The 103,465-nt window shown below is 49.4% G+C and overlaps 1 protein-coding gene across 1 annotated transcript; it reads left to right on the top strand.

Annotated features, from left to right (window-relative positions):
* Positions 1-21,684: 21,684 nt before the first annotated feature.
* Positions 21,685-100,109, top strand: PADI2 (peptidyl arginine deiminase 2). Its single transcript, XM_030537593.1, has 16 exons — positions 21,685-21,874; positions 41,923-42,106; positions 45,676-45,748; positions 60,878-60,939; positions 61,968-62,085; positions 63,521-63,646; positions 69,127-69,305; positions 72,206-72,309; positions 73,570-73,681; positions 75,624-75,731; positions 89,736-89,887; positions 90,665-90,809; positions 93,036-93,129; positions 96,139-96,224; positions 98,049-98,177; positions 99,474-100,109. Exons 1-16 carry the CDS (start codon positions 21,783-21,785, stop codon positions 99,705-99,707), a joined length of 1,998 nt encoding a protein of 665 aa, XP_030393453.1. The 5' UTR covers positions 21,685-21,782; the 3' UTR covers positions 99,708-100,109.
* The last annotated feature ends 3,356 nt before the right edge of the window (positions 100,110-103,465 follow it).

Genomic DNA, 103,465 nt, shown 5'->3' with positions numbered 1-103,465 from the left:
GAATTTTTCCACTCAGTTTTTTTCATTGGTAAATGCAATTTGTGAAACCGGAAGCTTTACATGGGAAAGGGCCAGTTTCAATGAATTTCCTGTTTTGCAAAAAAAAATTGGAAAAAAGTTTTGAAATTGTTGAAATGTCCCATTTTGACATATTTTCTAAACAAAAACGTTCCTTTTTTTTGTTTTGTTTTGTTAAAAACAACTTTTTATTTTGGGATTAAGTTAATTTATAGTGTTTGAAATAAAAAGTCGAAATTGAAACAAAACGTTTTGATTGCACCGATCCAAAAAAGTTTGGATTTTCGGTTTGCAAAATTTTTTCAAGATTTCCATTTTTCACTCCAATTTGGTTGGCAAAACTATCTCAAAATCTTTAAAATTTTTGTAGGACATAACATTGTTTCTGCCCAGCTATACTACGGGCTGACCTTGATCAAGTTGTTTTCCCATCTGCACAGTTGATTTGGTTGTACTCCAGCACTAGTGCAAATGTGAGCTGCTTTTCTGTCTGGACCTGACTTCCAGAACGCCTGGGAACATCCCAAATAGCTCTCCTGGATCAAGAGAGGGGCCCCACACCAGGACCATTTGTTAGTGGCTGAAATTCGGTGGCCTGGGTGATGCAGGAGGTCAGGTTAGACTATCAGAATGGTCCTTTGGGATACATAAATCTATGAATCACTTTATACCTCAAAATGTTGCAGTCCCCCCTTGGTAAAAATAGGACCCCGCTTCAGACCGTCTCTGCACTGGCGTGGAGTCTTGTACCTGCCAAACCTAACTTAGGAGGTTTTGCAGAAACAAAGTCATTATGATTATTGGTGAGGACTCATCTGGAGTGCTGTGTCCAGTTTTGAGCCCCACACTACAAGAAGGATGTGGAAAAATTTGAAAGAGTTCAGCAGAGGGCAACAAAAATGATTAGGGGGCTGGGGCACAGGACTTATGAGGAGAGGCTGAGGGAACTGGGATTGTTTAGTCTGCAGAAGAGACGAATGGAGGGGGATTTGATAGCTGCTTTCAACTGCTTGAAAGGGGGTTCTAAAGAAAAAGGATCTAGACTGTTCTCAGTAGTACCAGATGACAGAACAAGAAGCAATGGTCTTAAGTTGCAGTGGGGGAGGTCTAGGCTGGATATTAGGAAAAACTTTCACGAGGAGAGTGGTGAAGCACTGGAATGGGTTCCCTAGGGAGGTGGTGGAATCTCTTTCCTTAGAGGTTTTTAAGGTCAGGCTTGACAAAGTCTTGGCTGGGATGATTTAGTTGGTGTTGGTCCTGCTTTGAGCAGGGGATTGGACTAGATGACTTCCTGTGGTCTCTTCCACCCCTGCTATTCTATGATTCTATGATGCCTCTTCCAAAGTAAAGGGCCACTCCCGTAACAGACCAAATTGGAATGGGCTGGCACCCAGACCAAGGCAGTGATGAGAATCATTGTGCATTTGTGCTTTGCCTACCAGCCGATGCCAACATTTTGAAAAGCTGCGTCTCATCCCAGGAGAGGTCTATCCTGAGACTCTTTGGACCTTATTTTTTCGGAGGTGCTGAGCACCTACCGCTCACACTGAGTCCGCTGTGGTTTGAACTGGCCGGTCTTTTTCATTCCCCCTGAAATATGTGACTGAAAACCAATAAAACCCTTAGCTTTTCATTCAAAAACTGAAAAATGTTTGTTTTCCAGCTGCAGGAAGCCAAAAACAAAACAACACTCATCCTCTTCTATTTGGGGGTTTCTGATTTTTCAACAATAACCTGAACATTTTTGATGGGAATGGAATTTTTTGAGGAAAACGTCCATTTGGTTGAAAAGCTCCTTTTCGCTGAATTTTCTTTGAACCAGCTCCAGCGCTCGGCTCCTCAGCAAGCCAGGCCCCCATCTGTCTCTAGCTGACTGTCCCAAAATGCAGGCACTGAAAATCAGAGGCTGCTTTTGAACTTGTCATCATTTTGCCTTTGAAAAATGTAGCCAAAGGATGTGTCCTGAGAGGCTTCACGAGGGATGGAAGAAGCAAGGAGACCTTGGTGGAGAATATAACCTCAGTGGAGGCCGGGCACTGGACCCTGCGATGAATGACTCCAGCCTTACCCCAGGGTAGCCCCCATTAGAGGTGATGGAGTTCTACTAACACAAAGCTGGTGTAGCTTGTTGGAAAATCAGGGCATGGCAGTGGAATGGGTTGGTCCAGCTAGCAGCAAAATCCTTGCTACCATGTGTGACTGGTACTAAGCATTCAGAAAGGATCCTGGCTCAGACCCCATGAGGTGCCGGGGGTGGGGGAGGAAAATTGATCCTCCCTGGTTGCATCTACACTGAAACATTTCTGAATATTCTCCCACCATTGGCCTAATACAGGGGTCGGCAACCTTTCAGAAGTGGTGTGCTGAGACTTCCTTTATTCACTCTGATTTAAGGTTTTGCGTGCCGGTCATACATTTTAATGTCTTTAGAAGGTCTCTTTCTATAAGTCTATAATATATAACTAAATTATTATATGTAAAGTAAATAAGGTTTTTAAAATTTTTAAGAAGCTTCATTTAAAATTAAATTAAAATGCAGAGCCCCCCGGACCGGTGGCCAGGACCCGGGCAGTGTGAATGCCACGGAAAATCAGCTCGCATGCCGCTTTCAGCATATGTGCCATAAGTTGCCTACTGCTGGTCTAATAGAAGTGCAGATTCCCAGGTGGTAGCAACAGCAGGGATGCACGTGTATAGCAAGTGCTGGTGTTTCCAATACCTGGGTTGTGTAACCCTGCTTAGAACAGATCTAGGTGGCATGGTGATAAAAGCGCAGCTGGTCAGTCTACACTAGAGCTCCTGCCAGTTTCGTGTGTGTTATGGTAGCTCCTGGAGCAGGGGTGAGCAAACTATTTGGGCCAAGGGCCACATCTGGGTGAGGAAATTGTATGCAGGGCCAGGGCAGGGGGTTGGGGTGCAGGAGGGAGTGTGGGGTGTGGGAGGGGGTACAGTGTTCAGGAAGAGGCTCAGGGCAAGGGATGGGGATAGAGGAGGAGTGTGGGGTGTATGAGGAGGCTTGGAAGGGGGTTGGGGGGCAGGAAGGGTGCGGTGTGCAGGAGGGGACTCGGGGTTGGGATGCAGGAGGGGTGCAGGGTGCAGGCAGGGGGTTTAAGGCAGGGTGTTGTGAGGGCGGGGTGCAGGCGGGATTCAGGCTCCGGCCTGGCGCCACTTACCTAAAGCAGCTCTGAAGTGGCAGCAGCATGCACAGGGGACAGGGCATGATCCCTGCATGTCTGCCTTGTCCTTGGCCCCATGCCGCTCCAGGAAGCGCTGTGGCCCCTAGGGGGCAGGCGGAGGACTCCGCATATGCTGCCCTTGCCTCCAGGTACCTCTCCCAAAGTTCCCATTGGTCACCGTTCCCCGTTCCTAGCCAATGGGAAATGCAGGGGGCTGTGCCTGGAGGCAAGGGCAATGCATGGACCCCTTTGCCCCCCAGCGTGGGGGTCGTGGGAACGTAGTGCCAGCCGCTTCTGAGAGTGGCGTGGGGCCTGCGGCACCATGGGGGGCAATCCCATGGGCTGGATCCAAAGCCCCAAGGGGCCGGATCTGGCCCGCGGGCTGTAGTTTTCCCACCCCTGGCCTAGAGGCTCTGAGATCAGAGCCCTATTTCATTAGACGCGGCACATGGAGACGGAGACGGAGACAGTCCCTGCCTCCAAGAGCTTACAGTCTAAATGGAGATGACAGACAAATCGGGTGTCGGGCCCCTCTCTCTATACAGGAGGGGTTTAGCTGGGTGATTCACGGGGACCAGAGTGGCACTGAGAGAGTAATTTGCCCAATGTCATGCAGAGGGTCTTTATTCCTGTGACTACCACACGATCAACCACCTTCTCTGGGATGGGGGGATTTCAGGAGAAGTCTCAGGGCAGCCAGAGCCCAAGCAGAACTGGTTTGTGAGCAAATTTCACAATTTTTTTTTTCCAAATTCCTTCCCCCGCACCCCCCATTTTAGTTATGAAAGATCAAAACCTTGTGCCCAGCTCCAGTCCCAGGAACCAGCCCCTCCTAATGGATGGCACCAACTTGAACACAAGGGGTGCCCGAGAGGTGCCATCTGGGACACATCCTGGCAGTTTCGGCCTTGATCATAAGATCAGCGATGAAACCAATTTGAACACTAAGAGTTCTCCCCAGATTAGTCCACTGCAAGAGCTGTGCTGGGGGAGCTTTGCCTTTCCGCCAGCACCAGAGGCGGATAGAACAATACCAGAGCTGAGCGAGGTTTTGGTGAGCTTTTCAAACCGTGCATCTCCCAGGATGAAATGCAAGCCTGAGCCGATGTGAGCATAGCACCCAGTCAAATGGGTGTTCAGAGCCCTCGGCGCCAGGAGCTAGCTTAGCAAGGAGATAGACAGGACCCTGAGGCCGCAGCCTTCGACGGCAGTGGAGACGATGTCTTGGCCACCTCTTTGAAGGGTCTCCCCTTCATGAGCAGCATCGCTTTGGTCTTGCCAGCACTCAACTGCAGCCAGGATCTCTTCCTTCAAGAACTGACTTCCTGTGGCCGTTCCAGCAGAGACCATGGTTGCATCAGCTGGGAAACAAGCGTACGGCTGAATGCGGTCAGCATCCTATCGGCAGCTGAGCCTGGGGGGTCTAGGATAGACAGTTTGGGGGGAGGGGAGGTTATGGTTCATTTAGGGTGACCAGATGTCCTGATTTTATAGGGACAGTCCAGATATTTAGGGCTTTTTCTTACATAGCTGCCTATTACCCCCCAACCTCTGTCCCGATTTTTCACACTTGCTATCTGGTCACCCTAGATTCATTTTACCATATAATATATGGTGATGCACTCTCAGCGGAGGGTGGGGTCTGGACAGCGGACTAGCAATAGGAATCCCACAGCTGAATCTGTCAATCACCCTCTTCCTTCCCCTTCTTCCCCCTACAGCAAAGGCCTTGGGGACACCTTCCTGCCGGGCTGGGCAGCAAATAGAGAATTCAGTTCTCCCATCTGAATTGTTCCACACCCCAGCTAGCGCTGAACAGCTGTGATGTGGTGCCCAGGCGACACCTAGTGGCCACTGGGAGCTGGTGGCATTGCTTGCAGCGTGTTTCCCAGCGTGCACAGTTCAGGGTATTTCCCAACCTGGGAAAGGTTATTGTCAGGCAGGAGCGGCGCCAGGGTTTTTGGCGCCCTAGGCAGGGGTCCTTCTGCACTCCCGGTTGTTGGTGGTAATTCTGCAGCGGGGGGGTGGGCGAGTCCTTCCGCACTCCTGGTCTTTGGGGAACTTCGGCGGTGAGTCCCGGAGCGAGTGAAGGACCCGCCGCAGAATTGCCGACGAAGACCCAGAGCACGGAAGGACCCTCCCACCGCCGAATTGCCGCCAAGGGTGGCAAAATGCCGCCCTCCCAAATCCTGATGCCCTAAGCGACTGCCTAGGTCGCCTAAATGGAAGCGCCGGCCCTGTTGTCAGGTGTCCCCTATCCAATCTGTTGACCCCCAAGTGTCTGTCCCCCCCAATCTGTTGACCCCAGGAATATGTCTCCATCTCAGCCAGGATCATACACAATGGGGGGCGCTGAGCTCCGGATGCAGGAACTCTGTGTATTGAGGGGCTAGGAGATCGTTTTATCTCCCCCCATGTTCTGGGTTATCGTTTTCACTTTTATAATCCCAGCTTCCTCCTGGCACATACACACACGGAGCAGCCCTCACCCAGCATGGGATTCGTATACGCCCTCACCAGGTTGTCCTCAGACGTAGTCCGAGGCAGAGGGGTTGGCTGGAATTAACACAACCAAATAACCTCTTTCAAGACAAAGGATTAACACTGTTGACAGTTGTGAAAACTCCGAGCTGCCTATTCAATTTTAAGATTGTTCAGAGGGCGTTTAAACCCATTCAGACTGTTCTAACAATACTAGATCCAATGAGAGAGCCCCGAGACTCTCCTTCAAGCCCGGAAGAAGAGACAATAGGAAGTATGTTGGGCCAGATTTATCCCTTGGGTAACACGGCCAATTAAAACACATCAGCCCCACAATTCAGGCCTCCCTGGATTTTCCAGCAGTGAGATTCCTCCAGTCAGTCAGAGAATCGCTCCTGGCTATAAAAGTTCATTAGAGGATGCAATCTCCTGGGTCATTGTACTGGAACTGAATGTGGTGGTGAAGAGGTTAGCCCACCAAGCACCAGCCCACCCCCTGAGAAGGGGGCAGGCAAACACAAGGGAACTAGATGGGGACACCAAGCGGAGAACCCCGGAGAGCACCTGCTGCTCCATGAAAGAGTCCACAGAGTCAATGGATACTGCCCAAAGCCAGTGAGGAAACAGAAGTGGACCTGACAGTAGCACAGAACGTCTCTGGAGAACGTTTGCCTCCTGGACTGGTAGATGGCATCCTGGCCAGTATCAGGAAGAGGTTGGCGAAGAGGCCTATGGGCTCTGTGGAGCTCCAGATGGGGGGCGTGTTCAGGAAAAGCAGAGTGAGAACCTCAGCATCGGGTTCTGGAGGAGCTGGAAGAGGGACTGCGACCTGGCACACCGAGGGTAGGGCACTAGGATCTCCTCGCTGCAGGACAGCCAGGTGCCTGGAGCCTGTGCTCCAGAACCATGCCCATGCTGATGGCTCCCGGACAGTAGCAGTCAGATCTCGCCATCAATGAACTTCAGCCGTGTCCACCAGTGCAAGAGAGGGCAGCTTAGTCTGCACTGCCCTTCAGTTCTTAACCAGGCTGCTGGGGCTGCCATGTAATGGGGTGCTGACCTGATATCTGTTCAGCTAGCAGCAGGACCCATTGGCCACTCTCCAGCCATTCAGCCTGGTAATTAACATTTGGTCCTTCCCGAACTAGGCTGGATTTAATCAACCCCTCCTAACTGACAGGCTCCACAGCTCAGCGCTGGTCACATGAATCACCAGCTGTTCAACAGGGAGGTTTCTTTAGCCACTTCTGCTTTTGCTGCATCTGAAGAGGAAATAACTCATCAGGCCTCATTCCCACAGATGGGCACCTGCCAGCTACGCAGCTTGAAAGACTTACCCTGCTGGAGGGACATTCTGTTAGAGTTGTCCCCTGGATTAGGGGTTCCTGAGGCTGCTCCCCAGCCACTTACAAAGACCACAGCTTGAAAGTTAAGAAGGGAAGAGTCTAGCCAGTAGTGAGCTGGGACACCTCCTAGAAAAACCCAGCAGCTACAAGGGCAGAGGGTTGTGATTCAGTAGATGGCCCTCTTCTTCTTCTTCTTCACGTGATGGTCCTTACTGTATTCCACTGAGAGTTATGCACATGCGCTATGCGCCACAAGTCTGAGCTTTTGAAATGTGGTAATAAAAGATCCCATGGCCCTCTTCACAAGGGTGGGGCTGTTAGCCCTGGAGAGACTGGCCTGAGTAGACCATGTCAAGCTATGTCTGCAATCTAGAAGAATCTCTTCTAGTGCTCAAGTGGAGCTGTGTTTTCAGACTGGAAGATCACAAGTTGACTTCCTGCTCCATTGACCTCTAGGCTATTAAATGGCCAGAGTTCCCTGCATACATATGCAGCCATGGATTGTAAAGTGGATCCAGTATGTCATGCACGTTTCTAGCCAGGGCTATCAGTCTCTCACTATGAAATCTTGAATTCTGCCTGTTGGTAGAGAACAAATGTCTCAGGGTTGAATTTGTAAGACATGCGTTTCCCCTGTAAATATATGTATACTTTGACTATGCTGTTCAGCTTCATAGAATTTCCAGCAGGGTGGCATCCCTGGTAAACAAGGGAGACAAAGCTGGGATGCAAGCTGTGTGGAAACCTATTTGTTTGTGTCTAGGGTTTGTCGTTTTATTTACCAAATGCCTCTTGTTTAAGATTCACTAATTTCATATTCTATAATGTTCCTGTAGTAAGATGAGGCCCTGAAACATAAGTCCTTGTATCAGAGGCCTGATATGAAGCCTAAGGCCTGAACTAAAGGCGAGGTCAAGACTTTGCTAACAAAAAGAAAAGTTAAGCTGTGAGGCAGAGGCAGTCCCTGCTCACAGAAGCTGGCAAGATGAAGGCTGATGTTGCAAATATACACGTACCTAAAAGGTACTAACCATTAGTAATATAAACATGTGCCAGGATGGTACCAGAACATTCCAGTACCAGCACATTCCACATAGATAACAAGGAACAGGCTGAGCCATCCTAAAGGCAGGGGCAGGAGGGTAATAGGATAGAGTTGTTTTGTTCGAACCAACATGTACAAGGTGAGAGGCGGCACCCTAACACATAGAGGGGTTGCACCTCTATATGCTGGGAGTGATGCGTAACTTGTTTGTACCTGTGTATAAAAGTGTGCCCCCAAATAATGGTCTTTGTCTGGCCTAGGGAGCAGTGGTAAGTCACGCCACTGACTAGGCCGGTCCATTATCAGGGAGCACATATGTACTTGCAGAACTGTAGACATCTGATCTGGGGAGCTAGAGACTGTGTTTCGTTTGGCCAGGTGCCTTCATACCTTATCAGAGTCTGTGGTCATTGGGGGTTCTCCAGGGCTCTGCTGTGTCAGCGCTCTGCAGAGCCGGGGCAGCGCACACGGGGAACATACGTGCAGCCGACTGGTATCAACACTGAACAGAGCAGAGCACCACACCAGTGACGTCTGACGACAGTTCCTGAATACCTAACAGTGAGAGGATTTAGTGTGAGAAACTGCGGGGTTTCCTCCTCCACAGTCTCGTGTCAACGGATTTTACAACCATTTTAGAATATAAAAGAATGACACCTTGTTTCTCCCTTAGAATTGAAATCAGAACATAAGAATGGTCACGCTGGGTCAGATCAATGGTGTGTCTAGCCCAGTATCCTGTAGTCTGACAATGGCCAGTGCCAGATGCCCCAGAGGGAATGAACTGAACAGGGCAATTATCAAGTGCTTCATTCCCTGTCCTCCAGTCCCACCTTTTTGCAGTCAGAGGTTTAGGGTCACTCAGAATGTGGGATTGGCTAAAAGCCATTGATGGACCTATCCTCCATGAACTTATCTAATTTTTTTTTTAACCCAGTTATACTTTTGCCCTTCACAACATTCCCTGGCAATTAGTTTCACATAGGGTGACCCGATCACAAGAGTAAAATATCGGGACACATTGGGGTGCCATCAGCCCTGCTCACAGTCCACCCCTGCTCCTCCCAGGCTCTGCCCCCACTCTGCCCCAGGTCCCGCCCCCTCCCCACTCAGCCCCCCCCCGAATATCGGACAAACAGGGTCCTGAGCATACATCGATTGGGACATGGGACAAAGGGTTAAATACTGAGACAGTCCAGATTTTATCAGGACATTTGGTCACCCTGGTTCCACCCATTGACCATTGTGTGAAGAAGTGCTTCCTTATGTTTGTTTTGAACCAGCTGCCTGTTAATTTCATTGGGGGTCCCCAGTTCTTGCTTTATGTGAAGAAGTAAATAACACTTCCTGTATTCATTTTCTCTACACCGTTCATGATTTTATAGACTTATATCCTATTCCCCTTTAATCATCTCTTTTCTAAGATGAACATAGAATCATAGAAGATTAGGGTTGGAAGAGACCTCAGGAGGTCATCTAGTCCAACCCCCCTGCTTAAAGCAGGACCAACCCCATCTAAATCACTAGGGCCGGCTTTAGGAAGTGCAGGGCCCAATTCGAACATTTTCGGCAGGGCCCTGGCAGGGATGACTTAAAAAAAAAAAAGGGAAAAAAAAGCCTTTCATTTCTGTCATGTATTATTTACTTTCCATAACTATATGAATAATAAAATTATATATTATATACATTGCATCATATATGCTGTTGATTGGCTATTAATGACTGCTGTTTCACATGTGTGGGTCCCCGCCACTCCCTGGGGGTGTGCATATGTGTTGGTCCCAGCTGCTCCCTGCCCCCCTCATTGAAGCAGGTGTGCAGGGTTACTGCCCTGGAAACTGCAGGGCAGTAGTGGACATGGGGCTGGCTGGAGGCAGGGCAGGGGCTGACTGGAGGTAGGGTCTGGCTGCAGGCAGGGCAAGGGGTGTGGTGCTGGTTGGAGACAGGGGGTGTGGGACAGGCTAGCTTCAGGCAGGGCTTCCGGGGGGTGCAGCAGGGGTTTGCAGGGCTGGAGACAGAGGAGTGTGGGACTGGCTGGCTTCAGGCAGTGGGGTGCAGCAGGGGTTGACTGGAGACAGGGCAGGGCATGCGGGCTGGGCAGGGTGTGCAGGGCTGGTGCGGGCAGCAGTGTGTGTGGGGCTGGCTGGCTTTGGGCAGGGTTGCAGGGGTGTGTGGCAGGGGTTGGCTGGAGACGGCAGGGGGTTTGGCAGGGGCTGGCTGTGGGCACAGGGTGCAGAGCTGGCTGCAGGCAGGGGGTGCTGGACTGGTGTAGGCAGGTCAGGGGGTGCAGCAGAGGCAGCTGGAACCCCAGCCCTTTAAGTAGCCCCCAAACTCCCTTCTATCCCACCCCGGACCTTTTAAATAGCCGCGGGAGCGCTGGGGAATGCATGGGGGAGGCGGGGCTCCAGCGGCTATTTAAAGGACCGGGGTGGCAGAGGCAGCTGGAGCCCCGGGCCCTTTAAATAGCCCCCAGAGCCCCTCACTGCTCCAGGGCTCTGGGGGCTATTTAAAGGGCTCAGAGCTCCAGCCGGGGTCACGGGGCTTGCCACGCTCTGGCTGGAGCTCCAGATGAGAGAGCGGGGCTTGCCGCGCTCCAGCCAGAGCCGCTGGGCTTGCCGCACTTCGGCCGGAGCGCGGCAAGCCCAGCAGCCTCGCTTCCTGGCCGGAGCGCGGCAAGCCTCGTGGCCTCGCTCTCCCGGCCGGAACGCGGCAAAGCCCCGCCGCCCCGCTCTCCCAGCTGGAGCCCTGGCCGGAGCACAGCAAGCCCCGCCACCCCGGCTGGAGCTCTAGCTAAGAGAGCGGGGCTGCGCCACGCTCCCACCGGTGCTTCTCTCAAAGGAGCAGGACCATGAAAGATCCAGGAACAGACCGCAGCCAGGGACCAGGGTAAGTAAAAAAAAAAAAAGAAATTAAAAAGGTGCCTAAGGCACGGGGCCCTCTTAGGCGCGGGACCCAATTCCCTGGAATCGGCCGAGTCGGCCTAAAGCCGGCCCTGTAAATCACTCCAGCCAGGGCTTTGTCAAGCCAGGCCTTAAAAACCTCTAAGGTCCCAATCTTTTTAATATCTTGTACAGAAGTTGTTCCATACCCCTAATCATATTATTGCCCTTCTCTGTACCTTTTCCAATTCCAATATATATTTGAGACAGAGAGACCAGAACTGCACATGAGTGTACATAGATTTATATAGTAGATTTATGATGTTTTCTGTCTTATCTAACCCTTCCCTATTGGTTCCTAACATTCTGTTCGCTTTTTCGATGGCCACTGCATATTGAGCAGATATTTTCAGAGAACTATCCATGATAACTCCAAGATTTCTTTCTTGAGTGGTAACAACTAATTTAGATGCCATCACTTTGTATTGTGATGGGGCAAGGCCAGATGACTACGGTAAAGTAGTAAGGAACAGGTATGTTAGCCCCAGGCTAAACAAATCCCTGGTACCATGGTAACCAAATGGCAGTTGCTTCAGGTTAATCAAGACACCTGGGGCCAATTAAGATCCTTCTAGAAGGCAGTGGAGATAGCTACATTGATTGGGACACCTGAAGCCAATCAAAGGCTGGTGGGAACTAGTTAAAAGCCTCCAGTTAGTCAGTGAGATGTGTGTGTGTGTGTGGAGCTGGGAGCAAGAGGCACAAGGAGTGGGATGGGGAGCACTGAGGAGCACAAGCATTATCAGACACCAGGAGGAAGATCCTGTGGTGAGGATAAAGAAGGTGTTTGGAGGAGGCCATGGGGAAGTAGCCCAGGGAGTTGTACCTGTCATGCAGCTGTTACTGGAGGTACTCTAGACAGCTGCAATCCACAGGGCCCTGGGCTGGAACCTGGAGTAGAGGGCAGGCCTGGGTTCTCCCCAAAGCTCCCAACTCCTGATCAGACACAGGAGGAGTTGACCCAGACTGTGGGATCCAGCAGAGGGGAAGATCTCTGAGGTGAGCAACTCTGCCAATAAATGCAGGACCCACCAAGGTAGAAGAGGAACTTTGTCACAGTATGTATAGTTGGGATTATGTTTTCCAGTGTGCATTTTTTTTAATTATTTGCATTTATCAATGTTACCAGTCATTGAGTTTTAGGAGATCCCTTTGTAACTCATTGCAGTCAACTTTGGACTTAACTATTACCACTACAAAAGTGATTTTTTTTTCCCCCTCCTACTGATAATAGCCCCCTTTAATTGAATTTTCTCATTAGAATTAGTAAGGCAGCCCCCATCTCTTCATGTACTCTGTGTGTGTATATATCTTCCTACTGTATTTTCCATTCCCTGCATCTGGTGAAGTGGGTTTTAGCTCAAGAAAGCTTATGCCCAAATAAATGTGTTAGTCTCTAAGGTGCCACAAGTACTCCTTGTAGTTTTTACTGATACAGACTAACACTGCTACTACTCTGAAACCTTTGCACCATCAGCAAATGTTGTCACCTGACTGTTCACCCCCTTTTCCAGATCATTTATTAATATGTTGAACAGCACAGATCCCTGGGGGACACCCCATCCATTGTGAAAACTGACCATTTATTCCTACTCTGTTTCCTGTCTTTTTTTAACCAGTTACTGATCCATGAGAGGACTTGCCCTCTTATCCCATGACAGCTCACTGTGCAAAAGCACCTTTGGTGAGGGACCTTTGTCAAAAGCTTTCAAAAAGTACAAGTACACTATAGGCACCGGATTACCCTTGGCCACATGCTTGTTGACACCCTCCAAGAATTCTAACAGATTAGTGAGGCATGATTTCACTTTACACCAGCCAGGTTATAATTAAAGAGCTAAAAGTGGGCAGTGAGCGAGCCCCACTAAAATGAATCCCTTTTATAACTGTTAGGTTTGCTTTAAAAAATTGTTCTTACAAAATTATGGTGATCACATGTAAAAATAGCTTTAGCCATTCTCTCTAGGTGTTTATCTGGTCCTCCTCACTGCAGTACTTATCACATTCATTCCTGAATTTATCCTCACAACAGCTCTGAGGCAGGGAAATATCATTAGTATTTCCAAAAGGGGAACTGAGACACAAAGGCTGAGTTTACACTATGAGCTAGGGGTATGATTCCCCTGCTTGTGGACACATACGTGTGCCAGTTCAGACAGGTTGGTACTTGGTATGGCTAAGCCATGCCTCAGCTGCCACTACCCATGCTACCAAGGCAACACTGCTATTTATCCTTCTGTTTGCTCAATGAGCACTAGTGCTAGGATGTGCAAATGAGCAGGGGACTCACACCCCTCGCTTATTGTGCAGACATAGCCAAAGCGGTGTCAGGCCAGATCCCTGAATGAACTCCTAGCATTCAGGCACCCCTTGTCTTGCGCTTCAGACACAACAAAAATCACGTCAAGAAACCACAGAGGCAGTGTGGGGTCCCAAACAACTGTTTGCTCACTTCACACAGCAGCTCGATACACATGGCTGCCCTGGCTGCCTTTGGGTGGGTTCTAAGATATAGCATACAAAGAGCACCACGAGAGGGTCTCAGACCATTTACAGGGATATCACCGTAGTGCTATCTGCCAGAGCACCAACAGGAAGTGGAGGGGGGAGGGATAGCTCAGTGATTTGCACATTGGCCTGCTAAACCCAGGATTGTGAGCTCAATTCTTGAGGGGGCCACTTAGGGATCTGGGGCAAAATTAGTACTTGGTCCTGCTAGTGAAGGCAGGGGACTGGACTCAACAACCTTTCAGGGTCCTTTCCAGTTCTATAAGATAGGTATATCTCCATATATTTTATTTTAAAGTGACTGCATTTGTAGACACACTCAGCCCTCAGCTGTTCTTAATAAAGTGATGAAATCAAGGCTGCTGAGTTCTTTTGAAAACTGGCCATGTGACTTGCCCAAGGCTACACTCATCCCTCCCAAGTCCCAGTCCAGTACCTTAACAGCAAGACCATCTTTCCTCTCCACACCCACCAGGTCCTCTTCCTGGGGACCTCTGTATTAGTTAGCAAGAGCAGATTATCCAATTTCTAATGAAGATCCCATCAAAATCCCCAAAACTCCAGGGCCTCTGAAATCACCCAAAATCCCAAAGCTCCAGGGCCTCCCCAAACCCCAAAAGCTCTGGAGCCTCCAACCCTGCCCTCAAATCCCAAAAGGTCCAGGACCTCCCTAATGCTCCAGGACCTTTCAAGGTCACTTGAAGACTTCCATGGAAACCAGCAATGGACTTGGAACCCATAGCTACAGCATTGAGGAGGATATTCCTGTTATATGAATAGCCTCTCTTTAGCAATGCTGCGTATTTAATCTCCTCGGAACAGACAAACTTCCTTGTTACAACTGATGAAGCAGGGGCTAGTCAGCAAGTCTCTGCTGACATCACCTCTTGGCTGAGAAGATTAAACCGAAAACAAAAAAAATAAATGTTGGCTAGCCATCAGTGTATTCCATACTTTTATGGCTAAGCTGCTTCCTGATTGGCTGAATCACACTAATCTTGTGCCTGAAGCCAATCAGAAAGTAATTATTCCTAAACAGTGTGCATTGCATATCACTCCCCAGAAGTGACATCCGCCAAGCACAATGACATCTCCCTCCATTGTTGGCCTCATTGTAACAGAATGTTGCAAAAGAGCAGTGATCTAGCTATGTTTGGGCATTCCTTTTCCATAAATGCTCTGGCTCTGGCTCTGCATTTCATTGCTGTCAACCAAGGACCATCCCTGTTGCAGGGATCTGACATTATCTCTTAATAATGGCATTTTCATCCACTATTTTGGCACAGCTCAGAAAGCCCCAAGCTGCCAAAGTCTTCTTTCAACACCTAATTTTACTCTAGCTGACTGAAATGAGCTGAAGTCAGGTGGCTGCTACTCACTTGTCTGTCCTCTCCTGAACTCATACAAAAAGGAAGTTTTTGGAAGATTTTTTTAGAAAGTTGTTCTGCTCAATTTTTTTTTAATCAAAGATTTTGATTATCTCTAGCCACGTTGGCTTTAATGGGATTTGTGGGTGATGCTGATGGAAAACCAGACAAAGAAAAATTAAACTTAGAGTGGAAACCTCATCCCTCATGCGTTTCTTTTTGTTGTTGGTGGTTTCTCAGATTACTAGGGGGTAATTATATATTCCTATTTGGTATGACGGGATGTTAGAGAAATAATTCCATTGAAGCATTCTGGCTGCATCATAACCAAGGAGTTCAAAGTGTGTGTGTGTGTGTGTGTCCATTTAAAAAAAAAAACAATCAAGGTCTGCCCTGTGTGATAGATGGCACAATTTGTCTCAGTGTGCTTGAGTAAAATTTCCCCACTATTGAGGTGATGTGTTCTGGTTAGCGGTCTTCACCCCCAGAAGTTGCTGCATTTTAGTGGTGTTGTATGTACATCATTTGTGACATGGTCTGAGAGCTTTCAGGACAAAAACTATGAAAATGGAAATGAAATAGACAATATTCTGAACCACTTAAATACAATAAGTTCTTTTTTTTTTTTTTTTAAACTTTGAAATTGAAGGATAAACTTCCCCAGTGTTGAGAAACAAACCGGACTCTTTAACCAGATGAGGACTCATCCTTGACAAAAAGAAAATTTTTGAAACAGGTGAAATGTCCATTGAGGTGAGTGGGAAATATGTAAAGCAACTCTGTCAGGTCAAATTTGGCCTTGTATTTTGTTAAAATATAAATCAACAGTCAGCAGAAACATTTCTATTTATTTTAAAATGCCAGTGGAAACAGCTTTTAAAGGAATATCATTTCCCTGTAGTGCTTACAACTGCAACATTAGATCAGTGGTTCTCAACCAGGGGTACGTATACCCCCGGGGGTACACAGAGGTCTTCCAGGGAGTACATCAACTCATCTAGATATTTGCCTAGTTTTACAACAGACTACATAAAAAGCATTAGGACAGTCAGTAGAAACTAAAATTTCATATAGACAATATATTATACACTGCAATGTAAGTACGATAATTATATTCCAATTGACTTATTTTATAATTGTATGGTAAAAATGAGAAAGTAAGCATAAAAACATAAGAACGGCCATACTGGGTCGGACCAAGGGTCCATCTAGCCCAGTATCCTGTCTTTGGACAGTGGCCAATGCCAGGTGCCCCAGAGGGAATGAACAGAACAGGGAATCATCAAGTGATCCGTCCGCTTTCGTCCATTCCCAGCTTCTGGTAAACAGAGGCTAGGGACACCATCCCTGCCCATCCTGGCTAATAGCCATTGATGGACCTGTCCTCCATGAACTCATCTAGTTCTTTTTTGAACCCTGTTATAGTCCTGGCCTTCACACCATCCTCTGGCAAGGCGTTCCACAGGTTGACTGTGCGTTGTGTGAAAAAATACTTCCTTTTGCTTGTTTTAAACCTGCTGCCTACTAATTTCATTTTGTGACCCCTAGTTCTTATATTATGAGAAGGAGTAAATAACACTTCCTGTGATAGACCCAGGCCAGCTGGGAACAGCAGAGTAGTAGAAGGGAGATATACCGGCCACTGGATAAGCAGTTTTCTGTTCCCTGAGTGACCAGACCAGGGGCTGCTCCAGGCTAATGAGAACACCTGACTCCAATCAACCTGCTAAGAGTCAGGTGCTTAACCTAAGAGTTAGGTGAGGCTGTTAAGCACCTGACTCTAATTAAGGCCCCTCTGATGCTATAAAAGGGCTCACTCCAGTCAGCCCAAAGGGAGCCAGAGGAGAGGAAGTGCGTGTGAGGAACTGGGAGCAAGAGGCACAAGAAGCTGAGCGTGAGTAGGCATCCTGCAGGAGGACTGAAAGTACAAGCGTTATCAGACATCAGGAGGAAGGTCTGGTGGTGAGGACAAGGAAGGTGTTGGGAGGAGGCCATGGGGAAGTAGCCCAGGGAGTTGTAGCTGTCACGCAGCTGTTACGGGAGGCACTCTAGTCAGCTGCAGTCCACAGGGCTCTGAGCTGGAACCCGGAGTAGAGGGCGGGCCCAGGTTCCCCCCAAACCTCCTAACTCCTGATCAAACACAGGAGAAATTGACCTGGACTGTGGCTTCTACCAGAGGGGAAGGTCTCTGGGCTGTTTCCTGACCCCCAGGATGAATCTGTGAGGTGAGCAAATCCGCCAATAAGCGCAGGACCCACCAAGGTAGAGGAGGAACTTTGTCATATTCCTAATTTAGTTTCTCCACACCAGTCATGATTTTATAGACCTCAATCATATCCCCCTTTAACCATCTCTTTTCCAAGCTAAAAAGTCCCCATTTTATTAATCTGTCCTCATAAGGAAGCCGTTCCATACTCCTAATAATTTTTGTTGCCCTTTTCTGAACCTTTTCAAATTCCAATATATCTCTTTTGAGATGAAGCAACCACATCTGTACACAGTATTCAAGATGTGGGCATACCATGGATTTATACAGAGGCAATATGATATTTTCTGTCTTATCTCTCCCTTTCTTAATAACTCCCAACATTCTGTAGCTTTTTTGATGCTGCTGCACATTAAGTGGATGTTTTCAGAGAACTATCCACAATGACTCCAAGATCCCTTTCTTGAGTGGTAACAGCTAATTTAGACCTCATCATTTTGTATGTATTGTTGGGAATTGTTTTCCAGTGAGCTTTACTTTGTGTTTATCCACATTGAATTCCATCTGCCATTTTGTTGCTCAGTCACCCAGTTCTGAGAGATCCTTTTGTAGCTCTTCGCAGTCTGCCTGGGGCTTAACTATCTTGAGTAGTTTCGTATCATCTGCAGATTTTGCCACCTCACTGATTACCCCGTTTTTCCAGATCATTTATGAATATGTTGAACAGGGCTGGTCCCAGTACAGACCCCTGGGGGACATCACTATTTACTTCTTTCCAGTCTGAAAACTAACCAGTTATTCCTACCCTTTGTTTCCCCTCTTTTAACCAGTTACCAATCCATGAGAGCACCCTCCCTCCTATCCTGTGGCAGCTTACTTTGCTTAAGATCCTTTGGTGAGGGACCTTGTCAAAGGCTTTCTGAAAATCAGGATAGTGATAAATACATTATATCCACTGGATCCCCCTTGTCTACATGCTTGTTGACCTCCTCAAAGTATTCTAGTAGATTGGTGAGGCAGGATTTCCTTTTACAAAAACCCAGTTGACTTTTCCCCAACAAATATGTTAATCTATGTGTCTGACAATTTCATTCTTTTGGTTTCAACCAATTTGCCCGATACTCAAGTTAGGCATACCGGTCTGATATCGCCAGGATCATCTCTGCAGCCCTTTTTAAAAATTGGAGTCACATTAGCTACCCTCCAGCCATTTTGTACACAAGCTGATTTAAATGATCGGTTACAAACTACAGTTAGTAGTTCTGCGCTTTCACTTTTGAGTTCCTTCAGGAATCTTGGGTGAATCCCATCTGGCCCTGGTGATTTGTTACTGTTTAGTTTATCCGTTTGTTCCAAAACCTGCCCTAATGACACCTCAGTCTGGGACAGTTCCTTAGATTTGTCACCTAAAAAGAAGGCTCAGGTTTGGGAATCTCGCTCACATCCTCAGCTGTGAAGACTGATGCAAAGAATTCATTTAGTTTCTCTGCAATGGCCTTATCCTTGAATGCTCCTTTAGAACCTCGATGGTCCAGTGGCCCCACTGGTTGTTTAGCAGGCTTTCTGCTTTTGATGCACTTAAAAAAAATGCTATTACTTTTTGAGTCTTTGGCTAGTTGTTCTTCAAATTTTTTTTGGCCTTCTTAATTATATTTTTACACTTCATTTGCCAGAGTTTATGCTCATTTCTATTTTCCTCATTGGGATTTAACTTCTACTTTTTAAAGGATGCTTTTTTGTGTCTCACTGCTTCTTCTACTTTGTTGTTTAGCCATGGTGGCACGTTTTTTACTATGTTTTTTTAATTTAGGGTGTACATTTCAGTTGAGCCTCTATTATGGCAATTTCTCAGTAATAATGTGCTGTGACACTTTTTTGTATTTTTATGACTGATTTTGTAAGCAAAAAGCGACAGAGTCCTGTGGCACCTTATAGACTAACAGAAGTATTGGAGCATGAGCTTTCGTGGGTGAATACCCACTTTGTTAGATGCATGTAGTGGAAATTTCCAGAGGCAGGTATAAATATGCAAGCAAGAATCAGGCTAGCGCTAAGGTTAGTTCAATCAGGGAGGATGGGACTCTCTTCTAGCAGTTGAGGTGTGAACACCAAGGAAGGAGAAACTTCCTTTGTAGTTGGCTAGCCATTTGCTGTCTTTGTTTAATCCTGAGCTGATGTTTGTTTGTCAAATCTGCAAATGAACTGAAGTTCAGCAGTTTCTCTTTGGAGCAGGGGTAGGCAACCTATGGCACACGTGCCAAAGGCGGCACCCAACCTGCTTTTCAGTGGCACTCGCACTGCCCAAGGCCTGGACACTGGTCTGGGGGGCTCTGTATTTTAATTTAATTTTAAATGAAGCTTCTTAAATATATTGAAACCTTATTTACTTTACATACAACAATAGTTTAGTTCTATATTATAGACTTATAGAAAGAGACCTTCTAAAAAGGTTAAAATGTATTACTGGCACGCGAAACCTTAAATTAGAGTGAGTAAATGGAGACTCAGCACAGCACTTCCGAAAGGTTTCTGACCCTTGCTTTGGAGTCTGGTCCTGAAGTTTTTTTGCGGCAGGATGACTACCTTTAAATCTGCTATTGTGTGTCCAGGGAGGTTGAAGTGTTCTCCTACAGGTTTTTGTATATACTTCTGTCAGTCTATAAGGTGCCACAGGATTTTTGTCGCTTTTCACAGATCCAGACTAACACAGCTCCCCCTTTGATAGTTTTTAAGTGAGGTGAAACTGGCGAGGGGGAGGAAGACAAATCAGATTCTGGAAAGGGGTACAGTAGTCTGGAAAGATAGAGAGCTACTGGATTAGATCACTGGGGCTAGGGCATGAGTATCTGGGGAAAAAAAATTGACTAAAATGTGACTAGTTTCATTGTCAACCTCTCTGTGGTTATTTTCATGCCTCTCGTTAAATAGGGAACATCTTCCCCAAACTAGTCCAGTAAGTCCTGTCTTATCAGATCCTTCCTCTAGACCCACTGTTGCTGTGATGCCTACTAGAAATCATCAGCTGAGTGGCTAAGTAGAGAACCAGTGGGGATTGCTGATCTTTATATATATTAAAATACAAAGGAAAATAACTCCTGAAGGCTTCAGAACCACTGAACTGTGAACAAAGCCAGACTGTGTAAACATGTGGCCTTTTTTCTAATACTCTTGTTTCCCCTCTCCTTTCCATATTGTCTGATATCCATTTTCTGCGGCTGTTTGTCTTAAGTTAGGCCCTGATCCTGCAAACACTTATTCATGTTCTTAATTTTGCACAGAAGAAATGACATTAAAAATCATATGTTTAGAGTTGGGTACAAACAGGGCATGTTTGCAGATCAGGGACCCAAACTCTTCAGGACAGGGATGATTCTTTGCTATGTGTTTACACAGCATCTAGGGCCAAAAGGGGTCTCAGTTCCGCCCTGGATCTTTGGATGCTTCTAAAATTCTTTCAGGTTTAATCATTTAAAGCTGGTTCTCCTCTAACCCAGGGAAGACATTTTTCTTTTTAAAGTCTGTTTCAAAAAGATATATTGAACTTGAGCATAAATAAACTCATCAAATGACACTAGTAACAAAAGAGAAAATCCATATACATTTATAAACATAGTGCCTTTGAAATGATTCAGTAATGGATGAATTACCAACTGCCCCACACACCAGAGAGATTCAACTTGCTGCTTTTTTCCCTAGCTATGACACTGTCCCTTTAACTTTAGTGTTAAAAATGTGACCCTTTTGAGAGAGAGAGACTTCCTCAAATCATCAAACAGTCTCTGCTTAGTAAGACCAGCACCAGTCTGGAGGAGGAAGGAAAGATGGTGGCTAATTTTGAAGCACCCCCCCCCCCCCCGCCCCGTGTGACTCCAGCATCTGCCACCAGCTAAGGACTTTCAGATGCAGACCACACCCAACACTGGCACACTCTTGCATGTTGCTTGCACTGCGGCCAAGGGACTGTGCCAGGTTCAGGTTTCCTAGTGATACTTGTGCAATAATGTCACTATTGCAGAAGATCTTGGACTGGATTAAGAGCGTGAGTGGGCCCCGATTTCTGTCTGGGCCAGTGTGCTGGGCTGGGAGAGTAGTTAATTAAGGGGGTGGGATAGCTCAGTGGTTTGAGCATTGGCCTGCTAAATCCAGCGTTGTGAGTTCACTTCTTGAGGGGGCTTTTTAGGGAACTGGGGTAAAAATCTGTCTGGGGATTGGTCCTGCTCTGAGCAGGGGGTTGGACTAGATACCTCCTAAGGTCCCTTCCAACCCTGATATTCTAGAGGGACTCGGTTTACAGCTCGACTGTGGTGTGAGTTTGGGACAGCAGGGGGAGCCCCTTGCCTGGGGCTTGGAGCTGCCTGGGTTCTGCACCCCGCCCCATGTTCGTGTCCCCCCTAGTGTGGCTGCAGCCCTGGGCGATGGGGGTTACGCTAGGGGGAAATTGTCCAAACTTTCCCTCTCTAAAAATAGAGGCGAATTTCCGCCCGGAGCCGGCCCCACCCTGGGGGCAGTTTGCGGCCGCTGATTGGCTCCCTGGGGACCCGCTAGGGGCGGAGGGGGCGTGTCTGGGGCGCCGGGGGGGATAAACCGAGGCTCGCAGCCCCGGGAGCCGCTCGGGCTCGGACACACCTGGCGGCAGGTGGGGCAGGGCGCGCGGGAGGGAGGAAGGAGCGAGCGGCGGGGGCTGCTCAGCGCGGAGATGCTGCGGGATCGGACTCTCCGGCTGCACTATGGGAGCCGCATGGAGGCGGTGTGTGTGCTGGGCACCCAGATCTCCGCCGACGTGTACGGGTGAGTGTCGGTCCCCGGGCAGCTTCCTGGCACCCTTCCCGTGTGACCCCAGCCCCCCCGGGCACCCTTCACCCCCTGGCCACCGTGCACCCCCCGGGTGACCCCTTCACCCCCCCTTCACCCCCTCCGGACACCCTTCACCCCCCAGCACCATTCACCCCCCCCGGGTGACCCCAGCCCCCCCGGGCACCCTTCACCCCCCTGCACCCCCCCGTGTGACCCCAGCCCCGGGCACCCTTCACCCCCCCCGGGTGACCCCAGCTCCCCCGGACACCCTTCACCCCCCCTGCACCCCCCCGGGTGACCCCAGCCTCCCCGGACACCCTTCACCCCCCAGCACCATTCACCCCCCGTGTGACCCCAGCCCCGGGCACCCTTCACACCCCGGGCACCCAGGAGCGGCGCCAGGGTTTTTGACGCCCTAGGCGCAGGGCCGGCTCACTGGTCCGGCGGCTCCAGTGGACCTGCCGCGGGCACGCCTGCAGAAGCTCCACCGGAGCCGGGACCAGCGGACCCTCCGCAGGCACGCCTGCGGGAGGGTCACCGGAGCAGTCTGCCGCCCTTCCAAATCTTGGATCCCTAGGGGACCGGTTGCCTAAATGGAAGCGCTGGCCCTGCCTGCACCCCCAGACACCCTTCCTCTGTTGCACTCCCCCGTGTGACCCCAGCACCCTTCCCCTGCTGCACTCCCTGGGCAGCCTTCCCCCCTGCTGCTGCAACCCCCCGGGTGACCCCAGCACTCCTGGGCAGCCTTCACCCTCTGGGCATCCTTCCCCTGCCGCACCCCCCGGGCGCCCTTCCCCCCCACTGTGCCCCTGGGCACCCTTCCCCTGCTGCACCCCCCATGTGACCCCAGCACCTGGGCACCCTCCCACCCCCTTGTGCCTTCGGGCACCCCCACTGCATCCCCAGGCACCCTTCCCCTGCCACACCCCCCATGTGACCCCAGCACCTGGGAACCCTTCCCCCCCACACACTGCACCCTCTGGCTGCAATCCCAGGCACCGTTAGAATCATAGAATATCAGGGTTGGAAGGGACCTCAGGAGGTATCTAGTCCAACCCCCTGCTCAAAGCAGGAACAATCCCCTGCTGCACCCACCTGTGACTCCAGCACCCTTCCCCTGGCGCACACACCCTCCACTGCACCCCCAGGGGCACCCTTCCCCTGTTGCAGACACTCACTGTGCCCCTGGGCACCCAGGCACCCTTCTTCTTCAGTACCTACCTCCCCCGCCACATCCCTTACATTGAAGCACCCTTCCCTTATTGCACCCACCAACACATTGCCCCTGCAGCCTTCCCTTGGCACCTCTCCCTGCTCCACCCACTCACTGCTCCGTCTGCACCCAGGCATCTTTCACCTCCTGAACTCAGCCAGTGCTCACTGCTCCCCCATTCCCTGCAGCCAGGAATTATTTTTCCTTTTGTAGTTGTAATGCCTCATCCTCCTTCCTGTAGCTCTCCTGCCCTGTTACAGGTTCCCACCCTGCCCCTTTGCACCCATCTCCCCTCCCCTAGCAAGCTCCTATTTAATGTGTAGTCACTTAAATGCTACTTAACTGGTGCCTGGGGAATCGCAATCCAGCATGTGACACATGAGGTGGGGGGGCATGTGGGTGTCAGTCAGTCCCGGCCCCAGGAGCAGCTGGTGCTGGGGTTGGATTCAGTCCTGAGCCCTGGATTCCTTCACTTCTGATTTTATTGCTGCATGTGCTGGGGCAGGAGGTGGTGGAGTGGTTTGCCAGCTCTGCCTTTCCACGTCCCTGGGACTTCCAGTGTTGTAAAATTCAACTTTAAAAAAAAAAAAATCAAGTCTTTTCACTTATATCTTAGTGGCCATTGGAGGTGCTTGGAGGGGTGAGAGCTATGTCAACACGGCAGTGGCGTTCTTTCTGGTGATCCTTTGAAGCCTTGCTACTTACAGTATACAACACAGTGAACTTTGGTGGAGATGCCAGGTGGCTTTCCACACACATACCCCTCTCTGTAGAGCACTCTGTTCCCATGGGTGTCGCTGGCTGGTTGTGCCCATCCTCCACTGCTAAACGGAGCTGTTTGCAGGAAACGCAATCTCTGCTTCTCTTTCCAGGACACTGACACCAGCCGCTCCTTAGGCTGAATGTGTCTTGAGAAAACACAAGATTTTGACCCTGGCAACATTCAAGAAATTTGCACCTGTGCAAACAGACTGATGCAATTATCCCAGGGCAAAGTCTTTAACACAAACACACTGCACTGTGCAAGGGCATACAGCAGCAGGGCAGCATAATCCAGTCACCAAAGCAAACAGCACTGGCATAAATCCCCTCCTTGTGCCAGTGCAGCACGTCTCTTCAGGAGGGTTGTATCACAGTAGTGACTTGCACTAATGGGAATTTCCTTAATCCAGAGAGAGCCTGTGTGTCCTGTTGGTGGATCTCAAAGCCTTTCAGATATTCATTACCACCCACCTCATGGCAGCTCCTTGCTCTAATCTAGTGCTCTTCATCAGTGGATCTCAACACACTTTATAAAGGAGTTCGGTATCATTATCCCCATTTCACAGATGAGGCAATTGAGGCACAGGGAGGGGAGGTGACTTGTCCAAGGCCACACAGAGAGCCAACCACAGACCTGGGAATACAACCCAGGTCTCCTGATGCCCAGTGTTCTGTCCACCAGGTGACGCTGCTTCCCTGAGGCCAGTATTAATCCTCATTTGCCAATGAGTATGCTGCAGGGAGACTTCCCAGACTGCCCAGCACTTTCATTTCCCTGGTTGCGGCCAATACACCACACTGTGCAGCAGCAGGCTAAAAAGACTTGTAGATGCTTTAAAGGTGTGTGCTCGGACAGCCTCAAATTTGTAATTATGGCTGCAAAATTCAGATCCAGCAGGCACTGACACCCCAGTGATTGGGGGTGGTTCGATATGGGATTTTGGTTTAGCTCCTCAGCGTTGAGGCACAGCCACAAAATTCAGATCTGAGGTGTCCAGGTCCAGGTTCTGTTGATTGCCTCTGAAGCTTCTGGTACTGGCCACTGTTGGAAGACAGGACACTGGGCTGGCTGGACCATTGCTCAGACCCAGTGTGGCCATTCTCATGTGTCCTATCTGACGCATGCTCTGTCTGAGTGTGCTCTGCCTTTACAGGCGGATAGGCTCAGTGATCTGAATGGTCTTCCATCCATAACGTCTGTGATCCTTATGGAATTCTAACGACTTTGTTTACAAGTTACATATTATTTCTAGGAAGATGTCATGCAGCTGGTAGAGCTATGCTGCAAAACTCCTGGTCAGCAGGTGGTAATCTGGGAAGGGAATAAACATCTAGCTGTCCCTTTCTGGTCCATGAGATATATTGTCTATATTTTTAACAGCCAGCCATCAGCTATGAGCTCTCTTAATCCAATATAAACCGCTGTTGTCATTGTAAACTCTTGTTTATAGCTGATGGTGCTCCGTTCCTCCTTCAAACGGCACTTTTCCTGGCCCTCTGCCATGGTGCTGGCAAATAGTCCCTTGGGTTTTAAAAACCGGGCCGCTGTGAACCCAGGGAAGCAGAGCTTTAAAGACTTTAGAGAGACATATTTCCATGAAGCAAAGCATCTGCCCTGGGCACCATCTGTGAATGGGGGACAGTGGAAATGCGATATTCTCTGTTAGAAATGGGCCTATGGCACCCTGAAATGATCAGGGAAAACCATGGTCTGACAGTAACACTCTGCATCATGTTGTAAGCATCTAGAGGATAATAGGGTGATAACTAACAGCCAGCATGGATTTGCCAAGAATAAATTACTCCAGACTTTCCTTTTCTGATAGGGAAACTGGCCTACTGGAATGGGAGGAAGCATAGACATGATTTATCTCCATTTTAATGAGGCTTTTGGCTCAGTCCCATGTGCAGCATTTGTTGTAGCCGTGTTGGTTCCAGGATAACTCTCTCCAGCCCAGCAGGAGTCGGTCCTATAAAAGATGTTACCTCCCCCACCTTGTCTCTCACAGTCCCACGTGATGTTCTCAGAAGCAAAGCAGGGAAATGCTGTCCAGATGAAACTACTATAAAGTGGGTGGACAGCTGGTTGAAAAACTGAGGAGTTGTCTCAATGGTTTGCTGTCAAACTGGGAGAACATATCTAATGGGGTCCCGCAGAGGTCTGTCCTGGATCTAGTACTGGTCAATATTTTCATTAATGACTTGGATAACAGAGGGGAGAGTATGCTTATAAAAATGTATGGATGACACCGAACTGGCAGGGGTTGCAAGCACTTTGGAGAACAGGATCCAAATTCAAAGGGACCTTGATAAATGGCAGAATTGGTCTGAGATCAACAAGGTGAAATTCAGTAAAGACCAGTGCAAAGTACTGTACTGGAAGAGAAAAAATGAAATGCACAGCTACAAAATGAGGAATTACTGCCTAGGCAGTAATACTACTGAAAAGGACCTGGGGGTTCGAGTGGATCATAAATGGAATATGAGCTAGCAATGTGATGCAGTTGCAAAAAGGGGTGTATTAACAGAAGTGTTGTGTGTAAGACACGGGAGGTAATTGTTCCACTGGTGAGACCTCAGCCAGAGAACTATGTCCAGTTCTGGGCATTACTCTTGAGGAAAGCTGTGGACAAATTTGAGAGAGTCTGGAGGGGAGCAACAAGAACGATGAAAGGTTTAGAAAACCTGATCTATGAGGAAAGGTGAAAAAACTGGACACATCAGTTGTCTTCTCTTAAGACTACACAACAGTCTTCAAATATGTGCAGGGCGGCTTGAAAGAGGACGGTGATGTCCACTAACTCCATGTCCACTAACTCAAGAGATTTAGGTTAGATATTGGGAAAAACATTCTAACTTTAAGGCTATGTAAGCACTGGAACAGATTACCTAGAGAGGTTGTGGAATTGCCATTTTTTGGAGGTTTTCAAGAACAGGTTGGACAAACCCCTATCACACAGGGCTAGATTAAGGCATAAGCTAACTAAGCTACAGTTTAGGGCCTTGCAATATGAGGGGCCTCTAAAAAAGAAAAATCTGACTCCATTTCAAATGTTATCAAAATCAGTTGATAAACAAAGGAGATATGGCGGGGAGGGGGAATTCTCTCTAAATATAGACATTTTCCTTAAATATGAGAGAAATATACACATCTGCCTACACAGATACCCTTACCCGTCACTAATTGTTCATTATTGACAGGGGGGAAGTCAGGGCTGAGGAAAAAACTATAACTGCAATTGTAAAGTTAGTATTGCTACGAGGAATTCTCCTAAGGCTGCATTCTGTTGGCCAGCTGCTATTGGTAACATTCTGACCGTGCCTTCATAACTTATTTCAATATATAAATCTCACCGCTGATAAAACCGGGAAAAATGTGAGATCGGACACAGCAGTGTTGTGACGCAATCTTGGCAAGCTCATACTCGTATGGGACTCGTCCTAGGAGTGACATCACATATGAAGTCCCCCTTGGCTGGTAATAGCCGGAAGGCTGCCATCTTTTTAAGGTCCAGACGCTCAGTCGTATAGTGCCTTCGCTCCTGTCTTTCACCGTTTTCTTAGGCGTTTGTGTGTTTTCTTCTTCTGATCTGTACATATGGACAGTTGTGTGTTTTGCTGCGCACTAAGATTCTCCCTACCCAGCTGATCCCCATCACCATAGTACCCGAGTGCCTCCTAATGGCTGATGGATTTTTTCCCCCTTTGCAACACCCCGTGAGGTATAGAGAACCATCAGGTGTGACTTGCCTAGCATCACACAGAGAGAGTCTAAGGCTGAGCTGGGATATGGTCCCTGGTCTCCTAAGTCCCTCTCCACTAGACCATGCTACCCCATCGAGTGAAGCTGGCAGGAGCTCTGTGTATGTACCAGGCTTTTTAAAAGATGCCAAAGAATATGCTTGGGATCCTCAATACTTAGAGGATGTTAAGGGGTTAGTCTGAATTCAGTCATCACTATACTGCTGAGAATTTAAAAAAAGGAATAACAGTACTTTATTGTCTAGCTCACAGGAGCCAACTCTGGGTGCTCCGGGGCTGGGTAGAAAATAGTGGGTCCTCAGTATCTACCAGCAGCCCTGTCAACTACCTCCTCCCCCAGCCCTCCCAACCACTGGTGACCCCTCCAATCAGCACTTCCCCCTCCCTCTCAGCACCTCCCGCCTGCTTCGGATCAAGTTTTTAGCAGCAAGCAGGAGGCTCTGGGGTGGGAGGAGTGAGGGCAGGGCATGCTCAGGGAGGGGGGCAGAATGGGGGCAGGAAGAGGTGGGGCAGGGGTGGAGCCTTGGGAGAAGGGGTGGAGTGGGGGTTGAGCACCCATAGGGAAAGCGGAATGTTAGCAGAAGTTTTCTCATCTGCTCCAGAAGGCTGGGCCCTGTTTTCTAAACACTTTTCACACTATGGCTCCCATGAAAGCCATTGAGCGGAACTTGGCTGTCGTTTACAACCGCCCCAGCCCACTCCAAGTTCATGGCCACTCCTTGGAAATCGATGGCGTCACCCCAGTGTTTAGCAGAATCCAGCCTGGTGGTTTTCACTCCCCCTGCAGTCTGTGCAGCAGGAACCTAACCGCTCGCGGGGCTCTACTTGCACCACTGCTCTTGGAAACGCTGCAAAGAGGCTTGTTTCCCCCCCCCCCCCATGAAGAGGCACAATGGAATCACTGTTGCTCTATTTCTGCTCCATTGGACATCCTGAGCCAGTGGGGAGAAAATAATCTGTCAGTCAGAGGAGGGCATTTCTATAGAACTTCTGTCTGGTGGGGTTATTACAAACACATGGTCAAATGTGCATTATGAATTTTAGGATTTCACCGGGCTAGGGGAGGGGTTGGCAGCCCAAAGAAACAATTAATACAAGCTGCTGTCTAAAAATGATGCTCTTCTCATTCCCTTTTCTCTCTTCTCTTTTACCTCTCTCTCTGCCCCTCCACGGTATCAGCAGTCGGGTGAAACTGACGGGTGCTGTAGTATTTGTCCATTTCATGGCCTAGGCAGATAATTGATGTTGTGGCTTAAAAAGAGAAAAAATAAAAGCTTTGTTGACACTACAGCTCCCTCTAGTGATAGCCTGGGCTGGGAATTTTCCCCTAAAATCCCTGACTGTAAATGATTTATTTACATCGCCATAGACCATTGTGCTAGGAGCTGTACAACAGAAAAATGGTCTTTGTCTGAAAGAGCAGACAATGTACGTGGCGGACAAGAGACAGCAGGTGGATAGGAGGCCAGGCAGACGGGATTTCTCCACAAAGTTCAATGAAACTAGTCCGGTGAGCAGGATTTGGCCCAGGATGGAGATTAAGGAACAGACAAGTTCTTAAAACCTGCAGAGGGGCCAGTGTGTGGGCAGAACAGTCTCTGCTCTGAACGTTTGTGAAAGGCATCATGCTCCTCTGTGCTTGCTGAAGGCCCTGTAGGCAATTCACCTGGAACTTCCATACACAACCTTCCTGCAGGCCATGACCCGTGTGTCCTGAGTCTCCACCCGTCCCTTGGAGAGCCAGCGAAAGGGCTTTCCTGGTGAGCATTGCGGAGGGATTCTGGCCTCCAGCGACTCTATTAAGATAATGAAAACTAACTTGTTGAAGAGTTGGCACTGCTGCTGAGGTGATATTTATAAGCTAGAATTTAGCAGCTGGAGCTGCCTTTCCAAGTTTTCACACTGCTCAAAAAAGCCCTGCCCCAGGACTTCTGTAATTGCCAAATCACGGTAAGCTGCCTTTCAGTGCACAGGCCTGCATTTGCATGTGAATTTCAAGGGCATAAAGGATCACTCACCTGTGCGAGCTGTTTGATACAGCTCAAGCACCAGGTGATGTTTTGTCAATTGTCACGGCCCAGTAGTTTATAATATTAGGTTATTTGGGGATGGGAGTTAAAATAGGTTTGTAAAAAATCAAGCAAAGTAGCGAAAAGGCCATTGCAGAGGGAAGACTGGGTGGGGAAGACGAATGAGGGTGCGTGAAGAGTTAGTGCTGTGGGGTTTTTCGGTACATAGGAGTTTGGGCAAATGACACTGGTTTTTATGGAGACTTGGATTCCTTGCTACAAGGACCAGGTTCTCGGGAGTGAAGATTTGGATGTTGGAAGCAATGAGGGGATTGGGAGGAAGGTACACCTCTTCCTCAATATAACACTGTCCTTGGGAGACAAAAAATCTTATCGCGTTATAGGTGAAACTGTGTTATATCGAACTTGCTGTGATCCACCAGAGCGCGCAGCCCCACCCCTCTGGAGCTCTGCTTTGCCGCGTTATATCCGAATTCGTGTTCTATTGGGCTATGTTATATTGGGGTAGAGGTGTACTGACATTGGGAGGAACCCTTAAAATTTCTTTGGAGTGTTTTCCAGCAAGTTTCATGTCCTTGCTTGCCTTGATTCTAGTCTTTGGTGGCAGGACACTAGGATCAACTCCAAGCACAGAAATGAAAAGCTTTGATTTGCACCGGTGGCACTAAACTATGCTAGAAACTGGTGTTAATAGTGACTTGGCCTGCTTGGCACAAGAGCTAGCACTAGTATTCCTATACTGATGGCTGTACTTCCTATACTTGGAAGGTGGTAAGGTGATAAGGAATAGCCAGCATGGATTGGTTTGACATGATTTGTTCTTTACAAATCTGATAGCTTTCTTTGATAGGATAATGAGCCTTGTGGATAAGGGAGAAGCGGTGGATGTGGTATACCTAGACTTTAGTAAGGCATTTGATACAGTCTCGCTTGATATCCTTATCGATAAACTAGGCAAATACAATTTAGATGGGGCTACTATAAGGTGGGTGCATAACTGGCTGGGTAACTGTACGCAGAGAGTAGTTATTAATGGCTCCCAATCCTGCTGGAAAGGTATAACAAGTGGGGTTCCACATGGGTCTATTTTGGGACCGGCTCTGTTCAATATCTTCATCAACGACTTAGATGTTGGCATGGAAAGTGCGCTTTTTAAGTTTGCGGACTATACCAAACTGGGAGGGATTGCAACTGCTTTGGAGGACAGGGTCAAAATTCAAAATGATCTGGACAAATTGGAGAAATGGTCTGAGGTAAACCAGATGAATTTCAATAAAGACAAATGCAAAGTGCTCCACTTAAGAAGGAACAATCAGTTTCACGCATACAGAATGGGAAGAGACTATCTAGGAAGGAGTATGGCAGAAAGAGATCTAGGGGTCATAGTGGACCACAAGCTAAATATGAGTCAACAGTGTGATACTGTTGCAAAAAAAGCAAACGTGATTCTGGGATGCATTAACAGGTGTGTTGTAAACAAGACACGAGAAGTCCTTCTTCCGCTCTACTCTGCGCTGGTTAGGCCTCAACTGGAGTATTGTATCCAGTTCTGGGCACTGCATTTCAAGAAAGATGTGGAGAAATTGGAGAGAGGGTCCAGAGAAGAGCAACAAGAATGATTAAAGGTCTTGAGAACATGACCTGTGAAGGAAGGCTGAAAGAATTTTGGGTTTATTTAGTTTGGAAAAGAGAAGACTGAGAGGGGACATGATAGCAGTTTTCAGGTATCTAAAAGGGTGTCATCAGGAGGAGGGAGAAAACTTGTTCACCTTAGCCTCCAATGATAGAACAAGAAGCAATGGGCTTAAGCTGCAGCAAGGGAGATTTAGGTTGGACATTAGGAAAAAGTTCCTAAACTGTCAGGGTAGTCAAACACTGGAATAAATTGCCTAGGGAGGTTGTGGAATCTCCATCTCTGGAGATATTTAAGAGTAGGTTAGATAAATGTCTATCAGGGATGGTCTAGACAGTATTTGGTCCTGCCATGAGGGCAGGGGACTGGACTCAATGACCTCTCGAGGTCCCTTCCAGTCCTAGAGTCTATGAATCTATGGAATGGGGGTAAAATCCCATTGTCAGCGGCTAAAGAGCTCTTCCCTCTGCAGTTCCACCTTGGTGAGCATCTGCCCTTCCTGTTGTGCTGAGCTCAGCTTGCCTCCGACTCAGCCAGAGGTTCTAGAAATCTGCACCTGGCCTGGTTGGTCTCTCTTGCCGAGACTGACTGAATTTCCCCAGTAAATTGTAAATGGAAAAGAGAGGTCCTCAAATGGATGATCCCAAGCGGAGACCTTTCCAACAGCAGATCTTGCTGAGAAGATCAGAAGGACGTGCTGAGGATTGACGGACAACTCCATGAACCAATCCCCTGCCCTTCTCCTGGATGAACCAGAAAATGCTCCTCATAGGGCATCATGACTCCAAAGAAATGGTGTCAAGATGCCTAGCCCCAGCTCTTGCCTATCACCCAGGCCTCCTAGAGATGGGCAGGGCATCAGCTTGGGCTTTATGGTGCTGCCTCTTCCTGGCAATGGCTGCTCCGTTGTGAGGCCTCACAACGGGGTGGAGGAGGGGAGGGTCCGAGTCACTGGGGAGACAAGGTAGCATCGCCCTTCACTCTGCTGCAACGCACGGGGCCGAATGTGTCTGAAAGCAGAGAGGCTCCAATTACTAAGCCTGAGCCGCAGGATTAGTTGCTTTGGTAACTGAGTTTCTGGTTACTTGTTGCACCACCGTGGGCTGGTTATAGGATTATTGCGCAGTGACCCGCAGCAGGCGAGGGGTCACAGCGTGACCCGGGACAGCTGAGGTCAAGCTTCATGCTCTCCTGCAGCAATGGGTGACCTGGCCAGAGGCGGCTCCAGGCCCTAGCATGCCAAGCGTGTGCTTGGGGCGGCAAACTGTTGGGGGCGCTCTGCCGGTCGCCGGGAGGGCGGCAGGCAGGCAGCCTTCAGCGGCATGCCTGCGGAGGGTCTGCTGCTCCCTCGGGACCAGTGGAGCCGTGGGACCAGCGGACCCTCCACAGGCAAGCCTGCAGGAGGTCTGCCAGAGCCACGTGACCGGCAGAGCGCCCCCTGCGGCATGCCGCCGTGCTTGGGGTGGCGAAATGTCTAGAGCCGCCTCTGGGCCTGGCTCATCAACTGCCTCTGCATTAATGTTCCGAGCTCATTTTTGGAAAGAGCCCATAACTGCCAAAGCAGTCAGCTCTTTGGTATTATGAAATCTGGTCCATTCATTTGCTAAGGAAGAGGCGGGCAAGCTATGGCCCGTGAGCCACATCTGGCCTGTGGGACCATCCTGCCCAGCCCTTGAGCTCCTGGCCTGGGAGGCTAGCCCTCGCCCCCTCCCCTGCTGTCCCCCCTTTCCCCGCTGCCTCAGCTCACCATGCCACCAGTGCTCTGGTGTTTGGGGGGGGGTAATAAGGGGCAGAGGATCCTGGGGGCAGTGGGGACAGGGGGCAGTCGAATGGGGCACTGGTTCTTGGGGGTGGTGGAAAGGGGTCAGGACAGGGAGCAGGGGGGTTGGATAGGGGTTGTTGTCCCGGGGTGGTGGTGAAGGGACAAGGAACAGGAAGGGTTGGATGGGTCAGGGGTTCTGAGGGGGGCGGATGGGGGGAGAGCAGACTGTTTGGGGAGGCACGGCCTTCCCTACCTGGCCCTCCAGACAGTTTCGGAACCCTGATGTGGCCCTCAGGCCAAAAAGTTTGCCCACCCCTGTGCTAAGGGGATGGGGATCCACAGTGCAGTCAGCAAACAAGACTTATTCTAGTAGAGATGAAACCAAAAGCCCTGATTCTCTCTCAGCCTTGTGTCTTTGTAACAAGCTTGACCCAAACCCAGAGCCTGCACTCCTAACACCTGGGAGGGGTTTGCAGTCTGAACCAAGATTTTGATCCAAATTTGGCAGCTGGCCCTTATTTCTCCAGGGGGCCGATCTAGCCCCCCATGTGCTTAGGAGCGGGTGTTGAGAGTTTGCATGTTCTTTTGTGAATTTTGTAGCTCCGACACATCTCATTCTAACAGATTCCAGGTCCCACTGAGCAGGGCAGGTAGCAACTTGTAGAAACACCTCAGCCACACTGCCACTTACTTATGCCAGCGTAATTTATGTCACTGAGGGGGTACAATAGTCTCAGTTTTGCTGATAACTGATAGTGTAGATGTGGCCTCAGTTTCCCAGACCTGAAGAAGAGCTCTGTGTAAGCTCAAAGCTTATTTCTTTTGGGCCAATAACCGCTATTCCCTCACCTGCCTTGTCTTTCTAATGCAGGGACAGTCTTTTTGAAGTGTTGGCCCTTGGGGAAATAGTGTGTAGACTGGTTTGAGCTGGTTCAAGATGGCCAGCGGACAAAGGAACTAGAACTGTCTAAAGCAATAGCCCAGGGTAACTTAAAAAACCCGCGGCTGGCCCATGCCTGCTGACTCAGGCTCACGGGGCTCAGGCTGTGGGGCTGTTTTACTGCAGCGTAGACTTCTGGGCAGGGGCTGAAGCCTGGGCTCTAGGACCCTGCAATGTGGGAGGGTCACGGAGCTCAGCTGCAGCTGGAGCCCAGACATCTACACTGCAACTAAACAGCCCCTAGCCCGAGTAAGCTGGCCCCAGCCAGCCACTGGTTTTTAACCACAGTGGAGTCTAGACACACCCGGTGACTCTCCCTGCTGGCCGGGTTTGGGAGCCTGGGCTCCAGCCTGAGCAGGAGCGTCTACACTGCTCTTTTCAGCTCCACGGTCAATTGTCCCAGGCCCTGAGACTTGGTACAGCGGGTTTTTCATTGTGGTGTAGACGAACCTTCACACGCTCACTCCAATAACTGGCATGACGCTGTGGCCCCAGGCGAAGATGTGAAATACTTTAAAACCTGCCAGAGTTTCCACCTGGAAGCTGGTGTGACATGTGCTGCTCCCCCACCATTGTGTGACTTTAATGAGCTGTTTGTGTGGTGATGTTCTGCTCCATGGGGGCAGGGCCGACGAGGGGGCAGGGGGGAAGCCAGTATAAATTACCGGGCCTGTCAGTCTGGAAGGGGGCCTGGGGCCTGGCTTCATCAGCCCTGTTTAGCCGGTCTGCCCTTGCTGGGGGGCCTGAAAAAAATTTTTCACTGGGGCCCCAACCCGCTCTTGGCAGCCCTGTTTGGGGGAGGGGTCCCACAGCTCCTCCAGGCACTAAAATGGGGTGGCGGGGGAGAGGAGAGGGAGGATTGCCCCAGAATTGTAAACCGCTCCAGAGAAATTCCACTCCAGGCGGTGCTTTGCATAGACCAGTTAAAACTGGGTTTTCCAGTGACTAAGAGACAAAGGGGTTTTGCTGTAAAAAGTTGAGGACCCAGGGGTGCTGACCCTGCAAGGAGAGTGGGTCAGAGCCCAAGTCCCACTGTGCCTTGGGTGCAAGCCCTGTCATTTTGCAGTGTGGACACAGCTCAAACTGCAGACCCGAGACCGAGGGTCTGTGTAGTGCAGTGTGGACGCATTAGCATGGCTGGGAGACCCAGATCCAGCAATTGTAAGCCCAAGCCTACAGTACAGTGCAGATGCTCAGTTGCGGGCTTGGAAACGAGTCTGGAAGCCCAGGTCGCACACACCCCAGTTTACAATGTTCTCACCTACCCACAAGTACGTAGGCTAGCTAGTCACCTGGGCTTAAGTCAGACTCTCAGGAAAAATAAACATGAAGCTATTTGTAAGGAAGGGTCGGCTATTTTTCCATTTATTGTGGCACCCCTGTCCAGCAAACCCTCTGATGTTCTGATACGTCTCCTGCCAAGAGAAGATGGCTCCCCTCTAGCCCAATGCGAATATGCTCCGTTGGATCCTGTGTTTATTAGGCTGAAAGGAAATTGAATCTGTCTCCGCTGGCATCGCCCAGCTCTTAGGGCTTGTCTACATCAGAAAGTTGCAGCGCTGGTGAGGGAGTTACAGCGCTGCAACTTTGAAGGTGTACACATCTGCAGGGCATCACCAGCGCTGCAACTCCCTGTTTGCAGCGCTGGCCGTACTCCCGTTTTGTCTCGGGTGTAGAGGATCCAGCGCTGGTGATCCAGCGCTGGTAATCCAATGTAGACACTTACCAGCGCTTTTCTTGACCTCCGTGGAAGGAGGAAGCCTCTGGTAATCAAGCTGGTCTCCTTCCCCGGCTTGCTCTCGCGTTCCCGGAACCCCGAGCAAGCAGGTCTCCTTCCCTGCGGTTTGCAGGGTGGCTCCGGGAACGCGAGAGCAAACCGCAGCGAAGCTGGTCTCCTTTCCCGGTTTGCTCTCTCGTTCCCGGAACCCCGAACAAGCAGGTCTCCTTCCCTGCGGTTTGCAGGGTGGTTCGGGGAACGCGAGAGCAAACCGCAGCGAAGCTGGTCTCCTTTCCCGGTTTGCTCTCTCGTTCCCGGAACCCCGAGCAAGCAGGTCTCCTTCCCTGCGGTTTGCAGGGTGGCTCCGGGAACGCGAGAGCAAACCGTGGCGAAGCTGGTCTCCTTTCCCGGTTTGCTCTCTCGTTCCCGGAACCCCGAGCAAGCAGGTCTCCTTCCCTGCGGTTTGCAGGGTGGTTCGGGGAACGCGAGAGCAAACCGCGGTGAAGCTGGTCTCCTTTCCCGGTTTGCTCTCTCGTTCCCGGAACCCCGAGCAAGCAGGTCTCCTTCCCTGCGGTTTGCAGGGTGGTTCGGGGAACGCGAGAGCAAACCGCGGCGAAGCTGGTCTCCTTTCCCGGTTTGCTCTCGCGTTTCCGGAACCCCCCTTGAAGCCGCCCAACAGCGCTGCAGTGTGGCCACATCTAACACCACTTGCAGCGCTGGTTGCTGTAAGTGTGGCCACTCTGCAGCGCTGGCCCTATACAGCTGTACTAATACAGCTGTAACCAGCAGCGCTGCAAAATTTTAGATGTAGACATGGCCTTAGAGTGTTGCCCTTGGGTTATTTTAGCAATAGTGAAGATGAGGCAGCTATGCTGGGGATGTGAAGCGTCCCTATGTGTCAGAATTCACCAGCATAAGCTGGGTTGACATGTCTGCTGCTATAAACCCACCCACGGTATTGACACACAGAGCATTTTGCAGCTCGGGCTGGGTGTCTCATAGGCCTGGTCGCGTGAGGTGTTTGGGGAGCAGGGAGCGGAGTGGCAATGTGCAGTTCTGAGCCAGCTGCTTGACACATGACCCCACTCGTTACATACCTGAAGGTGCAGGGGGCTGAGATCTGCTCTCCCACTGGAGTCCATGACCGAGGAGGCACCTCACGAGATTGGGCCCCAGCTGAAACAACAAGGACCTCCTGCTCTACCCAAGGATCTCCTATAGGATCAGGCCCCTGACACGTAAAGTATCTCCAGGGTTTGCTATAGTGCTTGTCAGCGTGGCATCCCAGTAAGCTTAGATCTGCTTGGTGAGGTCCCTGGTGGCCATCATGCATTTTCTCTGTTCCCCAGTGGAGGGGGCTCAGCTTGGGATGGTCTGACACCTTCTGGAGCTTGTTTCGCACCCAGCTGTACCCCGCAACAGAGAACAGTTTGCATCCAAGGCTCTGGTTTAGTCCTGGGCTTTGTGAGCTTGCTTTGTCCAGAGGACTGCAGAGGTCTTGGTGGAACACAGATTGAGATGCGACCGCCGCTGGGAGCTCAGCGCCTACTCTCTGCTGGTCTCCAAGATCAGGACATGGGCCCTGCCCTGGTAATGGAAGCCGACAGGCAGCCAGTGAAGGGACTGAAGCAGAGGGGCGATGAGTTTTGCATCTCACTGAGGAGTGGGCTGCTGCTTTCTGCATGTGCTGGGGTCGCCATGTTGCTGGCCCCTTCACACCCAGATACAGTGAGTTGCAGTTCTCCACCTCGGCGGCAAGGAACGTAAGGGTCGCGCTGGGCTGATCCTCGTCAGGCAGGAAGCATTGAAGATTCCTAGCAAACACAGAGGCGGAAGGGGGCATTGCCTTGCTATCCACACTAAATGCTGAACTGAGTAGGTTCCCAAGGCTTATAATAATGCACGCATCATTATCTACTGATTTCCATCAGCTGATCTCAAAGCACTTTACTAAGGAGGCAAGTCTCATCCCCATTTTACAGGTGGGAAAACTGAGGCACAGGGCGAGGAAGGGACTTGCCCAAGATCACTCAGCAGGTCAGTGGCAGAGCTGGAAATAAAATCCAGGTTGCCTGAGTCCCAATCTGGCACTCTTGCCATTAGGCCACACTGCCTCTTAAACAGGGCGTAGATGCCCTCAGTGGAAGGGCAGGACAATGACCTGGCTAGTTCTCCAAGCATTTCCTAATCAGCATTGCTTCAGCCTTGCCAAAGCTGAGTTCACACCAGCTGCTCTTCATCCAGGAGTTGATCTCCTGTAAGGACAGGGGCAGGGCTTGCATTGTGGAGAGTGAGCGATATGGCAGGGGGACATCAACAGAATGTTGCCAGTCACTAATTCAGCGGGCCCCTCGCTACTTCAGAGTCCCATGGGGAGGGATGGCCAGCGCCAGGCACAGCGCCCCCTACTCCCGTTATGTCACAAAGGCAGTCCAGCCGCACACTGTGTTGAAAACAGCAGAGAAGTCTTGACACTGAGAGGTGGCCTCCCCAAATGTGTCAACATGTACCCACGGACCACCCCAGACTTGCTCCAAGTCCAAAATGACTCCAACCACAATGAACAGCCATGGTCTCATTGCTATCAAAGGGCACAGGATGGGCCCTGAAAACACACAGTGAAGCCTGCGTGGTCAGTGATCTTGCCCATGGGGCCAGCTCCCGAGTAAAGAGAACTTCGCTTTGCTCCGGAGTCAGACCAGCTCCCGGGCTGCAACCTCGGCTGGTTCCTTCCTTTGGTATATACGTTTTCCCTTTAATTTAATCCAGAGGTGGCTGCAAAACCAAAGATCCCGGGGCTGGGGGAGTGAGGACAGGCTGGATCCTGTTCGCTCACACTGCAGACAGGTGCCAGCAGGCTCTGGCTGGGAAGAGCACTACAGCAAATGGGTTCCTGGAAAGATTTCCTGTTCTGAGCCCCTTAAAAAATGTGACTTTCACAGGGCTGGGGCTTGTTCCAGCTGTACTGTTGTATTCACATTAGCATGGGGGAGCCACAGAATTCTTTGTACGTAGAAATGAGTGAATGCGCTGAGCCTCCTTTGGGATTTTTCAGGGAATTAGCTCCGGTTTCATCCACAGCCCGTTAACATTCACTTGCCACTCGGATCCTAGTGAGCGCTGGAGCCCTCTTGGGAGCAGCAAATTGTTAAACAAGACAGTGAGGAATGTTCGGCAGATGCCCTTTCCGAGGCATCATCGGGAGTATTCAGGCTGATCCTAAAGTCTCCGCTGCAAAAAAAACAAAAGGCAAGTTCCTAACCCAGGTTGAAATAGCAGTGAAGACTTGGCAACTTGGGTTTTAATGTTGGCTGGCAAGTCGAGTTCAACCCGAGGCTGCCTGGTTGGCTTGAACTCGAGCTGCTCGCTGGAGTACAAAGCTGTCTTCACTCTACACCTCTACCTCAATATAACATGACCTGATATAACATGGTAAAGCAGCGCTCTGGGGAGGGGCAGGGCTGGATCAAAGCAAGTTTGATATAACGCAGTTTCACCTATAACACCGTAAGATTTTTTGGCTCCCAAGGACAGTGTTACATTGAAGCAGAGGTGCATTTTCACCCGAGTTAAGACCACACCTTTTTCTGCAGTGGAAACCTAACCTAAGAGTTACATTCAGTCGACCAGAACAGAAACAGGGTTCAAAAAAGAACTAGCTAGCCCTTGATGCTATCCTTCATGAAATTAATAGCCAGGATGGGCAGGGATGGTGTCCCTGGGCAGGGCTGGCACTTCCATTAGGCGACCCTAGGTGGTTGGCTAGGGTGGCAGGATGTGCGGGTCGGCATTTTGCCGCCCTTGGTGGAAATTCGGCAGTTCGGGGGAGTCATTCTGCTCCAGGTCTTCAGCGGCGGGTCCTTCGCTCACTCCTCAGAGGAGGAGCACTGCCATCTAGGGCGGCAAAAACCCTGGCTCCGTTTCTGTCCCTGGCCTCTGTTTGTCAGAAGCTGGGAATTGGCGACAGGAGATGGATCATTTGATGAATGGCCACTGTCGGAAGACAAGATACTGGGTTGGATGGACCTTTGGTCTGACCCAGTATGGCCGTTCCTACATTCTTAAACAAATCCTTAACTTTTTGTCATTGTCTAGAAGAGACTCTGACTCCAGTGGAAGTTGAGGGTCTTCAGCCCCTTGTAAGATCATCGAAGTGAATGGGAGTCGTGTGGCTAAATCCCCTAAGCTGAAAATCTCACCCAGTGTGTGTGTTTCTGTGGGTGCAGTGGGAAAGCTGTGTGTTTCCTCAGTGTTTCATTCCACGGAGTTTAAACCGCTTGCATTTGTAAGTGATGGATCGGCCAGCACATGACTGCCACTTAGCAATTTTAACTGGCGCGTGAAATACCCATTTCGGCTTATGGACTAGATTTGTGATCCATGCATTGTGATCAGAGAAGTTAAAGGGATTGACTGGGTCCTATAACTGGAGGGAATGTTCTCCAGAGTACAGTTTCGTTGTGGTTTGAGAGTTTTGGGGGAAATGGGGGTTGGGTTGATTGGTTAATTTTTGTCAATTGCTTGAAGGACTGAAAAAATGTGAAATAAACAAACATGTTTGTCAACCATTGCTCTGATCACTCTGCTCTAAGTTCTTCTTCACACAGTGTACAGTCAACTTGTGGAACTCCTTTCCTGAGGAAATTGTGAAGGCTAGAACTAATAACAGGGTTTAAAAGAGAACTGGATAAATTCATGGAGGTTAAGTCCATTAATGGCTATTAGCCAGGATGGGTAAGGAAGGGTATCCCTAGCCTCTGTTTGTTAGAGGGTGGAGATGGAAGGCAGGAGAGAGATCACTTGATCGTTACTTGTTAGGTTCACTCCCTCTGGGGCACCTGGCATTGGCCACTGTTGGTAGACAGGATACTGGGCTAGATGGACCTTTAGTCTGACCCGGTACGGCCGTTCTTATGTTGTGCCTTTTTCCCATCCTCACAATCTAAACAGATATGAGACAGTCCCTGTCCTGAAGGACTTTCTTTTAAGTGTTTGTACAGCACCTGGCACAATGACTGTCCTATAATATTAAAACTTGCAATCACTTACAGCTAGCTGACATTCCAGTGTTAATCCTTTTCTAGACAGAAGTCTCTAATTGTGAGAAACTGGTTGGGTCTTTTGGGGGTCTCCAGCAATTCATATAATCTTTGCCTTCCCTAGTACATACAAAATGTCTGTGAGTTGTTCCAGAAAGACAGCTGGCATTTGTCTAAGATTTCAGCCTTTGAGCCTCATGGCTTGTTATAAATGGGCCTGGCTGGAGTGGGGGCCGTGATCCAGTTCACGTGCATAGCATTAAAAGGCCTGGATATTAAGGATCAGGTTGGTTAGTGTTTTCTAAGAGCTCTTACAGCTAGTTTCTGTCTATGAAATCCCTAGTTTTAGCCAGGGATCTGAGAGTTCTTGCAAAGGTGGGGAAAAATGACTCTCTTCATTGTACAGATGGGGAAACTGAGGCACAAAGGGCCAGATTTTAATGGTACTTAGGTGCCTAATACTCTTTTTGAAATCAGTGGGATTTAGGTACACAGATATCTTTTAAAAATTTGGCCCCAAGAGTTTGACTTCTTCAAGATCACTTAGCCAGTGGCAGAGCCCTGGCTCCTAGCCCCTTGCTCCAGCCATTGGGGTAAGCTGCTCCCATCATGCACACAATGGAAGGTCTGATCTTTTCTTATTGAGGCAAGAGTGGAGGGTTCATTTTAACTCCAAAAAAAGACATCCTGCTTAGCCAGATCTGTGTGCAGCAAGGGAAGTGAAGGGAGGCACCATTCTGGCGTGGATCGTGATATGTGGGCTAGTCAGTATTTTCATACTCGGATGCCTAAAACCGGGCAGCTAAATCCATGTTTTTGCGCTTGAGTGGCCTGATCTTTGGTGGTGAGAAGCAACTACTTATCTACTGACTTTAACGTAAACTCAGGCATGCTCAGCACCTCTTCAGGTGCCACTTCTGTAAGTGCCTTCATATGGATTTCAGTGCTTAGCTGTAGACACCTCCCACCTCTGCTGATGGGAGCTGTGGGTGCTCTGCCTCTCTGAAAATCAGGTTACTATGTATGGAAACGCTGCCAGGATGCATGTCTGCAGTGATCACTGAGCCACCTTTTCCTCTTGCCAAAGGTCAGGGGTCAGCCCTGCCGGGTAGGGGGCAGTGAGGCATCTCCAATTCTTTTCTCCACCGCCCTCGGACTGATGCCCTTCCCCTTCTCCGTTGCAGAGCGGCTCCCGCAGGCGCTGTGTCGTTCAGCGTGAAGCACACGGCTGGAGTTCAAGTTGAAGTCGTTACTGATGACCAATCGCAGGTGGCCCCCGCCAACGGAGGGAAGCAGTGGCCTCTTGACCACAGGACGATCCTGAAACTCAGCATGAACAAAGCCAGCACAGAGGCCAATGACGACAAGGTAAAGGAAGGCCCGGCGAGTGTCCTTGCATCCTGGGCACTCGCTTGGCTTGAGACAGGAGCAGGGATGAGATATTGTATGGGGCACTTGCAGGTCTTGCCATGGGTGAGCTAGGATCAAGGGGAAATAGATCTTCATGGGCAGGTACAGGTTGGTGTTAATTCTCACTCCTTGGTGTGGTGGCCATAGCAAAGTCCATCATATCCTCTCCCGACAACAGAAGTGAGGCAATAGATGGACCTGTGTGGGCAAGGAGAAGCAGCAGGAGAGTAGATATCCCAGGAGGATTCTGGGTTTGAAGGTGCCCTGAGAACATCTGTCCTTAACTGGACAGAGCGTGGCTGGGTGTAGTCTCCACTGAACTGATGCTATCAGGTAAGGACACTTGTGTAAAGTGGCCTCTTCTCTTATGTCCTCAGCCAGACTTGGAAGCTCTAATGTCACAAGAGGATGCTCCATGTTTCTGATTGGGGGCTGGCTTCCTTTTAACTTTGCCATGGCGGTCACTGTTCTATCGTGTTGCATCTTTGATTGAGGTGCAGAGAGAGACGATTTGATGTGCACATGTAGCTTAGGTGGTAGGGGGTCAAATGCAGACTCGGGAGGCTCCTGGTCTGAGTTTGGGATGAAGAATGCAATGTAAAGGCACAGGAAGAAAGGTTCATAGCACTGGACAGGAGCAAGCACCCTCCTGTCTGTGACAGATGTTCTCAGGGCACCTTCAAACCCATCATTGTGATCTAACTGCCAAGGCTCTGGTGCCATAGGTAACCACATGGGTGATGCCTGGCATAGTATCTTGCTGTACGAGGATGACCCCAAAGCCGACAGGGTAATACCACTCTGTCTCTTGCTCAAGGTCCGTCTGAGGACATCCGACTGTAATGCTCCATTCGCTGTACTTTTCACTCAGGTCACTCAGTGGCCAGGCCTGGTGGTGCAGAAACCAGCAGGAAAAACTGTCAGAGCTGAGCATTCCTGAGACATTGTCAAGCTTGTTGGCGTCCTAGGGAGCTGGCAAGGCATGGATGGCCGCAGTCTTGTTAGGAGCTGGTGCTGTTCTCGTGTTTAAAGTGTTCCACTCGCCCAACGAGGAAGCAATTAAAATACCTTGTGACCGAGGGAGATGGTTGTACAGCAGGACTGGTAAAGAGCAGTTTGCTGACAACTCCTAGGCTGAAACTTGTTTGGGTGGGCTGTTCATAAGCAACTTGCAAATGAGGAGGTGAACGGACTCAACTGATCAGATCAGTTCATTGCATGGGACCCTCCGTCCAACTCTGTAAGCTGGGGAGCAAACTTGGGGAGTTCGGGCTGGACTGTGAAATCGATGTATGATCTGGCAGTTCGGCTCGTGAAACGAAAAGGCTTTTCGTAGTAAAATCCTTGTGCTGCAGTTCTGTTTCCTTTGAGAGTGGGATTTTCAAAAGTGCTGCCCGACCTCCGCTCCCATCGAACTCGGTGATAAAACTCCCATTGATTGCAACAGGAGCGGAGTTTGGGTAACGCTGAGCTCCTTAAGCCGGAGGTATTTCCCAGTGGGCCCCACAAGGTAGCAAACAGAATATGGCAGCAAACCCACTTCTACGCTCACCCTTCCACCATAGCCTCCTTGTGCTAACAATGTGAAGTCGGTGCTGTTTGCTCGGAGAAGATGTTCTACCCAAAGTCCTTCCTCTGCCTGTTCCCCTCTCCTTCCATCCATCTGTTCCTTAATTCTATAGCAATCGGCCCCTGTCTCTCCCTCTTCAGGAACAGGACAAGCCGAGACCTGGCTTAATGCAAACCCCGTCTATCTCCCTGTTGGTCTCTCTCCCTGGGACCCTTCCAGACTTTGGATCCATCTTCCCCATTCACCCGGCTCTAAAGATAGTGCATCCCACAAGCAGGCTAAGTTCTGAAACTGAGCAGATCACTGGCCTTTGCAGGGGTACCTCCTGATTCACACAAAGGTCAGGAAGCTGCCCCTTTCCCCGTCCCATTCCTCCTGCACACAGACTTCACGCTACGTGGCCGCTTGGATTCTCTCAGCAAGGAGGAGCTGTGTTGCAGGGAGCATTGGGTTTCCTTCCATGTCGCCCTGCACCCTGGGTAATGGAGAGCGCCTTCAGGCCTGATCGCTTAAACCTTCTCTCTCAACATGAGTCTCTCATTTGGCAACAAGACACTAACTGCAGCTGCTGCCACATACCAGCCAAGCTGCTGGATCCGAGCGAGCTGGCTCTGTTCTCGAGATGCCAGATCGCTGAAGTCTCATGACCAAGTCTGGCATCTGATCCAGAGCAGGGCAGAACACTGGGCTAGGGACTGGCTTTCTTAGCGCTGGAGACGGACTTCCAGTCATGCTTGGTTCAGAAGTGAATATGGGTTTGATGGGGTGACTAGTCCCCGGTTGAGTGCGTGACTCCGTTCCTGCTTAGGAGCACCCCGCCCGGAAAAGCAGGGATGCCGCAGGTCAGGACTGCAATGTTTGTCCTTGTCTTAGTGAGTGCTGAGACAGAGAGAGCGGAATTTGCTGCGTCGCCTTTCTGCTGAGCACTGTAGCATATGCCCAGTAGAGGGGCCTTCCCAGCAGGCAGAGAGACAGAGTAGCCAGCACTACATCCTACCTCTGGGGCAGCCCTGGTGCGGGGGACATGCCATGGGAGATGAGTGGTTGCCGCCAGCATGTTCCTATGTACTGGCCACTCCCCAAGAGCACAAAGGCCCATAACAGGCTGGGGCACCGTTCAGAGCAGCCTTCCGAACTTCTCTGGCGTGCACCGGAGATTGAACTAACTGCCCCAAGATTGGGGAAAACTCAAACAGCTACATCCCCACCCCCATGGCTGGGCTATGCTTTGGCACCGCGCTGCCTCTCCCCAGTTTGTGCCCCAATACAACAGATAAATATAATTCAGACACACAGTGCCTTGGGGGGAGGGAGGGGCAGGAATCTGCCCCATAGACCTTCCCCAGGCAAAACCTCCATGGAGGCCAATGGACTGAGTAAAGGCTGCAGAATGCAGCTGTAAAGGCATTGAACCCAAGCCAGTGCAGTGTGTTACCTTCCAGAAGAGAGCTCTGTTGGCCGATTCACATTAGGCAGCCGCGGAGCCGGGTGTGCTGGCGAGGTGCGAAGGCTCAGGTTGCTGGGACATCCCAGGCCTGAGAGAAGCATCGAGTCGAGTGGAAGAAGGATCCCAAAGGGCGAGGTAGGGCTGGAGTGGGAAGGGGTGGGGGAATCAAAGGTGAGGATGAGCCACTTGAACTTGACACAGAGGGGGAGAGGAAGCCAGTGGCGAGCTTCTGGGAGGGCAGTGACGTGGTGGCAGCTAACAGTTGGAGCAGCAGTTTGGATGGATGAGAATGGAGCAAAGTTCACCAGAGAGGAGCAGGGGCAGGAGTCATGGCAGGGACAGAACCAAGCCACAGGCAGGGATTGGAGCACTAGCTCTGGGGCAGAAAGCTGCACTGGGAGAGTGGCACCAAGGATCGGGCCCTGCGTCGCTCTCCAGCTACTGGGTGTAAATTGCCAGGCCCTGGCCTGCCCACCCGCTCCCTCACTAGCCTGTGTTGTGTGTTTCCAGGTAACGGTGAACTATTATGGCGAGAATGGAGGGCCTCCCATAGACCAAGCTGGTGTCTTCCTGACAGGCATTGGTAAGTGCAAGCACTTTTGGGGCAGACTAAAGCCTATAATCTTGCATCACTTAGATTTTATGTTGCAAATTAATAGCGCTTTTCTGAGCTACTTAAAGGAATCAGCTCAGACCTGGGAACTTTGAAGTGAAATGAACTGCTGGTCCTGCTTCTGGCAAGCACGGGGGCAAAGCCCAAGCAAATCCAGCAGTGCTGTGCTTGTAGGCAAAGCGATGGCCGATACTTCACCTGCCAGGAGTTACCATGCTGCTCTGGACATGTGCAAGAGTGACGGGGCTTCTGGCCTCTTTAGGCTGCTGGTCTTAGCAGAACGGTGCCGGTTTTCCTTTGGGTCCAGTGGCTGCATTGAGGAGGAAGAGGGTGGCCTTGGAGCCAGGAGTCCGTAGTCCTATTCCCACCTCTGCTGGTGGGTCCTCTTCCAGCACGCAGCTTGTGACAGCACAAGCACCGAATTAGCGGCTGGGTAAGCGATGTAGCCAAGCATCCGGAGACGTCAAGCCCATCCACCCATCGTGAAGATTACGAGCGCAGTCCGTAACCAGGGAGCACGCGGTTTGTTCTTGAGTCCCACAAGCACCGGTGCCGGCTTCCTCTTTTCCCCACAGGTGCTTAACCCTTGCTCGGCCTCCGGCCCTGCCCCCACTCCATCCTTTCCCCCAAGGTCTCACCCCTGCCCCGCCTCTTCCTGCCTCCGCTCCACCCCCTCCCCCAAGTGCGCCCTGGCCCTGCTCTGCCCCCTCCCCCCAGCACCTCCTGCACACCGTGGACCAGCTGATTGTGGTGGGTGGGAGGTGCTGGAAGGGGAAGGGAGGAGTTGATCAGCGGGGTCACCAGTGGGCAGGAGGTGCTGTGGGGGAGGAAGGGATGCTGGTTTCCGGGGGGTGCTAATTTTTGGGCTGGAGCACCCACGAAGTCCGCACCTATGCCCACAGAGGTAGGACAAGGCGCTTAGGAAGCCCCAATGGTAAGCCCAGCGTTGCCTGTTCTAATGAAGAAGGATGTTTCCGCTCATAGGGTTGGCCTGAGGGCCATGCAAGAGCTGCTTCAGGGAGACTAGGGGACGTAGATCTGAGTTGTCAGTCTGTCAAGAAATGTGCGGTTGATCCTAAACGTACTGCCACATCGCCTCTTGCCGCTGTTCCTTAGGCTTCGTCTACACTGCACAGCTTTTAGCAACACGGCCGTGTTGATACGACTGTGTTGACGCAGCCATGTCACTAAGTCGGGCAGTGTAGCCGCTGTTTGTACGCACTTTTGCCAGCAAAATACTTCCATCGCCAACGAGCAGCGTTCGCGTTGTCAACAGGAGAGCGCTTCTGCTGACAACGTGCCGTTCACACAGGCACTTGTAGCAAAACATTTGTCTTTCGGGGTGGAGGTGGGCAATTAACACCTCCGAAAGACACCAGTTTTGTCCTTCAATTGCCAGTGTAGACAAAGCCTTAGAAAGTTTGTGGCTGAGGTACTCTCTGAGAGGCACAACAATTTCGGAAACGGGGTATCTTGATTTTAGCTGGCAGTTTCAATGCGTCTTTGAGATGAAATTGGGAAGTCAGCTCTCTTGCTAGTCTGCTGCATGTAGTAATGAGGCCTGGGGATTTTGCTCTGACCCACTGCTGTGTCGCTGCCTATTGCCTGCCTTCCCGGTCAAAGAAGCATCTGAGATGGAGAATTCTTAGCAACAGAGGCACTTATGTGGATGCAAGTCTCCCCCACCCCTCTGCTGTGTCTGAGAAATACACCAAGGCTCACGCAACCCACAGCTGTGGAGACCGTTACCGCTGGGGTTGGGCTTAGCAAGGGCAGGAAGAGATTTCAAACGCTAGCCCATGTAAACGCATTTTTATCTTCGTCAGAAGCTGGATCTGACATCCGGGTTTGTCTCTACATTGATACATAGTCCTGCTGAGAGCGGTCTGGACATTGGGAAGCCCTGAAATACTGAGCTAATGCTTTGCTACCTGCCTGATATTAACTGGAGACAGGTTAAACCTGTTGCATTTCAGTCACATTTCCAAAATCCCAGAGTGCAGTGGGATTGCTGGGGACTTGCACACCTTGGTATATTGGGGTAATGCCGACAGACCCTAGTCATCAGTGGGCGGAATCGAACCTGGGACCGCTGGAGCTAAATGCACGAGTCTCTACTGCATGAGCTAAAACCCGCATAGTTCTTAGCTAAGGCTGCAGCAGACTCATTAATCTCCAGATGGTCTCAGCGCCATTAGGTGGGATAAAGCACCACACCCAGGTGCTGGAGGGGTTACATAGGTAAGAGAGATGGATCTGGGTCCAGGATTGGATCATAGAACCAAAGGGTTAGAAGGGATTTCAAGAGTCACCTAGTCTAACCCCCTGCCAAGATGCAGGATTTGTTGTGCCTAAACCATCCAAGACAGGTGGCTGTCCAGCCTCTTTTTGAAAACCTCCAGTGAAGGAGCTTCCATGGAGGCGTCTGTTCCATTGTCCTGCCGTTCTTACAGTTAGGAAGGGTTTTGTGAGATTTAATTTAAATGTGCCGGGCTGTAGTTTGAACCTGTCGCCGCTTGTCCTGCCCCCTGTGGCAAGAGAGAACAATTTTTCTCCATCTTTTTTAGGGCAGCCTTTTGAGTATTTGAAAACTACTGTCATGGCCCCCTTAATCTCCTCTTTTCCAAACTAACCGTACCCAGTTCCTTGAGCCTTTCCTTGTATGGCTTGAATTCCAGCCCTCTGATCATCTTTGTTGCTCATTTCTGGATCCTTTCCAGTTTCTCTACATCCTTTCTATACAGCAGTGACCAAAATGGGACCTCGTCCTCCAGCTGAGGCCTAACCAGTGCCGAGTAGAGCGGTACTATCACCTATCGTGACTTGCATGCTATGCCTCTGTCAATGCAACCTAAAATTGCATCTACTTCCTTTGCAACAGGATCGCATCAGTGGGGTTTTGATCCACCACAACTCCCAGCGCTTTCTTGGCAGTGCTGCTGCCAAGCCAGCTATTCCCCATTCTGTATTTGTCATTTTTCTCTCCCTCCCTCTCTCTCTCATGCATGCACGGTTTAAGGATGTTTGGGTAGCTAAGCACAAATTACCAGAACAGATTACCTAGGGAGGCTATGGACTCTCTGTCCCTGGGGGTTTGTAAGAACAGGTTAGACAAACCACTGTTGGGAATGGTCTACAGACAATACTTAGGGTACGTCCAGGCTATCTGTCGGATCAGCGGGTAGTGATCGATTTATCGGGGATTGATATATCGCATCTCGTCTAGATGTGATATAGCAATCCCCGAACGCGCTCCTGTCGACCCCGGAACTCCACCAGGGCAAGAGTGGTAGCAGAGTCGACGGGGGAGCCAGGGCCATTGATCCCACACTGTGAGGACGGGAAGTAAGTCAAAATAAGATACGTCGACTTCAGCTATGGGAATACCGTAGCTGAAGTCGACGTATCTTACATCGACGCTCCATCCGCCCAGTGTAAACCAGGCCCTAGTCCTGCTTCAGGGCAGGGGAGTGGACTAGATCTGTCGGTTTTTTGTTTTTTGGTTTTTTTTTTTTGTTTGTTTTCTCCCTTTCCAGTCCTACATCTCAGTGATTCTGTGTTCTGATCTGGGGTTATACTCTGGACTCATTGGTAATCCTAACACAACTGGGAGGTGAGAATCCTGTGCTGCAATATTGTTATGAAAACGTACGAGCCCAGGCACACCATCTACTCTCTTGGCTTTTTCCCTGATGATGGAAAAAATAAGAGTACTGGGGCTTTTTCTTTTTTTGAGAGCAAGTATTCTGTGCGAGCCTGTCAAGGTTCCTTCCTCACTCTGGACTTTAGAGTACAGATATGAGGACCTGCATGTGAACCCCTAAACTGAATTTCCAGCTTAGATCTGGTTTTGCTGCCACCACTCCCAAATACTAGCTCCCTTCCCTGGATAGTCTTGAGAGACTTCTTAACCAATTCCCTGGTGAACACCGATCCAACCCCTTGGATCTTAACACAAGGAGAATTTAACCATCCACCCCTCCTTTCCCCCACCAATTCCTGGTGAGTGCAGATCCAATCCCCTTGTATCTTAAACAAGGCAAAATCAATCAGGTTCTTAAAAAGAAGGCTTTTAATTAAGGAAAGAAAGGTAAAAATCATCTCTGTAAAATAAGGATGGAAAATAACTTTACAGGGTAATCAGATTCATAGAGCCCAGAGGAACCCCCTCTAGCCTTAGGTTCAAAGTTACAGCAAGCAGAGGTAAATCCTCTTAGCAAAAAGGAACATTTACAAGTTGAGAAAACAAAGATAAAACTAACACTCTTTGCCTGGCTGTTACTTACAAGTTCGAAATGTGAGAGACTGGTTCAGAAAGATTTGGAGAGCCTGGATTGACGTCTGGTCCCTCTTAGTCCCAAGAGCGAACAACCACCAAAACAAAGAGCACACAAACAAATCCTTCCCCCACCAAGATTTGAAAGTATCTTGTCCCCTTATTTGGTCCTTTGGGTCAAGTGTCAGCCAGGTTACCTGAGCTTCTTAACCCTTTACAGGTAAAAAGATTTTGGTGTCTCTGGCCAGGAAGGATTTTATAGTATTGTACACAGGAGATCTGTTTCCTTCCCTTTATAGTTGTGACAGAGCCTGTCCAGTTTGGCAAGCATGGATACTTCTGTGATAGTCACTTGTCTGTGACTCCAGAGATCTGGGTTCAATTCCTGGGTTGGCCATAGCCTCCCTGGCTGACCTTAGCAAGTCACTTAAATCCAGGTTTTCAGATGAGCCCATGCTGAGAATATCCAGGGCTCAGCATCCACCATTGGGATCAGATTTTCAAACAAGCCAGCAGCTCCCTTGGTGATGCAAATGGCCAGATTTTTTTTAAAAGGGCTCAGCAAAGAAGCATGTGCCCAAGGCACAGTGCTCTTTGGAAAAGCTGGCCTCTCGCTTTGATGCCTAAATGGAAGTTGAATGCTTCAAAATCTGGCCCTGCCTGTGTGTGCCAAGCACTTCCAAAAATACAAGTGAGAAACGTTCTATGCCTCAGTTTTCCCCTCCTGTAAAATAGGGATCATTTTCTCTGCCAGTCCTTTGTCTGTTTTGTCTCTTTATCCTGCAGGGCCCAGATCCTCAAAGGTATTGGGATGTAGGGTGACCAGATGTCCCAATTTTATACGGACAGTCCTGATTTTTGGGTCTTTTTATCATAGGCTCCTATTACCCCTCCACCCCTATCCTGATTTTTCACACTTGCTGTCTGGTCATCCTAGGGATGCCTAACTTCCATTGAAATCAAGGATCTGGGCCCAAGCACCTCCAGGCAGAGAGCATCTCTGAGATGTGTCTATACAACACCTACCACCATGGGGCGCTGATCCCAGCTGCAACTTTTAGACACGTCTGAAATACAAATGCTTGACTTTTTCTGCATGGCCTGGATGCTGTCCCTGCAGACACACAAGAATGAGGAGGCGTTTGCTTTGTTACGCTAATACATCCAGTTAGCAGCGTTGTCAATTTGATTTGCTTCTGAGTCACAGCTGCAGAATGCAAATCAGAACCTAGCCGTGGCATCTGGTTTGCACAGGGCTAGTGCAGAGGAAATGGCGGTAGTTTGTCTTCACCGTCCTTAGCTGAGGTTCCGCTGCTTTTGGCGCTGGGCCTAGAGGCTCTTTTTCTCGTGTAAAATTCACTCAAATGTAACTGTTGTTTCCCAAGTTGTTTCTACTGTCGCCTTTAGCAGCAAAACAGCTTACGCAGGGACAGAATTGTTTCATGTGATGTCTTGAAATGTGTCTGGAAACCTGATATACTGAAGCCATCTCTCCAGTCCCAAGCAGCCGTGGAAAAATGACTCCCTCGAAGTATGTGTGCAAAAGGCGACTGGTGGCGGAGAAGCAGTGAGTTTGAGGGCAAGGTGGAGAGCAAACGGAAAGGTTGTGGGAGGCACTGGGGCCTTTATTAAACACTTTGGAGCTGTGACTTCTTAGGAGCAGAATATTGTGATCGGCCCAAACCCATTTGCTTGTAAAGAGGAAAAACTGTATTGAATACTGCTGCTAATACTGAATAAAATCGAGTGTGTTACCGTGATCAGTGTGACTTCCCCACTCTGAATGCTAGGGTACAGATGTAGGGACCTGCATAAGAACCTCTCAGCTTAATTATCAGCTTAGATCTGGTTTTACTGCCACCACCTTAATCCTTTAGAGTTATTTGGGAAACTCTGTCTACCTTCCCCCCAGACTATCTCCCTCCCAGTAGCCTTGAGAGACTTCTCCACCAAGTTCCTGGTGAACCCTGATCCAAACCCCTGGATCTTAAAACAAGGAGGAATTAACCATTCCCCCACCTTTCCCCTCCCACCAATTCCAGGTGAGTCAAGATCCAACCCCCTTGAATCGTAAAACAAGGCAAAATCAATCAGGTTCTTAAAAAGAAGGCTTTTAATTAAAGAAATGTAAAAATCATCTCTGTAAAATCAGGATAGAAAATAACTTTACAGGGTAATCAGATTCATAGAGCCCAGAGGAACCCCCTCTAGCCTTAGGTTCAAAGTTATAGCAAACAGAGGAAAAATCCTCAGCAAAAAAGGATGTTTACAAGTTGAGAAAACAAAAATAAAACTAACATGCCTTGCCTGGCTATTACTTACAAGTTTGAAATATGAGAGACTGGTTCAGAAAGATTAGGAGAGCATGGCTTGATGTCTGGTCCCTCTTAGACCCAAGAGCGAACAACCCCCAAACCAAAGAGAGCACAAACAAAAGCCTTCCCTCCACCAAGATTTGAAAGTGTCTTGTCCCCTTATTGGTCCTTTGGGTCAGGTGTCAGCCAGGTTACCTGAGCTTCTTAACCCTTTACAGGTAAAAGGATTTTGGTGTCTCTGGCCAGGAGGGATTTTATAGTATTGTACACAGGAGAGCTGTTCCCTTCCCTTTATAGTTATGACAGTGACTAAATAAACTGATGCAGTGTACAGTGAGAGTGATCTATATTCATGAGCTGCAGTTTGATTTACTAATAGAGAGGGGCTCTCTTCTTTGTAAAGTGGTAGCGCTTTCCAGGCCCAGTCAGGAGCCAGGCCTATTGCTGTTTGTGTTCATAGGGTATCAGGGTTGGAAGGGACCTCAGGAGTGTCGTACAAAAACACATGACGAATGGCAACCTCTTCCCCAAACGACACTGCAAAATTATGGCGCGTTTAGATCTGAGATTTTGTATCCGGCCCATAGCTACAAAACAGGGCCTTGATCCTGTAGAAGGGTCTTTCTTGACTTCAGCAGGGCTCCTTGGGGGGAGGGATAGGTCAGTGGTTTGAGCATTGGCCTGCTAAACCCAGGGTTGTGAGTTCAGTCCTTGAGGGGGCCATTTGGGGATTGGTCCTGCTTTGAGTAGTAGGTTGGACTAGATGATCTCTTGAGGTCCCTTCCAACCCTAATGATCTATGATTCCACACAGGTGCAAGCATCCATCCACACACACCCAATTGCAGGAGTGGCACGCTATGGGCCTGATTCTCTAATGGGGGCCTACCCACTTTTTACCGGCCATGAGGATGAGCAACAGGGAGGGGCCTCAAGGGAAGGGGCAGCGCAAGGGTGGAGGCTTGGGGAAGGGGCAGTTGGGGGGGCACAGTTCAGGTACCATTTCCTCCTCCTCCCCCACCCCCCCCATTAGGAAGCTTCCGCCACTCCTGTTCTCTAACCCTTACTGGGGCGAGGGGTCTCGGTGGGACTGCAAGTGCAAATTTGCAGCCCTGCGTAATGGAAGTTGACAGGAGTCTTGCAGGCGATGCCAAGGGTAAGGACGCACCAGCGAGGAGTATGAGGATGAGATTTTTATCTTCCCAAGCCGGGTGATAACCTAAAGGCTGAGCGAAGTTGCAGCCAAAAATTCCTTTCCTAACGAGGGGGTTGGTCTTTCCCGACTCAATAGATGCTATTTATAACATGGCAAGATGCCTTTAAAAAGAAACACCCGCAGTGCAAATCCTGCTGCTGCACGACGTGCTGCAATAGGCAGCTAGTGGCAAAGCTAGGCGCTGAAATCCAACACTGGGCACCAAGAAACCACTGCGTTTGCTACCATGAAACTGTTCGGGAGGCGCCACCGGCCTCAGTGCGTGCCGTTCGGAACCACGCCCATTTGGCTATCACCGGAGGAGCAAGGACTGTCGTTCTGTTTGGTATCCGTACAGCGCTGAGCACGCTGGGGTCCCGCTCCACAGCGAGAGCTCCTGGGTGTTACAGTAATGATAATGGATAGCTGCAGATTCCAGGAGCAAGTGGCTTGAATCAGGGACTTGGAGCCCGATCCAAAGCCCACTGAAGTCAGTAAGAGTCTTTCTGCCCATTTCAATGCGCCTTGGATCATGCCAGAGGAGCCAGATTCTGCTCTCGTTTAAACCGGTAGAAATCCGAAGTAACTCCTGATTTCTATGGAGTTGCTCCTGCTTTATACCTGTGTAAACGAGAGCAGAATCTGGCTCCTATAGCATGATCCAAAGGGCATTGAAATGGGCAGAAAGACTCTCACTGACTTCAGTGGGTTTCGGATCTGGCCCCAAGTCCCTGATTTAAGCCGCTTAGATCCCACTTTGAAAACGAAGGGGGTCGGGGTGATGATGTCTGTAAAAATGGCAGGACCATCTGAGCAGGAGTTTTAAGGTTTCAAGTGGTGGCTAGGGAGCTTGCAAAGGTTCTGTACTTGGGTGGGGTCCAAGGGTCTCCTGGGGTTTGTAGCAGAAGCCTGGGACTGTCCATGTCACTGTGCACCACTGATGCATGACCAGGACACGGGGTGGTGGTGATAGGACCATAGAGGGCAATGAGATTTTCTGTAGAACTTCCTACCACCCCTCCATGCCTGTAAAGTGCCATCTGCATGTGTAGTGCTACTGGGATTGTCAACTTTCTAATCACACAAAACTCAACACCCCTGCCTCACCCCTTCTCTGAGGCCCAGCCCATGCCCTGCCCCTTCTTCAAGGCCCCACCCCTGCTCATTCCATCCCCCCAGCCCTCAGTCACTCATTCTTCCCCACCCTCACTCACTCACTTTCACCGGGCTGGGGCAGGGGGTTGGGATGAGGGCTCCGGCTGGGGGTGTGGGCTCTGGGTGGGGTGGGAGATGAAGGCTTTGGGGTGCAGGAGGGGGCTCCAGTAGAGTTGCCAACCCTCCCGGTTTTGCTGAGAGTCTCCTGGAATCGGGCTCTATCTCCCAGAGGCTACTGAAGCCAAACCAGGAGATTTTAGTCCGTTTTAAGTCCATCGGGGCTAAGGCAGGCTCCCTGGCCCTGTGCCACTCCCAGAATCCCAGGCATGTTCCTGCAGCCCCTGGGGGTAGGCAGGGGGTCTCCGCGCACTGCCCCTGCCTGCAAGCACCACCTCCACAGTTCCCATTGGCTGGGGACTGCGGCCAATGGGAGCTGCAGATGTGGTGCTTGCAGGCAGGGGCAGTGTGCAGAGCCCCCCATGTTCCCCTAGGGATGGCCCAGCTGCTTCCGCAAGCAGTGCAGGGCCAGGGAAGGCAGGGAAACTGCCTTAGCTCCGCTGTGCTGCTGACTGAAAGCCACCCAAAGTAAGAGCTGCCCCGGCTGGAGCTCACACCTCTCACTCCCTTCTGCACCCCAGCCCCAGCCCGGAGCCCCCTTCTTCACCCAAACTCCCTCCAAGAGCCTGCATCCCTCACCCCCCTCCACATCCCAACCCCCTGTCCCAGCCCTGAGCCCCATCTCACACCCAAACTCCCTCCAAGAGCCTGCATCCCAAACCTGCTCCTGCACCCCAACCCGCATCCCAGGCCCAAGCCCCCTCCCACACCCAAACTTCCTCCCAGAGCCTGCACTCCTCACACACTCCCTGCATCCCAATTCCCTGCCGCAGCCCTGAGCCCCCTCCTGCATCCAAACTCCCTCTCTGAGTCTGCACCCCAATTCCCCTCCCACACCCTGAGCCCCAGCCCTGAGCCCCCTACTGCACACAAACTCCCTCCCAGAGTTTGCACCCCACACCTCATCCTGTACCCCAACCCCCTGCCTCAGGCTCAGCCCAGAGCCCCCTCCCACACTCCAAAACCCCTCGCCCCCAGCCCAGAGCCCTCACTCTCTCCCGCAACCCAATCCCCTGTCCCAGCCCCATGAAAGTGAGTGGAGGTGGGGGAGAGCAAGTGCTGGAGGGAGGGGGGGTGGAGTGAGCAGGGTGAGGCCTCAGGGAGGAGTTGGGGCAAGGGTGTTTGGGTTTGTGTGATTAGACAGCTGGCAACCCTAGGCTCTGCTTTGGGGTGCGGGAGGGGTGAGAGGTTTGGGGTGCAGGAGAGGGCTCCAGGCTGGGGCAGGGGGTTGGGTATGGGAGGGGGGCAGGGTCTCGGTGGTGCTCACCACGGCTCCGAGAAAGCAGTTGCCAGGTCCCTGCGGCCTCTAGGTGCGTGGGCAGCCAGGTGGCTCTGCGCAGTGCATGCTGCCTTTGCGCCTGCAGACACCAGCCCCATAGCTCCCATTGGTCACAGTTCCCAGCCAATGGGAGCTACGGAGCCAGTACTCAGGGAGGGGCAGCTTGCGGAGCCTCCCAGACCCTGGCCACCCGTGCGCTTAGGGGCCACAGGGACCTGGCAGCCACTTCCCGGAGCAGCGCAGAGTGAGGGCAGGTAGGGAGCCTGCCTTAGCCCCGAGCCCCAGCTGCATCGCTGACCAGACTTTTAATGGCTCAGTCGGTGCCAACCAGAGCCCCCAGGGTCTCTTTTTGACCAGGCACCTGGCAACCCTAAGTGCTATGTGAGTGAAAACGACTAGTCCCGGTGGGAGCACTGATTTAAAACCCCGATCGCTCACTAATGCCTTTGAGCATGAGCTGAAACGGTGCCTCAGCCATTTCTTTATTGAGGATCGGATATGAATTTTGAAACATGCACACCTCTATGTACCCACCTGCCCATGTTTGAAAACCAGCATGTCCTCCTGGGAGATAACTGGACAGGAGACTAGGTGCTGGCTTTAACTGACCCTGTGTCTGTTAGACTGCTAAACACTCAGCATGCAGCTTTGAGAAGTTTCACGTCTCTGGTGGGGTAATCAGTACATGCCTTTAAATATTTGCTCCCGGCTTCAGTTTCTCCTGTCACGCTGGAAGAGCAAAGCCAACCTTCTGCCCCAGCTGGTTTGGTTTAGGGCCAGCACTGAACAGGACAAAGTCAGAGATCTGGGTTCTCCCGCGCAAGCTACCACAGAAGGCTGCATTATGGAAACGGGAAGCTGCAGTCCTGGGCTGGAATTTCACCTCTTGTCGGCCTGTCTGTCCGGGATCTGTACCACTTGTCTTGTAGCTGAGAGCTTGTGCTGTGCCTAGAGCTGAGTGAAATCTTTTTGGCCAATAGAAATTGGTCCAAAAAATGCATCTTTCGGGGCGCCAAAACTGTTCATGAATTTGGGTCAAATTTGGCGAATAGTTTTGGCCAAACAAAACCCTCGACTTTCTTTTCAGACATGTCAGCGTTTTCCGGAGCTGAAGAAGAGCGCTCTTTGTAAGCAGAGGCTTGTCTCTCTCACCAACAGAAGTTGGTCCATAAAAGATATGACCTCCCCCATAGGGTTGCCAACTTTCTAATTGCACAAAACCAAATACCCCTGTCACGCCCCATCCCAAGGCCCCACCCCTGTCATGCCCCTTCTCTGAGGCCCCGCCCCTGCTCGCTCCATCCCCCTCCCTCCGTCGCTCGCTCTCCCCCACCCTCACTCACTTTCACCGGGCTGGGGCAGGGGTTGGAGTGCGGGAGGGGGTGAGGACTCTGGCTGGGAGGGGCAGGCTCTAGGGTGGGGCCTGGGATGAGGGGTTTGGGGTGCAGGAGGGGGCTCCGGGCTGGGGCAGAGGGTTGGTGTGTTGTGGGGGACTGGGGCAGGGGATTGGGGTGTGTGGGGTACAGGGTCCCGGCGGCGATTACCTTGGCTCTCAGGAAGTGGCCGCCAGGTCTGTGCAGCCTCTAGACGCATGTTCAGCCAGAGAGGCTCCACGTGCTACCCTTGCGCCCACAGGTGCCGCCCCCTCAGCTCCCATTGGTCACGGTTCCAGGCCAATGGGAGCTGCGGAGCCAGCACTCTGGCGCAAGGGTGGCGCGTGGCGCTAGGATAGGCAGAGAGCTACTGCTGCTGTGCTGCCAACTGGACTTTTAACGGCCCGGTCACCATTATTGACTGAAGCCGCCAGGGTCCCTTTTCAACAGGGCTTTCTGGTAAAAAAAAAAAAGTGGATACCTGGCAACCCTACTCCCCCACCTTGTCTCTCTTAATGCAACTACAACAACACTGCAAGCAATGTTTCATTTTGTTTAGAAAATAGCCATTCAAAATGACATTTGAAATGTTTCATTCAATGCAAACAAAATGTTTCAGTTTTCCCCTTTGGCGAGGAAGAACAGGGGGAAAATCATTTTTGGTTTGAAACTAGCTGAACTTTTTTTTTTCTGTTTTTCGGTTTGACCACCAAATGGAGAACTCAATTATTTGCTCAGACCTGCAGGCTGACTAGAGGCAGCAGCTTTCCAGGGGTCAGTTGTAGTAAACCATGCCCCACATGCAGTGTGGAGGAGTGAAATAATATCTGGGGCCGGGGGGCACGAAAGGGGGAGATTAGGCCTTTCTAATGTGACGGCTGAAGCCCTTCCTCCCTCAGCAAGCGCTCACACTTACAGATCTTGTGCAAGGGCAGGGCTCTTTACAAAGGTGAGCGTTATCTTCATTTTTACAGGTGGGGAATCTGAGGCACAGAAGGGAGGCGGCTTACCTCACGTCACACCGCAGAACACAGGCATCCTGACACCCACTGAACTGCACATACTCCTTGATCTCAGAGTGGAACCCAGGAGTCCTGGTGTAACACCGACAGACCCTGGTCGTTAGGATTGAAGTTGGGACCACTGAAGTTTAGTGCATCAGCCTCTACTGCATGAGATAAAAGCCACATGGCTACTAGCTAAGGCTGTAGCAGACTCATTAACCTCTATGTGGTCTCAGCGCCACTAGCTGGGACAGACACACCCAGGAGGGTTACACCGACTCCTTGTCCTGTGCTCTAGCCACTGGGCCAGGTCCTACCAGAAATGATTCCAGCCTAGGCAGAATCTGGCTACTGGGCAGCACCAGAGGGAAAGACAAGGGAAAGAGAAGAGCCAACTGCTCCGTAGTTTCTTTCTCTTCTGCTTCCCTGAAGTGTCCTGGACCCGGTGAAAACAATCCTTGTGACATTTCCCCTTAATCTGCCTAACACCCTGGCAGAGCACATGACAGCGCGGGTTTTATTTTTGTGCCCTGAGCTGTGAGCGAGTGCCTTTGGAAAATGTGCTTTTCAGCAGGGCAGCCACAAAGGGAGAGGCCTGGTCTGCGCTCCAGTCAGTGATGGCTCCAAAGGGGCAGTTTGCAGGGGGCAGGGTATCCTAATGGATAGAGCATTGGACTGAGACTCAGAAGATGTAGGTTCTAGTCCCAGCTCTGCTCTTAGCCTGCTGGGTGACCTTGGGCAGGTCATGTCCCCTCTCTGTGCCTCAGTTTCCCCATCTGTAAAATGGGGGAAATGCTACCAACCTAGTTTCTCTAAGGGTATGGCTACGCTTGAAACGTCAAAGTGCTGCCGTGGCAGCGCTTTGAAGTGCGAGTGTGGTCGCAGCGCCAGCACTGGGAGAGAGCTCTCCCAGTGCTGCATGTAAACCACATCCTGACGGGGCTTAGCGAGCAGCACTGTTTACACTGGTGCTTTACAGCACTGTATCTTGCAGCGCTCAGGGGGGGCGTTTTTTTCACACCAAGGCCTAGTGCTAGGTACGAGCTAGCTGCTGGAAGACAGCTAGGGTTGTTGTTAAGGCACAGACAGGGGAGTCAAAAGCCCTGAGGAGTATGACCTTGGGCAAGTCACTTTAACCTCGCTGTGCCTCAGTTTCCCCATTTAGTATAATCAGCGCCCATGTGAGAGGGGTAATTTCATTATAAATCACTTTGAGTCCCCAGAGTGGATACATTGGAGAAGTATAAAGCATCGTTAATGTCTGTGTGATTCTAGGACCCTTACGCACACACCTGCCCTTCTCCCTGCCCAGTGCCAGCAAATCACGGGTGTAAATGCTTCTGCAAGGAGCAAAATCAGTGGCGCATCGGCTCCTGAATGCCCGTCCTGCCCTCCCTTGCTCAGGCAGGTGCACTGAAGCTCCCCCTCAGGCTTCCCAGCTCACCTAATGCCACGGCCACTGGGGAGTCTTCAACAGGAGACAACAGAGGAGGCAGCGAGACCTAGCGGGGCTCTGGGAGGGGGCTGGATGGGGCCCTTTCTGCATCACTTTGCACAGGGCTCTGCAAACTGTCTTGTCAAGAGGGGATGCTGCTACATCAGCACTGGGCGTCGCCTCCACAATTTCTCCGCTACTGAGCCAAGGAGCGGCCAGGGAATTCACCAGTGTCTCTTGTCTCATGATGTGATGCCAGTGCTGGGCGCAGCTGCGCCTAGTGTGGCTGCTCTTAATGAACAGGCCTAGCGCCTGCCCCTGGAGTGCCCCGAAACCCAGGTGAGATTGGTCACCTGAATGAATGCAGAGGGGGCCAGTGCAGACTTGGTCTCTCTTCAGGGCTTAACTCACTTGCCTCCCAGGCATTTCAGAAGGGACGTCCACAACTCATGAAGGCTGTTGATACATTGGGGAGGGTTCAGAGGAGAGCCATGAGGGGAGTGGTCCTGCTTTGAGCAGGGAGTTGGACTAGATACCTCCTGAGGTCCCTTCCAACCCTGATATTCTATGATTCTATGAGGCCAACGGAAGGATTGGAAAGCACGCCTTAGACTGAGCCCAAGTCGCTCAGCTGAACGATTTACCAAGAGTCGTGGTGGCTTCTCCATCACTCACGATTTGTAGATCGAGATGCGATAGGTTTCGAAAAGCTTTGCACTGGACATTATTTTAGGAATGGTCTCTGGCCCATGCTGAACAGAAGGTCAGACTAGATGATCACTGTGGTCCCTTCTGGCTTTACAACTTATAAATCTGTAAAATGGGTTTGTCACATCCACTGAATATTAAGTTCCATGCAGATTGTTTTATTGCCACTTCTGCCCACTGCACCAGCCCTCAATTCTTATTCTCAGATGAGCAGTGATCTGACCAGATGTGTTGTGTTCCTAGGGATCTCTCTGGACGTCGACGCAGATCGCGATGGAGTGGTCGAAAAGAACAACCCGAGGAAGGTGAGTTTGCCTTTGGTTCCATCGCGCTAGCATGTGTCAGCAGGGCGCTGCAGACTCCGACAGGCCTTTCCATGTGGGTTTTTTAAAGGATCCACTTGTTCCTGGCCCCTTAGGACACATTGTGAAATGTGACTCCTGGGCCCAGGTGTGGAGCCTGGAATGAAATTGCTGTTCAATAAACTTGTGACTTTTCTTCCCTTAGAATCTGTGTTCGGCCCATGGTGCCCATGTACAGCCCAATGCAGGCACTGCCATAGTCAATCGCAGTCAGCTGATGCAGGGTTTAAATTGCACTTCAGGCTGATTGTTCTTCCCCACAGGAAGCTGGGGGCGGCAGAGTTAGAGAGACACTATGTTGTTTTCCATAGAGTAACAGCATCTGGCATAGGATCAAACGCCTCTGACACAGCCACTAGTGGCTGCACCCCCTACACAGGGCTGGCTTCCAGGAGCTGCAGATCATGTGGCTGAGGGGGAGCTACATCCTGTTTGGTAACACACTTGGATGCCTCCGCGAGGGATAGATCTGGGTGGATTAGATGCTCTCACACATTGTGACACGTGAGCAGGGATTGCTGTCTGGTCCTTCTTAGTCCCAAGAGTGAACAACCCCAAAACAAAGAGCACACAAACAAATCCTTCCCCCCACCAAGGTTTGAAAGTATCTTGTCCCCTTATTGGTCCTTTGGGTCAGGTGTCAGCCAGGTTACCTGAGCTTCTTAACCCTTTACAGGTAAAAGGGTTTTGGTGTCTCTGGCCAGGAGGGATTTTATAGCATTGTACACAGGAGGGCTGTTCCCTTCCCTGTATAGTTATGACAGGCACAAACTGGGGGCGCGTGTGTGCAGACACTATTTGTATCAGTGAGGACTGAATGCGCAGCCTCGAGCACTGAAGCCACAGGCCTCCAACCCCGGGCGCTAAAGGAATTATTCTTTTCTTTGAGTAACAGGCTTATAGTCACTGGGGTTGGCCACTAGAGGGAGACAGGGGAGCACACACCCTAAACCAGAGTATTATATTTTCAGGGAACCTGGACGTGGGGCCCAGACGGGCACGGGGCCATCCTGCTGGTGAACTGCGACAAGGACAACCCTTTTATCTCTGGACTGGATTGCGATGATGAAAAAATATTCAGCAAAGAAGGTATAAGCAGACCCCTGTCCTTTATAACTCTGGGGAGCGTTGGTTTGTTTTTAAATGTCCTTTTCTTTGTTGCTGATAACGACGCAGGTTATCAAAGCAAGAAGAATTTTTAAAAGCTACTTTACTTTTCACTTTTCATGCTGTTCAAGTTTCTAGACACTAAACCTGCATTTGGGGCCAAATTTGATCCTCCAGTGTCCTTTTAAAGTGATGTTCTATCCTGGAAAGCAACTGCATCAGCATTGACTCTGGACTCAGCAGATCGGCATCCCATGTGTTTTGAGGCAGGTCAGATCAGTTTAGGGATGAGTAAGTTTTACTTTGTTTAACAGCCCAGGCATGAGTGAGCTGGCTTCTCTTCTGGCTTCTGCATCACAAACAGAATCCTTAACTCAGTTCCAAGGGCAGGCCCAAATTCCCTTCTCGGTTTGTTACATCCGTGGGAGCCAGTTGCCTCGGTGAGGTTGCATAGGGGTAAGAGGACAGATCCTGAAGACAGTGGAAGTTACGCTGATGCCACTATGGGCAGAATTTGGCCCGCAGAGTCTTTATGACAAGTGCCGATGCAAGAAAAGGGAAGACCCTGGCCTGACTTTCAGAGCCCCCGGAGGAGTCTGTGCTCACTCCCCACTTCTAAACCTCTGGTGATTGTTTCTCCAACATACATGAAGATTCACAGGCCAGTAACACCAGGGAAGGGCAGCATCTCTCCTGCACAGCAACCAGAGAACTTGTGAAGAGCAGATGCAACTCGCTGGTTCCGCTTCCTCCAGTAATAACTGGCTGGTGTAATCAAGGGGGAGACCCCCGTTGCCTACCAGCCACTGCAGCCCACCTGTTGACCTACCCCTCACTTGTGCCTCGTTTCACTGGACAGATGTTACTGGTTTTATTTTACTGTTCAGCAGGCTTCTCTGTGAGTGAGCTACTGTCAGTCTCCCTCTTATTACTGGCAGCTGTTTGCATCAGAAATGCTAAATTAGGACACTCAGGCAATGGAGCTGTTGCCCAGGCTAAAGAGATTGGTCTGCCCCTGTGTGGTTCTCCTTCGTTTTGGGGCTTGGCAGCAGGACGGTTGCGTGTGTGACCATGTGTCTCCAAACTGGGGTGGGATGCCCACAGTAGTGCTTCCTAATGCAGCGCAGTAATGCTGTGATTGCCGCCTGCCTCTCCAGAGCCACCTGCGCAGAAGCAAGCGGTTTGTGAATTCTCTGGAACTCTGGGTGTCTACAACTGTCCTTTGCTATTGGTCTTTTCATGGATCACCTAGGGAAGGTGCTCTGGTTTTCCCAGGCTGACCCTCGTACCCACCTCCATATGCTTCCTGTTCATTAATTTGCCACACACGGTTGTTAGTTGATAACTTTAATAACCTCAGAAGCGGTGACAATGCTGGATCCGATGTCCTGCCTTTATTTGCCTTTGTTGTTTTTAGATTTGCGGGACATGTCTCGGATGATCTTGAGAACCGAAGGCCCCCCAAGACTGCCTGCTGGGTATGAAATGGTTCTCTACGTTCCTATGTCTGACTCTGACAAAGTAGGAGTCTTTTATGTGGAGAGTAAGTGATTCCTCTTTTCTTTCTCTTCTCCTTCCCCGTTTCATGATGCTTTTTAACCCTCTCTGGTGCTGCAAACTCTTCTTTTCCTTTTCTCTTGTTTCCTGTATGCGCTTTGTTGAGGTTTTCCAGGCACACCCCTCCCACTAAAACAATCGACCCTTTGGGAATCACTCACCCAGCAGGCAGTAGTTCCCTGCTCCAGCACTTCTCTGGTGGCTCCATCATTTCCCCCAAAATTTAGAGTTTACTGTCTTGTAAAAGAATACCTGATCCTGATCTTGCTTGGGCTGGTATCAATCAGGAGTCATTGGAGTTATACTAGTGACGAACTAGGCTGCCGCTCTACACGTCTAGCATTATAGTAGCAAAGATAGCTTTCCCAGTGTGGATCCTGAAGCCATGCTGTCTGTCCGATACTAGAGATGTGCCTGTCTCAAAGAGATATGACAGAAACAACAGCTCTGGGAAGTGGGAACTGCCTCCTCCCTCCCAATGGGGTGTTAACTCTGAAGCATTATGATGAGCCAAGCAGTGTTGATGTTTATGTGTTTCATCGCTCATTAATTTAGCAAAGCTATTTGACTTCTCTCAGTCTGTGGGTGGAGTTTGGGAACAGTCCTTTCCTCTATCTACCTCCATCTCTCATATTGGGAGCAAAAGCAACACAAGATGCTTTGTTTCCTGGGATCTTATGTCTGCTTTCCCTGAAGATGGATTTCGCCCTCAAAGAAAGTGAGGGCCTTGGACACAGACATGATGAAGGTCTGTGTAAGATTTCTCCCCACCCCACTGCTCGTACCCTGTAATCTCAAGCTGTAGCACTGCTGTTGTCCCAGTCAGGGCTGGAATCCGCACCATGCCAAGTTGATCTAGTAGACACTAAGGTCACTGTTATTTCACAAAAACTGCAAGGATTCCAGTGGCACCTTAGAGACTAACAGATTTATTTGAGCATAAGCTCTTCTGGGTAAAAAAACCTTACTTCTTCAGACTTTCACACTTGTCTGTGGTGTTCATGGTGCTTTACACGTGTGCATGGTGCTTTACACAGCAAGGAGACACACTTGTCCCAGTCTGAGCTGACGATAAGACAAACCATTGAGGGTAATAACAGGCAATGGGGATAGACGGAGGAATGGACTCAGAATCAGGTTATGGGGTCCTTTGGGTGACCAGGTTTGTATTATGTTTATTCTTAGAGGGTTTTGTTTGTTTTCTAAGGCAAACGTGTGTGCATGGTTGGTTCCTACTGAATAACCAGCATGCTTTGCTCTAGCCTGGGGTGGCCAAACTGCAGCTTGCGAGTTATTCTTTTACACTGAAAGTGCGGCTTGCGGAGCTCCCAGCTTCTCCAACTACCAGCCTCGGTGGGGAGCTTGGGGCTTCTGCCGTACGGTGGTGGGGCTAGGAGCTTCTGCCCAATCTCAGCACTTCTGCCCCACAGGAGGCACCTGCCGGGGCTTGGGACAGAATCTCTAGCCCCACCACCCCACTACAGGGCGAGAACCCAGGCAGGCACACCCCATAGGTCCGAAGCCCCAGTAGGCACTCCTGGATCTTTAACTTCTGAAGATTATCCTTTGCAGCTCAGAAAGCATGCCCACCCCTGCTATAGCCTTTGGGTGTTGTTGGGCAGTCTCCCATCTACTTGAACAACCAGGCTCTGTGCTGCTTAGCTTAGGAGAATTTTGTGGATCGTAGCATAAGGCACCACCCACCCAGCTGACGCGCTTTACCTGTGCCAGCACCTTATCATTCAATGAGCAATCCTGCGATGACATGACTGTATCTCCCATTGTCACACAGACGGGGCAATGCCCGCCGGGCGTGCTATGCTTAACGCTGCCTACTACCTTCATTTCCTATTAGAGCTGGGAAATGGTGAGGCTTTTCCCCTCAGGGACGTATTCTGCCTTAGCTCAGTGCAATGCAGAGCCAGCGTCCACCAGCCCAACTACCTGCCCACCATTGAGAGCTGCCCAGGGAGTGAATGGATGAGTGATGAGTTGATCCCACTCCCTTGCCAAAATTCCACTCTGATTCCCCTGCCAGCTCCCATGGATGCGAACACTGGTGAGCTCTATGTGTTCCCTCTCTGGACATTAATTAAACACGGCGTGTTACAGAGAGCAGGGCCATCAGCATCTCTGGCAAGTGCCTTTGTCCTAATGTTTCTCCCAGAGCTGGCCCTTCATACCAGGGCAGTGCAGTCAGTTGCAGATGCCAGAGCATGTTTGACTTGGGATTTAGGCTGATTTATAAAAAAAAAAATCAGTGTCTGCATATGATTGGGTTCCAATTAACAGCCAACGAGAGACTTATCTACCAGATCTTCCATGAGCCATATCACCCAGATGAAATTTTATTAGATTGGGAGAAATAATCTAGCAAAGAGGCTTTAAGAAAATTGTTGCCAGGAAAACAACAAGGACTCCGGCAGCACCTTAAAGACAAACAGATTTATTTGGGCATAAGCTTTTGTGGGTAAAAAACCCACTTCTTCAGATGTTGCTATTGTGGATACAGACTAACACAGCTACCCCCTGATACTTGATTGCCAGGAAAAAGTCTCACCATGATACTCCCTTTCAGGTAGCACGTTTTCGTGCATAGATCTTAAAGTACTTTACAAAGAAGGTCAGTATGAAGATCACTTTTGTACAGATGGAGAAACTGAGGCACAGAGAGGGGATGCAACATACAACAAGTCAGTGAAAGAGCCAGGAGGAGAGCCCAGGTCTTCTGAGTGCTAGCCTAGTGCTCGAGCCACAAGGCCATGCGGCTTCCTTCTCAGAGCTTTCATCCATTGGGAGCTTGCTAGAAAGCCAGCGCCTGTCCATTAAAACAGGACACATGCATTCTGTTTGAAATGCTTGTCCTGGCCGACCTCAAATTCTCTGATGCTTCTGAGTAGTTCAGACATGGAGTGAAACTGGCACAGGTGTTTCACAGGGTGTTGAGTTTCTTCCATGTGCATTAGAATCATTTCAAAACAATTTAACAATATAGTACGTGAAAGAAATAATACGTGAAAGGAAATCTACAGTGTTTTCAAGGCTGGCTCGTTGCTCTTAAACACAGTTTTTAAGCGCCCTTTCTGGAGCATGGGATTTATCCAATCTTTATTATCATTTTTATTTGCTTTAAGATAAGGCCACTGTGCTGGGGCATACACGTAAGAGTTAGCTGCTGGCCCAAAAGAGAGGATTATTATTCCTATTTTAGCAATGGCGAATTGAGATGTTAAGTAAGTCTTCCCAGGAGACACAGTGAAGCTGTGGCAGAACTGGGATTTGATCTGAGTAGAGCTGGGCAAATCACTGTTTTTTTGATTCGGTGGCCAAAAACGACCCTCCTCCCCCAAAATTGGTTTGGGTTGAATGAAACATTTTGTTTCCGCCTAGGGTGTTTGTTCTCCTTTTCTGTGTTTGTTCATTAAATCTAGCTGCCTTTCTAAATGCAATGTTGTGTTGAAATGTATCGTTTTGCAAACAAAATGTTTCGAGGTAACCTGAAGGTGCCTTTTTTGGTGACTAATGTATTCACCAAAAAAAAAATTCACCCAACTCTAGGGCCAGTGCCATAACCAGAGGGCCATGCTTCCTCTCTCTACGGCTCGGTCCAAGATTCCATAACTGGCTCACCGTGGTTGGCTTCAGTGTCTGGATGCCGGGTGGGACTGATGGGCCTGTGATATACAGGAGAGACCAGCTGATCTGGCAGTCCCTTCTGGCCTTAAACTCAGTGACGCTATAAGAATATTATTCTAAATACCTGAAAGGACAAAATGCACACCCTGGTCGCAGTGAATTAAGGAGTAGCCACAGCGACTTCTTCTGGGCAGAGGAGGTTCTAAAACTCAATTTGGTGGTGTCATCTGGGACCAAGCCTGAAACCTCGCTGGGATGCGGCTTTGATCCTGCCTTTGAGAGGCCACAGAGCGCAATCAAAACCCTGGAACACAAAGTGCCTCTAAAACCTGGCAGGCGCAATGCTGAAAGAGCAGTTAAAACAGGGACAGGGTTTTAAAAAAAAAAATCTTTCTCTGCAGCTTGTAGGAAAACGTCTGTATGAGGCTGGAGCATGTCAGCACATGATGACATTACAGCTCTCAAGGGCGCAGAGAGCCCAGCCGCTATGGGACTGAAATCGAAGAACTTGTCTTGGCAAGATTGCGTGGAGCCATTCCCTTAGCTCAAATGACAGTGCACTGGCCTAGAGTGCTGGATACTTGGGCTCCTAACCCCTCCACTTAATTACCTTATTAACTGGCTATTTAAAAGACAAGCAACAGTCTCTGGTTGTATCTGTGGCGCACAGGGATTTACTCCTGGGGGAATTCTGCGCCACAAAATTAAAAATTCTGCACACAATACTTTAAAATTCTGCATATCTGATTTGTCAAAATAACACAATATAATCACGCCAGTTTCCATTATTTCAAAATACCTGTCAGCAACTATGTCTGTAACAATACAGACCAAAAAAAATCAGGAAGTGTTTTTGGACAAATAGCTTTCTTACTAGGCATATTAATACAGACCTTTGAGTTCATTTAATACAGAACTGTATTTCCTGCACCCCTCAGAAGCAGTGCAAAGGCTTGGGGGAGTCAGGGGTAATGGAGGAGCTGAGGGAGAAGGAATAGTGAAGCCTGAGAGTGAACCAGGCGGGTTGTTGGGTGTGGGTGGGAGAAGTATGGAACAGGGTTTTTTTTGGGGGGGGGGGGAAATTGTTAGGGAGGTGAGGATCCTCCCTCATGCAGACCCTGGCAGACCCCTAGCCTCTCCCATTCAGTATGGCACATCTGCCCTTGTCCTCATGTGGTCCTGCCTCCCCACTCCCCTGTCCCCATGTGGCCCTGCAGCCTCATCTCTACCCCATCCTCATGTATCCCTGCACCCCCCCTTCCCCATGTGGCTCTGCAGACCCGTCCCATTCAGCCCCTGGCTCAATGCTGTCACCTCAATAGCTCTTGAGCCTGCACCCTAGTGTGTCCCCTACTAGCCCTTCTGAACCCCATTCTGTGTTCCCACTGCAGCCCTGGGTGCCCCACTCTGTCTGTCCCATGCCTCCTCACCTGGTCCCACTGTGAGGACTGCAGCCTCTCTGCTGGCTGGCTGCCCTCTCTTCTGGCACCACAGCAGCCTCTGCTGGGCAAAAGGTGTAACTGCGGCATCTCTCCAGTAGAATCTATATTCTGCGGAGAAAAAAAATCTGTGGGGGACATGAATTCTTTGTGTCTGCAGTGGTGCAGAATTCCTTCAGGAGCAGCAATTGGTCTCAAATTATGGCCTGACGCCACCAGTGATCCCCAGAGTGTTGCCATGCGGGTCATAGAACTAAAGATGCAAGCATGGACCTCTTAAGGGTGAGAGAAGAAGGGATACCCATGAAATTACATAGCTGGAGAGAATGTGCTACAGGAAAGCCCCATTTTTCTAAACATTTCTTCTCCCCCACACCCTTTTTTCTTCTAGATCCTTTCTTTGGTCAGCGTTACATCCATGTCCTGGGTAGGAGAAAGCTGTATCATGTGGTGAAATACACAGGTGGATCTGCAGAGCTGGAGTTCTTCGTGGAGGGTCTCTGCTTCCCGGATGACACCTTCCCTGGGCTGGTTTCCATCAACATCAGCCTTCTAGAGTCATTAACTGAGGTTGTTGGGCATGGTAGGGAGGGGAGGGCATGATGTGCCCTGGGAACAGGATGTTTAATTGCATGGGTTTAGCAACACTGCAGACGTAGCAAGCTGTAAAATATCAGTTGACTGGCATGATGCATCCTTAGGTAACTCAGTTGACATCAGGGAGATTAATTTATTTCAGTAACCATTGGAAGCCCAAGAACAGGTCAAATGTGCTAAACCCAGGGATGTTTGTGAATTACATTTCCTTCCAGATGCACACTTGTGCCACTCTTGTCTTACAATAATCATTGCATGGGGACTGGATGTCTCAGGGAATCAGTAATGGGATATTGAGTCTTTAGCCTGTAAGCTGCTCATTCAAATCCAGTCCAAGTTGGTAGGGCCTGAAAGGTGTTACATAGACTTTTCAAAGTCCCATATGAAGTGAGTTTGGTGGGTCTCAGTTCAGTTTTTCATGAATAGACTCCGTATCACGTATGTCACCATAGTTGGCATCAGTTGGCTCCCTCACTGGCAGCCTCACCAGAGAGGCCAAGGAGTGACTGGGCCATAGACATAAGTCGCTGTTATCCCAACCTTGAAGTGATCATTCCAACTGAGCCTTAAAGCACAGTGGGTGGACAGCTTGTGGATATCACTTTATACCATGGCCTTTCACTGTGTACCATCATTTATCCCCCAGATAAAGCAGACACAAAATGCTGTCACATCAGGGTTTGATTCTGACCACTACCCCCCGGGTAAATCAGGAGCACTTCCACTGGAGTCCTGCCAGTGCAAAACGGGAGTGAGTGAGATCAGAATCAGCCCCCAAGAATTCTCAGCATCCTCACACCAGCGGCAGAGTTCTGCAGTCACTTTGCATAAGTGACGACACAAGATGGGGACGAATCAGGTTTTCAGTCTCCAAGGCCGCTGTGTCCTTCAGGGCTAAATTCTCACCTGGGCAGAGCAAATAATGTCTGTGCAAAGCAAAGAGCTAAATGTGTAAGTGTAACATAATGAAATCTGTGGTGGATAGGGGAGCGTGCACCGGTTCTTAACGCTCTGCTGTGTGAGTGTTTCTATTTTAGAGGGAACGATGAGCCATGCCAAGACCACAAGGGATTTAATGTTCCATGTCTCAGTGGGGTTGCAACAGGAGTGGAGGGAGATATATAACCTCTCTCTCCAGGGGCTGCACCCCAGTAGTAAACTCCTCCTCCCACCCTCCTTTTGAGACTTACAGGCATTCAGGTTAATTTGGGGTCTTCCCCAGCTGGATCTGGCTAGAAGCTGGTGCGAGCCATCGTCTTCCCCATTAGAGCTGTTATATAACAGAAGAAGGAGCTGGTGATGTTAAAGCTCAACATGTCACTTAGCACATCTAATGTGCCAACTTTAAATTGGCCCGGGCCTGAGAGATTTATTTCAAAGTCCTTTTTTCGTTTTAAGTTGTCAGTGTCTTTTTGGAGCATGCTGCACCTGCTCGCCGATCATTTCGAGTGAGCTGAATTTTATGGAGACACAAGCCATCTAATGAAACTTTACCTGCCGCCGAGAGGCTCAGCCTTTCTCTGAGATCAGAGTGTGCCGCTGCATGTCATATGACATGCATAGGGGGTTGGCGCTGTGATCTCTCCGCTAGGACCTGGCTGGGATGATTTAGTTGGGGTTGGTCCTGCTTTGAGCAGGGGGTTGGACTAGATACCTCCTGAGGTCCCTTCCAACCCTCATCTTCTATGATTCTATGGTTCTGTAACATCACTGCTCACACAACTGGATTTACAGAACACACCAATCGTGGGCGTCTTTCTGCCAGGAGGTTAGTAGAGAAGCATAGGTTAATTCCACTAGGGATGTAAAATATTAATTGGTTAACCTGTTACCAGGTAAGCATTAGTTTTACCAGTTAACCTGCCTTAACTGTTAACCCCTGGGCCGGCCAGCCCGCCAACCCCAGCAGCCCCAGCCGCACCTGCTGGCCGGATCGGCCCCAGCCCGAGCTGCGCCAGCCGGCCCTTTAATCAGTTAATCATTTAACCAAAATATTCGTAATCGTTGAAATGTTTAACTTTTTAAACGATATTTACAACCCTAAATTCCACTGTTTTAAATGATATCTACATCCTAAATTCCACTGCCTACATTCCAATTTGGGCAAATCTGAGGTGCCGCAAGCCAGCTGGACCTGGGAAATCTATCCCTAGAAATGTGCGCTTCCCCGGAATCTCAGTACCCAGACAGTATCAATGCAGAACGTACTGTATCTGCGTAACACAAATAAGCAGCCACCTATGGGTTAAGGAATCCCTAGAGTGCAACATAAGATCCCAAATTAAAAGGTACCCATAACATCCCTGCATCTCTTCACTTCACAGCACATCTATTGGCCTCAACTCAATCATTCAGCTTTCCACTGCTTTTGCTTTATGGCTGCATTGACCCTTCCAACTTCTGGGTTACATTAGGACACTTTTCCACAGTTACTCCATGGTTCCCAGAAATAGGGTCCACAGGAGCCACGGAGAACGGTCTGAGATAGTCCTGCGGCCAGATCTGCAGCTCGTGTAAATCAGCGTAGCCCTCTGGAAGCCAATAGAGCTGTGCAAATGTACACCAGCTGTGGATCTGGCCCACTGACTCCTCAGGGTCGGAAGTGGGCCACATCTTGCTGTACCAAGGTGGGGTTGAGTGAATTACTCTGAACCTATCCCTAGCAGATATCTCTCAACTCTGGGAGTAAGAGTTCAGCACTCAGCAAATCTTGGTTGACCTGTTCAACTGCCTGTTTCACCCGCGGCCATAGGGACGCCGACCTATACATCCACTGTCTACCCTTTCTGTTCACCCACCCGTGCGTTGTTACTATTGAGCTCAGCAGCCCTATGAACGTGCTGATTGTGTGCGATGTTCTGCTTCACCTCCAGGAGATTCCACGGGCTCCGATTTTCACAGACACGGTAGTTTTCCGAGTTGCTCCGTGGATAATGACTCCAAATACCTTGGCACCAGTCAACGTTTTTGTATGCAGGTAAAGAGCCAGTGAAGATGCCTCCCTATACACATGCCAGCTTGTTGCTGGCATGACCACGCATGTCTTGGGACATGAATGATTGCAGGGCATGGTGCAGGTGCAGGCACCATGCTAACAGATTTTGTTGCTCAGTGCCTGTCTATATACCCTGTTAGAAACCCAACCTTCTAAAGACTTGAGCTGAGAGCAGTCCCATTGATTTGTGAATCTGTTCAGTACTGAGAGTCAGGATGGCTAGACTCAACCAGCTGATTCAAAGATAAGGATGATGGGAGCTCCAGTACAAAGTTAAGGAACACTCATGATGGGAGCGCCAGTAGAAAGTATTGCACAACACTTCTGTTATTATGAGGAACTACTGGACTTCATTCATTCCTGCTTTTTCCAACAATTCCTGCTGCAGTTCCACTGAAGTTGAGTTATGCCAGGGATGATCCACTCAATTGACTATATAAAGTCAAAGGAGGTTAGAAATACTGGCGTTGTCAGTCCATAAACCTATTGTCATGTCCAACTGGTAAGGAATCATGGTTATTACTGGGCCTATGCAAATATCATCAAAAATGTTCTGAAATGTTCCCGGGCCAGTCCCAGCCCAGAACTGTTTGTGTGTGGAGACAATAACTATAGTCCCATTCAAAAATGTGTGAGATTTCAAACATCATGTGTTTTCAGTAGGAAATGAATTTTCATCTGAAAGCAACTTGAAATCTTGATGTGTCCTCTCTCAAGAACAAGTCTATGTAGCAGTGAAATCTAGATGAGAAAAGGTATAACACGATCCAGTGACTGAAAGCTGAATCGTGATCAGCTACTAGTACTCGTAGATCAAGAAATCACTCCTTTAATCTTCCCTTTGTTACGCTAAATAGATAGAGCTCTTTGAATCGATCACTGTAAGGCAGGTTTTCTCATCCTGGAGATCGTCCCAGCATGGCAGAGTTCCCAGCCCCAAATCTAAACCCATCCATCGGAGCCCAGCTCGGTAATATGCTGCCAACAGCAGTCTGCTGCTTCAGCAGCCTAGCCCTATAGCTGTGGCCAGATTCATACACGTCACCTTCACAGCCTTACCACCGACAGTATTTAACTCCCAGCTTCCAGGAAGAGTTTGGAAGGGTATATTGGCCAGGGACAATTCACTTTCGAAGGCCTGGGAAGAGGAACATAATTTTCGGCCCCCTCTCCATTCTGTGAGCTTCCCCCCCTTCCCCGCCTCCTCTTCCAATGTTTTCCTCTTTTCCTTTGTTTTCACAGTGTGAAGGATAATTATCTTTTCCTGAAGGAGGTGAAGAGCTTAGTGAGCAAAGCCAATTGCAACCTGAAGGTCTGCTATGGGTACATGAATCGTGGAGACCGTTGGATGCAGGTGAGGTGGTGTGGGAGATGGTGACCGATACAAAGACTTTTCCTTCCTTTAGTACGTTAAACAATTCCAGTGTTAAAACCTGCCAGCCATCAGCCGTCGTTAAATGAAATTGGTTTGTGTTAGTCTCCATGGCAGGGCTTGCCCAGTCTGGCTTCAGACACTGCCTCAGTTTCCCTTTCTTTAGAGCTCTCCCTCCAGACTCATTCCTTTGCAGCCCTCCTAGCTGGGACTTCTCACCTCCTGCTCCTTGCAGGTCTCTGTCTCCCAGGCTTCAACGTTGGAGCTCCAGAGAGTTTTCATCTGCACTCTTCCCAGCAGTGTCGTTGTCTCCTTGGCATCACGCCCTTTCCTAAAGGCCGGCTGCCCTTATACCTCCCAACAGGCCTAGTTCAGTCACATGACATCCTTGTCACATGATCCCCTAAACTCGTGTCTATCACCTGGGGAGCTGGGCAAAGCCTGGCACGGATGCAACTGAGCCCCCACCTCTTAAAGGGCCACCTCACCAGAGACTGAATCATATAAACTACAAAGCTTCGCTTGATGATGGTCAGTTCCTCATTGGCATGACTGTAGCCTCTAGGAGCCCTGCTGATGGACAGGGCCCCATTGTGCTAGTGGTATAGAAACACTGAACACAAAGAGGGTCCCTGCCCCAGAGAGCTTACTGGGATCATCTCTGCTTTGGGTAGGGTGCTCTGGGGATGGGGGGAGAGGGCTCTGAGTCTTAACTGAGGTTTGCTGGCAGATCTGTTCCAGGTGCTCCAGGGCTGGATTGAGGAGCACTATCCAAGTGGGGAGGAAGGCTTGCACAAAACATCTGGCTGGAACTGGGGGCGCCCCACTTCTGAAAGCCAGACACTTGTTTTCTCCATGCGTCGAGGCCCCCTCAAATGAGCGGACGCTTGTGAAAATGTAACTTTTCCCCTCTCTGCATTCCTCTCCCCATCTGTGAAATGGAGCCGATAGTCGCCGACAAGAGCTTGGGTGAAAGGTTCTTAGGCCCACATCCTCCACAGTAACTGCCTAATTCCTATTGAAATCAGTGGAAGTTGGGTGCCTAAATACCTTTGAGGATCTGGGCCTCAGTCAGTGCTGAGTATAGGGTGCCCACCCATCCCAAATTGGGTGGGACAATCCCGAAATGCAGAGTTCTGCTCCCAGTCCCAGGTTGAATGACTCCAGGGCATCATTTGTCCCGGATGCCCTGCAGCGCCGGGCCTGCCCGAGGCTCAGGGACACTGCCAGCCTCTTCCTAGTGGGGACAGGGATTGAGGTGCAGGGCCGGCTCCAGCTTTTTTGCCGCCCCAAGCGGTAAAGAAAAAAAAACCCAAAAAACAATTGAGCTGCCGCCAAAGTGCCGCCGAGGATGACAAGAGGGAGTGAGGGACCCGTTGCCGAATTGCTGCCAAAGACCCGGACGCGCCGCCCCTTTCTATTGGCTGCCCCAGCCACCTGCTTCCTTTGCTGGTGCCTGGAGCCGGCCCTGCTGAGGTGGGCCATAGGCCCCCCATTGCCATGAGGCCACACTCCCTGCTTCTCCTCCCCGAGGCCCCGCCCCGGCGAGTCCAGAAGCCGGAACCCAGGCAGTAGTAAGAGCTGCCCAGGGAATCCAGGCCACTGTGTGGAGCCCCGGGGGTGGCATGCCCCATGGGGGTGGGGACACAGGCTGGGGAGAGTCTGGGACTTCCACATCAGCCCATGCTCCCTGGAAGACTCTTACACGACCCAGTTCCAGCTTCTGGCCTGGTCAGGGGGTGGGGCCTCAAGGGAAGAGGAGAAGTGGGGGTGGCGCCATGGAGGGGGGCGGGGCACCTGCATGTGTCCTGCTTTTGTCTTTTGAAAAGGTGGCCACCCTAGCTGAGTATGAGTGTGTCACTAGAGAGGGATAGTGCTTCTCCATCTGCCTGTATGTAATGGATGGCTTTTCTCACTTGGACAGGATGAAATCGAGTTTGGCTACATACATGCTCCTCACAAATGCTTCCCTGTGGTTCTGGACTCTCCCAGAGATGGGGGCCTTAAAAACTTCCCCATCAAAGAGATTCTGGTAAGAGCAGCCTGTTTGTTTTGCGAACACATTTGGTCTCTCTTGTATTGTCTCCTGGCAGAGGAAGAGGCTTGTGGTTATCAATAAGCATCTTCTAGGCCAGATGATAAAAGAATAGGAACCAAATCCTGAGACCCCCTATACGGGCAAACTCCTTTTGAAGACTACAGGAATTTGCTTGAGTGGAACTGGGATCTGCCTATGGACTTCAGGGGTCTGTCTCATGGATCCTGAAGCAGGACTGGGCCCTGTGAAAGCACTTTGTGATTTCCTCCCCACACTCTGATGTTGTAATGGGGTTTATCTCTACAAGCAGGAATCTGATGCCTAACCCAGTTCTGGGTTTAAGATCTGTTTAGACCTTTCTCCAAAGGCTGCGCCCAGCTCAACAGGGCCACCCAGAGGATTCAGAGGACCTAGGGTCTTCAGCGGCTGGGGGTCCTTCCACTCCGGGACCTGCCGCCAAAGTGCCCCGAAGACCCGCGGCAGGGGCCCCCCACTGCCGAATTACCGCCAAAGACCCGGCACTTAGGTGGCGGGTCCCGCTTCGGCAGTAATTCGGCCGTGGGGGGGTCCTTCCACTCCGAGACGGAAGGACCCCCCGTTGCCGAAGACCCAGAGTGGAAGAAGCTCTGGGGGCCCAGGCCCCGTGGGAGTTTTCCGGGACCCCCGGAGCGAGAGAAGGAACCCGCTCCAGGGGCCCTGAAAAACTCTCATGGGGGCCCCTGTGGGGCCCGGGGCAAATTGCCCAACTTGCTCCCCCCACCTCCCCCGGGTGGCCCTGCAGCACAGTTTCCCAGTGTGAAGGAACATAATTCTGTGAGGGTAGCTCACATAGTGTCAGCATTTCCTGCTTTCCCGGTGACCAGGAAACCTCTCTGATTGTTTCCAAGTCTCAATCTCAAATAGCTCTTTATGCTAACTCATATTGCGTGATAGACCCAGGCCAGTTGGGAACAGCAGAGTAGTAGAAGGGAGATATACTGGCCACTGGATAAGCAGTTTTCTGTTCCCTGAGTCACCAGAGCAGGGGCTGCTCCAGGCTAATGAGAACACCTGACTCTAATTAACCTGCTAAGAGTCAGGTGAGGCAGTTAAGCACCTGACTAATTAAGGCCCCTCTGGTGCTATAAAATGGCTCACTCCAGTCAGGCCAAAGGGAACCAGGGAGCCAGAGGAGAGGAAGTGTGTGCGAGGAACTGGGAGCAAGAGGCACAAGAAGCTGAGCGTGAGTAGGCATCCTGCTGGAGGAGTGAGAAGTACAAGTGTTATCAGACATCAGGAGGAAGGTCCAGTGGTGAGGACAAGGAAGGTGTTGGGAGGAGACCATAAGGAAGTAGCCCAGGGAGTTGTAGCTGTTGCGCAGCTGTATCAGGAGGCACTTTAGACAGCTGCAGTCCACAGGACCCTGGGCTGGAACCCGGAGTAGAGGGCGGGCCTGGGTTTCCCGCAAACCTCCCAACTCCTGATCAAACACAGGAGGAATTGACCTGGACTGTAGCTTCTACCAGAGGGGAAGGTCTCTGGGCTGTTTCCCGACCTACAGGGTGAATCTGAGGTGAGCAAATCCGCCAATAGTCACAGGACCCACCAAGGTAGAGGAGGAACTTTGTCACAATTGATATAATTAGATTCTCAGATTTTAACGCATTTCATATTGATAATGACAAAACATATTATTATGTAAAATATTAAATGTATCCAATGTTAAATACATGTGACATTAAATATAATCTTGTAAATATAACATATCATAATCAATGTTTTATAATATAAAAGTCAAAGAGAACTGAAACAAGAAAGCCTGAATGAAACACTCCATTTCAATTTTGAATTGTTTCAATGAATTCATTGAAATCAACACGTTCCTATGAAACATTTTGATTTTGCTGAAACAACTTTTTCCATTGGAAAACTATTTCTGTCTCAAATTTTTCAAACAGTTTTGCTAAAAACCAAGAGCCAAGTTCTCCTCTGCACTGTGATCGTGCAGCCGTATTGATTTCACCTGGCTTCCAAAAGCATAACAGAGAATGTGGCCCCAGTATTTACAGTTTCAAAGAATGAGAGGAGATAGATAAAAGAGAAACCACAGAGGCTGGCAGGGAGACTCTGGAACAAATTGCTACAAGATGAGTTTTTAATGCCATTTATTTGCTGTGCAGGTGACCGAGAGAGGTTACTATCCCCATCTGTCCACTTCCAGCTTGCTGAGGCTTTCAAGTCATAGGTCATAGTTTAGTAAAGAATCATAGAATTGTAGGACTGGAAGGGACCGTGAGAGGTCATCTAATCCAATACCCTGCACTTATGGCAGGACTAAGCCATCAAGGGAGATGTCCCATGTCCCATGAATCACCCTTTCTGCTAAATCCTTCCTGGTCCAGGAACCAGCTACTCTTCTGCTTCACAGAAACATTCTGGTTTCTCCCAGCTGACCTTTAACCCAGAAGGGGAGGGAACACCCCCAGTTCTCCTGCCCAGGCATCCCAGATCGAGGTGGTCATGGGATAGCCCTAACATCTATTTAAATTGAGGGGCCACAGTCATGTTTTCTTGCCCTGGTTCCAGGGCAAGGTGGATTCCTCGATCCTGCTTATTTGAGGCCAAGGGCTTTTTTGTGCCCCTATAAATGTGTGGCATCCCCGTCATAAGGAGAGGAAAGGAAAACCTACTAGGAGTCACCTACCCACTGGATCAGGGTGCGGGGGGAGGGAGGATGCAGCCAACTGCCATGTGGTTGTTTTCAGGGCTTATCACTGGTGAATGCAAAGGGCCAACTCTCAGGAAGTTAGGCTGGGAAAGGTTCCAATCAAAGCAGGGACTCTAGCCTGAGGAGCTAGAGTAGAGAACAGGGAGCTGTGTGTGCAGGGACAGGTTTGAATGCAAGGCATCTGGCTGAGAGACATCCCCAGGCTTTACATGCTGGAAACCAGTGTCTTTTTTTATTCATATAGATATTCTGGTTCTGTTATAAAAACTGTATCCCTCCTGCCTCTCTGTGGCCCATCTCCTGAGCAGCTCTGAACCCTCTGACCCATCGCCCACAGCCAGATCCATCCAGAGATTGCAACAGACAGCTCCAGCCAAGGGCTGGCAAAATCCTTGTCAGCATCTAGCAATGCTATGGCATAGGGGGAGTCAAGCAGGGAGCTTTCCACAGCCATTCATTCTTGCTCGGTGGTTGGATTCCTATTTGTTCTATAGAAGGTGACCAGATCTGAATTTGTGGGGGGCGGTTTGGATCCCAAGCCAATCGCAGCAGGCCCGTCTCTCGGGGCAGCTGGTAATCGGAGAAGAGAGCGAGGCGCCACAGAACGAAAACAAGTGGCCCCCTTCGCTATGTGTCCACTCTTAGAAGGGTAATTGCTTTTAAATGCATTGAAATATATCATTTACTGTACCTCCAATGAGTACAAAGTCCTGGAGTCACCATGCAGGATGGGAATAGCACATCGACCATCTTCTTCATAAATAACCAAGGCAATTGCTTATCTCTGCCCCCCCAGATAAATTCTTTCCTTAGTATTTAGAGAAGCAATTTCAGCCTTGGGAGCAGCTAACGTATTATATTCCCATCTTGTACTTTGAAGCCTCACCTAATCCCCCTTCTATCTCTCCAATCTAATTTTCCAGCTGGCATGATTTAGCCCCACACACTTCCCACTCCCCAGCGAGCCGTGTGCCTTGCCGTGAGGCTTTGGGCGCCCACATCACGAAAAAGAGATGAGAGGGAATTAGTCTCTCGGAGTGAAACTGAGCTTTGCTGGAGCTGACAGGGCTTGAAAGCTCCCGGGGCAGTGGGGATGAAATGGCCATGGGGAGGAGAACGATGGTGTACTGGAGCCTAGCGGGCAGCATCCCTCTCCACTGTGCATGAAAACAAAGAGGGTTAGCACATCTTACAGACCCAGTCCCTTCCCGCAATAACTAGGCAAAGCCTTGAGCAATTTCATCAGGGTAAGTGAGGATGGCCCAAGCCACAGAATAGGAGTTGAGCCGCCTCATGGTCACTTCTCCAATCTAGGACCTGGGGGAGACACCCTCCCCCCCCAGCACTAGTGTGCTCCCCTTTGGCAGGGAGGGAAGAAATGAATGAGCTACCTGGTGGTGGATCATCTACCCTGGCCATCCCCAAACAAACCCTGTACAGGCAGCCCCAACCTCTGTCCCATCCCACCATCCCCGCAAAGCAGATCTGTGCTGGTTCTGCTGCAGGTGGGGCCCTCTGAACCCATTGTATTAGCCCCCGAGTCTCTTGTGCCATTTTAACCCACTGCTGAGAATCACACAAGAGTGACAGGTTTCAGAGTGGTAGCCGTGTTAGTCTGTATCAGCAAAAAGAACAAGGAGTCCTTGTGGCACCTTAGTGACTAACAAATTTATTTGAGCATAAGCTTTCATGTGCTAAAATCCACTTCATCGGATGCATGCAGTGGAAAATACAGTAGGACGTTATATATACACAGAGAACATGAAAAAATGGGTGTTGCCATAGCAACTATAATGAGAGTAATCAATTAAGGTGGGCTGTTATCAGCAGGAAAAAAAAGACTTTTGTAGTGATAATCAGGATGGCCCATTTCCAACAGTTGACAGGAAGGTGTGAGTAACAGTAGGGGGAAAAATTAGCATGGGGAAATAGTTACTTTGTGTAATGACCCATCCACACCCAGTCTTTATTCAAGCCTAATTTAATGGTGTCCAGTTTGCAAATTAATTCCAATTCTGCAGTTTCTCATTGGAGTCTGTTTCTGAAGTTTTTTTGTTGGAGTATTGTGACTTTGAGGTCTGTAATTGAGTGACCAGGGAGGTTGAAGTGGTCTCTGACTGGCTTTTGAACATTATAATTCTTGACGTCTGATCTGTGTCCATTTATTCGTTTGCGTAGAGACTGCCTGGTTTGGCCGATGTACATGGCAGAGGGACACTGCTGGCACTGTGGGGAAATACCCAGGAGCACAGCTGAACGCAAATGGCCTTATTAGTCTTGCCTTTCATTCGTTGAAAACCCACTTCCTCCTCCTGCCAAAATCAGCTGCTGACTCCTTTGATCGGACCCGTTGTGAAACAAAATGGATGTGCAGGTGATGGAGAACAGTGACCATGACCCACACAAGGCATTTTTCCCAAGAAGACACATCCAGGGCATATTTTTTCTCCACTGTTTATATTTTAAAATTAGATTTTCACTCAGCAATCTTATAACGAGCCATGTACGGTCATTGCCAGCATGCTAGAGCCATATGCCTGTGGGCTCTTTGCAAGCCAGCGCCTACAGGATCAGCTTTGATCAGAGACAGAAACACCATATGGCACTTCTGCAGTTTTCCAGCTGCTGGGATAAAGCACTAATGGGATTTCAAGACCGTTCTATCTCAGGAAGTTTGAATAGCATAGCTGAGATTTCAGCAAAGCTTCCCTCCTCATTTGAGCTCCCATTTATAGACCCCATAGAGACCTTGATCCACTAACCTCAGACAAGCAGTATCCATTACCGGGGCCATCAATGGGCCTTCTGCAGCTCCCCCTCAAAAATGCAAATCTAAGTGAGGTTGTAAATAAGGATCCGGCAATGACCAGTGCTTAGAGCACAGGGCTGGGAGCAAGGGCTTGGAGGTTCTATTCCCAGTTCTGCCCTTTACTCATTTGGGATAAAACGTTCACGTGGCCGTTGATTTCAGCTGCCTTATTATTTGTGTGCCCGACTTGAGACATCCAGGGTCTGCTTTTCAGAGACACGGCCCTAGCAGTTCCCACTGATTCCATTTGGAGCTAGGTGCACTCACAAGCTTTGAAAAGCAGGCACTGGGGACCAGATAGTCCAAAGAATTTAGCTCTCATTTAGGGGCCTAAACAAAGAGATGAGATTTTCAGAAACACTCAGCCCCTGCAGCCCCCTTTGAGAACAAGGAGTACCAGGTGCCAAGCACTTATGAAAATCAGGCTGCTTAGGGTACGTCCACACTACCCACCGGATTGGTGGGTAGTGATCTATCTATCAGGGATTGATTTATCGCATCTTGTCTAGATGCGATAAATCAATCCCCGCTGCGCTCCCCGTCGACTTCGGAACTCCACCAGGGCGAGAGGCGGTAGCGGAGTCGATGCGGGAAGCCGCGGCCATTGATCCCACGCCGTGAGGATGGGAGATAAGTCAAAATAAGATACGTCGACTTCAGCTATGCTATTCCCGTAGCTGAAGTTGCGTATCTTACATCAACACCCCCACACACACCCCTCCCCAGTGTAGACCAACCACTGTAGGCACCTAAATGGGAACTGAGCTCTTTTGGAAATCTGGCTCTAGGCATCTCGAGTTGGGGAACCAAAACTTTGTGGCATCCCAAACCAATAGCCCCTTTGGCGAATGTTGGTCTTAACTTCTCGGTGTCTCAGCGGAAAGGCTAGCTGAGCAGGTTATGAGACCATGGTACAGACCAGTGATCTCAGTGGTTCAGGAGCTAAATTAGTGAATGATATGACCCAAAAGAGCCCCAGTAGTGTGAATTTGTTGTTTTATTTACTATAGTACAGTTCATATTTCCCCTCCATGGATCACCACCTAGTAGTGGTGAAGAGGCTTGTGTGTTTCAATGACCCCGAGAGCGATGCTGCCTGGAGTCATTTACTCCCTTAGGGCTACCCATGGCAGAACGGTCAAGGGCGAGGTTCCAGACAAAGTGTGATCCAAGAAGTCCCTAACAACAGAGCAGAGGGAGGACAACTGCACAGTGGAGGTGAAACTGTTGTGTAATGTTACAACAGCTGTGAAGGTGGATGAAGGCTGCAGCAGATAGAGGATCTCCAATCATCATGGTGTCCATGCCATTGGTTTCAAGTCCTCTGTCTGTCAAGGCTAGTGTGGTGCCTGTTGTGCACCAGTCTCCCCACTTTAAAAGAAGTCCCTCACAGGCATCTTCCAGTTTTTGGGAAAATAACATTTGCACAACTCAAAAGTCCGGTGGTGATCGGCGAGTGGTGACGGGAACAGGACAGTGAAATCTGGTAGTTCTTAGTTACAGACCGACACACGGGCAGTGTGTGTGTGATACAGTCGTCTTGCTCGACGATTGAGGTGGGTTGAGCATCTCGGCCGCTGCACCCATGACTGAGCAGTCCTTTTTAGGATCCACTCTGCTCACCCCACATGGGGAAGGGGTTGGAAAAGGTACCCTAAAAATAGTCTTGCCTCTGTTTTTCCTGGCTGAATAGCCACATCCAGCAGGATCACCACCTCAGCAGTAGAAAATGTAAGAAACTTTTCAACTTTGGAACTTGGAACGTACGTACCCTGATGGACAACTCAAACAGTGACCAACCAAAGCGATGTACAGCCATTATTGCTCATGAATTGAGTTGGTTTAATATTGATATTGCTGCTTTGTCCGAAACTAGAGCTGATGAAGGACAGGTGAGGGTGGAGAAAGGAGGATACACCTACTTCTGTAAGGGAAAATCTATGGATGAACCCCGATTGCATAGAGTGTGCTTTGCTATAAAGAACAGTCTTATAAGGTGCCTCTCTGAGGTGCCAAGTGGTATCAATGAGGGGTTTATGACACTCCGATTGAGGCTCACCAAAAATCAACAGGCAACTATTGTGAGCGTCTGTGCACCAACACTGGATGCCAATGAGAATGTAAAGGAAGATTTTTATTCTCAGTTGGAAACCATTTTATCGGAGACCCCTACAGAAGATAAGATCAGCCTTCTGGGGAATTTCAGTGCACATGTTGGACGAGACTCAGACCCGTGGAAAGGAACAATCAGGAAAGAAGGAGCTGGTAAAAGCAATTCAAATGGAATTCTGCTCCTGACCAAGTGTGCTGAACGTGAACTTATTATTATGAACACTCTTTTCTAACAATAGGAAAAGTTCAAAACATCTTGGAGATGCCCATGGTCAAAGCACTGGCATCTCCTCGACTACGTAATAGTTCGTGGCCGATATCGTAGTGACGTACTTCTCACTAGAGCAGTGACAAGTGCTGATGACTGTTGGACTGATTGTTGCCTTATTCGATCCACAATGAAAATGAAGATCACTCCCAAATGGAGGCTGCAAAAGAAGCAGGTCAGACGCAAACTGAAGGTTCAGTATTTGAAGGACCCTATTAAGCGTGACCACTTCCAAGCAGTCTTAGAAGAAAAGCTCCCATCAGAGTTTCTGGAAGAAATTGAGGCACATTGGAGCCAGTTGAAAGCAGTAATCATCAATGTCTGTGAGGAAACCATAGGCTACCAACCAGAAAACATCAGGACTGATTTGACGAGAATGATGCTGAAATTGAGCAACTCATCAATGAGAAGATAATGGCATTTTGTGCTTGGAAGAATAATATAAATTGTAATGTAAAGAGAGATGCTCATGCCAAGATGAGGGCGGAAGGCCAGCGTAAAACCAGAGAACTCAGGAACAAATGGTGGACTGAGAAAGCGCAAGAATTCCAACATCTCGTGGACATCTACAATACATGTGGTTTCTTTAGTGCCACCAAGGCTGTTTATGGGCCAATTTGTCATGTTATAAATCCTCTTTGCTCTAGGGACAGAACCACACTTTTGAAAGACAACAAAGCCATCAGTTGTCGCTGAAAAATAACATTTTGAAGATCTCCTTAACCGTAATTCTGTGGCTGCAGATTAAGTCCTTGAGCCAATCCCTCAACGACTATTTCGGCATGAGCTCGGAGACCCTCCCAATTTGTATGAGGTACACAATGCCACTAAGCAGATGAAGAACAACAAGGCAGCAGGTCTAGATGGGCTCCCCACTGAAATCTTTAAAGACGGTGGACCAGAGCTAATTTGGCAGCTTTACCTGCTTATCCTTAAAATCTGGATAAAGGAAGCTATACCCAGTAAAATGAAGGATGCCCTGATTGTCACCCTCTTCAAGAAATAGATAAAGTGGATCGTGGAGATTATTGTGGTATCTCCCTCCTAGCCATTGAAGTCAAAGTTCTGGTGCGGATCCTTGCAACTCGCCTTCTGCCCATGTCCGAAGAAATTTTTCTGGAGTCAGAGTGGGTTCTGACCATATTGTAGAACTGCGGATATGATCTTCACAGCACGGCAGCAGCAAGAAAAGTGTCAGGAGCAAAACCGACCACTGTATATGGCTTCTATTGATCTAACTAAAGCCTTTGACTCAGTGAATTGCCGTGCCCTCTGGACTGATAAATACATCAATGTCCTAAAATTCCTTCATGCTAACATGAAAGCGACTGTTCTGAGCAGCACTGGCTCCCAGAGTGAACCTTTCAGAGTACAAACAGGAGTCAATCAGGGCTGTATCATCACCCCAACCATGGCTGCAGATTTTATTGCCGTCATTCTTTACCTAATTGCTGGGAAGTTTATAGCAGGCACTGAAATCATTTACAGAATGGACAGAAAGCTGGTCAGGCTTAGCAGGCTGAAAGCCAAGAGTAAGATTTCCACAACGTCCATTGTGGAACTTCAGTATGCTGATGACAATGCCATCTTTGCCCACTCTGAGAAAGCTCTTCAAACTATCTTGAACATGTTTGCCAATGCTTACGCGTGTCTTGGTTTCACTCTTAATATCAAGAAGACTAAAGTGCTCTCTCAGCCCTCTCCAAATGAGGTATTGCATGCCCCATCTGTCAGAATCAATGGAGTGGCACTGGAGAATGTCGATCATTACCTCTACCTTGGAAGTCATCTTTCATCCAAGGCAGATATTGATGCAGAAATTCAACATTGCCTGAGCTGTGCCAGTGTAACTTTTTCTCATTTATGGCACAGGGTTTCTGAAGATCATGACATTTAAGCAGACACCAAGCTTCTTGTTTTTCAAGTCGTCATTCTCCCCCACTCTGCTGTATGGGTCCAAAACTTGGACAACCTATAGACACCACTTGAAAGTCCTTGAGGCACCATCAACGCTGCCTTTGTAAGATTCTGAAGATCAAATGGGAAGACGGGTGCACCAATATTACTGTTCCGGAAGAGGAAAAGACCACTAGTATTGAGGCAATGATCATCCGTCAGCAATTCTGCTGGACTGGTCACATTGCCAGACCATCGCCTCCTGTCCTCTCAGCTGAACGAAGGGCACCGTAACGTGGGTGGACAACAGAAGCGTTATAAGGACTTGCTGAAGGACAATCTAAAAAAGTGTAATATTGACATTGACACTTGGGAGATACTTACCCAGGATCACTTAAAATGGAGTGAAGTCTTACGTGATGATCCCCTGTATTTTGCTCTTCCCCTTGCACGTCGACAAGCTGAAGAGGACAAGAGGCACAGGAAGAAGGAGAGACTGGCTTCCAGTCATGGTGAACAGCCTCCTGCTGAGCCTGAAAACATCTGCCCTCATTGTAATAGAACTTGTGGTTCAAGGATTGGCCTTATTAGCCACCTGAGGACCCGTAACTCCCATGGAAGATGATCATACTCGATAACGAGTGATCGCTCATCATTCATATTTAAACAGTGTGACTGGAAAATATTTAGTTTATATATTATTCTCACAGCAAATAAGTTAATAACTTAGTGCAAGCTGATAACTTCATTGGTTAATAATGCAGGAAAAGCATCCTGATTGGTTAATAACTTGGACTGGTTAATAGTTAAATTACACCGTGTTTTAATACCGTGTGCTGCAAAGAGCTGCAGGAGAGGTATTAAAGAGCCACTTGTGGCTCACGAACAATCTGAGTATCACTGGTTCAGACGGTGCTTTAGAACCTGAACTGCTTAAACCAAAATAAAGCCTGAGCTCCCCCAGGAAAACCCTGGCAGGGGAAGGATTTCAGGCCTTTTCAGAAAAAAAAAGTCCAAACAGCTAATCTCTGGAAGTCTGCGAGAGGATGGAAAGAGAAAGTGAGAGTTTCCTCTTCCCTGTAATATAAAAGCAGGCTCCCTTCTCATGCCTCTAGAGCTTAATGTGCCCAGAACGTTAGGAGGAGTAAGCAGAAACCAGCTTGTTAAATTGACACATCCGCATTCTCGTAGAAATCATTTTGATGACCCCCGGAAATGGGGCTACGGTGCGTGTGAAGGGATCCCTTTTTGCCAAGCATGTCTGCTGGGCATAGTGCAAACAAGCCTGTGACCGTTCCAGAAAAAGAAAGAGATCCCAGAGGCACATCTCCAAGTGCGTATCCCATTATAACCAACACCGTCCAATGTGTCCTCGTCCGCTTATTCAGACAGAGGCTTCCAAACTTCCGACTGTGTCGCATATCCTTGCCAAGTGCCCATGGATTTATTTCGACGGCGGGCTACCGGCTCTTCACCTGGCTGATGACAATGCCATCAAATGGCTGGGCATCTTGTGCAGAGGCTGGTATGCAGCCGTGGCAGTGAATGCAGAGCACTCCTGGTTTAATGTGAGTGTAGAATTCTGTAATGGCAGCATTTTGCACAGGTGTCAATGACTACACAAGATGTAAGGTGGTGGAGAATCAGTCCCCCACCCCCCCGGTAGCTGCACTCAGCTAAGTGGTCCAAATTTATCCCTGGCACAAGTATAGAATCATAGAATATCAAAGTTGGAAGGGACCTTAGGAGGTATCTAGTCCAACCCCCTGCTCAAAGGAGGACCAATCCCCAACTAAATCGTCCCAGCCAGGACTTTAAGCCTAACCTTAAAAACCTCTAAGTAAGGAGATTCCACCACCTCCCTCGGGAACCCATACCAGTGCTTCACCACCCTCTTAGTGAAAGTTTTTCCTAATATCCAACCTAGACCTCCCCCACTGCAACTTGAGAGAATTGCTCCTTGTTCTGTCATCTGGTACCACTGAGAACAGTCTAGATCCATCCTCTTTGGAACCCCCTTTCAGGTAGTTGAAAGCAGCTATCAAATACCCCCTCATCCTTCTCTTCTGCAGACTAAACAATCCCAGTTCCCTCAGCCTCTCCTCATAAGTCATGTGCTCCAGCCCCTTAATCATTTTTGTTTCCCTCCGCTGGACTCTTTCCAATTTTTCCACCTCCTTCTTGTAGTGTGGGGCCCAAAACTGGACACAGTACTCCAGATGAGGCCTCACTAATGTCAAATAGAGGGGAATGATCATGTCCCTCGATCTGCTGGCAATGCCCCTACTTATACAGCCCAAAATGCCGTTAGCCTTCTTAGCAACAAGGGCACACTGTTGACTCATATCCAGCTTCTCATCCACTGTAACCCCCAGGTCCTTTTCTGCAGAACTGCCGCCTAGCCACTCGGTCCCTCGTCTGTAGCAGTGCATGGGATTCTTCCATCCTAAGTGCAGGACTCTGCACTTGTCCTTGTTGAACCTCATCAGATTTCTTTTGGCCCAATCCTCCAATTTGTCTAGGTCACTCTGTATCCTATCCCTACCCTCCAGCGTATCTACCACTCCTCCCAGTTTACTGTCATCTGCAAACTTGCTGAGGATGCAATTCATCCCATCATCCAGATCATTAATGAAGATGTTGAACAAAACTGACCCCAGGACCAACCACTGGGGCACTCTGCTTGATACCGGCTGCCAACTAGACATGGAGCCGTTGATCACTACCCGCGGAGCCCGACGATCTAGCCAGCTTTCTATCCACCTCTGAAGGCTGAAGTCAATGAGGTTCCACCATGGAGTTGCAGCCCAAGCCCGAGCAGCCTCTTCCATTGTCAGCTTTTCCCTTTCCCCTAGAATTTAAACTGTAAAGTTGCAAATCAGATTGTTACTCACACATTACAGCGATCCTGGCTTAAATGTGTGAAAGCAGTGCATATGCATATCAACGGCTTCTTGTGTTGTCTTTTGTAAACCACTTGCCACACATTCTTACCATACTCTGTGGAACAGCAGTGAATGGTTTTACTGCACGGTTAGCATTTATTTCCCTTTTCAATACTGCCGTGTTTCCGTGGTGCATTTGACCCAAAATGTCAGCAAATTATTACGGGCAATGCAGGTGGTATGAAATTCAACCCCTGCAGAGCGTCATCCCAAGATCACTTAAGTGCCACTTCCAGTATGCCCTCAAAATAGGACAAAAGTGGGGCATAGACCTTAGCATGACTCTCTGCACAGAGATGAATTTCATCCTTCGTGACCACATTGTACCATGAACATTTGCCAGCTTTCATCAAGAACTGCTCATTGACAGGTTTTCATCCTCCCTCTCCTAACGCTCTTGGTATTTTGACCACCTGGAAGTTGGAGCAGTGTTGAATTGAGCAGGAGGACTTTTTCCCCTCTGCATGGACGACTTCTTACTGTAAACCATTTTTCGGTGAGCTACAGCTGATTTGGGTAGTCAGTAGGGAGAGCAAGTCTAGTTGTACACCATCGCATGCCAAGTGTCTGGGCCACTTGCACTTCCTTCCATGCCTAAACAGATCTGCTCACTTGTGCGGAGAAGAGTAAGGGCATCACGTGGAGAGAAGAGGGTACCTTACCATGTAACCCCCTCCTCCTGAACCCGCATCATGTATCCGTGCACTGGCAGACACAATCAAACTTTCAGGCTGTCAGGGAGACAGTTAAGCCATAGTATCTATGAGCATTGTGTGTGCCGGGCCGGCACTTCCACTAGGTGACCCTAGGCAGTCGCCTAGGGCGGCAGGATTTGCAGGGTGGCATTTTGCCGCCCTCGGCGGAAATTCGGCGGTTGGGGGAGTCCTTCCGCTCCGGGTCTTTGGCGGAAATTCGGCAGCGGGTCCTTCACTCGCACCCGGACCCACCGCCGAATGCTCAGAGGAGGAGCGCTGCTGCCTAGGGTGGCAGAAACCCTGGCACCGCTCCTGTGTGTTTGTGTCAAATGCCAAAGACAGAGCAGGTCCAAGGGTGCTGCTCCACCATTAATCCCTAGTGCAGCATTAGCCCAGTCTATGCCTACTGCTCTAATTACATAGCAATCTTGGTAAACTAATTTTAGTCATCTATGCTGAGTTCAGAAACTTTAGGAGCAATGGGTGTGACTGGTAAAGACCACATGGGGTTGGGGCAAGGAAGGAGAATTCACTATAAACACTTGTGCTGAGTGCTGTGTTCCCAGGGCCCAGACTTTGGCTATGTGACCAGGGAGCCTCTGTTCGAGGTTGTCACCAGTCTCGACTCCTTCGGCAACCTGGAAGTCAGCCCTCCGGTGACCGTCAACGGAAAGGCGTATCCCCTGGGGAGGATCCTCATTGGAAGCAGCTTCCCCACGTAAGAGAGAGTTAGGAAGATGGCGTGTTTCACAGCAATTGGGGGTAGTAAGGATACCACTGTTCTCCACTAACTGCCCATCTGTCTCCACACAGCTGGGTATATGATGTGTGTATTTCTAGCCCGAGTGGTTCTAGATCTGTCTTGTAGGGTGATCTGTTAACACCTCATCACAAATTCGGGGGATTGGTTTGGCCCATTATAATTTTCCATCACCAGCATTTTTTAAATCAAGAATGGATGTTTTTCTAAAACATCTGCTCTAGTTCAAACACAAATTAATTCAGGGAAGTCCTACAGCCTTGTTTACACAGGTCACACTAGATGATCACAGTGGTCCATTCTGGCCTTGTAATCTATAAATCTACAAAGGGATGTTTGCAAAATCCAATTTGCAATTTGGGTTCAAATTGTCCCTCACAATCCTCTCTAAAGATCAACAGTATTTGGACTCCTCTCCAGTCGTCAGTGACTGTGGTTTAGCATCACCTAGGGGATGGATATGTTAAGTGGGGCATGGGCCTTGGGCTGTCTGTCTGCACTGGAGCGGACTGATCCTCATGAACATATTAGTTGGTGTCTTTAGAAAACTCTATTAACAAAGGAATTGTTAGCATCACCACAATCTCTATCTCTGCCAGGCCGGATGGGATTGACAGGGCAGTCACGTTTTTGATTGCATCGCTTTTTTCTTCAACCATCGTCACTGTCACTTCGTCTTCATTCTGAAATATATTTTCTTTATTTTTTCTTGCTCTTTGGACAATCAACCACTAGATCTGCTGGGAGGAGGATGACCAAGGTGGTGAGAGACTTCCTCTATGCTCAGCAAGTCCAGTCACCTGTGGAGCTCTACTCTGATTGGCTGACCGTGGGTCATGTGGATGAATTTGTGACCTTTGTGCCCCTTCCTGACAAAAAGGTGACCTACCAGGTGGCAATTTTTCAAAGGTTACGAGGGAAAGGAACAAGCTTCAAACCCTCTGTTACGTTTTTGTTGGAAATTTATCAAGCTCTTTGGGCATAATGTTTGCCCCCTCTTTGAAAAAATAAAACTGAAATGGAAAACTGCCCCTATTGTCTCAGGGCAGGGAAGGATGCAGTTCGTCTATCGATTTGCTGGGAGTGGCATGGGCTGATATTTTCAAAAGCACCTACAGGAGTTCAGTCAGGGTTGAGTGTCTAAGGCCATGCCTGCCACATTGGTACGGCTAGGCTGGCAGAGACCTTAAGTGGAGATGCACTGGAAGCCATCAGCAGATGTTCTGCCAGCGTAACTACACCACCTCCTGGAGGACATTAGCTTGGCCAACAGAAGCACTCTTCTCTCATCACAGTCACATCTACACTGGGGGTTCTGCCAGCATAGCTGTGTCGGCTAGGAGGTGTGATTTCCCCCCGCCCCATAGTCCTAGCCGACATTGCAAAACTTTGTAGTATAGACAAGGCCTTTGTCCACTAGATTCCTTTGATCATCCCAGGCATTGCTCTGTCTGTGAGGCACTTAGATGCCCAAGTGATATAAGACAGATGCAAAAGAAAACTCAACCTATTCATTTTTGAATGAACGAGAAAGGTCTAAAATGTGGGAGACTAAAAGCAGCTAGTAGCTAAAGTGGCCTAGGATTAATTTAGCATTTCCTGGGGGCAACATGGTTTCAGTGGGTGGTGCAGCTGCTCAGCACCTGTCAGGATGCAGCCCAGGAAGAGAATAGTTTGACTGCAGCGCCATCCAAAGAACTAGATCATTGACCTACCACAACAGAAACAAGTCAGGCCAGAAACAAATGACCAGAAATGTTTGCATCTAGAAATGTATTCAGTTCTTCTGCAAGTGAAGTGATTGCACTAGTGAAGCAGGTTCGCTGAATTTCCCTTGCTCTAGGACTCATTGCAACATAGGCACCGACTTCTGCTCCCGCCAGTGGGTGCTCGACCACACTCTGTCCCCGGCCCTGCCTCCACTCCACCCCTTCCCCCAAATCCCCACCCCCGCCCTGCCTCCACCCTGCCCCCATTCCACCCCACTCCCCAAGTCCCTGCTTCCACCCTGCCTCTTCCCACCCCACCCCCATTCCACCCCCTTCCCTAAGTCCCCGCCCCACCTCTTCCCAACCCTGCTCCGCCTCTGCCCCGCCCCCATTCCACCCCCTTGCTCAAGTCCCTGCCCCACCTCTTCCCACCCCTGCTCCACCTCCACCCCACCCCCATTCCACCCCCTTCCCCAAGTCCCTGCTCCCACACTGCCTCTTCCCACCCCACCCCCATTCCACCCCCTTCGCTAAGTCCCCGCCCCACCTCTTCCCAACCCTGCTCCGCCTCTGCCCCGCCCCCATTCCGCCCCCTTGCCCAAGTCCCTGCCCCACCTCGTCCCCGCCTCCTCCCTTGACTGCGCTGTGTCCCCGCTCCTCCCTCCCCCTCCCGGAGTGCCCCCAAACAGCTGTTTGGCAGCAGGCAGAAGTGCTGAGAGGGAGGGGGAGGGGCAGGAACACGGCATGCTCAAGGGAGGAGGTGGGGGAAGCTTGGCTGCCGGTGGATGTGGAGCACCCGCTAATTTTTCCCTGTGGGTGCTCCAGCCCCAGAGCTCCCACGCAGTCGGCACCTATGCATTGCACAGCCGTTATAATGGACAGTTCAGTCCTCTTTGCCACAGCTGCCAAGCAAACACCTCCTTAGTTCGCCATTTGAGAGAAGCCGCACGTTGGCCTGAAGAAGATTTAGCGCAGCTGGTCTTTACAGATGACTCTTGAGAGCTTTGTAACCAGTGTTAGCAATTCTGAGACATGGGAGTGAGTATATCGGGTTCAGCCCAGGCTGAAAGGCTCCGGGTGCTTCTTAGCTTGGGAGGATCCGAGAAACTGCCCCAGCGAGCTGTGGGTTTCCAGATCTTGATGAGGTACAATAGGGAGGCAGTGCCCAGTGGAGTAAAGTAGAGGGAGTTAGAGTAACTTGGCTCTTTCCCATTTAGCTCCCTTGGCTCTTAGGGGCAGTCCCTAACCAGGAGGAGTTTGTGTTCAGTGTGTGTTTGTTACTGAGCTGTGTGATTGTTACTGAGCTGTAAATTATTATGGCTGCTCTTGAGTATAGTTATTTAGTGCTTTCCTCTTCGCGAGTCCCTTGCTCACCTTCCTCCCCACCTTTCTCCCAGCAATTCCGGATGCTCATGGCCAGCACGTTGGCCTGCTACAAGCTCTTCCGAGAGAAGCAGAAGGAGGGCCATGGGGAAGCCACCATGTTCAAAGGTAAGTTACTACATACCTGCTTCCCGGCAAAAAGAGGCAGTCAGCAATGGAGGACAGTATGGCCTAGTGGTGAGAGCAGCTAAGGGCAATAGGAGACCTAAGTTTCATTCCCCACCCTACTACTGACACTCTGTGTGACCTAGTCACTTAGCTGCTTGCTGCCTCAGTTTCCCCAGCTGTAAAATGTGGCTACAGGTACTGGCCCTCAGTGACTGGTGCAGAGCCATATATTACTGCACACTCTCAGACTCAGGAGACTCTGACTGTAACCCACAACTGAAACATTGTGTCATCAGATAGGCCTTTCTGGCTGTGGAATAATTACTTCGAACTGCACATTCTATGTGAAGTGTTCCAAAGTATTGTTTTCCCTACAGATGCATCTTATTTCATGTCAGGGGTAGGCAACCTATGGCACAGTCGCCAAAGGCGGAACGCGAGCTGATTTTCAGTGGCACTCACGCTGCCTGGGTCCTGGCCACCAGTCCGGAGGGCTCTGCATTTAATTTTAAATGACGCTTCTTAAACATTTTAAAAACCGTATTTACTTTACATACAACAATAGTTTAGTTCTATATTATAGACTTACAGAAAGAGACCTTCTAAAAAGGTTAAAATGTATCACCGGCACGTGAAACCTTAAATTAGAGTGAATAAATGAAGACTCAGCACAGCACTGCTGAAAGGTTGCTGACCCCTGTTTCATGTCTTTATTTTCTTTGTGCTTCAGGACAAGCTAAAGGAATTAGCGCCCCTTTACAAAGAAGGGGATCTACAAAACATTGATCTAGCACATAGACTGTATTTGTGTTTCTGTTTGAAATGTGTCCATAGTATTGCCATTTTTATCAGATGAGAGAAACCAATTAGGTCTCCAAAAGGGGCATTTAAAGTGCTAGGGGTGGGGGGAGGTGGTCCCAAAGAGAGGAGAAGATTTGCCACACTGGATGAGGTCATTCGGTCCATCAAGTCAGACATCCTGCCTCAAGATGCATCAGTGGGAAAAGCCCACGATGCACCTGGCCAATTCATCAATTATTTCCGAGGGGGAGTTGGAAAGGAATTCTTTCCTGATTCCAGAAGTGATTGTCTTACACTTGTCAGCAAGCATGCCGGTTGTTAATTATCATAAGTTATCCAGCCCCCGGAATTTGACTGTCTCTGACCCCTTCAGCAGCCGATCCCACAAGATAACCCACCTGCTGAGGTTACAATTCATAAATGTCCCACTCAAGCCCTATTTTGAGAAGTTGAGTGGGACTTCGGTGATGCATATGGTTTGAGCTGGCCCTCTGCTTAGGGGTGAATTTCCCCCTGGGTGAAATGCCATTCAATCTCCGGATTACTGTGTAACATGGAGGCCCTGAGACAATGATATATGGATCCGTGAACAGTAGATATTTTAATGCTTCTGCTGACAGTTCTTGAAATTTGGGCCATAGTTTGCAAACTGCAGATTTTTTTTGTCCAGCAGCTTTTCTCCCACTCTCTGAAGTGCCTTGATTTATTTTGTGCCGGCTCTGCCAGGGACTTAACCTCTCATTTAAAATGAGGGAGATTACCGAGATGGTGCAGCTGTTGAATAATGTTCATGAGTAGTAAAGGCGCTAGATGGCTCATAACACACAAAGCAGCACTGACATTTCAGATTCTTTGGACTGAGCAGTTGGCTTGGATACCTTCTAATTATGAGTTCTTCCCTTAGGATGAAATTCACCCTAGCGCCAGGGACAAGTGCACCACTTGAACTTTTCAACCCATCTCTGGTGTAGGCCTAGATACTGACACAGCTCCCATCACCATAGTTACTGAGACCTTCATCCTCACAACACCCGTGTGAGGTAGAGAAGTACCATTAGCCATGTGGAGAAATTAAAGGCGATGTTCTCAGGATGAGCACAGCTTTTAGGTGCCTCTGGTTTTGAGGACACAGTTTTAGACCCTGCTCACCTAATTTTTCACAATTGTTTAGCTCCTACAGCCCCCGACGAAGTCCACAGAAACCCTGGGTGCTCAGCATCCCTGAAAATGAGCCTCTCCAGCCGGGCACCAAAAATCGCTGTCCACGGTTGGGAACTTTGGCCTCGTGGGTTGACTACATGGGGGGAAGCCCAGAGCCACCAACATGTGCTAACTCCCACGTGAACACTTCAGAAATATATTAAGCTAAAGTGCACAAAGACACTCTTAGTGCAGAGCAAGAGTGTCCACACAGGGAGTTAATTCACAGTAGTTAATGCACTTTCAAGTCACACCCTATCTTACTTCACACTAATTTCCCTGTATAGACAAGCCCTTGATTACTTGTCCCAGATAACATAGTGAGGCAGTAACAAAGTGGTACCAGATGACAGAACAAGGAGTAGTGGTCTCAAGTTGCAGTGGTGGAGGTTTAGGTTGGATATTAGGAAAACTTTTTCACTAAGAGGGTGGTGAAGCACTGGAATGGGTTATCTAGGGAAGTGTTGGAATCTCCTTCCTTAGAGGTTTTTAAGGTCAGGCTTGACAAAGCCCTGGCTGGGATGATTTAGTTGGGATTGGTCCTGCTTTGAGCAGGGGGTTTGACTAGATACCTCCTGAGGTCCCTTCCAACCCTGATATTCTATGAGAACTAGAACTGACTCCCGATCTCCTGAGCTGCTGTGCAGTGCCTTGACCACTGGACTTTCCATGCTGATTCCAGAAACCTCTGCTTATATCAACTGTTGTAAAACAGAAGGCATGGCTCACGTATCACTCTGGGCCTGCTCCAAACCCATGGAAGTTGGGGGCTGGGGGGCGTTGTTCTGTTGACTTCAGGATCAGGCCCTGTGTCCTTTATAATTACTGATGGACCTGAAGTAAATTCCAAGTTCAGGGTGTTCTTACCCAGGGGGTTGGTTTGACTCAATTTTATTCATAATTTTAAATACCTTGATCAAGGCCCCTGAAACCATCATTCAATTATAGAGTGCTTGCTTTGGCTCTCATTTCATTAATCGGATGGCTGATTTTGTTTTTTCTGTATAGGTTATTCTGGGACAGACACAAAACGGGTCACCATTAACAAGGTCCTGTCCAATGAGCTCATGGTGCAGGAGAACCAATACGTACAGGTAAATAGCTACCGAGTGCTGCCCATGGGGCTGTGGCATGTGGAGGACATCCCAAAAGACACTTAGGTGCTGCTGGAGGGCAAGGGGGAAAAGGAGAGGTGGTATTGTCCCACTGAGCAAATATGTGCCACAAGAAACATAGCTAGCAAGGTTGAGCTAGTAGAAGCACAGGGGATCATTGCAGGAGTTTGCAGAGGCGGCATTTTAATTCCTTAGTGGAAGGACTGATGAAAGGAAACCTTCCTACTCTCTTGGCTGCAGGCAGTCACTGCGAAGGGGTGAAACTGAATGTCTGCAAAAGACAGAAGATCAGAATGGATGATTCATGGAATCATAGATTAGGGTTGGAAGGGACCTCAGGTCATCTAGTCCAACCCCCTGCTCAAAGCAGGACCAACCCCAACTAAATCATCCCAGCTAGGGCTTTGTCAAGCTGGAACTTAGAGGTTTTTAAGGATGGAGAATCCACCACCTCCCTAGGTAACCCATTCCAGTGCTTCACCACCCGCCTAGTGAAATAGTTTTCCTAATATCCAGTCTACACCTCCGCCACTACAGCTTGAGACTATTGCTTCTTGTTCTGTCATCTGGTACCACTGAGAACAGCCAAGCTCCATCCTCTTTAGAACCCCCTCCTCAGGTCATTGAAGGCTGCTATCAAATCCCACCTCACTCTTCTCTTCTGCAGACTAAATAACCCCAGTTCCCTCAGCCTCTCCTCATAAGTCATGTGCCCCAGCCCCCTAATCATTTTCATTGCCCTCCGCTGGACACTCTCTCCAATTTGTCCACATCCTTTCTACAGCGGGGGGCCCAAAACTGGATGCAATACTCCAGATGTGGCTTCCCCAGTGCTGAATAGGGGGAACAATCACTTCCCTTGATCTGCTGGCAATGCTCCTACTAATGCAGCCCAATATGCCATTTGCCTTCTTGGCAACAAGGGCACGCTGCTGACTCATAGATTCTAAAGCCAAAAGGGACCATTATGATCATCTAGTCTGACCCATGTATAACACAGGCCAGAGGACTGCCCCAACATAATTCCTAGAGCAGATCTTATAGAAGAACATCCAGTCTTGATTTTAAAATTGCGCGTGATGAAGGATCCACCATGACTCTTGAAAACTTGTTCCATGGTTAGTTACTCACACCATTAAAAATTGACAGCTTATTTCCAGTCTGAATTTGTTTAGCTTCAACTTCCAGCCATTCGATTGGGTTATATCTTTTTCTACTAGATTGAAGAGCCCGTTATTAAATATTTGTTCCCCATTTAAGTACCCTGGTAGGTCAAGTCACCCCTTAACCTTCTCTTTGATAAGCTCCTTTAGTCTATCACTGTAAGACATGTTTTCTAATGCTTTAAGCATTCTCGTGAGTCTTCTCTGATCTAATGATCCCTTCTGGCCTTAAACGCCAAGGACAAGGGAGTGAAATAAGTGAATCTTCTGGTCTCTAAGAGGGACCTGGGTGATAAGTCTCCAGGCTCTTTTGGGGTCTCCCTACCTGCTTCGAGAGTCAGGGACGAAGATAAATGTGGTGTGTGTCAGCTGTGTGCCAGCTGTCTGGAAGTTTTCACGCTGCCTCATTCCTTGAATTTCTTGCGGGGATCTTGCACTGCTAAGGCAACTGCACCTTAATCGTGCTCGAGAAGCAAGCCGCTTTCAGTGGAAGTTGAGGTCATCTAGTCCATCCCTCTGCACTGAGGCAAGACCAAGTACACCTAGACCATCCCATATTGCAGTTCCACTTGTTGGACCAACTTGTGCTTGTCCACAGTAACACTCTGATTATCCTTCTTTTCTTTTCCCCCACCCCCAGCGCTGCATTGACTGGAACAGGGACATCCTCAAGAAAGAGCTGGGGCTGACTGAAAAAGACATCATAGACCTCCCGGCGCTCTTCAAGATAGACAAGATGGGCAAAGCGATGGCATACTTCCCCAACATGGTGAGAGAGGCCTGTCCTCTGGGACCGGTTGGCTCAGTGCCCTGCCCATTCTGTTTCAATGTGCATAGGGCGCCTGTCGTGGTCGCTGCAGGTGCACAGGCAATATAAAATTCCACGATCTGTGCAAAATATCCACAGACGACGCCAAAATGAACAAGCAAACCCAAATGACCTTTCTCCTGAGAACAAATCCTAGGTCCAATGTTTTCTAAAAGACTCCCTGGTTTCTGGGTGGCCAATTTGGGACTCTGTGGGTCTCATGTTCAGAGCTGCTGAGTACCTGCTGCTCCCACTGACTTCATTAGGAGTCATTGATGCTCAGCCGTTCTGAAAATGGAGCCCAAGGTGTCTCCTGTTGGTCACCCAACAGTTAGTGATTTTTTTTTTAATTTAGACCTAAATAGACTGACCTGGACCCTTGCCCACATGCTCAGCAAACATTGGGTCTTGTAGATCAAAGAAAGGGAAGCAAATCTCAGAGTTAAGAGCCCCCTGTTGCGAACACTTTAGCCTTAAACTCTGATTTTCAAACCCAATTTGAGTAGGCCAGCTGATCAACTGTCAGGGTAAAGCACAAAGGAAGGGACAGGGTAAAAGATACCATATCTGTGACCTGAAGTGCTAGATCAATACTACTGTATGTCTGGTTGGAAATTTTCCGACGGAAATTTTAAAAAATCAGAATTAAAAAATGGTCCACCAATTTGCTGAAACCAAAACTGTTTGTAGGAATGTAACAGTTTCTACTCAACTTTCATTGGGAAATGTTTCTCGTGTCAGAATGGAATTTCTGGTCAAAACCAGAGAGACAGCAGCATTACCAACTGGTTAGAACAGGGACTTTTCCCACATCCAGGTGAGTGCCATAGCCACCAGGCTATTCTGGTCTCTTCTGTTTTTTTTGAAAACCACTTCAAAAGGTCACAGTTTCATCCTGACCCTGAACAGGAGAAAATTTTAAATCGTAAACGTTTTTGCAGGACGGGAAAACCGTTTCCTGCCCGTCTATCATCAGCACCTTGCATTGCACCCAGAGGCCAATAGAAAGCATTGCAGTCTCCAAAGCACATGAGTAATGTGCTCCATGGATGTTTGTTTTGACCTGTAAGTTCCTCAAGGAAGTCATGGATGGACAGCAAGACGTCAGTTTTACCTTTGCTTCCTACCTCAGTTACTAGCCTTTTTCATTTTACATGTTAAGATGACATTTCAATCAAAACACATTCAAAACCCCACACATGCCTTGGCATTGGCTCCCCTGAAATGCAACCCTTGATCTCCTTCCTCATTGCACAGGTGAACATGATTGTCCTATCTCGAGACCTGGGAATCCCAAAGCCATTCGGGCCAATCATTGAGGGAGATTGCTGCTTGGAAGCACATGTCCGCTCTCTGCTGGAGCCACTCGGGCTGATGTGCAGCTTCATCGATGACATCTCCTCCTACCATAAGATGCTGGGAGAGGTCCACTGCGGCACCAATGTCCATCGCAAGCCCTTCTCCTTCAAGTGGTGGCACGTGATTCCCTAGCCACCGAGCAGGGTGAGATTCCTGCAGTCGAAGCTCACTTGGACATGGATTTTTTTGTTGACTGGTTGGTTGGTTGTTTGAGGTTGGTCAAGTTAATCAGTAGAACTTTGGTATGGCGTCTCGGTGCCTTGCTTTGGCAGTTGTGTGTGTGACGTGTTTCACCCATTCGGTGGGAAGGTCCTCCAGCCACACGCCATTCTAGTTTGCATGCTGCAAGTCCCAGCCCATTCCATCCTTGGTTTCTTCAAGCCCTTAGCGGTTATGGCAGCTGGAGGTTCAACTGATCAGGGGCATTATACCAAAAAAATATTTATAGAAACTATGGTAGCAAAAGCCATCTTCTGCTGAGTTCTGATGGAAATGATTTGTAATCATGATAATAAAATGGAGAAAATGTGGAAATCTCTTGGTCTTGTCTTTAAATATGCACATCCTGGCTGCACTAGTTCTCTGCATTGCACAGCTCTAGGTGTGGTCTCTTCATTAGAGACACAAACCAAGACTTCCGCTATCAAAAGGTGCGAGTGCTGATCTAACTGTTATATTTCAGAGCACACAAACAGAGAAGTGAGTTAAAACATAAAATGCTCTTACTGGGAGGTTGCAATGTAACACGACTTTATTCCTGAGAATTCCGCATGTTAACACACAAGAATGCAAAAAACAGAGAAAGACAAAGCAGGCTGCTCCCTACGGCAGTGAGGCACAACTCATCCCGCCTTACTGTAGGCTGGCTAGCTGCAGAATGACTGCTGCTAGACCCAGCTCACATACTTCCCCACAGAACCCCCTAGCAAGGAGGACCAGGTACTCCTCCCTCCACTCTTAAAGTGATACCTTGCAATTCCAACACAGTCCACAATACACCACACTAATCATCACTTCTGTTAATTTGGAAAGCAAGGTGTAAAGGGAAGAGGAGTTAAAGGATGAAAGGAATATAAATTCTTTTATAATCTGGCAATGGAATGTTACTTTTATTTAAACTTTAAACTGCCAGGGAACACACTAATACACAGAAAACACGTTTGCTGCTGGCATTCAGCAATATTCTTATGTCTGCGAAGGATGCTTAAGGCAAATGATTTGATCTGTTTCCAGTTAAGGCTATAAGGAGTTCTGGCACCGCAGTTAACCAATAAGCATTTATTTCAAAAGTCTAATTTCTTCCCTTTCTTGTTCCATGTACTCCAAGACATTGTTTTATTGGGTTTGAAAGTCTCACATCTGCTGCTGAAAATTAAGCATCAGTGGCCAAACTTATTCGCAGAAGTCACTGGAATCACAGCAGGGGTGAATATGGCATGCCTGCGGGAGGTCTCCCGAAGCCGCGGGACCAGCGGACCCTCCGCAGGCCAGCCACCAAGGGCAGCCTGCCTGCCGTCCTCGCGGCGCCAGCAAAGCACCCCCCGCGGCTTGCCGCCCCAAGCACGCGCTTGGCGTGCTGGGGCCTGGAGCTGCCCCTGCTCCTATTCTCTGTCTATGGCACATAATAGTTTAGTCTCCTGTGGGCTGTGATACTTTACTGATTTTGGTTGTTGGGTTCACTGTGCAGATGCTGGGGGATGTTGGTGGCCTATGATCTAGAGGAGGTGAGTAGATGATCTGATGGTCCTTTCTGGATTTAAATTCTATGGCTTTATGTCTAAGTGGACAACTTAGGGATTACCTCCATAAGCCAAACAGGACATTCCTGCACGTCAAGTAGATATGGAAGACAAGCTTTGTTTACTCTCTGGAGTCAGAGTTCAACCCATGTGATGTGAACTCTCAATTAAGAGGAATGTCTTGTCCATGTATAAAGCTATCAAGCTGCCAGACTTGGACTGGACGTCAGACCAAAAGTTCTTGAGTCTCACACCTAACCCTAACCGTGCTACTGTAGTATTGTTTTCAGCATTATGTTTGGTAGTATTTTTGTCTAGTCTACTTTTAAATCCCATGATCTGTGGTTTCCATAATTTTCCTTGGGAGATTATTCCATAGATCTCACCGTGATGGGTTCCCCCTGGGGTGGCACCTGGAACTGGGGTATCACTGAGCCCCCTTACCCACCAGCCTGGGCTCCCTCTCACACTGTACTGCTGTGACAAGCTGCAAATCCCTCCCAGCCTGCACTTCCACCAGCATTCACACAGGTAGGGACACACCCAGCTGCAGTCACATGGGGGCTCTCCGACCACCAGCCTCCCAGCCTAGGACCCCAGAGCAGTACCGTCCTGCCCTGGTCAAATCTGGCCAGTATATGGGTTTAATACCCAGTCCGCTTCTCCCTCAGTGTGACGAGGACCATGCACGCCTGTGGTAACCTAAGCTGAAATTTTCCCCAGATACCTTAGTCAAATGCACATGGGTTTGGGTTAAAACCTCAAATAAGTTTATTAACAACAAAAATATAGATTTTAAGTGATTATAAGTGATAGCAAACAGATCAAAGCAGATTACCTAGTAAATAAACAAACCCGCAAACTGAGTTTAACACACTAGACAGGTAGGATATGAATTAGCAAATTCCCACCCAGAGTGATAAACAGGCTGGCAGATTCTTAAGGCACAAGCTGCGTTGGCTTTGCAGCTTGGGTTTCCCAGGTTTTCATACACAGGTTAGCAATCCCTTAGCCTGGGACCATCACTTCCTCCCTGTTCAGTCTTTATTCCTCAGCTGTTTCCAGGTGTGGCATTGCAGGGAGAGTGAGGACCGCCCATGATGTCATTTCCCCTCTTTTATATCTTCTTCCCACTTGCTGGAAAGCTCTTTTGCTGTGATCTGGATCAAACAGTTCCCATTGTGTAGTGCTATCTCTGAGACGTTTCTATTGTACACAGTTCCTGGGGTATTCTGTGAGTACCTTGGATTGTATATTAAATAATGCCTTTTCGTGCTTGAAATGTTACTTTTCTATGAGATTAGATTTCACTATTGAAAACTCTTCTTTTCTCTCTCTATACTATGCTCCATCCATCTCTTCAACCAGCATTTCTGCAGGTTTGAGTCCATTCTAATGTGTCTAAAATGCAGATTTTCAGGACCTCATTTTCCACTGCCTTGCACCTCGGGCAGTCATCCACATTGATCCAAAGTGGGCAGAAAACTCTACCTTTCTGATCTGGTGGCACTTCCCACTGGTGTAAATGATGCGACGTGAAGAATCTGGACTCTATAATAGAGGATGCCTAACACATGCAAACTGACGTATCGGCTGATTTCTGTGAAGCGCTAAGCAGTGCCCAAAATTAGATCTATGTCCTCTGAGGATCCCAGAGTTCAAATGCAAACATTATTGCTTCTAACATTTTATTGTGAGTTCAGCAACCTGCAACACAAAAAATAAAGCCGGAGGTGAGAACACGCCCTCCTCTGATCTATGGGCAGGGTTCAGTTACAAGCCAGTCAAGGCGGCAGAGTGGCCAGTGGAAGATTAGATGAGTGAGACAAACAATGACCACACACAATACTATAAAAAGCAACACAGACTATTAGATGACACAGGGTTCCTTCAGTAGGGACAAGGTCCCAAAAAAGACCTCTTGTAAATGGCAGGATGCATTTGAACAAGAGACTGCTCGGCCCTTTCAAGGCTAGTGCTCCGGAGAGGCAGAACAGGAGGAGCTCAAAGGATGAAAGGGTACAAGCGCCATGAAAAGAGTCAGACGGCTACTCCCTGCTCCCCTCCCCTCCGAAATCCCAGACATTGGGAGATTGTTTGGGGATTAGCATGTAGACAGGAGACAGCATTAGATAGCTGTCTGTGGGGATA

Source organism: Gopherus evgoodei, chromosome 18 (genome assembly GCF_007399415.2).
Source record: "Gopherus evgoodei ecotype Sinaloan lineage chromosome 18, rGopEvg1_v1.p, whole genome shotgun sequence".
In the NCBI taxonomy this organism is placed as follows: Eukaryota; Metazoa; Chordata; order Testudines; family Testudinidae; genus Gopherus; species Gopherus evgoodei.
The sequence above is the reverse complement of the archived record's forward strand: the minus strand, read 5'-3'. Positions and strand labels throughout refer to the sequence as shown.

Coding starts and splice junctions, on each gene's coding strand:
- PADI2 (XM_030537593.1), top strand. CDS start 21,783: ATGCTGCGGGATCGGACTCTCCGGCTGCACTATGGGAGCCGCATGGAG. Junction 62,086..63,520: donor AAAAATATTCAGCAAAGAAG/GTATAAGCAGAC, acceptor TGTTGTTTTTAG/ATTTGCGGGACATGTCTCGG. Junction 63,647..69,126: donor AGGAGTCTTTTATGTGGAGA/GTAAGTGATTCC, acceptor TTTTTCTTCTAG/ATCCTTTCTTTGGTCAGCGT.